The sequence below is a fragment of the Oncorhynchus nerka genome, linkage group LG20, assembly GCF_034236695.1.
Source record: "Oncorhynchus nerka isolate Pitt River linkage group LG20, Oner_Uvic_2.0, whole genome shotgun sequence".
NCBI lineage: Eukaryota > Metazoa > Chordata > Actinopteri > Salmoniformes > Salmonidae > Oncorhynchus > Oncorhynchus nerka.
Window position 1 is genome coordinate 80,275,304 of NC_088415.1, and position 106,744 is coordinate 80,382,047.

The 106,744-nt window shown below is 42.0% G+C and overlaps 5 protein-coding genes across 12 annotated transcripts in view; 4 read left to right on the top strand and 1 right to left on the bottom strand.

Annotated features, from left to right (window-relative positions):
• LOC115103197 (palmdelphin-like) overlaps positions 1 to 13,036 on the top strand; it is a 13,340-nt gene extending 304 nt beyond the window's left edge. Inside the window, exons 2-9 of one of the 2 annotated variants that reach the window (XM_029623952.2) lie at positions 6,195 to 6,246; positions 6,357 to 6,437; positions 6,703 to 6,821; positions 7,723 to 7,837; positions 7,979 to 8,003; positions 8,143 to 8,226; positions 8,375 to 9,904; positions 12,387 to 13,036. In XM_029623952.2, the coding sequence (XP_029479812.2) occupies positions 6,202 to 6,246; positions 6,357 to 6,437; positions 6,703 to 6,821; positions 7,723 to 7,837; positions 7,979 to 8,003; positions 8,143 to 8,226; positions 8,375 to 9,904; positions 12,387 to 12,427 (2,040 nt within the window). In that variant the 5' untranslated portion in view covers positions 6,195 to 6,201 and the 3' untranslated portion in view covers positions 12,428 to 13,036. Of the gene's footprint in view, positions 1 to 6,194; positions 6,247 to 6,356; positions 6,438 to 6,702; positions 6,822 to 7,722; positions 7,838 to 7,978; positions 8,004 to 8,142; positions 8,227 to 8,374; positions 11,765 to 12,386 lie in introns of those variants that run through there. The other variant, XM_065005829.1, reaches the window with a different exon arrangement.
• A 3,762-nt stretch (positions 13,037 to 16,798) lies between these two features.
• LOC115103198 (uncharacterized) lies at positions 16,799 to 27,603 on the top strand. Of its 3 annotated transcripts, none has more exons than XM_029623956.2 (4): positions 16,799 to 16,881; positions 23,856 to 25,857; positions 26,027 to 26,112; positions 26,430 to 27,603. In XM_029623956.2, exons 2-4 carry the CDS (start codon positions 23,979 to 23,981, stop codon positions 26,520 to 26,522), a joined length of 2,058 nt encoding a protein of 685 aa, XP_029479816.2. In that variant the 5' UTR covers positions 16,799 to 16,881; positions 23,856 to 23,978; the 3' UTR covers positions 26,523 to 27,603. The 3 variants fall into 3 exon arrangements, with proteins under 3 accessions (XP_029479816.2, XP_029479813.2, XP_029479814.2); XM_029623953.2 differs by lacking the exon at positions 16,799 to 16,881 and adding an exon at positions 18,600 to 18,889; XM_029623954.2 differs by lacking the exon at positions 16,799 to 16,881 and adding an exon at positions 18,601 to 18,889 and having other exon boundaries at positions 26,403 to 26,522.
• Positions 27,604 to 29,497: 1,894 nt separating this feature from the next.
• LOC115103200 (uncharacterized) lies at positions 29,498 to 38,208 on the bottom strand. Its single transcript, XM_029623958.2, has 5 exons — positions 38,064 to 38,208; positions 32,858 to 33,024; positions 31,869 to 31,970; positions 31,619 to 31,771; positions 29,498 to 31,510 (listed from the first exon to the last, which is right to left on the bottom strand). The coding sequence occupies exons 1-5, from the start codon at positions 38,191 to 38,193 to the stop codon at positions 31,190 to 31,192; spliced, it is 873 nt and encodes a 290-aa protein (XP_029479818.1). The 5' UTR covers positions 38,194 to 38,208; the 3' UTR covers positions 29,498 to 31,189.
• A 244-nt stretch (positions 38,209 to 38,452) lies between these two features.
• On the top strand, positions 38,453 to 48,595 carry si:dkey-29d8.3 (uncharacterized protein LOC556220 homolog). Its single transcript, XM_029623957.2, has 7 exons — positions 38,453 to 38,706; positions 39,055 to 39,199; positions 39,579 to 39,674; positions 41,783 to 41,927; positions 47,173 to 47,318; positions 47,518 to 47,657; positions 48,013 to 48,595. The coding sequence occupies exons 1-7, from the start codon at positions 38,607 to 38,609 to the stop codon at positions 48,165 to 48,167; spliced, it is 927 nt and encodes a 308-aa protein (XP_029479817.1). The 5' UTR covers positions 38,453 to 38,606; the 3' UTR covers positions 48,168 to 48,595.
• A 5,009-nt stretch (positions 48,596 to 53,604) lies between these two features.
• Positions 53,605 to 84,584, top strand: LOC115103201 (glycogen debranching enzyme-like). Of its 5 annotated transcripts, none has more exons than XM_029623962.2 (34): positions 53,605 to 53,706; positions 54,414 to 54,573; positions 56,235 to 56,445; positions 56,651 to 56,820; positions 57,430 to 57,633; positions 58,909 to 59,090; positions 59,874 to 59,985; positions 60,585 to 60,711; positions 60,848 to 60,950; positions 61,058 to 61,155; positions 61,484 to 61,623; positions 62,182 to 62,369; positions 63,477 to 63,600; positions 63,901 to 64,064; positions 64,473 to 64,574; positions 66,414 to 66,569; positions 66,871 to 67,021; positions 67,232 to 67,356; positions 67,849 to 67,961; positions 69,813 to 69,947; positions 71,742 to 71,872; positions 72,433 to 72,569; positions 72,865 to 72,998; positions 73,566 to 73,741; positions 74,071 to 74,173; positions 74,882 to 75,107; positions 78,300 to 78,420; positions 78,652 to 78,787; positions 79,420 to 79,532; positions 79,711 to 79,922; positions 82,989 to 83,086; positions 83,276 to 83,363; positions 83,512 to 83,645; positions 83,731 to 84,584. In XM_029623962.2, the coding sequence occupies exons 2-34, from the start codon at positions 54,489 to 54,491 to the stop codon at positions 83,846 to 83,848; spliced, it is 4,617 nt and encodes a 1,538-aa protein (XP_029479822.1). In that variant the 5' UTR covers positions 53,605 to 53,706; positions 54,414 to 54,488; the 3' UTR covers positions 83,849 to 84,584. The 5 variants fall into 5 exon arrangements, with proteins under 5 accessions (XP_029479822.1, XP_029479823.1, XP_029479821.1 ...); XM_029623963.2 differs by having other exon boundaries at positions 53,620 to 53,719; XM_029623961.2 differs by lacking the exons at positions 53,605 to 53,706; positions 63,477 to 63,600 and adding exons at positions 53,969 to 54,076; positions 62,591 to 62,714.
• Positions 84,585 to 106,744: the final 22,160 nt, after the last annotated feature.

Genomic DNA, 106,744 nt, shown 5'->3' on the forward strand with positions numbered 1-106,744 from the left:
GTTAGTTATTTTTAAATCACTTCAACATAAATTCACTCTCATATGTTCAATTTCTCTTTTAGCGTGCATGTATAAAACAATTGGACAGGCGCACTGCGGGGTCTCCAGTGATCTCTTCATTTAAACCACTTCCGTTTTTACCGCCAGTGTTCCTGTTCTAACATGCGAAGGCATGGGGATTTATTGTCATTTTATAGGAACTTTTACTTGGGACACTGTTGTTTCACTCATGTGAGAGCTGCAAAATCACAGACGACCATTCCTCAGTCCAATGTTTGGGCAGTGCACTCAAGCGCGTGTTCTCCTTTTGTTTCCTTCCTATTCACCTTATACTTGTGTGAATAAACTATTCTAATTTACCAAAATAGGTCCAGAATATACAGCATTTATGTCTCATCGTTTGGGCATTCTTTGTGCATCTAGGCTATGGTATTGATCATGCAAAGCCCTATATTGGAATGAAATACACACACACCCATTAAATAATAGCATAAAGCATAAAGAAAATTAAGGAAGAATGCACATGAAATTGTATACTACAAATATGCATACTGTTTTACCATCCTACTGTACATGTGCCCTTTTGAAAACCATGTGTCCATGCAGTTATTGTTGTGGAAGCAGATGCCCCAACAGATTTGCAGCCTGGCTAAATCACCGCAGTGATCAGCTTAGGGCAGGCAGCTTAGAGAAAACCTCCTTCCACTAGAACTGTCAGTCTGCCTGAGGAGGGATTGGAGCTGGGAACTGACCATCACAGTTTTTAGCTGCCACTCTTCACATGGGGACATATTGGGGACATATTGAAACACATCCGATTGATCTGGGCAGGTGCTGATGAAGAAGTAGCCTATAATATGTCTATAAAGAAAATAAAAGAGTCTGCATACTGCAACGCTCTATATGCGCCCAAGTGTGATATATCAGGCCAGCTAAACATGTTTCTTAAGTCTTTCATCAGGTCTCAAACCTTATTAGAAGTGATGAACTCAGGGTCAAAGCTGTGTCCAGTCAAATTAGGCTGGGTTTACACAGGCAGCCCAATTCTGAGCTTTTTTTCACTAATTGGTCTGCTAGATCTGATGTGAAAAGATCTGATGTGATTGGTCAGAGAAATGCAGTCTTTGTCACACGTGGGAGGACATATGGCACAGTTCATAATGCTGACCAGGGTTGGGATCAGTGAGTCCTGTTTCAGTTCTTTCTAATCAGGAGATTCATTGAAATTCCCTTCAATAACTGAAAAGTGCCATTCATTTTCAGTGAGGATTTTTCTAATGTATTCTTGTTTAAAATAATATTTAGCCTTTTGATTTTAAACAGGAAAATAATTAGAATTTGAATTGCATTGCATTGCATTGTTTATACAGAGCTGTGTGATGATGTCACTGTAATCATGATAGACATAACTGGCCCTATGCCACCTGGCAATATTTCATCACAAGGGCTTTATGTCAATAACATTTACAACCATAACAGCTGCCCAAATGTTTCTACATCACCCCATTTCCTCCTACAATATCAGAGTAGTGTATCTCCCATGTCCTCATAGAAGAACCCCAAAAATGTAATAACATGTAAATGAAGAACAGGAACTGTACTTTAGTTTGCTTATCTCTGTTTTGGAGACAAACAGACGCATGCTTTGCCGCAGAGTGCAACACTTGTCTATTGTTGTTATGACCTCCTATTTATAGACTCTCCTTGAGTTTACAGTGTCTTCAGAATGTATTCAAACCCCTTGACCTATTCCACATTTTGTTGTGTTACAGCCTGAATACAAAATGGATTAAATATTTGCAAAAAAAGTCTCACCCATCTACACACAATACCCAATAATTTTTGCACATTTTCTTGGAAATGAAATACAGAAATATCTCATTTACTTAAGTATTCACACCCCTGAATCAATATTTTGTAGAATCACCTTTGGCAGTGATTATAGCTGTGAGTCTTTCTGAGTTCATCTATTAAGAGCTTTCTACACCTGGATTGTGCAACATTTAACCATTATTTTCAAACGTCTTCAAGATCTGTCAAATTAGTTGATCTTAGCTAGACAACCATTTTCAGGTCTTACCATAGATTTTCAAGTAGATTTAAGTAAAAACTGTAACTTGGCCACTCAGGAACATTCACTGTGTTTTTGGTAAGCAACTCCAGTGTAGATATGGCCTTGTTTTATAGGTTATTGTTCTGCTGAAAGGTGAATTGATCTACCAGTGTCTGGTGGAAAGCAAACTGAACCAGGTTTGTCTCTATGATTTTGCCTGTGTTAAGCTACATTCCGTTTCTTTTTTATCCTGAAAAACTCCCAAGCCTTAAGGATTACAACCATACCCATAACATGAGGCAGCCACCACTATTCTTGAAAATATGGAGAGTGTGTCACAATTGTGTGTATAGGTGGCAGGGAAGTCAGGCGCAGGAGAATTAAACTTAATTTAAAAAAACAAAACATAACTCCAAAAACCATAAATACAAATGAAACAAATTGGGTACGAGGGCCCGTCGTGCACCAAATACAAACAACACGAAACTGAACATAAAACAATCTCTGACAAAGACATGATGGGAAACAGAGGGTTAAATACACAACAGGTAATGAATGGGATTGAAACCAGGTGTGTAGGAAGACAAGACAAAACCAATGGAAAATGAAAAATGGATCAATGATGGCTACAAGACCGGTGACGTCGACCGCCGAGTACCACCCAAACAAGGAGAGGCATTGACTTTGGCAGAAATCGTGACAGAGTGGTACTCCGTAATTTTTTGTCTTTGATTTGCCCCAAACATAGTACTTTGTATTCTGGACAAAAAGTTAATTGCTTTGCCACATGTTTTCCAGTATTGCTTTAGTGACTTTTTGCAAACAGGATACATGTTTTGTAATATTTTTTTTTTCTGTACAGGCTTCCTTCTTTTCACTCTGTTAATTAGGTTAGTATTGTGGAGTAACAACCATGTTGTTGACCCATCCTCAGTTTTGTCCTATCACAGCCATTAAACTCTGTGCCTGTTTTAAAGTCACCATTGAACTCATGGTAATATCCTTGAGCGGTTTCCTTACTCTCCGGCAGCTGAGTTAGGAAGGGTGCCTGTATCTTTCTAGTGACTGGGTGTATTGATACACCATCCACATTGTAATTAATAACTTCACCAGGCTCAAAAGGGATATTCAATGTCTTATTTTTTTATCCATCTACCAATAGGTGCCCTTCTTTGTGAGGCATTGGAAAACCTCCCTGGTCTTTGTGGTTGAATCTGTGCTTGAAATTCCCAGTGCGACTGAGGGACCTTACAGATAAATGTATGTGTGGGGTACAGAGATGAGGTAGTCGTTCAAAAATGTCCATTCAACTTATTATGTGACTTGTTAAGCACATTTTTCTCCTGAACTTATTTAGGCTTGCCATAACAAAGGATTAAATAATTATTGACTCAAGACGTTTCAGTTTATCATGTTTTATTAATTTGTTACAATTTCGAAAAACATATTCCCACATTGACATTATGGGGTATTGTGTGTAGGCCAGTGACCAAAAATCTCTATTTAATCCATTTTAAATTCAGTCTGTAACACAACAAAATTTGGTCATGGGGTGTGACTACTTTCTGTAGTTAGGGTGTATATTGTAGTTAAGGTTGCAAAAGAGAAACTTTCCCTGAATCCCCCAGTTTTTGTTAATTTCAGGAATTCTAGTTCGAGGATTACCAGAATCAGGGGGAATAAGCAGTTACAGTTGCAGTCGGAAGTTTACATACACCTCAGCCAAATACATTTAAACTCAGTTTTTCACAATTCCTGACATTTAATCCTAGTAAAAATCCCCTGTCTTAGGTCAGTTAGGATCACCACTTTATTTTAAGATTTTTAAATGTCAGAATAATAATAGAGAGAATGATTTATTTTACTTTTTATTGTCAGATGTTTACATACACTCAATTAGTATTTGGTAGCATTGCCTTTAAATTGTTTAACTTGGGTTAAATGTTTCAGGTAGCCTTCCACAAGCTTCCCACAATAAGTGGTGAATGTTGGCCCATTCCTCCTGACAGAGCTGGTGGAACTGAGTCAGGTTTGTAAGGCCTCCTCGCTCGCACACGCTTTTCCAATTCTGCCAACACATTTTCTATAGGATTGAGGTTAGGGCTTTGTGATGGCCACTCCAATACCTTGACTTTGTTGTCCTTAAGCCATTTTTCCACAACTTTGGAAGTATGCTTGGGGTCATTGTCCATTTGGAAGAACCATTTGTGACCAAGCTTTAACTTCCTGACTAATGTCTTGAGATGTTGCTTCAATATATCCACATCATTTTCCCTCCTCATGATGCCATCTGTTTTGTGAAGTGCACCATGCCCTCCTGCAGCAAAGTACCCCAACAACATGATGCTGCCACCCCCGTGCTTCACAGTTGGGTGTTCACGGTTTGGTGTTCTTCGGCTTGCAAGCCTTCCCCTTTTTTCTCCAAACATAACGGTGGTCATTATAGTTCTATTTTCGTTTCATCAGACCAGAATAAATTTCTCCAAAAAGTACGAACTTCCAACTGTGCAGTTGCAAACCATAGTTTTTTTTTTAATGGTGGTTTTGGAGCAGTGGCTTCTTCCTTGCTGAGCGGCCTTTCCAGTTATGTCAATATAGGACGCGTTTTACTGTGGATAAATATACTTTTGTACCCGTTTCCTCCAGCATCTTCACAAGGTCCTTTGCTCTGGGATTGATTTGCACTTTTCGCACCAAAGTACGTTCATCTCTAGGAGACAAAACGCGTCTCCTTCCTGAGCGGTATGACGGCTGCATGGTCCCATTGTGTTTATACTTGCGTACTATTGTTTGTACAGATGAACGTGGTACCTTCAGGCATTTGGAAATTGCTCCCAAGGATGAACCAGACTTGTGGAGGTCTACAATTTTTTTTCTGAGGTCTTGGCTGATTTCTATTGATTTTCCCATGATGTCAAGCAAAGAGGCACTGAGTTTGAAGGTAGGCCTTGAAATACATCCACAGGTACACCTCCAATTGACTCAAATTATGTCAATTAGCCTATCAGAAGCTTCTAAAGCCATGACATCATTTTATGGAATTTTCCAAGCTGGTTAAAGGCACAGTCCACTTAGTGTATGTAAACCTATGACCCACTGGAATTGTGAGACAGTGAAAAATAAGTGAAATAATCTGCCTGTAAACAATTGTTGGCAAAATGACTTGTGTCATGCACAAAGTAGATGTCCTAACCCGACTTGCCAAAACTATTGTTTGTTAACAAGAAATTTGTGGAGTGGTTGAAAAAAAAGTGTTAATGACTCCAACCTAAGTGTATGTAAACTTCCGACTTCAACTGTATGTACAGAACATTTTACCAGTAACTGGAAGGCCCCCATATTCTCCTCACTTATCAGACTCTCTCTTTCAGGTTCCTACCTCTATGTGAAGAGCAAATATAGAGGCTGCTGCTGAGTCATCCCATTAAGGGGGCTGTCTGAGAAAATAGCTAGTCTAGAATATCTGTGGAGCATGGTGAGAGACAGGAAGTCTGCGGTAGGGCTCACATTTCGTGGAAAGATGTAAGGAGAGACCAGGGAGATGCTGGCATGCCCTTTCAGGGCCATAGGTCATCACTGTCACTGTCACCACACACAGAAGCACACCCCTAAGGTACCCCAGAGTGCATTCGTTTTTGCACTTTATGATTTTTGAAAGTATGCGTATCGGCATTCCAGTTGGAGACTCTTGCCTTGTAGGTCAGTACATTTCTGTAATATGATATTAGGGGCCTGAATGCTATGCTCTCTCGGACCAAAAATTGAGTGTGTTATTGGCTAGACCAGACTCTTGTTTCAGGTCTGGTCAGGTAGAATTGAGTGTGAAATCCCTCAGTAATGACTAGGTCATTTGTCATCTGTGGTGGAACTCAAACCCTCTTGTTTCTGGTCAAATTTTTCAAGTCACTCTTTCAAAGTGTGTCAATCACCACTGACACTCTTCCTGGTTCAACTGTTAAAGGGATAGTTCACATAAAAAGGTGACGTATCCCTTTAACCTTCCCTCTCAATGGATCATAAAGCCCTATTCACTGGATGACTGGTATGTGTGTCAACGCATCACATTTTAGCTGTTGTTTTTGTTCCAGAGTTTCCTTCTCATCGCCATTGTTTTTTCTTTCTTCATTTTTCTTTGGTCCAGGGTCAGTATGGAAGAGGCAGACCTGGTCAAGGAGCGGCTCCAAGCCATAACGGTAAACTGACCTGGAGTTCTGGTTCTCTTACAGCAAATCAACGACTGCATAATATCTGTGTCAAGTACTTTAAGGTTCACAACTTTCTTTTTTAAATACTTTATCTGCAGGATAAGAGGAAAGTCCAAGAGGACATTGCTCATAAAAAGCTGGAGATTGACAAGGAGAAATTAAAGCTTCAACACTTAAAGGTACAGTTAGGTCATTTGACCATCAATGAAGTGATAACATTACAGTTTATCTTACTGTCATATTGTCAAACCACATTGTTTCAATAATTCGTAACTATCTGATGACAGCGAGAGTTCCAAGTATATAAGCTTGATGACAGTTTTTAGATTTTATGGTCACTGTGGCTGAGCAGTCCATTAAAGACATATGTTAGAGTGCAAAAATAACACGTCATTCATGACAGTTAAGACATAATGCTGTGTCACCCTCTCTTACTTTGAACAGAAAAAGTCCTTGAGAGAGCAATGGCTCATGGATGGAGCAGCCATCCAGAGCCCACAGCAGAGAGAGACTTTGAGGGGAGATCAACAACAAACTAAGCTCCTCCAGACCAGCATCCACCGGTACAGTAAGCCAGGACAACTGATACTCCATTTGTTCATGTCTAAACTGATCTACAGTATGTTTACATTGCTCGTTTATTAACATGGCTGCCTGATGGAATATAGGCCTTGCTATGTCGAGATATGCTTTTCATCTTGGATGCTTCATTCGATTAAACCTTACCCATGTTAAATCTGTACCACTTACGGTGAAGTGTTGCTTTTAAATGGGGACGCCTCTTTTATTTATTTTATTTCTATGCTCAACACCCTGGCAATGTGTATTGGACTGTCTGCGGTGAAGGGTAGCCCATCAACTGTCCAGTTAGACCTATATTTGTCCGTAGATTGGTCCAAGTGGCAGTCAGTGCGTTCCCTGAAACCCATAAGGTGCTGGTAATAAGACACCCGTAACTGAGATGGAAGTAACAAAGTTCTTTTTTTTACCTAACGAAAACCACCTTGGATTTAAACATATAGGTATTTGTCACTATGGAAGGGTGGTGTTCTGGCCTTTTTGTTTCTTTAGTAAAAGTGAGGGACATCCACAAATAGACTCATTGTATTTCACAGGGTAGGTTCCAATCTGTTAGGGTCGTACCGCTTTGGGGTATAGCCATTTGAACTGTAGGTGTCAAGTGGCAGGGTTGTGCTATTCTAATGGGGTGATTTAATGCCAGTTGGGTGGGATAACACAGCATTGATGGGGTTGTCAGAGGTGGGATGCCCTGGTGGTTGACCCTGAGTCTGTCTGCTGCCAGCCATGATCAGTTTGCCAAGTTACACCTCTGACGAGATTAGAGCCAGAAAAGAAAGTCTTCCGAAGATGAGAAAACTGTCAGTTCACTGATCCGTTCTTCATCCCTTCTCCGCCTGTCTATGAGGTGATATGACCTTTGACCCTTTCTGTCTCGGCTTGCAGGATTGAGAAAGAGATTGAGGCTATGGAGAGGGAAGAGACGATGATATCAAAAAACGAGGGCTTCATACTGAAGAGACTGAAGGCTATTGAGAAAACCCCCGAGGAGATAATTAAGGTACTTGGACATAACATAATTGACATTGAGATATTTCTGGTTTAGATGTTTTGCTTTGGCCACAATGAGGGTACTGTTAATATGAGGTTTTGTTGATCTGAGTTGTATCTCTAAAAGTGCTGTGTGTATGTTGTCTTACAGGAGGCAAATGAGAATTTCAAAGAAGGTAAGGCCTTTTGCTAACTTTCTGATTGCGTTAATTCATTTAATGTATTTGATCAAGCGTGTTACACTATACACATAATCATTGGTAATACAAAAAACATAGCTTATTTTTTTCACAGAGACAATCTATATTTCCCCAGCTACTCTAGATGTCCCAAAGTTCTACAAGCCTCACATTTCAAGGAAGCAGTCCTTTAAATTTAATAAGGACACACCCAAACAAAGTAAGAAACTTCATAGTAACATTTATTACAACAATAGCATATACTGTAGATATGTCAAAACCCTATTTGTATCTAATTTCAACCCATCTCTCTCTCCATCTCTCCCTTCCTCCTACTCTCTGTCTCTCCTCCTTCTCTTCTCCTCCAGCCATGTTTGCAATGGAGATCAACGTCCAGAAGGACCTCCGTACCGGGGAGAGCCGGGTCCTGTCTACATCCACCGTCACCCCCCAGGAGCTCCAGCAGAGAGGGGTTAAAGTCTACGACGACGGCCGTAAGTCCGTCTATGCCCTGCAGTCTGATGGGTCTCACCTGGGGAATGGAGTGGATGAGCTCAGCCCTATAGAGGTGGAGGAGCTGCTGCGAGCAGCCACAGAACAGAAGAAGTCTCAGAGAGGACCTCGGGGCCACCAGGGCCATCAGGAATCAGCACCTGCATTCTCCCCCAACTATAGCCCTCGGGGCCACCAGGAACCAGTGCCTGTAATTTCCCCCAACTGTGGCCCTCTGGGCCACCAGGAACCAGTGCCTGCATTCTCCCCAAACTGTGGCCCTCGTGGCCACCAGGAAGCAGTGCCTGCATTCTCCCCCAACTATAGCCCTCGGGGCCACCAGGAACCAGTGCCTGCATTCTCCCCAAACTGTGGGCCTCGTGGCCACCAGGAACCAGTGCCTGCATTCTCCCCCAACTGTGGCCCTTTGGTCCACCAGGAACCAGTGCCTGCATTCTCCACCCCTTGTGGCCCTCGGAGCCACCAGGAACTCAGCCCTATGGAGGTGGAGAAGCTGCTCCGAAAGGCTATAGTGCAGAAGATGCCTCAAAGCGGAGCTTTCCCACAGGCCCATCAGGTTCACCAGGAATCAGTGCCTGCATTCTCCACCACCTCCGGCAGGAGTGCCTCAGCCTCCAACAGGCCCCAACAAAGTCATGCTAAAGTCCTCCAAGGAACCAATGGGAATGGGTATCAGCAGGAGTTGTATGAGCATGACGTCCTCTCCAGGAAGGAGCTCCACGACATTGATGGAGTCCACTACTCAGGGCCGGAGAGTCTCTCCTCCTCCCCTCACATTCCAGTCCCCTCTTTCATCTGCAGGAAGGACGAGGAGTACTACCAGCCAACCAACGGGTACAACCAGAACCCTTTCTCCTATGGCGGGGAGTTTCACCCCACCCACAACTCCTACCATAGCCCTAGAGAGAGCCAGCAAGGCGGGATGTTTTACAACTCGTCGGCTAAAAAGGACCAGAAACCATCTCCGATCTACCAGGAAGACTTGCACTTCAGTATCCTGAACGCCATAGACACATCTGAGCCTATCACTGCGATCTTTATGGGCTACCAAACCGCCAAGGATGACAGTGGACGTGGTCTGGGCTACGAAGGGTCCATCCGGGCTGAGCTTGTCGTCATTGGCGATGAGGATGGGGTGGACGAGAGTAACCCTCAGCTTAACACCTACGACCCGGATGGATGCAACAACTGGGGTTATCATCACTCTCAACCTCAACAGAAATTAATACAGTACATGGCAGAGCCCACCTCTAATATTAACGCTAACAATGCGTCACCGTACACAGCGTCAAAGAAGTTGGTCTACCCTGGTCAACAGGCCAAAGAGGCATGCTCCCCTTATTCAGACGGACAGTTGGACAGGACAGAGAAGCACCCAGCCCCAGGTATCAGAAAGATTCAAAAGATTCAAAAGAGAAAGAAGCCATGCTGCATGCTCATGTAACCAACCTGCAACTGTTGACACTAGCTACCTAACATCACTTCCTTTGCTTTGACTGACAGCACTTTTGAGGTTTCTCATTGGCTGGCTAGTGTGTTGAACTGTATGCTGTATGCTGGCTTCTCTGTTGCATCAGTTTGTTCTTGTCTTAATCATTGTAACACATACTGACCTGAAACTCTCATTCTAATCACACTCTGTCACTGTTTACATACATAGTGATGTTGTGTATCCATACCAGAGCTTGTTTTGATACTTGAAGTCAAACTCTGCCTCTCTCTAGTGGCTGGAAGACAGTAATGCTGTAACTTTGGTTTCCTACAGGAGGCCAAAATGTGCTTGACTGCTTGTATAATATGTCAAATATTATTGGATATTTTTTATGTTTCTACTTTTGGATAACAAAGCTAGAATGAACTTTTTTACTGACATATTATAAATAACTGGTCTGAAGGTACAGTGCAAATCAAGTGTACACTCTGATTAAATCATTGTTTTGCACTAACTTAATATTTATTATTTTGCATGTGTTTTTCAGAATCTCTTTTCCACATTGCAATGTTCTTATGCCATGTCTGTACTCTGTATACTTACAGTAATATGCATGATTGCTTGCCCAGTAACTTAAACAGTAATTAACTCATTATTGACTGCCTTAATCCTCTTGTGTAACAATGATCTCTGTGTGTGTGTGTGTGTGTGTGTGTGTGTGTGTGTGTGTGTGTGTGAGAGAGAGAGAGGTTGCGCTTTTTGAAATAAACATGTAACAATATGAATGGAGTATGCAAAACATTAAGAACAATTGATCTTTCCATGACATAGTCCGTCCAGGATGAATCCAGGTAAAAGTTATGATCCCTTATTGATGTCACTCGTTCAATTCATTTCAATCAGTGTAGATGAAGGGGAGGAGACAGGTTATAGAAGGATTTTTAAGCCTTGAGACAATTGAGACTTGGATTGTGTATGTGTGCCATTCAGAGGGTGAATGGACAAGAACAAATATTGAAGTGCCTTTGAACGAGGTATGGTAGTAGTTGCCAGGCACACCGGTTTGTGTTAAGAACTGCAACAAAGTTGGGGCGGCAGGGTAGCCTAGTGGTTAGAGTGGTGGACTAGTAACCGGAAGGTTGCAAGTTCAAATCCCCGAGCTGACAAAGGTACAAATCTGTCATTCTGCCCCTGAACAGGCAGTTAACCCACTGTTCCTAGGTGGTCATTGAAAATAAGAATTTGTTCTTAACTGACTTGCCTGGTTAAATAAAGTTAAAACAAATAAAAACCGCTACTGGGTTTTTCACGCTCAACAGTTGATACCATGTGTATCAAGAATGGTCCACCACCCGAAGGACATCCAGCCAACTTGACACAACTGTGGGAAGCATTGGAGTCGACATGGGCCAGCATCCCTGTGCAACTCTATCAACACCTTGTAGAGTCCATGCCCCGATGAGTTGAGGCAGTTCTGAGGGCAAAGGAAACAAATAACGCAAGTAAATATTAGGAAGGTGTTCCTAATTTTTTTACACTCCGTGTATTTCTGCTGAACAATTGTTGTGTATTTGTTCAATGTTTGCTTTATTTATTATTAAAACATTTCATCACACTGTCACTATGTAGCTAATGAGATTCAGAACAAAGTGCATGGCAATATGTTAAGGTCTTCAGTAGAACTGTAACTGAAGCTAATGTCAGAATCATTTCCTATACATAACCATCACTGTGTTATTACTGATCACTTCACATCTGAGGAGTCAAAGGAAGAGGGATAAGACATGCGTTCCACCCACCCACCCACCCACCCACCCACCACACACACACACACACACACACACACACACACACACACACACACACACACACACACACACACACACACACACACACACACACACACACACACACACACACACACACAAAATCTGACAGTGCTAATGACCTTTCTGTCACCTCTCATGATCTCTCTGAGGACAAGGACAGTGGATGGTCTGGACCTTAACAGACTTAACGGTCCAGACATCAATCAGATCATTAGACATGGATGTCTCCCGAACTAAGAGGCTTTTAAAAGGAATGTGTCATCCTGTAATATGTGATTGAGACACACTTATATAACTATAATTTGAGTTACATAAATGCAGATGACACATGACTGAGGACATACACCAATCTTATCTCTCCAGGGGTTGGTTCCGACAGTGTTTTTCCTCACAACTTTGTCTGCTTCATGGGTAGGCTATTGGAAGGGTGGTGTTAATATACTTCACACAAAGACTTGTCCCATACTTTTGTCATGAGGTTATTTCAGGACACACATTACTATAAACATAACACAACTAATCTGGACAAATCTTAATTAGTCTTAATTGATGTGATATGATATTTACATGGTAAATGTGTTTTATTTTCCCTTACATTTCCTACAGCTTCAAGTACGTGTATGGAGAAACCGGAACAGTTTGTGTAGAAATACTCCATGCAAGACTCATCAACCCTTCAAGTTCCATGACGAGAAGGAAGAAACACGTTTGCGCAACACATCCGACGAACACCGAGCACACTTCTGTGAGGCCATCAACTTTATATTTGGATTCGAAATATAATTCTCAATACAAGGTTCTGTTTAAAAGTGTAAAACATGTTTGCTCATAATGTTTCCTTACACAGAGTATTAGAGCTTAAAATATACCAATGATGTCATTTCGAGAAGGAACAACCAGTCTAAAACAGACTTTTGAAGGGAATCGCTGATTTTAAATGAAATATCTGCTCGTTCAATGTTCCTGAAGATATCAGTGCATTTGATGTTTACTCTCCAGCCTTTACGCTGCTGCCAGATATATTTTCCTCCTCTACTGTAGGCTACTAGCCAGCACTTTTGATATGCTAATAAACCTTTTTAGGGTGCCTTAATGTAATTTGCTGTTGAAACTGTAACCTGCTTGTGTATTGGTATAAGAAAGTCATGCTAACAAAATCATTAAAAAGCTAATTGTCACACAACTGAGTGTTAAGCTGTTATACAAAGGAAATGCCAATAAGTCGTTGAAACTGAGCTTTTCTTATAATGTCCCTTGATAAAGGCTTTGATTTAACTAGAGTGTGGTGATGTGATATTAACTTTCTTTCCGCTCAAGGGGAAGACACTGCAGATATTTGTCGATATCCATTATAAAACACAGAAACCAATCTATATATACTGTCTCGTGCCCCCAAATATCTCTCACTTAAAATATAATTGTCTTCACTGACCCTATAGAACAGTGTTTCCCAACCCTGGTCCTCGAGTACCCTCAACAGTACAGTTTTGTTGTAGCCCTTGACAAAAAAAACTTCATTCAACTCATTGAGGGCTTGATGATTAGTTGACAGTTGAATCAGGTGTGCTTGTCCAGGGTTAGTGTAATGAATTTCCTCCTCCTCCTCCGAAGAGGAGAGGCGAAACGGATCTGAGGACCACTATGCGTCGTGGTAAGTGTCCATGGTTCTTTTTAATGCGTTAAGGTACACATGAACAACTGACTACAAAAAACAAGAAATGTGAAAACTCAAAACAGTCCTATCTGGTGCAAACACAGAGACAGGAACAATCACCCACCAACACACAGTGAAACCCAGGCTACCTAAGTATGATTCTCAATCAGAGACAACTAATGACACCTGCCTCTGATTGAGAACCATACTAGGCCGAAAACAAAGAAATACCCAAAACCTAGAAAAACAAACATAGACTGCCCACCCAACTCACGCCCTGACCATACTAACTAAATACAAAACACAGGAAATAAAGGTCAGAACGTGACACTACCCCCCCCAAAGGTGCGGACTCCGGCCGCAAAACCTTGACCTATAGGGGAGGGTCTGGGTGGGCGTCTGTCCGCGGTGGCGGTTCTGGCGCGGGACGCGGACCCCACTTCACCATTGTCTTAGTCCGCCTTATTGTCCGCCTCCGTGGCTTTCTCACCATGGCAACCCCTCTCAATGACCCCACTGGACAGAGGGGCAGAAGCTCTGGACAGAGGGGCAGGAGCTCGGGACAGAGGGGCAGGGGCTCGGGACAGAGGAGCAGGGGCTCTGGCGCCTCTGGGCTGAGGGGCTCTGGCGCCTCTGGGCTGAGGGGCTCTGGCGCCTCTGGGCTGAGGGGCTCTGGCGCCTCTGGGCTGAGGGGCTCCGGCAGCGGCGCCGGACAGGCGCGACGCTCCGGCAGCGGCGCCGGACAGGCGGGAGACTCCGCCAACGCTGGGCAGACTGGCAGCGCTGGGCAGACTGGCGGCGCTGGGCAGACTGGCGGCGCTGGGCAGACTGGCGGCGCTGGGCAGACTGGCGGCACTGGCGGCGCTGGAGAGGAAGGCTCTGGCAGTGCTGGACTGAGAAGCTCTGGCGCCTCTGGACTGAGGAGCGGGAGCTCTGGCAGCGCCGGACAGGAGGGAACACCTGTGTTGATGGGACGGAGAGACAGCCTGGTGCGGCGGGGTGCCGGCACTGGTGGTACCGGGCTGGGGACACACACCTCAGGGCGAATGCCTTGCATACTACGCCAAATCAACTGCTCTCTCTCTTCGCACTCCCCCAATTCTATTAACACCTCCTCGAGTGTCTCCTCATCTCCCATCCGTTCACTCTCCTCCATTCTGTCCAATAACTCCTCGACCCTCTCAGACTCAGCCCTCAGCTTCGCCGACAGCTCGGATAACATCCATGGCTCCTTTCGGTAAACAGGGGGAGTTGGCTCAGGTCTGGCTCCTGACTCTGCCACACTCTCCCTGTGCCCCCCCCCCAATAAATTTTTGGGGGTGCGTCTCGGGCTTCCAGCCGCTCTGCCGTGCAAGCTCCTCATAATGCCGCCTCTCTGCCTTCGCTGCCTCCAGCTCGGCTTTGGGGCGGCAATATTCCCCTGGCTCTGCCCAGGGTCCTTTCCCGTCAAGGATCTCCTCCCAAGTCCATCTCTCCAAATAGTGCAGCCTCTCCCACTGCTGCTGCTGCTGCTGCTCCTGCTGCTGTTGCTGCTGCCTCTGTTGCTTCTCCTGCTGCTGCCTTTGCTGCTACTGCTCCTGCTGCACCTGTCGCTTCTCCTGCTGCTGCTGTTGCTGCTGTTGCTGCTGCTGCTGTTGCTGCTGCCCCTGTTGCTTCTCCTGCTGCTGCCTTTGCTGCTACTGCTCCTGCTGCACCTGTCGCTTCTCCTGCTGCTGCTGTTGCCTCTGTTTACCACGCCGCTTGGTCCTTGGTTGGTGGGTGATTCTGTAATGAATTTCCTCCTCCTCCTCCGAAGAGGAGAGGCGAAACGGATCTGAGGACCACTATGCGTCGTGGTAAGTGTCCATGGTTCTTTTTAATGCGTTAAGGTACACATGAACAACTGACTACAAAAAACAAGAAATGTGAAAACTCAAAACAGTCCTATCTGGTGCAAACACAGAGACAGGAACAATCACCCACCAACACACAGTGAAACCCAGGCTACCTAAGTATGATTCTCAATCAGAGACAACTAATGACACCTGCCTCTGATTGAGAACCATACTAGGCCGAAAACAAAGAAATACCCAAAACCTAGAAAAACAAACATAGACTGCCCACCCAACTCACGCCCTGACCATACTAACTAAATACAAAACACAGGAAATAAAGGTCAGAACGTGACAGTTACAATAAAAATATGTACTGTTGGGATTAGTCAAGTACTAGGGTTGGGAAACACTGCTATGGAGGAAAGATAAATTGTGAAGCCAGAAAAAAATCCATATTCACAGACCTTGATTCTTCTACCATTTAAATTCCCTGACAGGAGTAGTATTTGGTATTTTCTAAGGATCCCCATTAGCTGCTACTAACGCAGCAGCTACTCTTTCTGGGGTCCACACAAAACCAGACAGAGTAGCTAACGGTTAGCTGTGTAGGAGGCTGTGTGGGGGAGTCTTTTGTATTCCATCCCAGCTGTTGGTGCCATGCATGTAACAACAACACATCAAATAGTCAGGTTGTTGTTTTGCATCTTTATTCTGCTACTGCTGCTGCTCTGAGCCAGTGTGATTAATGAGGATGAAGGAGATTAGAATGTCAAGTTGACAGATGTAACACGTGCCATATGTGATTATGAAAAGTAGTAAATCCTTTGAAAATGTCATGTTGGTGTGTGTGTGTGTGTGTATGCAAGATCTACACTGAGTGTACAAAACATTAGGAATACCTGGTCTTTCCATGACATAGACTGACCAGATAAAAGTTATGATCCCATTTTGATGACACTTGTTAAATCCATTTCAATCAGTGTAGATGAAGGGGAGGAGATAGGTTAAATAATCCATTTTAAACCTTGAGACATGGAATGTGTATGTGTGCCATTCAGAGGGTGAATGGGCAAGACAAAATATTGAAGTGCCTTTGAACAGGGTATGGTAGTAGGTGCCAAGCGCACCGATTTGTGTCAAGAACTGCAACGCTGCTGGGTTTTTCACACTCAACAGTTTCCTGTGTGTATCAAGAATGGTCCACCACCCAAAGTACGTCCAGCCAACTTGACCCAACTGTGGGAAGTATTGGAGTCACCATGAGCCAGCATCCCTGTGGAATGCTTTCGACGCCTTGTAAAGTCCATGCCCCAATGAATTGAAGCAGTTCTGAGGGCTAAAGGGGGTGTAGCTCAATATTCTGAATGTTTTGTACAGTCAGTGCATTTACGGTGTAGCTGCCCTTAGCTTGTGATATTCAATGTGTGAGCCTGTGAACGCATGTTGCACACACAACTGTCATCAAAGCTTCTGTTTCGTGATTGGCTGATTTCCACGCACCCGATTTGTGTCGCTGCCTGCCGCTGTGGTGACTGTGTGTGTGTGTCAGACAGATGCAGACAGGCACACTCCACTTCATCACTCCACCACTGGACCAGTCCGAGCCCGAATCACTGTGGAAAGACCCTGAGAGGTAAGAGATCAGTAGGACAACATGACGTTTGGTCATCACCTAGTTATTCAGCATCAGGCTGATGACCATTAGCGACACTTTAGAGACGGTGACCGAAGTAGGAAGGTCACAAAAATGTGCTTTGCACTTGATAGTCTTGTAGAGGTGGTTACCAGTTCAGAGTATTGATTTAGTACTGCTGGGATTGTATTCTGGAAGGCAAAAAGAGTGATAAAGATGGAGAGTGTTTGAGAAAAACAGGGAAAGAGAGATACAGAGAGAAAAAGTGAGAGGGGGAGAGAAAGATAGAGATGTAGGCTAGAGTGTGAGAAAAAGAGGAGGAGAGAGCTCTGCTTTAACATAAGGTAGGTTGTGTTATTGGTATTTGGTTGATTCGGTTCTTACTGTGGCTTAAGTGTGTGGTTGAAGTGGATAGAAACAAAGCTCTGCTCCAGTGAGCCAGCTGAGCTGAGGAGAACATAGAGTGAGGGTGGATTAAACTGTAAAAACACTCACAGCAGCATTGAGCATTCCTGCATACACTAGAGAGGTTGTCAAGCTGACCACTGGTTTAAGACTGAGAGTAGTGTTTTTAAAAATGTGTTTTATAAGTTTTAATGCTGGATGGAGAGCTGAGAAAAGTTGTAGTGAGTTGAGGAAGCGCTTTTGAAAGCTACTCTGACATACAGTTTCGGGTATTTTCTACAGCTGGAATGCCCCCCTGGAACTCAAAATGTCAGAGTTATACAGGCCATTCACATTACAAGAGACAGATATATATCCAGGGTTGCCATTTTAGCCAATTTGGGCCACTAAAACTAACTGTGCTTTGTAGACATTTTGTTTAGCATATGGGGTAGATATGGTGGCTTTTGTTGGGGTTCTCCTCTTATTTTATTTTGTATTTAACCTTTATTTTATCAGGGAGTCATATTGGGAACAAGGTCTCTTTTACAGATGAGCACTGAGTTACATAAATTACAGAAAATACACACATCAAAATATAAATAGAAAATGGAAGCAGAAACTAAAACACGGTCCTAAAAAACAAACACCGTTCAGCAGATTAACTGAACACCTTTAATGGTGGGCATACGGCCTCATTTATCCCAGCATGCCCAAAGTGAACAACTGATCCCAAATGTTGGACACAGAACAAAAGTGGAGCATTAAAAGATTAAAAAGCCCGTCCTGCCAAGGCACTCTCATCCACCTCACTTAAAGATCCATCATTGATCCAGATTGGAATGGCTTTTTAACAACTGTGTCTAGGGGTTATTCTTCAATACAGTACCCTCACCAGAGACTTCACTCACTTGCACCACTCAGCTCTGGTTTATCCTTGAAACGACTGAAATATTTAGATGTTCTAATTGTCCACTTAGTCACAGAATATTAATACTATAACCCAGACAGCCCAAGCAATGAACTTAGGGGTCAGTCAATTGAAATAATTGTATGGACAAATCCTGACAGCTGGTAAAACACTGAAGCCCTTTATGGGAAAGGATTTTAATGGACCACAATGAATAATCAGTGAGGTAATGATTTCAGAGCAGTTGGTCATGGAAATCGACAGGGTTCTAAAAAGTGCAGGCAAAATCAAACGTTCCATAGCTGGTCTCTGAAAGAGAAGGAGCCTGGGGGCGATATCTGGATGCTGCAGTATCCGATGCATACGCGCCCAACGTATCTATCTGTATGGGGATTGGGCAGGATGCTGTGAGAGAAGCGCGGGGGGTCGCGGGCGATGCAATGCATTTCAGTGGCGTTTATGCCAATACTTATTGCGTCTGCTCTATTTAACTTCAGACAAATTTGCCTTTCGAATCGATAATTCCGACCAACACCTACCACACACACCCACATAAACGCGAATCTCTTCCTCCTTCAAATTAAACCTATGAATTACTCGCAACGGGTGGCCGCTTGGTTGAGTTCTCTACCAGTGAATGTAGTTCAAATAATATGTGGTCGCTTCGGTAAATTGGAGATGATATCCTTCTGGTTGCTCTGTTGGAGGCTGCTGGTAGGTACCAGATATGTTATCTTATCCAAGTATACTGTATATTTTCGCCACGGCCAGCCTGTTTTGATTGGCAGCTCAAGGCTTGGATGGGTACATAAATCGCATGGATTTTGCACAGCTACGGCACGTGAGTTAATCTGTCACTATGCTGGGCATTTGCCTGGTCGGTGCATGTCTGTTTGCTATCTACATCACCCCGCAGAATGGTGGAAATGTCTGTAATTTGCGCAGTGGGGTATCCTAAGCATTTTGCGCGTGACTATTTTATCTGTTGTCCAACATGTCTTTGGTCCTCAGCCATATGACAGGTGGTTGGCCTTTACGAAGATTTAAAAAATGTCCCTTTAAATTAAGGCATTTTTCACATTATTATCAGCCAAGCAATTCATTCTCATAAACATATTTACTCTCTGAGATTTCCTAGAATTGAATTTTCTCATTCTTTATCACTGCAAATGGTGGATCATTTCCCCATTGGTTGGGTATCCTGGGAAAATTGTGAACAGGTTATTCAGAGTACATCACTCAACCTTTGATGTAACAAGGGAAGGGGTGTGAGGGAGGCTCCTCATACTCAACAATCAAGTCATCTTTCAGTTGTATTTTCCACCTCCCACGTAAACCGAACTGAGGGATTTCATCCTACTGTAACCAGCTGTTGATATCATCATTGTTGTGTCTGCAGACGATCAAAACAGTAAACCTATCTTGGCTGTGCAGACCACAGACTCCATTTTGCAATGATTGAGTAGAAAACAGAACACATTACCTGTAGGATGTGCTGGGTCCATACAGCTACAGCAGGCCACGTGGTCATGATATAACAGTACACATGGACAACACAAAGATGCATGGCCATGCAGGTGAAATGAGTTGCTGATAGCCTGGCAGGTGAATCCATCCCTAGGCTTGTGGTAATTTGACCTTCTGCAAAGCACTCAAAAGATTTCCTTCTCATTGAATTTTCAAACTGTACATGTAAACATTCATAATGCTATTCAGTAAAATATTTGTGTGTGTAAAGTAAAGCTTCCCACTGAGCACAACCTGGTTGAATCAATGTAATTTGTCAAGCTATTGTGACGTGGAATCTAAATGGAAAATACATTGGATTTGCAAAAAGTCATCAAAACTGTTGTTTTGAGGGTGACATTTCAACCACAGAATTATGTCATCATGGTAACCAATTTTAAACCTTGTATAAAATATGTTTAGTTTGTACCTTTGAAACAACGTCAGAACTTCAACGTTATATCCACTATCAGAAAAAAACAATAGGCTTAGCAGTACCTCCTACTGGAGAGCAAATGTATCTACAGCTATTGCATTTGGTCTCCCATCCTGGGGTTTAACCAAGCCCAGCTTTAAAATTTGTCACTAACTACTACTAACTGTTACCCTGAGAATGATTATTTAGAGATTTCTTAATAACTAAATATATTCACCATTGCTATCGAAGTCATTCAAAAGGGTAGGTTTAACAGTGCAAATGACATTTAACCATACTGTATAAGCGTTTGTAAAGAAATCAAAAGCTATTGTTTCAATTCAGCCCAGGGTTCAACAAAAATAAACAATACATATAGGCCTAGGGTTCAACAAAATAAACAATACATATAGGCCCATGGTTCAACAAAATAAACAATACATATAGGCCCAGGGTTCAACAAAAATAAACAATACATATAGGCCCAGGGTTCAACAAAATAAACAATACAAATAGTTCAACAAAAATAAACAATACATATAGGCCCAGGGTTCAACAAAATAAACAATACAAATAGGCCCAGAGTTCAACAAAATAAACAATACATATAGGCCCAGGGTTCAACAAAATAAACAATACAAATAGGCCCAGAGTTCAACAAAAATAAACAATACATATAGGCCCAGGGTTCAACAAAATAAACAATACAAATAGGCCCAGAGTTCAACAAAAATAAACAATACATATAGGCCCAGGGTTCAACAAAATAAACAATACATATAGGCCCAGGGTTCAACAAAATAAACAACACAAATAGGCCCAGAGTTCAACAAAATAAACAATACATATAGGCCCAGGGTTCAACAAAATAAACAATACAAATAGGCCCAGAGTTCAACAAAAATAAACAATACATATAGGCCCAGGGTTCAACAAAATAAACAATACATATAGGCCTTGGGTTTCAAGCTTTAGTGAATGTCAAATGTAATATGTTGGATTCACGTCTCCATTTCAACCAGAAAATCGAAGTTAAAAGAACAGGAATAAATCAAATCAAACTTTATTTGAAGTGCATTTAAAGTTTGATTTGATAGTCCTGTTTTATTACTTCGGTTTTTGGTTGAGATGGAGATATTTGGTTGCGTTGACAACCAAACACAATTTAATCTCACTTTTGCAATACGTAAATAGCCTATTAACTTGTTGGATTCAATAGTCTACATGTTGGATTCACGTCTCCAACTAAAACAAAAATAAAAGCTAACGAATAGGATGAAGCCAGTGGCTCAGATGAAAGTACCCAAGCTTTAGATACATCTCCTTTCAAATATTGCTATTTGTTTGTCAACCAACACAATTCAATATAACTTTTGTAATTCAGTAAATAGCCTCAAGTTAAGGCTATGTAACAGTTTTTATTCAACTCATCCATGGCCACATTTAGAGGTTACTGTAACTCTAAAGGTCTTATTATGTCATCATTTTTAATATAATTAATTATATTATATATTAACAAATATAATGAACAAATGAATAAATCTTGTAATATAATCTCAACTACAATCCAGGTCATTTGGTAGTGCTATTAGATGAAGCACAGTGATAACACCTTAAATTGTAGTATAAATACAACATATCTGACATTGTAATCCCATTTGAACTTTGTTGTGTTTTTAAATGGTTGAAATTAAAGTCGTAACACATTTAGATGACAACTAAACCAAAAATCTGACATTGTTTTTCCATGGGGAATTTGGTTGTGCTTTTAGATGGTTGAACGCATGTGATAACACATTGGGAATTCAACAAACTTCTGGCTGTCTTTTTGAGTGGGTAAATAAAGGTTGACATTTCATTGATCAACGTCTCAACCAAAAATGATCTACATTTCCATGTTGAAATGACTTGGTGTGGCCAGTGGGTTAGGCTACCCTACTTTTCAACATATGTCCCTGTTGTATCATTCAAGATAAATCTGGTTCATCTGGCAGATCTAGCCATTACTGGTATTGCAGAGAGCTTACTGTACATTTAATACTGCTCTATGTACATTACATATGACCCAGAGGATAAAACATGTGAAAAGGCATCTCTCTTACAAGCTGCTCCCAGGAGGGCTTGGATTTTCATCTCAGCAAGTTTCTAGGCAACCGTTCCAAAGCTATATTTATACCATATACAGTACAGCATGTTTGCTAAGAGATTCACACCAAGTGGACTTGATCTCCATCCAGGAGACAGTCAGAAACACCAGTATATGGGAGGAATAGTTTGTATGGTGGTGCACTGGAGAAGCAAAGCTAGTGCAAGTTAAGAGCTTCAAAGAAATCACTCCAACCATCAGCATTAGGATTGATACAGCATTATGGATGAATGACCAGTACATGTTGAATTCAGGACTTAGTACAGTGTGGTGGATGGAGGCTGGGTTGGATGCCCTGAGGGCTCGAATGTACTGATTCCCTGTACTGCAGTACCAGGACCCAATGTTCAAACGCTATTGGGACACAACCGAAATGACGGGGGCCGAGGTATTTCATTCTTACATAATGGTTCCAATTTGTTCTTTCAGATGGGTTTATTCTGTTCTCTTTCCAATGCCATTGTCACAGTATGCAGCGCCACATGTTTGCAACATGTGCGTAAACAAACACACACACACACACACACACACACACTCAGAAACATGTGCAATGCTTTCAGCATGTTTTTGTTTTTCTTCAGATAAAGAAACTGTTGATTATTTGCAGATATGTGGTCTCCAAGCTTTCAAACAACTTAGGCAATAAGCACGCTACACAGCTTCACTTGAAAAATAAGTGCTGTCCAACTGGTGGACAGTAGCCTATGCCAACTCCAATGGTGTGAATTATCAGTGTTGGTGTGTGGGTGTATTCACTATGCAATAAATGTTGTCTTAGCAATAGCTAGGTATGTTGATTAGGGCAACTGTGTGGGCTGATTTGCTTACATCCCCAAATCAAGAAGTCAGTTTTAATCACATGTAAACTGTTAATAAGGGCCTCAGAAAATGGTCTGGTCACCATGTTTCATGCACACATGTACTGTATGTAGACAGCTTGCATCTCTTGTATGAAAACCTTATCCAAACGTTCATCTAAAGACATACAATATGTATGAGAACAAGCCCATCTCCCTTCACCTAGCCATTTTCTGTGTTTTTTTAAATGTATGTCAGTACTATGTTTGTTTTGACATCAACATGTTATCCCTGGCAGAATCACATGCTTGGCTGTGAAATGATCAAATTCATGCTAATTCTCACCCACTTACAGCGAAGCCATGCTCGGTTTGAAGCATGTCTCATGGTATTTTATGCTTTGAAAAGATTTCCTCCCACCCTCGGTGAGCACCAGAGTGAGGACAGCGTTTTGATGAAATTAAAATGGCGTGGTGAAACCCTGGTGTGTCACATCACAGAGAACCAAAATGATAACCAGTTAACCAGTTACTGTGGTGGGTGTTAAAAGCATAACATTATACCACCTATAAGGATAAACTATATATTTTTTACATGGAACTGGGGGTACTGGCTGGTATAGGTGTAACTTAATTTGAGATTCACTAAATAAGGAATTCCACTCGCCACCACACTTCATCAAAAGAGCCATCGAAGAAAGACAAAAATACCTCATACCAGGTTCAGTAGGCTATCCCATTGATCTATTCAGATACCGTTTTTTTTTGTGTCTCTGCCTTATTCTACCCTTAAAGTGTTTTATTTGACTTCCATAGAGAGCCACAGCTGGAGTGAAGAGGATAAAGGGGAATGAAGTGAGAGAGAGCTGCAGTGCCAGTGCCAGCGACACTCCACAAGAGAAACAACAAGAACAAGAATCCCACTCTGGGGCCGTAGCCATGGAGACCAGCCCGCTTTCAGAGACGGACGAGCTAACAGACTATAAAATGGATTCTGGGGAAACGGAGGACCAGAGACCCCTGCTTAGTGAGAGCGAGGAAGAATGTGACCAAGAACCTTTCGCAGAATACAGAGGAACAAAAGAGAACATAAAAACGTCAGTGGATGAACCAGACGAGGATGATGAACATGTGGAGGGAAACAGAGAGGAGGGGATTCTCAACTTTGGGACAGGACAAGATGACTTCAGTCTAAAAGAGTTACTCAACTCCTCAAGTATATTTGGGAGTGAACCCGTTTGCAAGGTGGAAGACCTGCTTGCAGAAGATGACGTGGACATCTCTGCTCCATCAGAAGTGATGGTGACACAAGAGTCCATCTTGGAGCAGCTTATCCGAGAGGAGGTCTCCTCTGACGTTTCTACGGGGTCCTGTCATGACCTTGACCGAGACGACCTGAGTGACTGTCTGCAGGTAGAAATGGCCATCGTGTCATCAGACAGCGAGACTGATGACCAATGGAGGTCCACTTTTGCATCTACAGTCAACAAGGAGGAAAGGTGTGACGGAAATGCTCAAGATGCTCTCGAGAAGGATACATTTGCAGGGGAGGCAGAGAATGGGGCCAAGGATGAAACTGCAGATAGTCCTCACGAGCTTGAACAACCCGATTGCCCCACAGAATGCGATATCCAAGACCAAGATATGTCCTCTGGCCAGTTCAAGGTCTTATCAGAGATTCCAGAGGATGAGGAAGAGGCCAGCCAAGGCGGAGCTTGCAAAGTACGTCGTTCTACATCTGCAAGCTCTTCTGTAAGCTCTGACCCTGACAAGAAGGTTCCTCAAGACTACTGTGTGATACAAGAAATGACGAGCAAGAACGTTAGTACAGAGCATGTGGACTTCCAGGGGGCTCGGAAGCAGTGGCGCCAAATGGAGGAGCAGACCAAAGGACAGGTCCAGGTCCACCAGCCCACTGTCAGACAGCAGGGGATGTGCCAGGGAGGCCACAGCGCCATGTACACACCCGTCAGGAACATCGACCGACCCAGGAGGGACACCGAACTCGACAGCCTCGCCCTGGGTGACTTTCATCACACCCAGTTCAGCCCATGTTCAGAAGACTCAGGTCTGGATGACCTCAGCTACAGGTCCCCTTACGAGGACTCAGACAACCCTGTCGAAAGGGAGATACGACAGACCATAGAGCGCGAGGAAAACTTCAGGCGGGAGAGAGGGATCGCAAAACAGGGTCAAGCTGGAGAATCGTCTGCACATCCCAGACCAACCACTCTCTACCCCGGCAAGTACGGGAAAGGTTTTTGCCAGGAGGTGGAGGAGAAACGGAAGATGTTTGACTCTAGTGATCCCGGATGCAGGCCACTGAGGTCTCCCGACGCAAAAACCCCAACCTTCTCCATAGCCACCTCCCCCTCACCCACACCGAGGTGTGCGACCTACCATGAAATGACCGCTCAAAACGTGATCATCCTGGAGCCAGACTCCTACCCCACCAGCCCAAGGCACCGCACCCGAGGATCCCTGCTCTCCCCGGGTCCCAGCCGTTACAGCGAGTGGCCTTTGGAGACGTCAGCCAACGTCATCATTCTAGAGACGTCCAACCTGATCATTCGGAGCGCCTCAGAGTTCTGCCTGAGCTCGGCCTCCTGCCAGGAGACCCAGGAGAGCACATTTGTCAACAACCCCTTCTTCAAACTGCGCTCGCGGAGCTCCATGTCCCTGGTGGACCAGGAGATTAAGATGGTGAAGCAGAGGGAGGAGGAGTGGAGGAGGCAGAGGAGCCAGATGCACACCAGGGAGAAGTATGACACTGTTGTGGTGTCCCCAAACCTGGAGAACCTGAGCTTTGATACAGCAGGTATGTGCTGATGACTGATGAAGAGCACAGTTAATATGGGAAAGAGTTTGTGGTTTGTAGCTGTGTTGTGTTTTCATTGCATCACTAGTGGTCACCACTTGTCCAAATTCGTGATATAGGTCTCTAAGCATATGAATGTATGAGTATTAATGGTTTCTCTTTCTTTCAGAAGTGCCACTGAAATGTGTGTCTTCCCCTTCATCACCATCAAGGACTCGAAAGCTGGACCGCTCCACCCTGTCATGTGACCATAGGGTATGTCCTATAATTAATCAACGAACAGATGTTAGCCTAGTCACCTGATCAAATGTTTGTGCTTTAGTCAACTCCCTTGTGGTGTTCGTTGTCATGCCAATTGCAAAACATGACCAGTGTAGAAAAATATATTTTGTCATCCGATTGCCTCACTAAATGTCATCTGAATGCCTCACTAAATAACATTGCATGTGCTCATGTTTAATTGTGTTCATTACATTTTCTGATACTGTTTTTTCATTACAAACCATTTTATACACCATCCATTTTCACCTTGAAACTGCATGCAGTTTTACAGGTGAAACTCTTTCCCCCAGTTCCCAGAATCACTCTCCACATTACCAAGGAAAAGGAATGCGATGGCTCAGAGATGGGAGGCAAGACTATTTGTCAACCACGAACAAGAGTGAAGAACATTCAAACCTGAATAATCCCATTCCATATTACTACAGCTGCCAACTTCCTGAACTTTGCTAGATGTTTCCAGTTCTATTATTGATACAGCTTGAATATATATATTCATTACTGGTACTGTACTTTTAAAGTTATTGTGAAATAAAATATGTAATTGGTATTGTAAGAGATATGACACAATGTAATGAACATAGATGGACTACCGGATGAGTACATTACGATATTGTTCAGTTAAGATCTTTACATATTTTTAAGTACAGTCTTGGTTATACAAAAGAAAGATATTTATGGTATTTTCGTATTGTATTTTCCTCTAAATAGAGTTTAAACTAAAGAGGCAATAAGAATGTTATGATAAATGTGGAAATCCAAAGCAGTAAAAAACGAAACTATCATTGTTCTAAAATAAAGAATGCATATTATGATTACCTATATAATTAACTTCATTTAAAATGTTTAATGTGATAGCCACTTATAGTATAGGATATTCAAAGCTTGACCCGACATTGCCATTTTGAGATGCCTTTTTCAACTATACTACTGTTTTTTATGCTTCACAATGTGATCTTTTTTGTTTGCAGGTGGTCTAGTATTATGTACTAAACTAATGCAAAACTCCAAGGTGAATACTTTAAAGTTTAAATTGCATTCTCTGTTATTTTAAGTGTTAAGTTGTTCCATGGAGATTTCGCTTTTGTTTGTTTCTCAATTAATAATTCTGCATCAAAATAAAGTTGTATTGACATTAAGGAAAATAATTGACTTGTCCTCTTGTTACCTAGAAATGGGTGTGACTGTGTGTGTGTGTGTGTATGGTTGTGTGTGTGTGTCACGTTCTACCCTTAGTTCCTTCGTTATGTCTTTGTTTTAGTTTGGTCAGAGCGTGAATTGGGGTGGGTAGTCTATGTTCGTTTTTCTATGTTGCGTTTATGTGTTTGGCCTGGTATGGTTCTCAATCAGAGGTAGGTGTCGTTCGCTGTCTCTTTTTGAGAATCGTACTTAGGTAGCCTTTTCCCACCTGTGTTTTGTGGGTGATTATTTTCTGTTCGGTGTTTTTCCATTCACCGTAGAGGACTGTTCGTTTGTCATATTTTTGTTCAGTTATTTGATTAAAAACATGGACACTTACCACGCTGCGCATTGGTCCTCCTCTTCTTCCACCTACGACGATCGTTACAGTGTGTTGATTGGGTTATTGACTGGGAAGTCCACACTAGCTATAACACCAATACAATAAAATCACAGGTACAGTAGTCACAGGACGGGATAGTAAACTACAAATTCATGCATGATTAATTTATACAGTAGTATACTACAGGATACATTCCGTTTTGGAAAGATATCTGACATGCACATTAAAGTTCAACAAAAAGTGCATTTTCTAATTATTAATTAAGATATCAATAATTGATAGAAAGAATAATTTGTGCATTCTCCCTTACAGCGCTTTACCAACACTTAGCAGAAATGTAATACACATGAACTCATATGGGACAAGGCTGTATCAAGATAATGCATTTCAATATACAGCTTAAATAGTTACATTCAAATGATTTTCTCAATCAACCATTCATTTTTTATATGAAATGACACAATCTACATTTAAAGTGGCCTGTATGAATGTAGCTGCATTATACTGAGTATAACATTGAGGACAAAAACTTGAAACACTTGAATCTTTGCTATATGGCATGCAGTACAGAGCTGCTCTGTTCAGATATAGACTAATTATAGTTATCTTTCAACAAAATGTGAAGATTGCAATCATGATAATAGATTTACAGTACTCTGCATTTTCCTGAGAAGTTGGAATAACAACATTAGCACAAAATCAATAGTACAAAAATGCTTTTGGTATGTGTGTGAAATTGATAATCTATCCAGTAAAAATGTTTTTGTTTAAATTATTCCCTACCATTTCCTTTCCCTCGATCTAGAGATCGTACATCTGGTTCAGTGCCTTGATCTGCCTGTGGCCTGAATCTGAATAAGAATCACAATCATTAATCATTCTAACAGCCAGTGACTTGTCCTGTATCATGAAAAGGCCATCCTCACAGTTGTCACAATACAGCGATGGTGTAAATAAAGCTGAGCAGGAAATCCGCTATTCCCAATAACAAAGGTATCCATTTTGAACCATGCATCCTGTGAAAAAAGGATGACATTATATTAAATTGTCAAAAGTGCACAATTAAATAATATCCGACAAATAAAAATGGTGTCTTTGCACCAATCTGTCAAGACAGCCATAATATGGAACTGTTAATAATTAGCTAAAAACCAGCAGCTGATTAGGTTCTGGGGCCAATATTATACGTTGCACAATCAGTTACTAGTAAATCCCAAATATTTACTAATGAACATGAGCTTCTTGCGATATCTAGTCAAACCAAGACAATTTCATCAAAATATCAAGTTCAGGAGAAGAGTTCCATCCTAATTATCCGTCATTGGCTTTAAACCTGAATTCTTACTGGCCCGTATACTTCAAATCACTTAAAAGCTTCACAGAGATAACTCTTAAGTCTGTGCTTATGGTGTTACCCAAGTGCAGCCCTCTGAGTAGTAAGCAAGAATCCCCTGCTGGTCATTAGGGTCACTCGCTGTGAAAACAAGGTCACAACATCACAAAACAGGAAATTGGTGCTGAAAAGCTTTTCACCTTTGAATATGAAACAATGACAGCTCTTTCTACAGAAAGTGTGATCAATCACCTTTAACCTGCTATACATGTTCAAATTAATGGGAAAAGTGCATTGTCTGAAAATAATTTATATATTCAAGTAACAGACCTATAAATCATGAAACAAGTTACGTGTTTTAATGTAGGCTTTTTTATGGAGCACAAGGAACACTCTCAAGAAGAAACCCAGTCAGCACCCCCAGCCACCAGGGTTGAGGCAGACTACTGACCAATCCCCAAAAACATGGCCGACTGCATCACAACAGGAAAAGAGTATCACATGAAAAGGGTCGTCAGTAGCTTTTATAGACACAGTCACAAACCATGCCCATTTCCACAATTTATCTAATTCAAATGAGATTTTCAACCTAACCGTATGCCTAACACTAACTTTAAACCAAAAAGCTAATTTTGTAGCTAATTTGGACTTTGTGGCTGTGGAATCTAACTTTGTGGCTGTGGAACCTGACTCGGTGACAGTGGAACAGGACCTTGGGGATGATAGAAACTAGTGGAAACCAATGAAAATGATGGGCTCAAGTTATAGATAGGGGGAAGAGGTTTTTCCTGTAAAGTCAGGAAAAATTATTCAATGATGGGAAGTGGTCATAATCAGCTAACTGCGCAGTAACAGTGACATGAAATACGACAAAATTAGGATAATGTATGCACTTGAAGTTATTTAGCTTGACTATCAAATAGAAACAAATATGTACTAAGATAACATAAGTTCCAAAGGTGGACTAACCAGCCATAATCTCCCCATTGCACCCAGTGAAATACCCACCTCCTGCATCGAGAGAACAGCTAATCAGTGGTAAGAGTACAGGTTAATAATAGAAACACACGTTATATAACAGCCATGGAGAGGATTTACAGAAAACAACAGCACCCCATTAAACACAGCATCCATCCACATACACAGGTAATAACCAAACATCCACACCAGCAGCTTAGAGACACCTTATTTTACAGCATCAGAATCTTCAGAGTATGATCATGTATGAGATGTAGATGACAGTTGGGCGTTACCTGGAGAAGGTCTGAGAGAGGCCATTATGGGCTGAAGTATAGCCAGGGCTGGGACAGTACAAATTCAACCACACCTTTGTTTCATCACAAAACCAGAGAGCAACAGCTGTCTGGTGAAGTCCACAAAGCATGTGGTATTAAATGACCTACAGCATGGTCAAGCAGGTTAATGTTTCCGACATTTTCTGACTAGTAAACAACTATTGATTTAGAACCACAGAGTGTTATTGCAAGTCACAAAGAAAACAGGAGCTGCCTCCACTATTCCAGCACCATTTCAACATCATCAAATAATCTATGCTTTCCGTTACACCCAAAAGTATTACATTTTGAATTAGCAAGACAGAACATTTTTCCAATTCACACATAACTAATCCCTGGTCATCCTTACTGATCTAGCAGACTCACTGAACACAAATGCTTCCTTTGTAAATGATGTCTTGAGGGTTAGAGTGTGCACCTGGCTGTCCATAAATAAAAAGAACAAGAAAATGTTGCCGTCTGGTTTGCTTAATATAAGGAATTTTAAATGATTTATACTTTTACTTTCGATACTTAAATATATTTTAGCAGTTGTTTACTTTGATACTTAAGTATATTTAAAACCAAATACTTTTAGACTTTTACTGAAGTAGTTTTTTATTAGGTGACTTTCATTTTCTATTAAGGCATCTTTACTTTTACTCAAGTATGACAATTGGGTTATTTTTCCACCACTGCATACAGGATTATCACCCAATTGTATTTTTATTTTATTACCATTTTAATATTAATTGTACAACAAGTATGCTGGCAGGCTTGGGTTACCACAAAACCCAGCTCTCAAAAATAAAATATTCTGAAAAAAACAAAAAAACAGACTCAACACATATATATATACACACACACACACTGCCATCCTCCGGCACCCTAGGCTCCCTGCCTACAAGCAATCTCAGTCCACACTCAGTTTGGCAAACATGGTTCTTCGCATGTGTTCTGTAAATCTGCATGCTGTCCTACACTGTCGGTGAAAGGTTGCGATGCTCCCTGGGTTGGTAGGGTGGCCATGTCCTCCTCAGCCTTTCTCTTCCTTGGGGAAAGGGTCAGTGTGAGATCTTTATCCTGTGGGACAAGTCCTTTCATTTCCTGCAATAGGCTTTGCAGATGTGAAGACAGGCCAGTCATGTACTGTTCATCTTGAAGATGATAGGTGAGGTCTGTGATTTCTTTTAGATAGCCTGCACATTGCTTCTGCAACATCTTCAAGTTCTTCTTAGAGGACCTCTTTGGGATAAAGAATATGGGTTTATCACAAAGGAGTATTTAAAATTTTTTTTTTTTTAAAGTTTATCATTCTTAGGTAGGACAGCTTGCATATATATACAGACATACCTCACCAACAAGTGCGTGTGAGCTATGCTCAGAGAGAGAGGGGAACCTGACACAGTAGACAACCTCTGCCTTCACAGAGCTTGGTTTTTCACTTAGAGCTGCCTTCAGATCTTTGGAGGCCTCCTTTTTAGAGCGCACAGTACTCTCCTCAATCTAGACAGGAAATAACATGCTTGTTAAATGTGTACTGTTATGTACAGCATTAGACGGTCAGCTACAGGGCTAAATCATGATAGTTCTTCATATTTACCTTAAAACCAGGAAAGCGGATAATGTGGGCGATGTTTATTAAAGCCTTGCAGTCCACCTTCTTTGTATTTTGTTTCCGTCTCTTTAAGGCATGGTCTTCAAGCTACGGAAGGTGGCAAAACATTTAATAATAATTTATTGGAATTATATAGCAATTTGAGACAACTGAAGCACTTTACTGTGTAGGGGGAACTCACCTCATCCACCAATTTATACGTAACTGCCAAAATAAAGGAAACACCAAGTTTCTTAATAGGGCATTGGTCCACCAGAGCAGCTTAAATGCGCCTTGGCATAGATTCTACAAGTGTATTTGGAGGGAGGCAACATCATTTGGTGTTTTGTTGGTGGTGGTGGTGAAAAACGGTGTCTCAGGCACCGCTCCAGAATCTCCCATAAATGTTCAATTGGGTTGAGATCTGGTGACAGACAGCCCCTATACTTCTTTGAGACCCCTCTTTCAAAGTTACAGATCTCTTCTTCTAATCATGGTAGCCAAAATAATGGGCAACTGGGTATTTTTTATACATGATCTTAAACATGATGGGATGATAATTACTTAATTAACTCACACACCACATCTGTGTGGAAGCACCTGCATTCAATATACTTATTATCCCTCATTTACTCGTATTTTTTTTTGGGGCAGTTACCTGTATCTCACCCACTACCATTTTGATCCAGACTGCTCACCACATTAGCTATCATGGTGGAGACGAGGAGTGATATATATGCCAATTACAAGAATGATAATGGAATGAGGCCTGGTTGAGAATTGGATTTTAGCCAGAGGCTACTCTTGCAATAAGTGCCATGGGATCTTTCTTTAGTGACCACATAGGGTCAAGAAACCCATTTAATGTCCAATCTTCTATTTCATTGAGTTACAGTCTATTATTAGTTAGCCTAGTACACTTCAACGTTATTGAAATGAAATTAATGTTGCAAAAGTGTATGGTAGAAATGACAGCAATCCGACTTTGAACTTACCGCCTTCTTGTTCATTTTAGCAGCATGTTTCTCTTTAGCTTTTACTTGTCGGTCTTTCCCCTGATGGCATTCATATGTGCTTGTGCCCACAACCTGAAATGGAACGCCATTGAATGGGTGACTTTTTACCTCCCAGCTGATCTTCTTTCCTTCCAAAGGGTGTGCATCTGTCGAAGGACAAGAAACGGATATATTACTATTGGGAAACTAACGTAGGGCGGCAGGTAACCTAGCAGTTAAGCACGTTGGGCCAGTAACCGAAAGGTCGCTGGTTCGACGCCCCGAGCAGACTAGGTGAAAAATATGTGGATGTGCCCTTGAACAAGGCACTTAACCCTAATTGCTCCTGTAAGCCGCTCTGGATAAAAGCGTCTGCTAAATGCAAAAATAAATAAAGTAGCAAAGTTTCTCTATCCAAGAACTCCTCTGTGCTTGGAATATAATCCCATATACTAGCAACTATTAAAGATATTGTCTGTTCCAGCTGGCTGGCTGGGTGTTATTAGATAGGTAATGTTTGGTGTGACACAGATCATTTGACCAACCTTAACGTGTTGATACTTCCTGACTCAGACAACCAATGTCTTCTAAACGTCCATATCTAGCTGCAGGGGGTTTGTATGAATTTAGAAAATGATCGGGAGTCTACAACAGCTCAATACAATGGAGGTGACAGAGGCATTTTTTTTAGGTTGTATGTAGCTTGATGATAGCAATCTAAACTCCATACTTGGTGACTATCTAGCATATTTTCTCATTATTAAACTTGAAAAGCTGGTGAATGGCTGCTTCCTTGGATCCTGAGAGGTGCAGCGGTCTAAGGCTAGAGGCGTCACTACAGACCTGGGTTTGATCGCGGGCTATATCACAACCGGACATGATTGGGAGTCCCATAAGGCAGCGCACAATTGGCCCAGCATCACCCAGGTTAGGAGAGGGTTTGGCCGGGGTAGGCAGTCATTGTAAATAATAATTTGTTAACTGACTTGCCTAGTTAAATAAAAAATTCTGGGCTTAAAAGGAGATTCACCATATCAACAGCTCCTGTAAGGCTAGTCCTTGATCATGACTCTCAGTTCCATTACATTACAGATAAGTCATTGGATGAAGGTGTCTTCTATACAAGGGAGTTTTGTTAAGAGCACGCCACTCAATCTGAACATAAACATATCACTTCCAGTACAGTTTTGGAAGCATAAGGACCTTATCTTCCATATCATTGATAAGGTTTGGTTTAGCATTCCCATACAGCCATACCCCCATGTTTCAGCGCATGTTTACGGAAAAAAGACAGAAGACCACCTATGCTAATTACAGTGCCTTGCAAAAGTATTCATCCCTCTTAGCGTTTTTCCTACTTTGTTGCATTACAACCTATAATTTAAATAGATTTTTATTTGGATTTCATGTAATGGACATACACAAAATAGTCCAAATTGATTTAGTGAAATGAAAAATATTCTATAAAATAAAAAGCTGAAAAGTGGTGTGCGCATATGTGTGCACCCCATTTGCTATGAAATCCCTAAATAAGATCTGGTGCAACCAATTACCTTCAGAAGTGACACAATATGTTAAATAAAGTCCACCTGTGTGCAATCTAAGTGTCACATGATCTGTCACATGATCTCAGTTTATATACACCTGTTCTGATAGGCCCCAGAGTCTGCAACACCACCAAGCCAGACACACCATGAAGACCAAGGAGCTCTCCAAACAGGTCAGGGATAAAGTTGTGGAGAAGTAAATATCAGGGTTGGGTTATAAAAAAAGTATCTAAAACTTTGAACATCCCACAGAGCACCATTAAATATATTATTTAAAAAAATGAAAGAATATGGCACTACAACAAAACTGCTCAGAGAGGGCTGCCCACCAAAACTCACGAACCAGGCAAGGAGGGCATTAATCAGAGAGGCGCCAAAGATAACCCTGAAGGAGCTGCAAAGCTCCACAGTGAAGATTGGAGTATCTGTCCATAGGACTATTTTAAGCTGTACACTCCACAGAGCTGGGCTATATGGAAGAGTGGCCAGAAAAGCCATTAATTAAAGAAAATATGCAAACATGTTTGGTGTTTGCCAAAAGGCATGTGGGAGACTCCCCAAACATATGGAAGAAGGTACTCTGGTCAGATGAGACTAAAATTAAGCTTTTTGGCCATCAAGGAAAACTATCAGGCACAAACCCAACACCTCATCACCCTGAGAACATAATCCCATGGTGGTGGCAGCATCATGCTGTGGGGATGTTTTTCCATCGGCAGGGACTGGGACACTGGTCAGGAATGATGGATGGAAATCCTTGAGGGAAACCTGTTTCAGTCTTCCAGAGATTTGAGACTGGGATGGAGGTTCACCTTCCAGCAGGACAATGATCCTAAGCATACTGCTAAAGCAACACTTGAGTGGTTTAATGGGAAACATTTAAATGTCTTGGAATGGCCTAGTTAAAGCCCAGATCTCAATCAAATTGAGAATCTGTGGTATGTCTTAGATTGCTGTACACCCGCAGAACCCATCCAATTTGAAGGAGCTGGAGCAGTTTTGCCTTGAACGGGCAAAAATCTGTGGCTAGATGTGCCAAGCTTATAGCGACATACCCCAAGAGACTTGCAGCTGTAATTGCGGCAAAAGTTAGGAGGGGTGAATACTTTCACAAGCCACTGTAGCTATCTAACATGCTCTAAACACATGTGTAAGCGTAACTCGAAGTTTAGAGGAAGTGTAGTTTTGTCAACTAAAGGCACCCATAGCTGTACGGATCTGTGCAAATCTGCTACAGTAAGTATATATTTTTTATTTGAAGGATTCTTTCTCGCTGATGAGAGGCCATATGTTTTGAAAGCTGTATCGCAAGCGATGATTGCCGTTTTCTAACAAAAAAACAATTAACAAGTTTGTCTTTGGCTGTGGTAACTAGTGACAACCTCTATTAGCCCATTACCAAATGGACATAGCTAGAAGGCATCGCGCTTTTGTCAAATTAACTTAAAGTTTAAATGTTTAGCATTTTAGTTGACCCTTTTCTGAACCTAATTCTCCTAACCTACTGAGTAACTTCTAACCTGCTATGAAGTCAAATCTGATGTTAATTTGACCAAAGCTCGAGCCAGTCTAGTCATTACCATTACAATCAGTTTTGCCAGGTCCAACTAAAATTTCCTGCCCAATGACCTCTGAAAACCTTCCCACAAGGCCTGAGAATTACCCCCCCCCCCAAAAAAAAAAATTGCAGCATGATGGTGTTGCCACATTTATCCATGAGACCCTTTTGCCATAACATTATTGAGGGAAATAAGGAATATCGACAATTGAACTACGTAGGCAATGAAGGAAAATGCGGTTTTCCACCAGAAAAATTATTGCAAGTTTAAGAATGTCGCAAGAAACCTCCCTTATTAAACTCCCCAGACTTTTTAATCAATGGATGTCAACTTAACTTGTTTTGACTGCCATGATTAAACAATAAGGTCCTAGGACATGGTAGATGGACAATATACCACAGCTAAGGGTACATTCAATGGAAATAGCTCTTAGCCATGGTATATTGGTCATATACCACTAATCCCTGAGGAGCCTTATTGCTATTATTAACGGGTTAACAATGTAATTAGAATTGTAAAAATATGTTTAAATTGTCATTCCCATAGTACACAGTCTCATATGCCATGGCTTTCAACCAATATGAATTCAGGGCTCAAACTACCCAGTTTCTAATTGTAAATAAGTCTAGTTTGTGCATGCACATAACTATAGATAAATCCTATGGGAAAGTGAGTGATAACTTGGACAGAGGGTCTCAATCTCTGTGCAGGAAACACTTGGAAGAACTTAAAAAACCAATGTTAGGCTATTTTCTGGCAATTGTGCCTTCATTATGTGCCAGATGTTAAGACTACAATCTGTTATAAATGGCCTCTTTGCGAGATTGACTTATTTCAATAGGCATAGGCTACTGACTAAAATCTGGGGTTATAATTGCAATTCAACTTTGCCATGGTTTACTGAGCTAGATGCAGATGTCCTTCCATGGGCTATAGGCTCATTTCAGGGAAAAGTCCACAATGAAACTGACATTAAATGTGGACACAGATACATTAGCGATAGAGCTGTAACCATGATCACAATTGATAACTTCCAATTTAATTAACTAAACATGGCCATAAACGATTGCATAAACAATTGCATAACACAAGGCTACAACAACAAAAACGGAGTTATAGGCTATTAATTCCGTTTGCCAGCTCCGGCTAGGCTACACAAGTGACATGGATTTGCAATGACTCCAGTGATTTCAACATATTTATTGTACTGTATCAAATTGTAGGTTACAGTAGCCGAATGGCATTGCAATTAATAGCCTAATTGACGGCAAACAGATCCAAATGTAGGTCATTTTCATTGGACTTTTCTCACATAACAGAAGCACGCGAGGGAGTTAGATAATATCACATTTCCACTCGCAGCGCTCCAGACCCTGGAACTGAACATGACTAAACCCTTCGTTTGATATGGTTAACCATGAGAAAAGTCGACATTTGAATGTAGTTTACTTTAAACCACCTTTTTTAGTGAATTTATCTAAAGAGCTTTGTCGCTGTTATAGTTTTATGGAAAAAGTGTAATTGTGGAGACATTCTTAATAGCCTACAAACTGGTAAAAAAAGAAAAGTTGTGTTGATGTGCGCGCGCTGTTCTCTCGTTGACTCAGTTGCAGCACTCTCCCAAAGTGCACCCCCACCCCCTCTCTCTGGCCATCCCCTTGGTATCAACCTGCATATTGCCTGATAGTCAGCAGCAGCTAGTTACAGATAGATAGATACATAAGATGCCGCGGTGCCAATTAGAAGAAGGCCAAAAACCCGCCACCAATACATTTTCATCCGCGACATCGTTTTCAAAGTAGCCCAATTTGGCAAAAGAAGCGGGGACATGGCAACCCTGGTTACAATCTGCTAGCTAGCGTTAGCTCATTTTAAGATGTGGAGGAAGAGGCAGTCCTTTACTAAATAACCAGACAAAAAGCTATTCCCACAGCATGTCTACATCGTTATTTGTTACTGTATACCCCAGTGGTCTACCTACACCAGCTCAGCATGGCCACAGTGTACTAACTAGCTAACGTTAAACCATCTTAACGTTAGCCACTTCGCCCCGGGAGTAAGTAGCCTAGTACATCAGACGGTGATAGGCAACTAGCTTACCCTTTCGCCCAAAACGTTTGTCTTTGCGCAAGATTATGTATTTCAACGACGTTGTCTCTTCTTGTTTTGCTATTTCTTTAGTTATTTGGTCTTCACTATCAAACTCGCTTATTTGCAATGTTGCTGCCATTTTGAAAATGACGGGGCTATCACTGCCTCATCTGATTGGTTGGATGATGGTGCTTCCTACTTTGCAACTACTTGGCCGAATAAAGCAAGTCAGCGTGTTCTTTGATTTGATAACACCAACAATGTTAACTCATATTATTTGGGGATTTATCATTTGACACATGGACAGTGAAAATAAGACAACCATTCCAGTTGAGTCTTTTGTTTTTGTATAGGCTTCTCCTGCACAGCAGGTGGTGCTATGCCTATTGTTGACAGTGGACATGCAGCAGGCAAGAAATTCCCGAAGAAGATTGTTTACACTCCTTATATTGTTACCAAACCAAACACCACCCAGTGTGGACTTTCAAGATCATCTATCGACTAGACTAGCCAGTTATCTAGATACACTGTAGCTGGTGTAGTTAAACAATAATGGAAGATAGAAGCCTTCCTCGTATTGTGGTCATTGCACTGTCTGTGCTGATCTACATTTCTGCTTTAGCAATTAATGCCATGGCAGGCACTGGAAAGGGTGAGTCTCATGTAACTTAGCTAACTCATGTGAACGCAGTGTTGTGTAACTTTCTATGTTTTAACTGTGTAGCGCTTCCTATATGGCTTTTCATACTAAACTGTAGGACAGGAAATAACATTTTATTGGCAGCACAGCTGCACTTTTATTCTATTAAGTAGAAGCGTTAAAAGTTCCTAGCTTTATGTTTAGCAAGGGACATGTAGAAGCCACCCTATTACACAAAGTCAATGACAACCTTGTCCCCAAGGGAGGAAGTCTGGTTCTTGAGACTACATAACTGACTGATGCAACACTAGTTTCCCTAACAGTTTTGCTGTACTTGTTTTGCAATCTCCTCTCTCCTAGGACCATTCCATTCGAGTACAGGGAACATTTCCAAGAAGTATGAAACCGACATAACTCCGGCCGGATGGACCTTTTCTATCTGGGGGCTCATCTACACCTGGTTGTGTCTCATGCTCATCTATGTCATCTCCTTCCTCTACAGAGGGTACAGACACAATTATTCACCTACCTATATCAGTCAATCAATCAATAGCTCAACCATGCAGCCATCTATCTTTTAAGCTACTATTCTATAGTATTATATTATTTTAGGACACCATCCTTCTGCTGTAGTATCAACACGTAGACAGTGAAATGCAGTAATTCATGTATTAGATGTATGGCTATGTAGGTATTACAGCACAACCGGCCGTCATTGGGAGTCCCATAGGGCGGTGCACAATTGGCCCAGCGCCATCATTGTGGATAAGAATTTGTTCTTAACTGACTTCTCTAGTTAAATAAAGGTTACATTTAAATAAAACATTTTAAAAACCTACAGTAGAATGTTTGTTCTGATGCCAACTTTATTTTCAATTCCTCAGGAGCTGGACCCTCTCTGTGCTGCCATACGGTTTCTACGTGTCCTGGATAGTCAACATGGCCTTCAACATGACCTGGCTTGTCCTATGGGTTCAAGAGTGCGTAACAGTCTTTTAACACCTAAACCAATGAGTTCTTGTTGCCTGACTAACCTGTTTTTAAGTAGATGGGTGGAAGCAAAATACCGCATCTCCACTTCCACCCAGGTTAGACCAGCCCTGCGCCAATGTCCGCGTGATCATTTTGCCAGGCGCAATCATTACATGTAGGTTAAAATATCAAAATCAATATTTATTTCCAGGCAGGTTGAAACATGCATGTTGCTAGCTCGTTTGTTTTGGGAGATTAACATTGGGTTGTTTAACCTGACATGCATATGGTCCTCTTTAAAGCTGGTTCTTTGTAAAAAATAAAATTTAAAAAAGGACCCAGATTCATACAAAATTGTTTCTCTACTCAGACGATTAATCAACAGATAAAAAGGGAAACTTAGTTTGTTGTTAGTTATCTCTGATGAATCACTCCTCGTTTGTCTTTGTCATCCACGTAGGTTTGTAACTTCCTGGTAACCAATAAGGAGGGCATTTTCAGCCCGTCGAGCATCTTAAATAGAACCAAGTGATATTTACTGCCTTGCTACGCTACACAGACACTGTGACGCGTGATTAGTTTGGTTGAAATGATTGAATAACATCTTGTGTAAATTTATTTTGCAATGCTCACACACGTAACGTGGACGGTGTATTCAAGGTGTTACTATAACCATACCACACCTACCCACACTGTGGGCCTCTGCCAGTCTGTAGAGAACATTGAGAGAAGTTGAACCACATAGGCCTAGCGTTCCCCCCTTAACTTCTTTACTTTACAATTAAAATAGAAATGCATAATGTATGAATACAATGTTACGACACAAGGTTCATATAATTGGACCCATTGAGATTCATCGTATTTTTGTGGGTCTCTATCATGCTGTGATAAAAACCAGGCCTATAGATTGTAGGACAGGAATTCTGTATACCTCTGGCCCTTTGTAACCTCCAGACGAGCTTCAATGCCATACAACTCTCCTTCCGTGGCCTCCAACTGCTCTTAAAGGCAAGTAAAACTAAATGCATGCTCTTCAACCGATCGCTGCGCGCTCCTTCCCGCCCGTCCAGCATCACTACTCTGGATGGTTCTGACTGAGAATATGTGGACAACTGCAAAAACCTAGGTGTCTGGTTAGACTGTAAACTTTCCTTCCAGACTCACATTAAGCATCTCCAATCCAAAATTAAATCTAGAGTCTGCTTCCTATTTCGCAACAAAGCATCCTTCACTCATGCTGCCAAACATACCCTCGTAAAACTGACCATCCTACCAATCCTTGACTTCGGCGATGTCATTTAAAAAATAGCCTCAAACACTCTACTCAACAAATTGGATGCAGTCTATCACAGTGGCATCCATTTTGTCACCAAAGCCCCATATACTACCTACCACTGTGACCTGTATGCTCTCGTTGGCTGGCCCTCGCTTCATACTCGAAGCCAAAACCACTGGCCCCAGGTCATCTACAAGTCTCTGCTAGGTAAAGCCCCGCCTTACCTCAGCTCACTGGTCACCATAGCAGCACCCACCCGTAGCACGCGCTCCAGCAGGTATATCTCACTGGTCACCCCAAAGCCAATTCTTACTTTGGCCGCCTTACCTTTCAGTTCTCTGCTGCCAATGACTGAAACGAACTGCAAAAATCACTGAAGCTGGAGACTCCTATCTGCCTCACTAGCTTTAAGCACCAGCTTGTCATAGCAGCTCACTGATCACTGCACCTGTACATAGCCCATCCAACTACCTCATCCCCATACTGTATTTATTTATCTTGCTCCTTTGCATCCCAGTATCTCTACTTGCACATTCGTCTTCTGCACATTACCATTCCAGTGTTTAATTGTTATATTGTAATTACTTCGCCACCATGGCATATTTATTGCCTTACCTCCCTTATCCTACCTCATTTGCACATACTGTATATAGACTTTTCTACTGTATTTTTGTTTAGTCCATGTGTTACTCTGTTGTGGTATGTGTCGAACTGCTTTGCTTTATCTTGGCCAGGTCAGTTGTAAATGAGAACTTGTTCTCGGCTAGCCGACCTGGTCTGATCAAAACACCAAGGTAACTTGTGGATTAATGAGAAGTCTTTTTTTACTGTTCCCCACAGGCAGATGACTGCTGCATTGATTGTACTGTGTATCATGGCTGTCACCAACTACTCTATGATATTTTTCTCCTGCTATGGGCTGAGTGTTTACGGAGCCTGGCTCAGCCAGAACCAACCTACTGATCTTTGGTGCATCCGGGTGCTGGTGAGTTTAATTTGAGGCTTAATTGAGTTAGTTGTTAGACTCACACCATCCTCATGATTGTAGCATGGTCACAGATGTGCTTTAGCCAACTCAAGTCAGAGTATTGTTTTTCATAGAATTCACTTATCCCATTTAGTTTTATGGCAACACTTGGTTGTTAGGTTCTAAATAACAGGGTAAAAACAGACAGATAAAAGCTAAAACCAAGTTTATTCACCCAGACAGCTGAACACGCAAAGACATGTTCCCACCAGCGTGTGGGCATGTACAGTTGAAGTCGGACGTTTACATACACTTAGGTTGGAGTCATTAAAACTTGTTTTGCAACCACTCCACAAATTCCTTGTTAACAAACTATCGTTTTGGCAAGTCTGTTAGGACATCTACTTTGTGCATGACACAAGTCATTGTGCCAACAATTATTTACAGACAGATTATTTCACTATCACAATTCCAGTGCGTCAGAAGTTTACATACACTAAGTTGACTGTGCCTTTAAACAGCTTGGAATATTCCATAAAATGACGTCATGGCTTTAGAAGCTTCTGATAGGCTAACTGACATAATTTGAGTCAATTGGAGGTGTACCTGTGGATGTATTTCAAGGCCTACCTTCAAACTCAGTGCCTCTTTGCTTGACATCATGGGAAAATCAAAAGAAATCAGCCAAGACCTCAGGGGAAAAAAACATTGGAGACCACACGTATGGTTCATCCTTAGGAGCAATTTCCAAATGCCTGAAGGTACCGCATTCATCTGTACAAACAATAGTACGCAAGTATAAACACCATGGGACCACACAGCTGTCAAACTGCTCAGGAAGGAGACTCGTCTCCTAGAGATGAACGTACTGTGGTGCGAAAAGTGCAAATCAATCCCAGAACAACTGCAAAGGACCTTGTGAAGATGCTGGAGGAAACAAGTACAAAAGTATCTATATCCAAAGATCGTACTTTTTGGAGAAATGTCCTCCGGTTCTGATGAAACAAAAATAAAACTCTTTGGCCATAATGACCATCGTTATGTTTTGAGGAAAAAGGGGAGGCTTGCAAGCCGAAGAACACCATCCCAACCGTGAAGCACGGGGGTGGCAGCATCATGTTGTGAGGGTGCTTTGCTGTAGGAGGGACTGGTGCATTTCACAAAATTGATGGCGTCATGAGGCAGGAAAATTGTGGATATATTGAAGCAACATCTCAAGACATCAGTCAGGAAGTTAACGCTTGGACGCAAATGGGTATTCCAAATGGACAATGACCCCTTGCATACTTCCAAAGTTGTGGCAAAATGGCTTAAAGACAACAAAGTCAAGGTATTGGAGTGGCCATCACAAAGCCCTGACCTCAAATCCCATAGACAATTTGTGGGCAGAACTTAAAAAGCGTGTGCGAGCAAGGAAGCCTACAAATCTGACTCAGCTACACCAGCTCTGTCAGGAGGAATGGGCCAAAATTCACCCAAATTAGTGTGAAGCTTGTGGATAGTTACCTGAAACATTTGACCCAAGTATAAATTGTTTAAGGTCAAATACTAATTCAGTGTGCAAACTGACCCACTGGGAATGTGAAAGAAATAAAAGCTAATATTATTCTGACATTTCACAATCTTAAAATAAAGTGGTGATCCTAACTGACCTAAGACAGGGATTTTTTTTGTAGGATTAAATGTCACGAATTGTGAAAAACTGAGTTTAAATATATTTGGCTAAGGTGTATGGAATATTCCAGATTTCAACTGTATTTACAGAGGGGAGAACAAGTATGAGACACTGCCGCTTTTGCATGTTTTCCTACTTACAAAGCATGTAGAGGTCTGTCATTTTTATCGTAGGTACACTTCAACTGTGAGAGACGGAATCTAAAACAAAAATCCAGAAAATCACATGATTTAAGTCATTTGCATTTCATTATTTGAAACATCAGAAAAGCAGAACTTAATATTTGGTACAGAAAGCTTTGTTTGCAATTAGAGATCATACGTTTCCTGTAGTTCTTGACCAGGTTTGCACACACTGCAGCAGGGATTTTGGCCCACTCCTCCATACAGACCTTCTCCAGATCCTTCAGGTTTCGGGGCTGTCGCTGGGCAATACAGACTTTCAGCTTCCTCCAAAGATTTTCTATTTGGTTCAGGTCTGGAGACGGGCTAGGCCACTCCAGGACCTTGAGATGCTTCTTACGGAGCCACTCCTTAGTTTCCCTGGCTGTGTGTTTCGGGTCGTTGCCATGCTGGAAGACCCAGCAACGACCCATCTTCAATGCTCTTACTGAGGGAAGGAGGTTGTTGGCCAAGATCTCGCGATACATGGGCCAAACCATCTTCCCCTCAATACAGTGCAGTCGTCCTGTCCCCTTTGCAGAAAAGCATCCCCAAAGAATGATGTTTCCACCTCCATGCTTCACGGTTGGGATGGTATTTTTGGGTTTGTACTCATCCTTCTTCCTCCAAACCGTGCGAGTGGAGTTTAGACCAAAAAGCTCTATTTTTGTTTCATCAGACCACATGACCTTCTCCCATTCCTCCTCTGGATCATTCAGATGGTCATTGGCAAACTTCAGACGGGCCTGGACATGCGCTGGCTTGAGCAGGGGACCTTGCGTGCGCGGCAGGATTTTAATCCATGACAGCGTAGTGTGTTACTAATGGTTTTCTTTGAGACTGTGGTCCCAGCTCTCTTCAGATCATTGACCAGGTCCTGCCGTGTAGTTCTGGGCTGATCCCTCACCTTCCTCATGATCATTGATGCCCCACGAGGTGAGATCTTGCATGGAGCCCCAGACCGAGGTTGAATGACAATCATCTTGAACTTCTTCCATTTTCTAATAATTGAGCCAACAGTTGTTGCCTTCACACCAAGCTGCTTGCCTATTGTCCTGTAGCCCATCCCAGCCTTGTGCAAGTCTACAATTTTATCCCTGATGTCCTTACACAGCTCACTGGTCTTGGCCATTGTGGAGAGGTTTGAGTGTGTGGACAGGTGTCTTTTATACAGGTAACGAGTTCAAACAGGTGCAGTTAATACAGGTAATGAGTGGAGAACAGGAGGGCTTCTTAAAGAAAAACTAACAGGTCTGTGAGATGGAATTCTTACTGGTTGGTAGGTGATCAAATACTTATGTCATGCAATAAAATGCAAATGAATGACTTAAATCATACAATGTGATTTTCTGGATTTTTGTTTTAGATTCCGTCTCTCGCAGTTGAAGTGTACCTATGATAAAAATTACAGACCTCTACATGCTTTGTAAGTAGGAAACACTGCCAATTTAGCAGGTTATCAAATACTTGTTCTCCCCACTGTATGTATCCACCCACTCCAATTTGGGTTAAGTCTCCTCCTTCCCTCTAAACATTAACTTCTTGCCTAGCAATAAAGATGTAAGTGATGCGGGTAATAAACTGTTCCTTCTCCCTTAATGTGACCTGACCTCGGCCCCCATTCCTCACTAATCCACAGCTCTCCACCCTTATCAGTGACCGCAACCATATACATTCCTTCTCAAGATAACCATTAACATCTGGTGTAGAAACCAGACTGTGGCCCTCCTCCTTTCCATAGGATACCTGATGATTAACAATATTTCAAGTTTAGAAGTCAGAACTCATCACAGTGCCTTCGAAGTATTCACACCCCTTGACTTTTTCTACATTTTGTCATGGTACAGCCTGAAATTTAAAATGGATTAAATTGAGATTTTTGTCACTGGCCTACACACTACCATAATGTAAAAGTGGAATTATATTTTCTGAAATTATTACAAATTGATTAAAAATGAAAAGCTAAAATGAGTCATTACGTATTCAAACCCTTTGTTATGGCAAGCCTAATTAAGTTCAGGAGTACAACTTTGCTTAACAAGTCACATAATAAATAGCAAGGACTCACTTTGTGTGCAATAATAGTGTTTATCTTATTTTTTATTGACTACCTCATCCATGTACCCCACACATACGGTATAATTATCTTATATTTCAAACAAAGGGCACCTATTGGTAGATGCGTTCCAAAAAAATAAAAATCGAGGCAGACATTGAACGTCCCTTTGAGTATGGGAAAGTTATTAATTACACTTTGGATGGTATATCAAAACACCCAGTCACTACAAAGATACAGGCGTCCTTCCTAACTCAATTGCCGGAGAGGAAGGAAACCACTCTGGGATTTCACCATGATGCCAATGGTGACTGTAAAACAGTTACAGAGTTTAATGACTGTGTTAGGACAAAACTGAGAATGGATCAACAATATTGTAGTTACATCACAATACTAACCTAATTGACAGAGTGAAAAGAAGGAAGCCTTTACAGAATAAACATATTCCACAACATGCATCCTGTTTGCAACAAGGCACTAAAGTAATGCTGCAAAAAATGTGGCAAAGCAATTCACTTTTTGTTCTGAATACAAAGTGTTAATTTTGGAGCAAATCCAATTCAACACATTACTGAGTACCACTCTCTATTTTCAAGCATAGTGGTGGCTGCATCATGTTATGGCTATGCTTGTAATTGTTACGGACTGGGGAGTCGGGATAAAAAGCAAACGGATTGAAGCTAAGCACAGGCAAAATCCTAGAGGAAAACCTGGTTCAGTCTGCTTTCCACCAGACACTTGGAGATGAATCTTTCAGCAGGACAATAACCTAAAACACAAGGCCACATCTACACTGGAGTTGATTACCAAGAACACAATGAATGTTCCTGTTTGGCTGAGTTAGATTTTCAAGCGTATTTAAGTTAAAACTATGGAAATACCTGAAAATACCAATTTGACAGAGCTTGAAGAATTTTCAAAAGAATAATGGGCAAATGTTGCACAATCCCGGTGTGGAAAGCTAATAAAGACTCACAACTGTAATTACTGCCAAAGATGATTCTAACTTGTATTGACCCAGGTGTGAGATTTAATTTTCAATACATTTGCAAACATTTCGAAAAACACGTCTTTACTTTGGCATTATGTGGTAGTGTGTAGTAGGTTGAGGAAAAATAAAACCATTTTGTATTCAGGCTGTAACACAACAGAATGTGAAATAAGTCAAGGTATGAATACTTTCATACCCCTTGAGATTAGTTTCCTAAAGCACATACAACTCTGGCCATCCTACTGCATTTTACTTTACATAATCATTCTATTGTAATGTTTTAGGTAATCCACTTTTTCAGTTGCTCTTATCCCTTCCTCTGTCCTCTTATGAGGAATTCTACAGACTTGTACTACAAGTAATGTTTTGTTAAATCTTAGGTGCAGAATGGCATTGCCCTGTATACCACATGGACAACCATCGCCACTCTGATCAACTTCACAGTGGTGTTGGACCTCTCTGGAGTGGCAAATAGCACTGCAGCCACCGTGTCTCTCTGTATCCTACTGGTGGAGGTGATCGGATGGTAAGCACAGTTTAACAACGTCTGTCTTATGAGAATCAGGATCATCGTCTTTTGATGACATTTTTGGGCATGTGATCCAATCCCACTCGATATGTTTTATTTGTTAATTATATAGACGTTACCAATGTAAATTAGACTCTCAGCACATTTGTGCACACAGCCACACACTTTCAATGGTATCGTAATGTGTTTATTGTAGGTTTGGTATTGAGAACTTCCTGCTGGATCAGCATGTGAGGTACATCCTGACTATTTACCCTGTGGTGATCATTGCTCTGGTTGGGAATGTGTTCAAGCACTATGATCCTGCAGCACCAAGCGCAAACGCTATCTTCATGGGTGAGTAGGCCTCATCTCTCAGACTAGAGATCTATTACCAAGTAAAACTTAAACCCTTGTTTCCTGAACCTGAAAAAGTATTGTAGATCTGAAAGGATTGGATGTGTGTAAGCAATAGCTCCACAAGTCATGTGATAGGCTAAATTGCGTTCCCACCATATTGCTTAGACCCAACAGATTCTTTCAGATCTACAAGAAATGTCTAGCTTCGTTTTAGGACTGGGCTCAATTCTCTTCATGTGAAACACTTAAACGTTTTAGAACCTCCCTCTCTATTCTCCGTAAATCATATTAGAAACGAATATACATGTTAAAGATAAATAGGATCATTTACTCTGTCTTCTATCACTTCCAGTTTGTCTCTTGGTGGTTTCCTGTGTGCTCCTGGTGGTGCGAGTCGCCTTGGTGTTCTGGAGAAATCGGAACCAGCCCCTGTACGCTGGCATGAGCCTGGAGGCTCTGATCTCGCCCAGCAGCCTGAACAAGAATCAGAATAAGATATTCATGTAGAAGACTGGTACACACCACAATACCATCTTTTCACGAAGTGTCAAACCGTAATAATCTATAACACATTGCCTATATTAAACCATACACATTCATTATTCCGTTTGGACAAGAAACAGATGAAGATATTCATGTAGAAGACTGGTAGTCTTCTACATAGTACGATCTGTAAATGATACGAAGTGTCAAAGCCTATGCTTCCCATAAAACATATAATCCTGTATTACGCACACTGTATTAAAAAACCTGTATTCATCCAATCATAACATTCCACTACACTGTAATGCATAACACTTTCTATGTTTATAATACATGTAATAAGAGATATTTATACACTAATCAATGCACTGAATACTCATACAATTCCAGTGTAAATAACTTGATTCTTACTATTTTGTATTGATCTGATACATAAAAACATATTTTGCCTATCCTGTTTTGACAATGCTATTTTCACTTGATGAAACTATTAGTCTACACACTGAGTATGAGTAGAAAGATGGAATGCTAAAATAAAATGGGATGTTAATGTTTTATTATATGGTTGATGTGGGGTTAGGACATTTTGTTTCCTATGATTACATACAGTTGAAGTCGGAAGTTTACATACACCTTAGCCAAGTACATTTAAACTTAGTTTTTCACAATTTCTGATATAAAATTACTTGTTTTAGGTCAGTTAGGATCACCACTTTATTTTAAGAATGTGAAATGTCAGAATAATAGTAGTGATTTATTTCAGCTTTTATTTCTTTCATCACATTCCCAGTGGGTCAGAAGTATACATGCATTCAATTAGTATTTGGTAGCATTGCCTTTAAATTGTTTAACTTGGGTCAAACGGGTCGGGTAGCCTTCCACAAGCTTCCCACAAGTTGGGTGAATTTTGGCCCATTCCTCCTGACAGAGCTGGTGTCACTGAGTCAGGTTTGTAGGCCTCCTTGCTCGCACACGATTTTTCAGTTCTGCCCACAAATTGTCTATGGGATTGAGGTCAGGGCTTTGTGATGGCCACTCTAATACTTTGACTTTGTTGTCCTTAAGCCATTTTGCCACAACTTTGGAAGTATGCTTGGGGTCATTGTCCATTTGGAAGACCCATTTGCGACCAAGCATTAACTTCCTGACTGTTAACTTGAGATTTCGCTTCAATATATCCACAATTTTCCAGCCTCATGCCATCTATTTTGTGAAGTACACCAGTCCCTCCTGCAGTGAAGCACCCCCACAACATAATGCCACCCCCATGCTTCACGGTGGGGATGGTGTTATTCGGCTTGCAAGACTCCCCCTTTTTCCTCCAAACATAACAATGGTCATTACGGCCAAACAGTTCTATTTTTGTTTCATCAGACCAGAGGACATTTCTCCAAAAAGCATGCTCTTTGTTCCCATGTGCAGTTGCAAACTGTAGTCTGGCAATTTTATGCCGGTTTTGGAGCACTGGCTTCTTCCCTGCTGAGTGGCCTTTCAGGTTGTGTCGATATAGGACTCGTTTTACTGTGGATATAGATACTTTTGTACCTGTTTCCTCCAGCATCTTCACAAGGTCCTTTGCTGTTGTTCTGGGATTGATTTGCACTTTTCGCACCAAAGTACGTTCATCTCTAGGAGACAGAACGCGTCTCCTTCCTGAGCAGTATGACCGCTGCGTGGTCCCATGGTGTTTATACTTGCGTACTATTGTTTGTACAGATGAAGCATTTGGAAATTGCTCCCAAGGATGAACCAGACTTGTGGAGGTCTACAATATTTTTTTCTGAGTGTTTGGCTGATTTCTTTTGATTTTCCCATGATGTCAAGCAAAGAGGCACTGAGTTTGAAGGTAGGCTTTTGAAATACATCCACAGGTACACCTCCAATTGACTCGAATGATGTCAATTAGCCTATCAGAAGCTTCTAAAGCCATTACATCATTATCTGGCATTTTCCAAGCTATTTAAAGGCACAGTCAACTTGGTGTATGTAAACTTCTGGTCCACTGGAATTGTGATACAGTGAATTATAAGTGAAATATTCTGTTGGTAAACAATTGTTAGAAAAATTACTTGTGTCATGCACAAGGTAGATGTCTTAACCGACTTGCCAAAACTATAGTTTGTGAACTTCTTATGGCTGCAGGGGCAGTGTTGAGTACATTGGATGAAAGGTGCCCAGAGAAACGGCCTGTTCCTCAGTCCCAGTTGCCAATATATGCATATTATTATTAGTTTTGGATAGAAAACACTGAAGTTTCTAAAACTGTTTGAATGATGTCTGTGAGTATAACAGAACTCATATGGCAGGCAGAAACCTGAGAAAAAATCCAAACGGGAAGTGAGAAATCTGAGGTTGGTCGATTTTCAACCCAGCCCCTATTGAATTCACATTGGGATATGAATGAAGTTGCACTTCCTAGGGCTTCCACTAGATGTCAACCGTCTTTAGAAACTTGAATGAGGCTTCTACTGTGTTGTGGAGCTGAATGAGCCAGGTGTCTGGCAGAGAGCCAAGGGCTGGTCATGCGCAATTCACATGATAGCGACCTGCGTTCCATGGCTTCTCTACACACAAAGGAATTCTCCGGTTGGAACTTTATTGAAGATTTATGATAAACACACCCTAAAAATTGATTTGACACTTAGTTTGAAAAGTTTCTTCGACCTGTAATATAACTTTTTGAAGTTTTTGTCCGACGTTCGGATGGACCTGTACGAGCGTTTGGATTTGTATACCTAAGCCCTAACAAAAGGAGCTACTTGGTCATAAATAATGGACATTATCGAACAAATCAAGCATTTATTGTGGAACTAGGATTCCTGAGAGTGCATTCTGATGAAGATCATCAAAGGTAAGGGAATATTTATAATCTGATTTCTGTTGACTCCAACATGGCGGATAATTTTTTTTATTTTCTGAGCGCCGTCTCAGATTATTGCATGGTTTGCTTTTTCCGTAAAGTTTTTTTGAAATCTGACACAGCGGTTGCATTAAGGAGAGGTATATCTATAATTCCAAGTGTATAACTTGTATTTTTCATCTACATTTATGATGAGTATTTCTGTTGAATTGATGTGGCTATGTAAAATCACTGGATGTTTTTGGAACTAGTGAACGTAACGTGCCAATGTAAACTCAGATTGTTTTTATAGAAATATGAACTTACAAAACATACATGTATTGTGTAACATGAAGTCCTATGAGTTTCATCTGATGAAGATCATCAAAGGTTAGTGATTCATTTTATCTCTATGTGTTTTTTGTGACTCCTCTCTTTGGCTGGAAAAATGGCTGGGTTTTTCTGTGAGTTGGTGGTCACCTAACATAATCGTTTGTGGTGCTTTCGCTGTAAAGGCTATTTGAAATCGGACACTGTGGTGGGATTAACAACAAGATTACCTTTAAAACGGTATAAAATACATGTATGTTTGAGGAATTTTAATTATGAGATTACTGTTTTGAATTTGGCGCCCTGCACTTTCACTGGCTGTTGTCATAGCTGTTTAAAGGCACAGTCAACTTAGTGTATGTAAACTTCTGGTCCACTGGAATTGTGATACAGTGAATAATAAGTGAAATAATCTGTCTGTAAACAATTGTTGGAAAAATTACTTGTGTCAAGCACAAAGTAGATGTCCTAACCGACTTGCCAAAACTATAGTTTGTTAACAAGGAATTTGTGGAGTGGTTGAAAAACTAGTTTTAATGACTGTATGTAAACTTACGACTTCAACTATACATCTTTATCAGATAATGACACAGGGCTCGTTTGAATGGTGAGGCTAAAACAACCGACTGCAGACAAAAGTCAAGGAGAGTAGTCGGTGAGAGGTGCATCTCCGACAGTTGAAAGTCAGACACTGATGTGGTTTTCCAACAGCAAGGCTCGGTGCAACATGGCAGTGTTGCAGTTGTTTATTCAAGTTTTTCTTTGTAATGTCGAGAAACACTTCAACCCCCATATCACACAGTGACATACTAAAATATGTGTTCAATGTACAGTCAATGAGACAGCCTCAAATAACACATTCATTTGTATGTATCCACTATACATGAATCTCTGCAACGTTTGTTTCAGTCATGTCTTTGGTTATGTTTGGGTGTCAAACAAAAACACCCTAATGATTGGTTGACAATAGAGCCTTCCACAATTCAGTCAATAGCTGCAGGATGAAGTTGATGCAGTTGACATATTGGCGGAAGTCGGGACAATTTCCAACCCCATAATGCAACACATTTTGAAAGGAGGTGACTGACTTGAAAAAAGTGATCCATTCCAACGTGCCCACAGTCAACGTGCCCAAAAGTCAAATTGGAAATGTTCTTGTAGTTGTGAAATGAGCTGCAGAAAATAATACATATATACCACATGATTAAATAGAAAACACAGTAATATTGGGCGTGTTAGAGTGGATGACTTTTGTCAATTTGGTGACAATCAGTGGTCAAAGAGTTATGTGGATAAAAATTGACCAAACTTGCGCCTACATGAAGACTGCATGAAATTGACAAAAACCATTTGATCAAAGGTCATTCAGTTTTGACTGCAGTGGACTGCAAATTTCGGAAGTTGCTCTTCACCAACTTCCTCCTGCAGCCATCACGTGCATTGTGGGAAGCTGGATTGTCAACCAATCATTAGGGTGTTTTTGTTTGACCCATGCGAACGTTACCAAAGACGTTACCAAAGATTTAATCAGGAACCAAGGGGATATGTACAATTGAATGTAATATTTGAGGCTCTCTCTCACCAATTGATACTACAATATACATCGGTGGAGGCTGCTGAGGGGAGGATGGCTCATAATAATGGCTGGAATGGAGTATAATGGAGTGAATGTAATGGTATCAAACATGGTTTCATGTGTTTGATACCATTACATTCACTCCATTTCAGCCATCATTATGAGCTGTCCTGCCCTCAGCAGTCTCCATTGATATACACACATATATTTTCAGTTTGTGATATGGGGGTTGGAGACTTGTTTATTTCGACATTATAAAGAATCTTTTTTATAAACAATGGCAACACTGCCATGTTGCACTGAGCCTTGCTGTTGGAAAACCATCTCCCCGACTTCACACCTTGGATTTCGTCTACAGCCACGTCTTCTCGGACTGCTTTCACCTTACTACTCCATCGAGAACGTTCTTTAAAGCGCGTGAACTCTATTGAGTTCTGCAGTGCAGTCATGTTTCCTACATGTTACCTAACACACGTCCTCTTCCTGTAGAAGCAGCGCAATCCTGTTCGCGGTTCTATATTGTATCGTTACTTATTTAATAAATTATATTGCAACATTTGGTGTTTCAGTCGAATGGTGCGCTGTAATAAGGCCATAATGTTGCCAAACAGGTAAGATTTGTATTGCACCTGTCTACAAGAAAGTATGATAATACAGCTTTCTTATATTCGTAAATGTACGGTAGTCGGGTTAAAGAAATCGACACGCCCCCCTGCTCAGATGCCAAGCCTATTCTTCAATACAGGAAAAATACCGATACTTTGTATTTTTGCAAATGACATGAAAGCAACTTTTCACGATGCGTTGAGTATTTAAAGGTTGGTGTTACAGGTGCATAACTTTTTATTTTCGATAGTTTGTAAGCTACGCATAATGTTTCAACAGAATTTTGTGTACAGTTTTCGCATCTTGCAGATTCAGGTTTTGTAGTTGTCTGCTTGGTCCTTATACTTTAGTGAGTGGCCGACAGACTGGACACGGTAGATCGAGTATTTAATAGTCTGGTTGGCCTTTTAAGCGACTGAATTCTGGACCTTATCCAGAATGAGTTATGATTTAAATATGGACACTCATGCGCTGCGCAATTTCAAGTGGGCGTTTGTTGACAGTGCGTGTTGGTGATGTGCGCATTGTGGACGCGAGGAGCCGTGGGATACAACTGAACAACTGAAAAAGATTCAAAATTAGGTCTGCCGAATTTAGTTGATAATGGACAGGATTTAAACAGGACAATTGGCTAGCTACATGGTTTCCAATTCTGGATAAAAGTCTGCCTGCCAATTGCGTCAAGTGACAGCTCCACTTCTAAGAACTTCACCTTTTGTAGTGACTATTATCACATTCCAAATGCATTGATCTTTAAGAACTGGATCCAGTTGTCCAATTTCAACCACACCATTCAGCTGTCACAACGTGTCAACAATATTATGTTAGAAACTGCAATAGGCTGCTAAAATGTAACTATTTTTAGACAGCTGAAATATGTTGTTGATGGCTGGTGACATATTACATTTTTTTTCAACAGGAGGTTCTCGGAAAAAGAAAATCCAAATCATCATCCCCTGTACAGTAAAGGACGACCTATATAGGCAAAGTCAAAATGTCCCTCCAGACAAAACAAGTCAGAGTCCAGGTCCTCAACGATATGGAACAGCTGGGAAGGACACTCTTCCGCCTGGACCAAGGTACCTGGACATTATTTCCCTTTTTATGCATGACTTAGGCCACCATGGTATTGATGAATTGAGAATGAGAATAACGTTACAGTTAAGGTGGTATTTAAACATGAGACGTAGAAATATTTGCTAGTGTGCTGTTTCTATAGATAGCCCATGGGGAGTATGGTTGCAGGCATACACAGGCATGTCCCTCCCTGTATTGTTGCATTGCAGTTTTTGAACATTTTGTTATTTTGTAGTAATTTTTTTGTTGTTCTTGTGAGGTGAGAGTGTTGCCTTATTTTAGTTTAATATAGACCAAATTATTGCATGAATTCAGAAATCTGTTGGTCATCCAAGATTTCCAGTATACAAATGCATCAACGTTTTCTAGATAACACTGACGTTATACATAATCCCTAATAGCCTCATCCCAGCCATTATTAATTTTAATTCAGTGATATCTGGTAACATGATACTATTATGAGACAAAGCCAACATAGTTTTCGTCCTTAAGAAGAGATTCTGGTTTAGATGATTCAAATAATCTTGTTCATTGCCTAAATTATATTCATAAACCACAAGTACAGTTGTAGAGCAACAACAGGAAATAGTGGAGATCCAGTATCACTCCACTTCTCCAGTTGAGCAACTGCAGCGTTGCAGTCTCAACCATTACATTTACATTTTACATTTAAGTCATTTAGCAGACGCTCTTATCCAGAGCGACTTACAGATTGGTGCGTTCACCTTATGACATCCAGTGGAACAGCCACTTTACAATAGTGCATCTAAATCTTTTAAGGGGGGGGGGGGTGAGAAGGATTACTTTATCCTATCCTAGGTATTCCTTAAAGAGGAATACCTTGATAAGGCAGCTGCTGCTGAGCTTATCAGCAGAATCTATTTTCAGAGATCAGACAACTCATTGTTATTCCTATATCTATCAATAACTTATAGTCTAGGGCAGGGATGGGCAACTTTAAAGGGGTGGGGGCCACAAAAAAATCTGAACTCATCGCGGGAGGGGGCCGCAGTGGCTCTCGGGTCTGCGTACCTACCCACATTCATACCCACACATGCAGTCAGAGCCGGCCCTAGCCTTTTGGGGGCCCTAAGTGAAGTATTTTGTTGCCCCCCCTCCCCTCTTGACAGTGGAGAAAAGAACTTGAAGTATTAGAGTTAATTTCTGAAATTGTACATAGTTTGCCCTGGGACAGAGAGATTTGGAAATGTTCTAAGTAATTTCATGGAATTCTACTTGTTTTGCCATGGTGGTGGCGAGAAAAATGTGCTGCCCATCCCTGGTCTATGGCAACTAGACTTTAAGGGGTGGTTTAGCGGATTAAGGGGTGGTTTACACAGATTAAGCCAAGTACTAGACTGAAAATCAAGCTCAATGTAGAGTTGAAGATTATTTGTAGTCCGGGACTAGGCAAAATATGTGTCTGGGAAACTGGTCCCAAATTTGTTAGCTGGTTCATTAATAGCAATGTGTAAAATCTCCTTTCTTGCATTTTTTGGAGAATGAGTAGCAAATGTTGGTTGAAACGGATTGTAATCCGTTAGTGGTGCATTCAAAAGCATGGCGAAAGGGGGGACGTAACATGATCCATGTGCCTTGCAGCATACAATCATAGAAATGTATTGTATGCTCAGGCCTGTTTGTACTATATGTTTCTTCTAAGGCTTTGAGCTCCAGTTCCGTCTGGGCCCTACTCTCCAGGGAAAACATGTGCATGTGCACACTAACTACCCTGCTCCGGGCAAACACTTTGACCGTCACACCTTCCAGGCCCTGGCCTGGCACAACCCCATGGGAAGAGAGGACGACTCTGACAAGTTTTGCACCCTAGACCTACAGATCGCTGGATCATACCAATACTACTTTGGTCACGGGTGAGAGTTAAGCACTATTGTAATAGAGACCAGTATTCATATTGCATTTCTACATGAGCCACAACATCACTGAGCAACTATAGCTTCGTGTTGTATGTTCAAGTTGGACCATTGTCCAGATTGTCTTCATATAATCATTTATTGTCCTTATACAATGCTTGATATCACCACTATAAGTAAATATTCTACATGTTTTCACCCCCAGCCATGAGGAGAAGTCAGGCGGTGGCTACATAGTGGTGGACCCAGTGCTGCGTGCCGGGGCTGACAACCACCACGTCCATCTGGACTGTATCACCATCCAGACCTACCTGTCCAAATGCCTGGGACACCTGGATGACTGGCCAGCCAGACTGAGGGTGGCCAAGGAGTCTGGTGAGAGAGAAGGGTGACGTCTTTATGCCAGCCTGCTTTTACCTGTACATCTCTTCCATCCTTGTCCTGGAGGGCTGTCTAGTCTGTGTAGGGCTTTAATTGTTCCAACCCAGGACTAGAGTACCTGATTCAACTAGTCATCAACTAAATTAGCTGTACAGTATTAGGTGTGTTATGCCTGCAGTTTTCCTGGATCAAGAGCAAAGAATAGTCTTGTAAGTCCGTCGTCTCACCAGGAAGTTTGAATCCCATTTAACAGGTTTGGCAGAATTAGTTTTAGGTCACCTACGGACACCAGTTCAGTTCATGGTTCCAAGTCAATGTTTACACTACATTTTCATCTTGTCATTTTGCAATATCCCAGGCTTGTCCTCACTTGACAATAGAAAGAGGGTTAGTTTAATCATTAACAAGCTGGTTCCAAAACACATACTGTATGTAGTAGTAATAACTGTACATGCATTAAAGTGAAATGGAAAGCATAGCTGTCATGCCATGCGAGGACGCCATTCCCTGAGTTTTTCATATGAAACTTAATCAACTTAGTAAACTGAGAACATTTAGCTCTAATGCTTGGATATTAACAAATTCATTTTGTTTGTTTCACAGGCTACAACATGATCCACTTCACCCCACTCCAGACTCTAGGGATATCCAGGTCCTGCTACTCTCTAGCTGACCAACTAAGCCTGAACCCAGAGTTTTCACCACCGGGAAAGAACTACACCTGGACAGAAGTGGGAGAGTTGGTGCAGAAACTGAAGAAAGAGTGGAATATGATCTGTATCACTGACGTGGTCTACAATCACACAGGTGTGTAGGTGGGACGTGGGGTGAACGTGTGCCTATGCGAGTGTGTGTCTCCGTCTGTTTGGTTGAAGGGTCATTGCAACAGCTGCATATTAGGTTAGAGATGTTGCTTCACAGTCAGTAACTGTGAGGCCATACCTAAAGAGCAGTTCCTCTCAAAGTCCTGAGAACAAGTACCAGCATTGTCAAAGAGCCAGGCAGGTCTCACAATTCATAGTTTAACAGTCTTATATCATCAAATAACCTCTACATCTACAACATTTTTAAAGTCCCACTCTAGCCAATGTTTGCATACTGCATGTCTCTTACTGAATGTAGACTAGGGAAAGGTCACTAGGAAAAGGCCACAGTCTCTAAAATAATGACGAGTCATGGTCCTCGAGTCTAGTGCGAGCTTTAAAGATGAGTGGCGTGTTAAAAATACCCTCCCTAGATAATTCTGCACCACTTGGTCATGGCTGCTGGTGAACCCAGTCTGTGTGTGTGTAGCCCTGCAGCCCAGCTGTTACATAACAGAATCTATGTGACTAGCATGCTAAGCTAAAAGAGAGAATGCTTTCGCTGACTCAAGCTCCTATTGATTAGATGTGTTTTGAATGGAACCTGTGTCAAAGTGGCTCCTTGCCATTGGTTCAGCGCTGGTTTCTTTTGTCTTCAGTGTTTGAGTGTGGTGTTTGCTTGGAGGTAGTTGAGTTGTTTTTCTATTGTCTACTAGTTTCTATTCAGGGCAGTTGTATCCTTTATGGTTTGCAAGTGTCTGTAATAAGGTTCAGTGTACTGTAGGTAGCCTGCTTCAGAAACCTAGGTAAGGCTTGGAGAGGATGAGGTCTTGAGAGCAGCACTCTATGGCCAAGACCCAGTATTGTGAAAGGTCAGATGGTCAGAGAAACCTTATCTCCATGGCAGCTTAAAGGCCATGTGCTGACTGATGTCCAGAAACCTGCTGAACTCTATGATCTGTGGTCAGTGTATTATCTGGGAAATAACCTAGATCAAAAGTGAACATTTTCAGTGTTTTACATAAAAACAACATTTTTCATGCAAAAAAAAGTCTCTAGGGTTTACTCGAGTGCAGAGATACTACCGCTGCCATTTTGGTCATGTGCCCAACGATTATCCTACCACTGATAGAAGGTTAGTTCTCAGGGAGTGTCTGCATAGAATCAATGAACCTTCATTCCCCACTGTAATATTCCTTGACAAAGGCCTCAATGTCCTCCATAACTGAGGATTTCAGTGTGGTAACTGTTGCTATGTGTGCTTTCCCTGCCTGTGCAGCCGCCAACAGCCCGTGGATCAAGGAGCATCCTGAGTGTGGTTACAACCTGGTCAACTCCCCCCACCTGAGGTCAGCCTGGGTGCTGGACCGGGCCATATGGCACATGACCTGCAACATGGCTGACGCTAAGTACGCTGCTATGGGCCTCCCCGCCCAGGTCCAAAACGAGGGGCACCTCAATGTGAGTGTCTGAGGTTTACTTTCTCAGCTAGGATTGTGAAATTCCAACCTTTCCAAAATTCCCATGTTTAAAAAAAAAAAAAATCCCGGTTGGAGGATTATTGGAATCAGGAGGGAATAAGCAGGAGGGAATCCTCAAACTGGGAACTTAAAGGCACAGTGCAGTCAAACATTTGATATTTCTGTGTTTTATATATATTTCCACACTGAGGTTGGAATAAAATAGTGAAAAGATGATAATCCCCTTTTAGTGTAAGAGCTGTTTGAAGAGACTGTCTGGAATTTCAGCATGTTTTGGTGAGATGGAGTTTTGGCCTGCCTGGTGACATCACCATGGAGTAAATTTGTCAATAGACCAATAAGAAAGAGTTACAAATCTCTCTACCAATAACATATAGTTTTCAGTTTCCCCCTCTCCACTCAGAACACTCCCAGACAGTCCTAGCAAAATTCTTACTTGAGAAATTGCTATTCTAACAAGCTATTTCTTTTTTTTACCATTTTAATGAAAAGAACCACAGTAAGGTGCCTAATTGTTATCCAGAAATGATTTGATAATGAGATAAAAATGGCTGCATTGGACCTTTAAAGAAAGCTTACTTAATTTTTGTACCCTGGCAAAAGCACTATAATGGTGGTCTAGAGTTTTTCCTGGTCATGTCAGATGTGGTCAGGAAAAACTCCAGGGCCTTATACATAACACCTCGTTCGGTTTGTCTTAATGAAATTGTGAGCTCCTTTTGTGAAGACCTAAACCTTTATTTGTTTATTTTACCTCTCTAAGGCGATCCGCAGTGTTTTGTGGGAGCATGTGTTCCCCAAGGTCAAGCTGTGGGAATTCTTCCAGGTCAAAATCGAGTGCACTGTGGAGGAGTTCAGGACCCTGCTCACAGAAGGTGGGAGCATTCAACTGAGCACTGTACAGCACTGTCTTTATCTTTCTGTTCATGACATCTCCTGTGTCATTATAATAAATTGTGTGTATTCACAAGGAAGCAAGCAGGCCAAAACGTTGAGAGACCTACCTACTTCCATGAACTTGTCCAATAACAAACTCTCGTTTTCATTGCAGAATGTTTAATACGGTTTGCTATGGTGTGCACTAATGAATACACCTTTGATTTATAAACACCTTATGTCAGACTGTTGTTCAAAAGAGTAACCATCTCCTCTTCTTATGAGCTCCACCTGTCCAAACAGTGACCATGTATGGATTCGCATGAGAAGTAGAGCCAAGTCACAGTCAAACAGGCACCTACCTCCACCTCAGTTTGTCCATGTCTGATGTGAAACAAATGACTCCATAAAAAATAAACATCATATAAATGAGGAGAAATTGCAAAAGTGTTGTTGATTTATCATTATCCAATGTTCCTTTTTTGACAGCTATAATTTCTCAGTCAGAGAAATTGTGATTTGGTATTGAGGATATGCTTGAATGTGTTGGTATTGATGAAGTCATTTATATGTTGTGGTATTATGTGATTGGACTCAGGAGCAAAACCAGACCAGAAGAAGACTGAGGGTAAACAGGGACTTAAGATCATCCAGGACCCCAAGTTCAGGCGGTTCGGAAATAAAGTGGACATGGACTCTGCTCTGGAGACCTTTGTGCCTCACAGGTTTGTGTGTGTGTGTGTTGAAACGATGATCATGACTTAACATCAGTTCATTGAGTAGATTCTCTTGAATGAATCGATCCCCAAATCTAAAGCCAAGTCTCATCCTGCACATTGTCGATTCTTTGTCCCTGTCCAGCCGCAGTCCTCAAGCCATTCTGGAGGCCTGTAACTGGCTGTGGGGGAGATTGGAGGAGATCAATAAAGAGCAGTACCAGCAGATGTTACAGCACCAGGAGCAGGTAGGGCACACTCCCGCCACCCCCAGCAGTAGCTCTGGTATGTACCATACATGTTTCTGGGTAATGAAGTCCGTCCATCTTTGTTCTGCTTATTTTTTTCCAAACAGGCTGCTAACTGCATCGTGGGAAATGTAGTTTATGAGCGCCTGGCTGACCACGGGCCCAAGCTGGGCCCCGTCACCAGGAAAGACCCTATTGTTACCAGGTATGCTGTGTGTGCTGACTGTATGTAGATTTTAAAAGGCTTGATTAATGATTTTACTTCACTCACATTAATATAAAAACAGATTCAGAAACAAGGTCTACAGTATTAGGACTGTAATGTTAAAGAAGGAGATTCACTTTATTTCCTGGCATTGAAAAAATGGGGAGTTCCATCTGTGACATCAGCGATTATATCATGCTAAGCTTATTTTAACAGGAGTGCCTTCCTTAGAGCCGAAGCAGTCATGCACATCTAAATACAATTTGGATCATTTGTTTACACATCTCATTCTGGATCCAAATAAATAAATGCGTTTGTATGTTGACAGATACTTCACCTTCCCATTCGAGGAGAAAAGCCTGGAGGAAGACCTGCTAATGATGGACCAGCCAGACAAGGCCCGTCACTTCCTGGCTCACAACGGCTGGGTGATGGGAGATGACCCTCTTAGGAACTTTGCTGAGCCAGGTCCATACTTTTTATTTTACATTCATTCATTCCTGCCCATTGTGCCGGCTGGCACTTAGGCAGCAACAAAATAATCTTCACTTCTGACGATCTTCGGCTGTTTCTCCACTGTTCCCCAGCTCTGGGGATGTTGGAGCTCTCAGTCAATTGTTTTAAATTATAATAATTCAAACGTGTGCTTTTATCTAGAACAACTTGCAATAAGCGCATTCAGCTAAGGAAGATAACGTTATGCACACTTTTTTCTTCAGGGCAAAGACCAGCGTCTCTCTATGGGTCAATGACATGCAAACAGTGTAGAGATGCGTGATCAAGTCACTCTGATTAAGAACAACTCTTATATTACCAAACATATTTAGCCTAAGTGATAGAGATGAATATAAAGATACATTTTTAGTTCAGACTCTATACACAAAAAGCTGGAAATTGTGATGCTGGTTCTGTGGTAACCTGATCATTCCACAAGGGGGAGCCAGTGTGATGTAAATATAATTCCCAGTGTTACTAAAGGCCAAGTCTGAGAATTGAAAGAAAACAAATGCCTCTCCATCTTTCCAGGCTCCAACGTGTACATCAGGAGAGAGTTGATCTGCTGGGGCGACAGTGTCAAACTTCGCTACGGCAACAAGCCCGAGGACTGTCCCTACCTGTGGGCCCACATGCAGAAGTACACAGAGATCACGGCCAAGCACTTCGCTGGGGTCCGCCTGGACAACTGTCACTCCACCCCTCTGCATGTCGCTGAGGTACTGTACACAATTCCATTCAGTCTGAGCCATTGAGTTTGTTATTACACTCCATGTAGGCCATGCGATCTATGAAACCCATAACGTTACTGTATGGCCAATTAATACGATTCAGGTATCTTCCAAGATAATTGATACAGTTGATGTATGAGTAAAGTTAGTGATAATTCACTGTAAAGTGACAAAACAATGTCATTACTGAAACCACTCTCCTTCCGTAGCACATGCTGTCTGCAGCCAGGGCGATCAGGCCCAACCTGTATGTAATCGCTGAGCTCTTTACGGGCAGCGAGCTGATTGACAATGTGTTTGTTAACCGCCTGGGGATAACCAGTCTTGTCAGAGGTACTGGACGTTGACATGTAGTAGATACAGCACTGGAGTGGTGGGGGTTAAATCCCAGGTTACACTTTATTTGACGTATCTGGTGTTTACTAGACATTCAATTGAAAATGTTTATTTAAATGACATAATTGCATTTTGGTGTCTTTGAGATTAATTGAAAAACAGATATATTTGTAACATCTGGTACCAGTGTCTTCAAAGCAAATACCAGAAAGTATCGTTGGTTACAACATCATTTTTGAGTAAACACCAAATACCATCTTAGGACTGTAAAATAAAGTGTTACCTGAAACGTTTTGTTTTGGCATGACACTAAATCTAGTCTCTGTTTTTGTCTCTTTCTGTGTGTCTCTCTTGTCTCTAATATCTCCCATTTACAATCCTCATTTCATCATTCCTATACCTCACTTTACATACTATCTCACTCTCTGCTAAACATTTTTGCATTAAACATATCACCTTTCTTTTACTTCCTGGTCTAAACACCTCATTGACCTTTTGACCTTTATCATTGGCGTCCTCCTCACCCCTTTATCGGTTCCCTTCTCATATTTCTGTCTCTTTGTTTGGTTTGTGTTTGGTGTTTGGCTTGTTTTCTTTTGAACCTTGAACCCCCTCTTCCATACTAACCTGCTTTCCTGCTTAGCTTCGCCGTACCTCCCTACATTTCGACTTCTTCTCCCTCTCCTTCCTCTACCCTCTACCCCCACCCTCTCTGTGCTTTAACACAACGTTGACTGACCTGTGGATGTGGACATGTAGTACATGTTGGACGTGGCTCGTGTGTTGAGGCCCAGTCTGTACGTGGTGGCTGAGCTGTTCACGGGCAGCGAGGACCTGGACAATGTCTTTGTGACTAAGCTAGGCATTACCTCGCTCATCAGAGGTAGGATTGCACACCACTAGCTTGGTCCCAGAATGGTTTGTGCCGTCTTGCCAACTCCTTTGGTTATTGTCATTAATAACCATAGGAGTTGGTAAGACACCACAAACAGATCTGAGACCAGGTTAACGCATCACTGCATCTGTGAATGAAACATTGTACCAACGGGCGTCCTCAATTGCTGTATGTTGACACCATTGTGCATGTTGACACCATTGTATGTGATTGAAAAGACTACAAACTAATAGAGTGGTGTAACTGTGAACCCCTCCCTCCCTCTCCCTCCCTTCCTGGCCCCTCCAGAGGCAATGAGTGCAGGGGACAGTCACGAGGAGGGCAGGCTTGTGTACCGGTACGGTGGGGAGCCTGTCGGGGCCTTCGTCCAGCCCAGCCTCCGCCCCCTGGTGCCCAGCATCGCCCACGCCATGTTCCTGGACGTCACCCACGACAACGAGTGCCCCATCCAGGTACTTTATTCTTAGCCTATCCTTGACTTCCGCTATTCAGGTACATCACAGTGTTATAGTGGCCATTGCTGTTTCATTGCTGTAAATAAAATATCTAGGCACTATTTCAATATGCACAATAGCTGGCATACTGCTGCTTAGAATGAAGCAATTATATTGTCCATGCATTCTAAGTGGTATGCTATTGTGTGCATTGCAGGAAAATTCTCCTGCAACAAGGTGATCTGTTGAGAGCCTGGTTGATTTCAATATGAACTTTTGGTTTAATTCCAGCACAATATGAAACTCCAGTGAGGTGTGTGTGCTGTTTCCATGTTTACTCTCTGGGAACATTTCCCCTAGTGGCAGAAAAGAGACAACCACAAACCTTGGTGTGTGTCAATTCCTTTGTTGTTGTCTATGTTCCAGCTCCGCTCTTCGTATGACTCGCTCCCCAGTTCTGCCATCGTCTCAATGGCCTGCTGTTGCTCTGGCAGCACCAGGGGATATGATGAGATGGTGCCTCACCAGGTAACTCTCACACCTTTTCTTGGTCATAACAGTATAATGACTTTTAGACAGATATTTGTATATCTTAAAAGCATATACACCACTATAGCGTCACAATATCTTAAATCACTAAGTATAAAGCCAAGGAGTTTAGAATGATGGTAGCTAGTTACCCCTGGTATCATATGTAGAATTTCAGGAAAGGAGATTTATAACTGCAACATTTCTCTCCGGCCCATAGGAACATTTGTAGAATTGCAGGAAATTATGTTTAAAACTGCAAAATGTTCTCTACTCCAATAAGAGGGGTGTGAATATTTTTTATTTTATTTACATTTTTTAATCTTTATTTAAGGCAAGTCAGTTAAGAACAAATTCTTATTTACAATGACGGCCTAAGAAGGGGGGCAGAACAACATATTTTTACCTTGTCAGCTCGGGGATTCGATCTTACAACCTTTCGGTTACTAGTCCAAGGCTCTAACCACTAGGCTACCTGCTGGTTACTAGTCCAACGCTCTAACCACTAGGCTACCTGCTGTTTACTAGTCCAACGCTCTAACCACTAGGCTACCTGCTGGTTACTAGTCCAACGCTCTAACCACTAGGCTACCTGCTGGTTACTAGTCCAACGCTCTAACCACTAGGCTACCTGCTGGTTACTAGTCCAACGCTCTAACCACTAGGCTACCTGCTGGTTACTAGTCCAACGCTCTAACCACTAGGCTACCTGCTGGTTACTAGTCCAACGCTCTAACCACTAGGCTACCTGCTGGTTACTAGTCCAACGCTCTAACCACTAGGTTACCTGCTGGTTACTAGTCCAACGCTCTAACCACTAGGCTACCTGCTGGTTACTAGTCCAACGCTCTAACCACTAGGCTACCTGCTGGTTACTAGCCCAACGCTCTAACCACTAGGCTACCTGCTGGTTACTAGCCCAACGCTCTAACCACTAGGCTACCTGCTGGTTACTAGTCCAACGCTCTAACCACTATGCTACCTGCTGGTTACTAGTCCAACGCTCTAACCACTAGGCTACCTGCTGGTTACTAGTCCAACGCTCTAACCACTAGGCTACCTGCTGGTTACTAGTCCAACGCTCTAACCACTAGGTTACCTGCTGGTTACCAGTCCAACGCTCTAACCACTAGGCTACCTGCTGGTTACCAGTCCAACGCTCTAACCACTAGGCTACCTGCTGGTTACCAGTCCAACGCTCTAACCACTAGGCTACCTGCTGGTTACTAGTCCAACGCTCTAACCACTAGGCTACCTGCTGGTTACTAGTCCAACGCTCTAACCACTAGGCTACCTGCTGGTTACTAGTCCAATGCTCTAACCACTAGGCTACCTGCTGGTTACTAGTCCAACGCTATAACCACTAGGTTACCTGCTGTGGGGGTTTGTTACTATGCTGATTAAATGACAATATCCATCTGGACCTTTGCCATCTAGGAAATTTGTGTGACTGGACCTTCTCAAATAGTACTTGAGCACCGCTGCCTGGACTAGACTCTTTAGTGACCATCTCTCCTGCCTGTACCAGACTCTTTAGTGACCATCTCCCCTGCCTGGACCAGACTCTTTAGTGACCATCTCTCCTGCCTGTACCAGACTCTTTAGTGACCATCTCCCCTGCCTGGACCAGACTCTTTAGTGACCATCTCTCCTGCCTGGACCAGACTCTTTAGTGACCATCTCTCCTGCCTGGACCAGACTCTTTAGTGACCATCTCTCCTGCCTGGACTAGACTCTTTAGTGACCATCTCTCCTGCCTGGACCAGACTCTTTAGTGACCATCTCTCCTGCCTGGACTAGACTCTTTAGTGACCATCTCTCCTGCCTGTCTGCCTGTAGATCTCAGTGGTCAAGGAGGAGCGTTTCTACCCCAAGTGGAACCCTGAAGCCAAGGCCTCGTCACCCGGGGAGGTCAACTTGAAGACGGGTATCATCGCTGGCAAGCTGGCCCTCAACAAAATGCACCAAGAACTGGCTTCCAAGGGCTTCAACCAGGTGGGTGTGTGGGGGAATGGGTGTTCGTCTGACTCAATCTCAAACCAATTTCTTGCCCATATCCATAGGCCTTTGAATGGGTATTGGCAACATGGTGAATGGTAATTGTAGACTGGATTAAATAGATATGACATAGCAGTTACTCCTATTTAGTCCTTTGAGATGTGAAGAGGAGTCGATAATAACCAAAGGATCATTTTGTCCCTACAGTATTCAGGTCAGTATGTGTGTGTGAATGTGGAAATGTATTTGCCTGATAAAAGTTGTTTGTAACACTGCTTGTCCCCTGGCCCTCTCCTAGGTGTACGTTGACCAGGTGGACGAGGACATTGTAGCGGTGACACGTCACTGTCCCAGCACCCACCAGTCTGTGGTGGCCGTGTGTCGCACTGCCTTCCATAACCCCAAACACCACCAGTACAGGAAGGAGGTTCCCCCCATGTTTATCCCTGGTGTGATGCTTCACTGTTACCATAAACAAGACACTGCCCTCAGAATGGGCTATCTATAAAAATACAATACTTGAGTGGCCTATGTCATTCATCTTCAGAACTCTAGAATGTGCTGAAAATGGCAGCCATCTTAGAGGCACAGGAGAACACTACTGACCTGGATGCACCTACTATTTTAACACAATCCCCTTCATCTCTCTCTATCTCCAGGTAAAATTGAGGAGGTCATTCTGGAGGCGCGTATCATTGACCGGCAAGCCGGCACCTACAAGAAGTGCGAGAAGTACATCAACGGCATGCCGGAGTACACCGTGGAGATTAAGGAGCACATCCAGGTGACGTGACGCTGGGAATGTGGGTAATAATGAGTTGTTTAGGCCTCCTGTCACAATGGGCTTGAGCAGTAAAGATCGCCTTGTGACAAATATTTCCTCTCAAACCAAACAAATCCATTTTCAGACTGGCTCTTGAAAAACAAGAAGCTTCAGTGGCATCTGGTTACATTTCTCAAGCTGGTATTGTGTCTGTATTCTGTCTGGAATGTTTGTCAGTTTCTGTTGAATGCCATTTAGTTTACAGTACATTTGTAAAATATTCAGACCCTTGACTTTTTCCACATTTTGTTACGTTACAGCCTTATTCTAAAATGTATGAACAATAAAATCCTCCTCAATCTACACACAATATTTGGTTATATAGACCAGCAAAAGCCATTTCATAATTGTCCTCAACTCTCCTCTCAATCGCCCATTGTGGACCTTCATACTGTTTTGTGTGGTAGTGAAACATTATTCACCCCTGGTCTTCTGTGTCCCCTGTCACCCCAGCTGAAAGATAGTGGTGTTGTAAAACACGCAGGCGTGACGTCTAAGGGCAGCAGTGAGTTTGTCCAGGAGATCATCTTCGAGCGCCTCACCCCTGGCAGCGTCATCGCTTTCAGGTCAGAGGTCATGATGAGCAGACCAATATATACACCCATTAAATAGAATTTCAAAGCATAGTCTATTGTAACACACACCAATGAAGGATATTCTCTGTCCAGTTTGGCCCCCTATTGTACACTGTTGTTTAGTCCCTATTGTCCACTCACAACTCACAGATAATACTGTTGACTCTGCACCCCTTCGATAGCTCAGTTGGTAGAGCGGAGGACTGTAGATAAAATAGCAGTGGTCCTTAGGTCGCTGGTTCAAATTCAGCTCGAAGGAAGAAACCTTTCCCTCTAGCTTTTGGCTGACCTTTCATGGCATAAATCCATGAATCTCTCCAGCCTTGAAGAGCCTGTACAGTATGTCTCCTAGCCTGACCCCAAATCGGTTAGGTCGGGGGATTGTGGATGCCAGGTCATCTGATGCAGCACTCATCACTCTCCTTCTTGGTAAAATAGCAATTACACAGCCTGGAGGTGTGTTGGATCATTGTCCTGTAGAAAAACAAATGATAGTCCCACTAAGCCCAAACCAGATGGGATGGCGTATCACTGCAGAATGCTGTGGTAGCCATGCTGGTTAAGTGTGTCTTGAATTCTAAGTGTGCCTTGCTCCCTTTGGTCTCAACAACGTAGACTTTGATCTGAAACCATTCTTGTGATTATTGTGAGTTTTGCCATTGTAATTGTTTGTAAGCTTGTGTAGTCTAAAATTAATCTATGATCGCATGCTATCCATTTGTTTTTTGTATGCTGTTCTTTGTATGCCATTTTAATATTTGAGAATTAACCAATGATATTAGGCCATACTTGGCCATGATTACGACACCTGTGTGTCTTTTGACACTATATAAACGAGTCACCCTGCACTGTTTGTGATTATACCCTGATGAAGCCAGCTTGCCTGTCGAAACTTTAAGTGTGAAATTCACATGCAGAGATCATACGCTCACCCACAGCATTTCACAAAAACATTGCGGTTGGAACCAAAAATCTCCAATTTGGACTCCAGACCAAAGGACAAATTTCCACCAGTCTAATGTCCATTTCTCGTGTTTGTAGGCCCAAGAAATTCTCTTCTTATTATTGGTGTCCTTTAGTAGTGGTTTCAATGCAGCAATTTGACCATGAAGGCCTGATCACTGCAGTTTCCTCTGAACAGTAGATGTTGAGATGTGTCTGTTACTTGAACTCTGTGAAGCATTTATTTGGGCTGCAATTTCTGAGGCTGGTAACTCTAATGAACTAATCCTCTGCAGCAGAGGTAACTCTGGGTCTTCCATTCCTGTGGCGGTCCTCATGAGAGCCAGTTTCATCATAGTGCTTGATGGTTTTTGCGACTGCACCTGAAGAAAGTTTCAAGTTCTTTATGTTCCGTATTGACTGACCTTCATGTCTTAAAGTAATGATGGACTGTCGTTTCTCTTTGCTTATTTGAGCTGTTCTTGCCATAATATGAACTTTGTCTTTTACCAAAAAGTGCTATCTTCTTCTGTAACCACCCTGACCTTGTCACAACACAACTGATTGGCTGGAACACATTAAGAAGGAAAGAAATTCCATAAATTCACTTTTAAGAAGGCACACCTGTTAATTTAAATGCATTCCAGGTGATTACCTCATGAAGCTTGGTTGAGAGAATGCCAAGAGTGTGCAAAGCTGTCATCAAGGCAAAAGGGTGGCTATTTGAAGAATCTCAAATATAACATATTTTTGATTGGTGTAAAACTTTTTTTTGGTTACTACATGATTCCATATGTGTTATTTCATAGTTTTGATGTCTTCACTATCAAAGAAAAACCCTTGAATGAGTAGGTGTTCCATAACTTTTGACTGGAGGTGTATATGTGTTTCCCTCACCAGGGTGAGTCTGGACCCTAAGGCTCAGGGGCTGGTGGGAGTCATCAGACATCACCTGATCCAATTCAGCCCCAAGTACAAGCGTGGCAGTCTGCCTGACCAGCACACACCAACCATACTGGAGATACCACTGGCACAGTGAGTATACATCACACAAAAACACACAAATGTACCTTTACACACACACACTGCATTGCAAACATATGCAGTGCATTCGGGAAAGTTATCAGGCTCCTTGACTTTTCCACATTTTGTTACATTACAGCCTTATTCTAAAATGGATTAAACAAAAACATTTCTGAGTCAATCTACACATAATAATGATAGCGAGAACAGGTTTTTAGACATTTTTGCAAATGTATTAAAAAGAAAATATGTAAATATCACATTTACAAAAGTATTCAGACCCTTTACTATGAGACTCGAAATTGAGCTCGGGTACATTGTGTTTCCATTGATCATCCTTGAGATGTTTCTAGAACTTGATTGGAGTCCACCTGTGGTACATTCAATTGATTGGACATGATTTGGAAAGGCACACACCTGTCTATGTAAGGTTCCACAGTTGACTGCACATGTCAGAGCAAAAACCAAGCCATGAGGTCAAAGGGGATTTGTCCGTGGAGATCCAAGACAGGATTGTGTTGAGGCACAGATCTGGGGAAGGGTACCAAAAAAGTTCTGCAGCAATGAAGGTCCGCAAGAACACCGTGGCCTCCATCATTCTTAAATGGAAGAAGTTTGGAGACTCTTCCTAGAGCTGGCTGCCTGACCAAACTGAGCAATCAGGGGGAGAATGGCCTTGGTCAGGGAGGTGACCAAGAGCCTGATGGTCACTCTGATAGAGTTCCTCGTATGGAGATGGAAGAAACTTCCAGAAGGCAACCATCTCTGTAGCACTCAACCAATCAGGCCTTTATGGTAGAGTGGCCAGACAGAAGCCACTCCTCAGTAAAAGTCACATGACATCCCGCTTGGAGTTTGCCAAAAGGAACATAAATTACTCTCAGACCATCAGAAACCAGATTCTCTAGTTTGATGAAACCAAGATTGAAACCTTTGGCCTGAATGCCAAGCGTCCCGTCTGGAGGAAACCTGGGACCATCCCTATGGTGAAGCATGGTGGTGGCAGCATCATGCTGTGGGGATGTTTTTCAGCGGCAGGGGCTGGGAGACTAGTCAGGATCGAGGGAAAGATGATGAGGGGAGTAAAGTACAGAGAGATGAAAACCTTCTCCAGAGCACTCAGGACCTCAGACTGGGGGCGAAGGTTCACCTTGCAATAGGACAACAAAATGGTTGTGCAGCGACGCTCCCCATCCAACCTTACAGAGCTTAAGGGGATCTGCAGAGAAGAATGGGAGAAACTCCCCAAATACAGATGTGCCAAGCTTGTAGTGTCATACCCATACTGGAGGCTGTAGTCGCTGCTTAAACAAAGTATTTTTTATTTCCCCTTTATTTCACCTTTATTTAACCAGGTAGGCCAGTTGAGAACAAGTTCTCATTTACAACTGCAACCTGTCATGGGTATAGGGTACTGAGTATAGGGTCTGAATACTTATGTAAATGTGATATTTCAGTTATTCCAAATCTGTTTTTATGGGGTATTGTGTGTAGATCGATGAGGGGAAAAAAACAATTTAATCAATTTCAGAATACGGCTTTAACGTAACAAAATGTGGAAAAACTGAAGGTCTGAATACTTTCCGAATTCACTCACCAAGTGTATTGGAAAAGCGTTACTATACCTTTCAAGCCATTGTAAGCGTATGTTTGATTTTTCCTGGTGGCTATATATTTGTATAGTGATGAATTGTGTCCATACAGTTTGTGTTGAAATACTGATCAGCAGGGCTCTGTCGTCTCCAGTTGTGCTCTCAGGTGGGTGTGTTCTAATGTTATGTGACTCCATCTTCTGTCCCCATTCAGGATCATGTCTAAGCTGACTCTGGGCGACATGAACATGCTGCTGTTCCGCTGTGACTCTGAGGAACAGGAGGACGGAGGAGGCTGCTACAACATCCCTTCCTGGACCAGCTTTAAGTACGGTGGCCTGCAAGGTACAGTAAAAAAGAATGTATTTAACCTTTATTTAACTAGGCAAGTCAGTTAAGAACTCATTCTTATTTACAATGATATCCTACTGTACCCCAGCCAAACCTGTACGATGCTGGGCCAAATGTGCCCTGCCCTATGGGACTCCCAATCACGGCTGGTTGTGATACAGCCTGGATTCCAACCAGGATGAGATGCAGTGCCTTAGACCGCTGCGCCACTCGGGAGCCCAATTTTGCCCCAGTGCACAGTGAGGTGGTCCAGTCAGCACCAGGATTGGGGTCAATTCCATTTAAATTCGGTCAATTCAGAGTAAATTGGAATTTTACAGTTTACTTCCTGAATTGACTGATTTAATCCTAACCCTGGTCAGCACACATTGTGGAAGTTGCCCCAACCACTGATCTGATACAGGGTCAGATATTTTTCCATCCCCCACAATGGTTAAGGTTAGGATTTGAGTTGGTTAGCTCATCCTAGAGCTGTGTCTACAAGCAGCTGTACACATATTGTTGAATGAAACTGGATTTAGACATTGAAAACGGGATTCATTGTGTTCATACAGGTCTTCTGTCAGTGATGGCGGACATTCGTCCCAAGAACGACCTGGGCCACCCGGTGTGTGACAACCTGAGACAGGGGGACTGGATGATCGACTACGTCAGTAACAGGCTGGTGTGCCACAGTGGCGCTCTCGGAGAGGTGAGAGGTTTGAGTGACAGTAAATTAAACTGAATGAATGAATCCCGTTTTGATTTTTTTATAGGCCTTATGATGGTAAGAAGTAGACAAACAAGATGGTCTGAACTTGACAATGATTATTGTAAATAGAAATTAATCCTACAACTCAGCCCAGCTAAGGTCTAAGACCTGAGTTTTAAATCAACCACTGTGGTAGCAGTATGATAATAGGAAGATGATTATCATCATTGTCACCATTTTCCGTTGTCATAATCTTTGAGTTTGGTGCTATCCAGATAACATGTGTTGTTTCCAGGTGGGGAAGTGGCTCAAGGCGATGTTCCATTATCTGAAGCACATCCCTCGCTATCTCATCCCCTGCTACTTTGATGCCATTTTAGTGGGAGTCTACACCACGGCTCTTGACACCACCTTCAACAAGATGTCCAGGTACAAATTTAGGATCTTAATTTGATCACCATGTTGCAGGAAATGTCCTCCACAGCAGGAAATGCAAACTTCTAGTGTATTCAAGGTTTTAAAAAGATTCTAAAGTTTGTAATTTACACTTACACATTTCAGACTTGAATTGTTCTAATTATGTAACAACCCCTACAAAAATCTCCATTAATTATAAGCCACACAATAATTCAGATTTCCTGAAGCTGTGAGAAACTGGTCAAATTAAAATCTTGCACCTGGATGTCTCACACAAACAACCCTATAACATTTATCTCATACCCAACATTCATTGAGGAAATGATGCAATAGAAGAATGGAATATTCTTAAATGATTAGATTTAGTGAGAATATTTGTATTAAAAAAGGACCTTTTAAGGGTATTTTATGCCGAAACCCAGAACCATACCATTAAATGTTTTTGACAATAACTTTTAACCTCTATCCTTTTTTACAACATATGTATTTTCTTGTGGCGTCTTCAGTTTTGTCCAGTAATGGTGCACAATATTTTTTTATGTAAAACCATGTTTTTTTTCTGGTTTCTGTCTCTTTCAGTTTCGTCCAGAACGGCTCGACCTTTGTCAAACTGCTAGCTCTGGGCTCGGTCCAGATGGGTGGTGTGGGGAATTTCCCGGCTCTGCCTCCCTTGTCCCTGGAACTACCCGACGTCCCCTACCGCCTCAACAAGGACACCGGCAAGAAGGAGCAGTGCTGCATCTCCCTGGCCGCAGGTCTGCTAGCAACAACCAATTTCTATTATATATTCTATTCTACTTCTGTAAACAGTAGTCGGATGCCAACCTAATAACCATAATTCTTCTCTGTTGAAATTCACGAAAGTGGTGTTTAAGTCTATTGTTGGTCAGCAAAATGGTCTATTGTAGTCAGTCGCTTGGTATTTGTAAGCTGACACAATTCTACAAGCTTCAGTCCAATCCAGTAGCTGTCAGCTGACAAAGTCCTATTTGTATCTCGGTACCGTTTTGAGAATTGGTGTTAGAATTTCAGCTGCATTTGAACGTCTTCTTCCTTTATTCATCTCTGCCTTCCTGTTTCACAGGTCTGCCTCACTTCTCCTCTGGAATCTTCCGCTGCTGGGGCCGAGACACCTTCATTGCTCTGCGTGGACTCATGCTGGTCACTGGTCGTCACCTGGAGGCTAGGTGTGTATTCTGTCTGTACTGTAGTAGTATCCTAATTGAACTTCTTAGCTATTAGAAAAGATATAACCAGTGGTGTAAAGTATTTAAGTGAAAATACTTTAGAGTACCACTTAAGTCGTTTTTTGAGGGTATCTGTACTTTACTATCGATGTTTTTGACAACTTTTACTTCACTACATTCTTCAAGAAATAATGTTATTTTTCCTGCATATATTTTCCCTGACACCCAAAAGTACTCGTTCCATTTTGAATGTTTAGAAGGACAGGAAAATTGTGAAATTCATGCACTTATCAAGAGAATATCCCTTGTCATCCCTACTGCATCTGATCTGACGGACTCACTAAACACACATGATGTTTGTAAATTCTGTCTGTGCCCGTGGCTATCCATAAATTTAAAAAAACAAGAAAGAAAATGATGGCGTCAGGTTTGCTTAATATAAGGAATTTAAAATGATTTATACTTTTTAATTTTAATACTTAAGTATCTTTTAGCAATTACATTTACTTTTGATACTTAAGTACATTTCAAACCAAATACTTTTAGACTTTTACTAAAGTAGTATTTTACTGGGTGATTTTCACTTGAGTCATTTTCTATTAAGGTGTCTTTTACTTTTTTTTAATGACAATTGGGTACTTTTTCCACCACTGGATATTACACTGGAGTACAGTTGATATATTCATTGAATGTCTCTTTTTCCTACAGAAACATCATCCTGGCATTTGCAGGCACCCTGAGACACGGTCTTATCCCCAACCTGTTGGGCGAGGGCATCTGTGCCCGCTTCAACTGCCGTGATGCCGTGTGGTGGTGGCTGCAGTGCATCCAGGACTACTGTACCTTGGTGCCCGAGGGCATTGCCATCCTCCGCTGCCCTGTGGTCAGGATGTACCCCCGTGACGACTCTGAGCCCCAGGTCTCTGGCACTCCGGTAGGTCATATCTATACATACACATTATGCATACACACACATCCCTCTCTCTCTCACACACACACACACCCACATGTACACATCAGACACGAACACACATGCATAAACACATACATACACTCTCCATCTATCTCTCTTTGTCACCCACACACACACACACACACACTCCATCTCTCTCTCTTTCCCACCCACACACTCTCACATGCACAAATATAGACACACATATCCATAAACACATACAGGTCCACACAAACATACAGTGCCTTCAGAAAGTAGTCTTACCCCTAGACTTATTCCACATTTTGTTGTTACTGCCTGAATTCAAAATTGATTGACATTTTTTTTTCTCTCAGCCATCTGCACATAATACCCCATAATGACAAAGTGAAAACATGTTTTTAGAAATTGTAGCTAATTTATTGAAAATGAAATATAGAAATATCTCATTTACATAAGTATTCACACCCCTGAGTCAATAGATTTTTGGGGGGTAGACGAGCTTTAGTATTGCAAATAGATAGTAACCTCTATCAATGTAATTATCTGCATCATTTTCAATCCCCCATATATTTTTTGTTAAATATTCTATTTGCTATATACAGTATTTTTCAATTGTGCTATGATGTTTCACGAAGGTTCTGAACCTTTCTATTCTCAAAGATTCTACAGATTGTAAATTAAAGATCAAATGTTTTGCTAAGAGTATTATTATATTATTGATCAATTGACTAGGAGTTTTCATATCACACAGCAGTGCTATTTGCAGTGCTATTTGAAAAAACTCAACATTTTTTGTGTATCAGTTCATTAACCATGTGCCATGGAATCGGTACATCGAAAATCTCTTTCCAACTGTTTTGCAGTCTGTATGGCACAGCTGTCATTTTTTGCGTCCTTAAATTAAACTTGTATACTTCTTTATTTATCACAATTTTCTTTAACCAGTTTTGTTTTTTAATCTAGGGCATTTTTGCGGAAATGCTGCAATTATATACTGAACAAAAATATAAACGCAACATGGTCCGAAGTTTCAGGAGCTGAAATAAAAGATCCCTGAAATGTTCAATATGCACAAGGGGCTTATTTCTCTCAAATTTTGTGCACAAATTTGTTTACATCCTTGTCAGTGAACAAGTACATTTATTTCGGGATATGAATACCTATTATGCCCACTTCACCGTCAGACCATTTTATTGGTAAACTACATGGTAATGTCAAATGTAAAAAAACAATTGTGATCCAATACGTAATATAGTACACTTAATTAGGTTGTAATCCAGAGGTTAGGGAAATGATTTAGATCCTCTGAGGCTGTGGACTGATCCAAATTGTGGATTTAAAAGAACATAACATGACTCATCAGCGTACAATGACACATTTGTATAAGCACCTTTGGCAGCGATTAAGTCTCAAAGTGCTTTCCGGCCTCCCGAGTGTCGCTGTGGTCTAAGGCACTGCATCGCAGTGCTAGCTGTGCCACTAGAGATTCTGGGTTCGAGTCCAGGCTCTGTCGCAGCCGGCGACCGTGTGCCACGACCGGGAGACCCATGGGGTGGCACACAATTGGCCCAGCGTCGTCCAGGATAGGGCAGGGTTTGGTCGGCAGGGATGTCCTTGTCCCATCGCGCACTAGCGACTCCTGTGGCGGGCCAGGCGCAGTGCACGCTGACACTGGCCAGGTGCACTGTGTTTCCTCTGACACATTGGTGCGGCTGGCTTCCTGGTTAAGTGGGCATTGTGTCAAGAAGCGGTGCGGCTTGGTTGGGTTGTGTTTTGGAGGATGCACGGCTCTCGACCTTCGCCTCTCCCGGGTCTGTACGGGAGTTGCATCGATGAGACGACTGTAACTTCCAATTGGATACCATGAAATTGTGGGGGGAAAAAGAGAGTCTGGAGCTTTCCTCACCGGGATTGTGCAACATTTGCCCATTTATTATTTTTGAAATTCTTCAAGCTCTGTCAAATTGGTTGTTGATCATTGCTAGACAACCATTTTCAGGTCTTGCCATAGGTTTTCATGTAGATTTAAGTCAAAACTGTAACTCAGACGTTCAGGGATAGTCTTGGTAAGCATCTCTAGTGTAGATTTAGCGTTGTGTTTTATGTTATTGTCCTGCTGAAAGGTGAATTCATCTCCCAGTGTCTGTGGGAAAGCCAGGTTTCCTTGGTGAACCAGGTATTCCTCTAGGATTTTGCCTGTGCTTAGCTCCATTCCGTTTCTTTCTTATCCTACAAAACCCCCCTTGTCCTTAACGATTACAAACATACATATAACATGATGCATCCACCACTATGCTTGAAAATATGGAGAATGGTATTCAGTCGTGTTGTGTTGGATATGCCACAGATATAACACTTTGTATTCAGGACAAAAAGTGAATTGCTTTGCCACATTTTTTGCAGTGTTACTTGCATCGTTGCAAATAGGATGCGTGTTTTGGAATATGTTTATTCTGTAACGGCTTCCTTTTCACTCTGTTGATTAGGTTAGTATTGTGGAGTAACTACAGTGTTGAACCATCCTCAGTTTTGTTCTATCACAGCCATTCAACTCTAACTGTTTTAATGTCACCATTGGCCTCATGGTGAAATCCCTGAGCGGTTTCCTTCCTCTCCGGCAACTGAGTTAGGAAGGACACCTGTATCTTGTGACTGGGTGTATTAATACACCATCCAAAGTGATATTAAAGGTTCAATAAAAATAAACAATGAATTAATAACTTCACCATGCTCAACGGGATATATTTTTAATGTATGCTTTTTTATTTTGACTCATTTACCAATAGGTGCCCTTGTTTTCGAGGCACTGGAAAACCTCCCTGGTCTTTGTGGTTGACTCTGTTTGAAATTCGACTGAGGGACCAGTGGGGTACAGGGATGAGGTAGTCATTCAACAATGTCTATGCAACTTATGTGATTTGTTAAGAAAATTTTTACTCTTGAACTTATTTAGGCTTGCCATAACAAAGGTGTGAATACTTATTGACTAATTTTTAATTAATTTGCAAACATTTCCACATTGACCCTATGGGGTATTGTGTGTACGCCGGTGTCACAAAATGTCAATTTAATCCATTTCAAATTCAGGCTGTAACACAACAAAATGTGGAAAAGTCAAGGGGTGTGAAACATTTCTAAAGGCTCTGTACATCATGCACAGGTACAGTCTAACTTGATCCTTGTGTGTTTCAGTCCCTGCTCACACAGCCCTTGTGTGATGTCATCCACGAGGCCATGCAACGTCACATGCAGGGTATCGACTTCAGAGAGCGCAACGCAGGACCAAAGATCGACATGCACATGAAGGACGAGGGTGAGTTTGCCACAGTCTAGTCACCTCTCGTTTCGGTCACACTTTAAGTTAATAAGTAGTACCAGGAGTTTTTACTGACCAAGTTACCTGACGAGGAAAAACTCTGGGCCACCTGTTATTCCCTTCAAGTGGCTCTTTTTGGTTTTTAAGGTTTTTGTTATGAGGTGCACATTGTCTTGTTGTCTTGCTTCAGCAAATATGGTATATTGTTATTATTCTCCTTGCTCCCAGGCTTCAATGTTGTGGCCAAAGTGCACCGTGATACTGGCTTTGTTTACGGTGGCAACCGCTTCAACTGCGGAACATGGATGGACAAAATGGGAGAGAGTGACAAAGCTCGCAACAAGGGCATGCCTGCAACACCCAGGTAAGACTCTATCCACTTTACCCCTATTTCTCAAAGGTCCAATTCAGCTGTTTTTATCTCAATATCAAATCATTTCTGGGTAACATTTAATCACCTTAATGTGATTTAATTAAAATGGTCAAAATTAAACTAAAAATTGCTTCTTAGCAAAGAGTAATTTCTCAAACAAGAATTTTGCTAGGACTGTCTGGGAGTTGTCTGAGTAGGGAGGGGAAACTGAAAACGAGCTGTTTTTGGCAGAGAGGTTTGGAACGGCCTTTCTTATTGGTCTATTTACTAATTTACCAGGCAGGCCAAAATTCCATCCCACCACAACAGGCTGAAATCTCAGCCGGTCTTTTCAAACAGCTCTTACACTAAAAGGGCATTACCATCATTTTCACAATTTCACAGTATTATTCCAACCTCATGGTGTGGAAATATAGTATATAAAATACAGGAAAATCAAGCTTTTGACTGCTCTGGGCCTTTAAACCTACAAAACAATACAATTAAACCAAACTAGGGAAAAGGGAAAAGCCAGTGTATGTTTAGTTGGGTGTCTTTCCTGCTTCTCCTGAAGTTTGTAAAGATGTAATAATGCATATTAAATTGATTTGATGTGACTTGTCTCCCTGGTTGTGTGTCTCCAGAGATGGGTCAGCAGTGGAGATTGTGGGCCTCAGTAAGTCTGCGGTGCGCTGGCTGGTGGAGCTCCATAAGAAGGGCCTGTTCCCCCATAGCTCCATGAAAATACACCGGGACGGTGAGTGCTGCCTGGACACACACACACACACACACACATATGCACCAGCAGTGCTGGCATACACACACATTGACATGTATGTAAACATACATGTGCAATGTCCCTCCCTCAGAGACAATTGTTTCGCTAATAAGACATAATGAAACATGTTTTATTATATGATTGGTTTCCCTTGCAGGTAAGGAGGTGAAGGTTTCCTATGAGGAGTGGAACCACAAGATCCTGGCCAACTTTGAGAGGAACTTCTATGTGTCCCACGACGAGAAGGACCCCAACGAGAAGCACCCCGACCTGGTCCACAAGAGAGGCATCTACAAGGACAGCCACGGAGCCTCCAGCCCCTGGTGTGACTACCAGCTCAGGCCCAACTTTTGCATTGCCATGGTGGTGGTGAGTTGCCATCAGTGTGGCATCAGCCCATGCCCCGTTCCTTCAATCCTTTGCATGTTTTTTTCTCATAGAGAAGCATTGGAATTTCAGTTTTCTTCCAGCATTGACTGAATTGAAATGGAATTGACACCAACCCTGGGCCTTAGCCCATATACACTACCGTTCAAAAGTTTGGGGTCACTTAGACATGTCCTTGTTTTTGAAAGAAAAGCACATTTTTCAGTGTCGACATTGTTGATGTTGTAAATGACTATTGTAGCTGTAAACGGCAGATTTTTTTATGGAATATCTACATAGACGTACAGAGGCCCATTTATCAGCAACCATCACTGCTAGGCAGAGTTGCAAAGAAAAAGCCATAGCTCAGACTGGCCAATAAAAAATTGAAGATTAAAGATGGGCAAAAAAACAGACACTGGACAGAAGAACTCTGCCTAGAAGGCCAGCATCCCGGAGTCGCCTCTTCACTGTTGACGTTGAGACAGGTGTTTTGCGGGTACTATTTAATGAAGCTGCTAGTTGAGGAGGCGTCTGTTTCTTAACCTGTTGGGGCTAGGGGGCACAAGGAGTTCCCTAAAGGGATCCCATTCAGCTGAAAAAAAATATTATTTAGAAATATTTAACTTTCACACATTAACAAGTCCAATACAGCAAATGAAAGATAAACATCTTGTTAATCTACCCATGGTGTCCGATTAAAAAAAAAAAATGTTTTACAGTGAAAACACAACATATATCTATGTTAGATGACCACCAAATTCAAAAACATACAAGGCGATTTTTCACAGTCACAAAGCATAAATATAGATAATGAATCACTAACCTTTGATTATCTCCATCAGATGACACTCATAGCACATCATGTTATACATGTATTGTGTGTTTTGTTCGATAATGTGCATATATATATATATAAAAAATCTCAGTTTACATTGGCGCGTTACGTGCAGTAATGTTTTGATTCCAAAACATCCAGTGATTTTGCAGAAATACTCACAATAAACATTGATAAAAGATGCAAGTGTTGTTCACAGAATTAAAGATAAACGTCTCCTCTATGCAACCGCTGTGTCAGATTTTTCAACAAAAAAATTACGGAAAAATAATAATCTGAGAACGGCGCTCAGAACCCAAAGAAATAGCCGCCATTTTGGCATCAACAGAAGCTACAAAAAACACTAAATATTCACTTACCTTTGAATATCTTCATCAGAAGGCAGTTCCAGGCATCCCAGTTCGACAATAAATGACTGATTTGTTCCATAAAGTTCCAAAAAGCCCATAATTTAGCCACTTGTTGTTAGCTTGTTCAGGCCAGCATTCAATCCTCAAAAAGCACGAGCAATTCTTCCAGACAAAAACTCAAAAAGTTCCGTTACAGGTCGTAGATACAAGTCAAATGATGTATGCAATCCATATTCAGGATGTTTTAAACATTAATCAGCAATAAGGTTCCAACCGGAGAATTTCATTGTCTGAAGAAACGCATTGAAACGTGAGGACACTCTCTCGTGACCGCGTGCAATGAGACCGAGGCTTTCTGCCAGACCACCCACTCAAAGAGCTATTATGAGCCCCACCTTTATAGTAGAATCATACAACCAGAATCTAAAGACGGTGACATCTTGTGGAAGCCCTAGGAAGTGCATGCTCATCCATATCTAAGATGGACATCAAATGGCACTGTTTTCTAAATTGAGTTCTCACTTCCTGTTTGGATTTCTTCTCAGGTTTTTGTCTGCCATATGAGTTCTGTTATACTCACAGACATAATTTAAACAGTTTTAGAAACTTCAGTGTTTTCTATCCACCAGTAATAATAATATGCATATATTCCCATCTGGGAAAGAGTAGGAGGCAGTTTACTCTGGGCATGCCTTTCATCCAAAAGTGAAAATGCTGCCCCCTAGCCCCAACAGGTTTCTTTAACTAGACACTCTAATGTACTTGTCCTTTTGCTCAGTTGTGCACCGGGGCCTCCCACTTCTCTCTCTATTCTGGTTAGAGCCAGTTTGTGCTGTTCTGTGAAGGGAGTAGTACACAGCGTTGTACGAGATCTTCAGTTTCTTGGCAATTTCTCGCATGGAATAGCCTTCACTACTCAGAACAAGAATAGACTGATGAGTTTCAGAAGAAAGGTATTTATTTCTGGCAATTTTGAGCCTGTAATCGAACCCACAAATGCTGACGCTCCAGATACTCAACTTTTCTAAAGAAGGCCAGCTTTAATTAGTACAATAGTTTTCAGCTGTGCTAACATAATTGCAAAGGGTAATGGGCTGACAATGGGCCTCTGTATGCCTATGTAGATATTCCATAAAAAATCTGCCATTTCCAGCTACAATAGTCATTAACAACATCAACAATGTCTACACTGTATTTATGATAAATGTGGAATTGGTCCCCCCATTGCTGCTATAATAGCCTCCACTCTTCTGGGAAGGCTTTTCACTAGATGTTGGAACATTGCTGCGAGGACTTACTTCCATTCAGCCAACGAGTATTAATGAGGTTGGTGTTCGATGGGGTTCAGATCAGGGCTCTGTTGAGGCCAGTCAAGTTCTTCCACACTGATCTCAACAAATAATTTCCGTATGGACCTTGCTTTGTGCACGGTGCCATTGTCATGCTGAAACGGGAAAAATCCTTACACAAAGTTGGAAGCACAGAATCGTCTAGAATGTCATTGGTAGTCCGTCGGACTGCCAGATGGTGAAGCTTGATCACATTCCAGAGAACGCGTTTCCACTGCTCCAGAGTCCAATGGCAGCAAAGCTTGTGTGTGGCTACTCGGCCATGGAAACCCATTTCATGAAGCTCCCGATGAACAGTTCTTGTGTTGACGTTGCTTCGAGGCTGTTTGGAACTCAGTAGTGAGTGTTGCAACCGAGGACAGATGATTTTTACGCGTTATCTGCTTCAGCACTCGGCGGTCTTGTTTCTGTGAACTTGTGTGGCCTACCACTTCGTGGCTGAGCTGTTGTTGCTTCTAGACATTTTCACTTCACAATAACTCTTATGGGTTAATAAGTTGACCTGAATGGTGTTCTCTATTCTGTCCTTGAGGCTCCGGAGTTGTTCACTGTGGAGAGAGCCTGGAAAGCCCTGGGAATTGCTGAGAAGAAGCTGCTAGGACCTCTGGGAATGAAGACGTTGGACCCAGAGTAAGAGACCTCATTATCCCTCATCACCATGGGACCTGACCAGGAGAACCTAGGCCCTGAGTTTTTCTTATTCAGATCATATGTTCAAGAAAAACTCCTGGCCCCACTCATACTTGTTCATTAACTGATTCATTTTCAATACTTATTTTCCTGGCACATATACTGACATCAAGTTAATTTCTCCCCTAGTGATATGGTGTACTGTGGTGTCTATGACAACGCCCTGGACAACGATAACTACAACGTGGCCAGAGGTTTCAACTACCACCAAGGACCGGTGAGTGTCCCTTACTGAGGAATTGAGTTGTATTATACCTTGAATTAGGAGTTATTGTTAACTTTATTATGTCAATGCTCCCGAGGGTATAAATAAAGTTCTATTAAATTGATCTGATTGGTTTAATGACTTTTTGTTTGTTTTTTAGGAGTGGCTATGGCCAATTGGGTACTTCCTGCGAGCAAAGCTCTATTTTGCCAAGAAGCTTGGGAAGGAGACCTATGAACAGACAGTGTACCTGGTGAAGAGCATTCTCTCTCAGCATTATGTCCACCTGGAGAGGTAAATACACACACTAACACACACATTTGCACATGCGCACACACACACTTTGAACTTTCATCCATGTCTCTTCCTACCCTCTAAGGTCTAGCTGGAAGGGTCTGCCAGAGCTGACCAATGAGAATGGCCAGTACTGTCCCTTCAGCTGCGAATCACAGGCCTGGTCCATCTCCACGGTGCTGGAAGTCCTCCACGACATATAGCACCTTACTTCCTGTGGGCGGAAACTCGCCCCATGATCTAATGTCCTCCTGTAGTCCGGCACTGTTTTAATTCACCTTCATAGTGTGGTGTTTGTTGTCTTGTTTTGGACCACGTGTACACCCTATGCATTAAACCTACTGGGCTCGCAAGTATACAGTAATGCCTTGTGAACACCAGCAATTCTAGTGGTTGTGGACGGCATTGGGAAATTTTAGCTCACGGCCTCATTTGACGGCTGACTTAGTGTTGTCAAGGTATGATCCCTGTGTTACAGTAGATACATGAGCTAATGTTAAAGCACTTAATGATAAAGTATTAAAGATAATGTATTGGAAGGGTTTGGAAGACCGACTGTTTTTAAACCAGCTAACCTCATAGGCAGTTGAACTTAACCGTGTGTCGCCTGCACTGCTACCCGGTCCATGGAGATCCTTTTAAAGATGGTATCAAAATGTACTGTACTATGAAATTAGTCAAGTGACAACCCATTGCTGTGTGCTTCCATGCCTTTTTATTAGAGTTTAGATCCCTAAAAATGAACCTCTGTGGAAAGCATCACTGTGACAGAAGAACTTTTAGAGTAGCTGTTCTATCCATAACCCACCCTAAATGTGATGCATCGCTCCTTGTGAATCTGGTGCCACTTTTTATTGGTCAGCATGCTCCCAGTTTATAGTGTGATTCATAAGTGTGTCTGTCTACATAGTGTTGTCACATAAACAGTCTGCAACATGAGACATTCTGTGTCTTTGACTTGATGTTTGTGTTGAGGTAAAGAAACCCATAATAGGGTTAGCCTGTTCACCAGCTTTTTTTCTCTGGATTGTTAGACACAGCACAAAATAAATGTTTTTTATACAGTACCAGTCAAAAGGCTGGACACACCTACTCGATCAGCTCCTTTGTCTCACAACAACCTCTCCCTAAGTATAAGCAAGACAAAGGAGCTGATTGTGGACTATAGGAAAAGGAGGGCCGAACAGGCCCCCATTAACATTGACCTTGCTGAAGTGGAGTGGATCGAGGGTTTCAAGTTCCTTGGTGTCCACATCACCAATGAACTATCATGGTCCAAACACAACAAAAGACCGTTGTGAAGAGGGCATGACAAAACCTTTTCCCCCTCAGGAGACTGAAAAGATTTGGCATGGGTCCTCAGATCCTCAAAGTTCTACAGCTGCACTATCGAGAGCATCATGCAGTAACAGTGTACAGTCGTGGCCAAACGTTTTGAGATTGACACAAATATTTTTAAGAGGCCATCACAACTCTGTTTTCTCACGCAATTGCATAGCTTATAGAAACGTTGCGCAACATGGGCTCTCATGAAGTGTTTGATTGGATTTGACATTGTATTTGAATTGATGTCAGAATATTCGAGGGGCAATAGAGTGCCAGGCAGTTAGCAAGTTTGGTAGGCTACTAATGACCATCAGCAGCATCAGAGCTCGGAGAAGCCTAATTACTGTGACTAAACGGTCACGTGGAATCTGGCTGCCATCATGACTCGTGACTGCCGGTGTGGCGGTAATACGGTCAATGTAACAGCCCTAATTCACACCATCAGGTCCTAGTCCGTGAGAACTCTGATGTGATGTCACCTTGGTGGACACTCCTCCCAGTGCAGAACTCATGTGTGGGTTCAGGTCTGGTCACGGTGTTGCAGTAAGTCTTGTCCACCTCGAGCCATCTTAGTGAACACACCGATACTGATACCTGCAGAGCATAGACTACCATGACCAATATAATACTAAACAATCAGGCTTACACTAAATATCCCACTGAACATGTATCCTTTATGGTTCTTTTGTTCATGAGACTAAACTATCTTTAGTGGGAGGTATGATCAATGTGTAGAGAAGAGACAAGAAGTGATTTGCCAGTACCGGTATGTGTGTTTGTTGGTGTAATGTATGTGAACGTGTTTGAGAGTATGTGTAAAGTGTGTGTATGTGTACATTGTATGCGTGGTGTGACTGGTAGCTGCACCTGTGGTACATATTGAACTGCAGGGTGCATACGCAGATACCTTCCATCTGTACAAGTCAGCAGGGCTGATGTCATGGTCTAGCAATCGCACCTCAAATTCATTGCTGCTGGAACGCACAGGAGAGAGGAGAAAGAATGATAAAACCAGAGGATAGGAAAAAGAGATGAGACGCACACAGAGGGAGAAAGGTGATTGAATGTCTGAATTAAACTAAATTGAAGCCAACAAATTAGGTCATTAATATAAAGGTGCAAAGAGCCTTCAAACAAAAGCACATCTACAGTTGAAGTCGGAAGTTTACATACACTTAGGTTGGAGTCATTAAAACTCGTTTTTCAACCACTCCACAATTTTTTTGTTAGCAAACTATAGTTTTGGCAAGTCGTTTAGGACATCTACTTTGTGCATGACAAGTAATTTTTCCAACAATTGTTTACAGACAGATTATTTCACTTACAATTCACTGTATCACAATTCCAGTGGGTCAAAGTTTACATACACTAAGTTGACTGTGCCTTTAAACAGCTTGGAAAATTCCAGAAAATTATGTCATGCCTTTTAGAAGCTTCTGATAGGCTAATTGACATCATTTGAGTCAATTGGAGGTGTACCTGTGGATGTATTTCAAGGCCAACCTTCAAACTCAGTGCCTCTTTGGTTGACATCATGGGAAAATCAAAATAAATCAGCCAAGACATCAGAAAAAATGTTGTGGACCTCCACAAGTCTGGTTCATCCTTGGGAGCAATTTCCAAACACCTGAAGGTACCACGTTCATCTGTACAAACAATAGTACCCAAGTATAAACACCATGGGACCACGCAGCCATATTACCGCTCAGGGAGGAGACGGGTTCTGTCTCCTAGAGATGAACGTACTGTGGTGCGAAAAGTGCAAATCAATCCCAGAACAACAGCAAAGGACCTTGTGAAGATGCTGGAGGAAACAGGTACAAAGGTATCTATATCCACAGTAAAACGAGTCCTATATCGACATAACCTGAAAGGCCACACAGCAAGGAAGAAGCCACTGCTCCAAAACTGCCATAAAAAAAGACAGACTACGGTTTGCAACTGCACATGGGGACAAAGATTGTACTTTTTGGAGAAATGTCCTCTGGTCTGATGAAACAAAAATAGGACTGTTAGGCCATAATGACCATCCTTATGTTTGGAGGAAAAAGGGGGAGTCTTGCAAGCCGAAGAACACCATCCCAACCGTGAAGAACGGAGGTGGCAGCATCATGTTGTGGGGGTGCTTTGCTGCAGGAGGGACTGGTGCACAAAATAGATGGCATCATGAAAAGTATGTGGATATATTGAAGCAACAGCTCAAGATATCAGTCAGGAAGTTAAAGCATGGTGGCAAATGGGTCTTCCAAATGGACAATGACCACAAGCATACTTCCAAAGTTGTGGCAAAATGGCTTAAGGACAACAAATTCAAGGTATTGAAGTGGCCATCACAAAGCCCTGACCTTAATCCTATAGAAAAAGCGTGTGCGAGCAAGGAGGCCTACCAACCTGACTCAGTTATACCAGCTCTGTCAGAAGGAATAGATCAAAATTCACCCAACTTATTGTAGGAGGCTACCCGAAACGTTTGACCCAAGTTAAACCATTTAAAAGCAATGCTACCAAATACTAATTCCACAAATACTTATTCCACAAACCCTGACAGTGTTGATTGGATAAGGCCTTTTTAATCACGCAGAAATCAACAACTGCTCATATTTTTTTAATTCTAGCAAATATAACTTAACCTTTTACTGCAGTGGGCTAAATCAGGGTCATACAGTGTTTCTTTGTCTTACATTTACATTTACATTACATTTAAGTCATTTAGCAGACGCTCTTATCCAGAGCGACTTACAAATTGGTGCATTCACCTTATGACATCCAGTGGAGCAGCCACTTTACAATAGTGCATCTAAATCTTTTAAGGGGGGGGTGAGAAGGATTACTTTATCCTATCCTAGGTATTCCTTAAAGAGGTGGGGTTTCAGGTGTCTCCGGAAGGTGGTGATTGACTCCGCTGTCCTGGCGTCGTGAGGGAGTTTGTTCCACCATTGGGGGGCCAGAGCAGCGAACAGTTTTGACTGGGCTGAGCGGGAACTGTACTTCCTCAGTGGTAGGGAGGCGAGCAGGCCAGAGGTGGATGAACGCAGTGCCCTTGTTTGGGTGTAGGGCCTGATCAGAGCCTGGAGGTACTGAGGTGCCGTTCCCCTCACAGCTCCATAGGCAAGCACCATGGTCTTGTAGCGGATGCGAGCTTCAACTGGAAGCCAGTGGAGAGAGTGGAGGAGCGGGGTGACGTGAGAGAACTTGGGAAGGTTGAACACCAGACGGGCTGCGGCGTTCTGGATGAGTTGTAGGGGTTTAATGGCACAGGCAGGGAGCCCAGCCAACAGCGAGTTGCAGTAATCCAGACGGGAGATGACAAGTGCCTGGATTAGGACCTGCGCCGCTTCCTGTGTGAGGCAGGGTCGTACTCTGCGGATGTTGTAGAGCATGAACCTACAGGAACGGGCCACCGCCTTGATGTTAGTTGAGAACGACAGGGTGTTGTCCAGGATCACGCCAAGGTTCTTAGCGCTCTGGGAGGAGGACACAGTGGAGTTGTCAACCGTGATGGCGAGATCATGGAACGGGCAGTCCTTCCCGGGAGGAAGAGCAGCTCCGTCTTGCCGAGGTTCAGCTTGAGGTGGTGATCCGTCATCCACACTGATATGTCTGCCAGACATGCAGAGATGCGATTCGCCACCTGGTCATCAGAAGGGGAAAGGAGAAGATTAATTGTGTGTCGTCTGCATAGCAATGATAGGAGAGACCATGTGAGGTTATGACAGAGCCAAGTGACTTGGTGTATAGCGAGAATAGGAGAGGGCCTAGAACAGAGCCCTGGGGGACACCAGTGGTGAGAGCACGTGGTGAGGAGACGGATTCTCGCCACGCCACCTGGTAGGAGCGACCTGTCAGGTAGGACGCAATCCAAGCGTGGGCCGCGCCGGAGATGCCCAACTCGGAGAGGGTGGAGAGGAGGATCTGATGGTTCACAGTATCGAAGGCAGCCGATAGGTCTAGAAGGATGAGAGCAGAGGAGAGAGAGTTAGCTTTAGCAGTGCGGAGCGCCTCCGTGATACAGAGAAGAGCAGTCTCAGTTGAATGACTAGTCTTAAACAAATCTACTTTGAAACAAAAGTATACACCCAAATTACACTTTATATAAATCACAGAAGACTGGAATATAACTAAACAGTTTGACATAGAAACACTGCATGTTTGGCGTGTTTAAAAAAATTATGTTTAGTAATTATGAAAATATGAAAAATATTAATAACATTCCACCCATGAGGCCACTAGAGTGAGATTTGGTCATTTGACTGCAGGAAAGGGCTACTACCCAAACTTTAAAGTTGAGTAATATCCTCCAAGCATGTTCTGCTTGTTAAGTTTAAAAAATTTGAATTACTGTATCCCAATAAAACTCCATACGTCATGATCTGGATCTTACCGAGAACATTTTCTGTTTTCCATCTCTCTGATCTGGATGTCGGTAGCACCGGTAGGAATTTTGGTAATAAACACATAACCTGATCCAAAGGAAAAACAAACACCCACTTTAGTTGAGCCTCTATTTCCAGGCACATTGTGACATTGAGGTTAAAGCTCTTTGATTTTACAGATGTTGAAACGTTACTTAAAAACATAGGATATGCTGTATAAATACTATACTACTTAAGATATACCTAACTGTGTGCTCCCTTTCCAGTAAGATCCAGACACTCTATAGCAGGAGCTGCCATTCCCGCCACACACACCGCACGTATCTACCGTTTCACTGGAGTAAAGCTTGCTGTCACACCCCACCATCTGTAGTATAGGGCATTAAGGGGAGAGAGGAGAACAGAGACCTCATTGCTAGGGATCATTTTCCTCATTTTCCTGTAACCTGACCAGAAAAAACTATCTATATTGTTTGGCAGATGCTTTGAACTAAACAAGATTTGAGGAAATAATCAGGAAAACCTCCCAGCAACAACTCATTAGAGACCTAGTTCCAAAGAGCATTGATTGACATTGTTGGGCAGATGCTTTGAACCAAAAGCTGCCTCTCCCCTGTGGTGGTTGTGCACTGAAGGTCACAACCACCAACGGTTTGTTGGAGATACTGATGTAGTCATCTGGGACAGGAAGTGACATCAGAGAACATCGTAAAGAAATGTTGAGTTACTCTAAGTTAGTTAGTCCTGTTTTGATGCCAGCTACAAAAGCCAGTCCCTGAGGTTATTGTCTAGAATGGAGATTTGATTGTACAGGGATTAAGAACTTGACCCAAATATGATTAGATATGAGAATGTATTAATTTGTCATATCTAAATGTAATTTTCCAAGAAACATAGACACAATAATCTGAGTTTGAAGATGATATAAACCTTGGACTGGGACCTTAAAGCATGATGTAAGACATTCTATGGAATGGTACTATATTCCTGAGGCAAAAGACAGAGTTGGACAATAAAATGATAGACAAAGACACAGAAGAAAGAATAATCGTGAGAAAAAGGAACGTCAAATGAATACGACTAGGCAAACACTTGAGAAAGAAAGGAAGAGGGAGAAATAGAGGACTTGTCCCAATAGACAGATTAGCTGCCAACATCAGGAGAACAATGTGCACTCTTCAATGGGGAAGAAGGCAGTGTGTTGTTGTGATTCTGGATGGCCAGACAGCTAGTAACAATGACAAGAAGCTGACATGTGGGGAATCTTGGGTGACTCATTTCAACTAGTCTTATCTTGTTTTTGATACCATGTCTTGTTTTGAGGTGTTTTGACTGAAGTCACATCTATGCTAATATATCTCAAATGTACTAGCTAGCTAACCAACAACTGCAAATATGTATTTGAGAGAACAAATTCTCATTGTGCAAATATCTTTATGTTTTCAATAAATATTAGAGAGGAAATATAGTGTACATACTGTCAACAATCTAAGCCTAACCCATCTGTTTTGCCCCAAAGTTGCACAAGTGTTGGTTTTGTTGCTAAACAAATCTCCTGAAGTGTACACTCGTTCACTACTTCCCACAAATATAAAAGAATTGGATTGGTGGAGGCATAGGCTAGTGGAAGTTTCCAATATATTTCTTATACCAGTCATTTCCTTTCAAATCAGTGAAAAGAAGTGAACAAGTGCACCCTTTGGGAGAAAGGATAGATAATTGGGACATAGTCAGAGACAAAATAAGCATGATAGATGAGGATAAAGACAAGAGCGAGAATGAAAGCCATGACTAATTCACTGCTTGCCTGGATAGAAAGGCACCCACTCATAGTGTCTCCTACCAAGGGCTTTGGCATTAAACTGGGAGCACTGCTGCTGCTTGAAGCTGACAGCACTGACAGCACTGACTGTCAGCACTGACTCTGTTGATACACATGACCAAAAGTATGTGGCCACCTGCTCATCGAACATCTCATTACAAAATCATGGGCATTAATATGGAGTTGGTCCCCCCTTCGCTGCTATAACAGCCTCCACTGCACAGGGGCATTGTCATGCTGAAACAGGAAAAGGCCTTCCTCAAACTGTTGCCACAAAGTTGGAAGCACAGAATTGTCTTGAATGTCATTTCCCTTCACTGGAACTAAGGGGCCTAGACCGAACCTTGAAAAACAGCCCCAGACCATTATTCCTCCTCCACCAAACTTTACAGCTGGCACTATGCATTGGAGAACGTATCATTCTCCTGACATCCGCCAATCCCAGATTTGTTTGTCGGACTGCCAGATGGTGGAGTGTGATTCACCACTCCAGAAAACGCATTTCCACTGCTCCAGAGACCAATGGCAGCGAGCTTTACATCACTCCAGCCGACGCTTGGCATTGCTTAGGCTTGTGTCCGGCTGCTCGGCCATGGAAACCCATTTCATGAAGCTGCCGACGAACAGTTATTGTGCTGACGTTGCTTCCAGAGGCAGTTTGGAACTCGGTAGTGAGTGTTGCAACCGAGAACAGACGATTTTTACACATTACGTGCTTCAGCACTTGGTGGTCCCGTTCTGTGAGCTTGTGTGGCCTGCCACTTCGAGGCTGAGCTGTTGTTTCTCCTAGATGTTTCCACTTGACAATAACAGCACTTACAGTTAACCTGGGGCTGCTCTAACAGGGCAGAAATTGAACAAACTGACTTTTGGAAAGGTGGCATCCTCTGATGGTGTCACGTTGAAAGTCACTGAGCTCTTCAGTAAGACCATTCTAATGCCACTGTGGAGATTTCATGGCTGTGTGCTCGATTTTATACACGGCTAAAATAGCCAAATCTACTAATTTGAAGGGGTGGCCACAAACTTTTGTATATATAGTGTAGTTCTGAAATGAGAGGAAAATTTTCATTTCATGGTGTTAGTCTAAATGCATACCTGAAATGAACACAGCTGATACTGAGATCACACACAGAAGGAGCTGTTGATGGTTTGTGTGTCGGTGAATCTGGAGAGAAAGGGTTAAACATATGAGCTTATCTTGCATGAGCAGACAAAATGTGATTACATGAAATGTGACATTACAATATACCTCAGTTTAAACACTGTTATTGGTCTCACTGTACACTCCTTAACATTTGTAAGGTTGAAATGAACTCAAAAGTTCTCTCACAGTTCACGATAAAGTTCAGGTTATATGTTCACCTCTAGTTGCTCCACTGTGATGGAGTCAGACCTTTATGTTTAGCCTGCCTTCCACAGGACTAACACGAGATAGAGTCCGACAGCATGATGTGTCTAAGTCCCAGTTCCCACCTAGACTCCAGATGCTGAACTTTCCCAGGCTTTTCCCCAGCGTTTCCCAACACCTCTTCCACTCCTCCCCTGCAGATGTGTCTCCCCTTCTCTCTCTCTTTCTCTCTTTCTTTCTCTTTCTTTCTTTCTTTCTTTCTTTCTTTCTTTCTTTCTTTCTTTCTTTCTTTCTTTCTTTCTCTTGTTCTCTCTTTTCCCCTCTCCCTATCTCTCTCTCTCTCCTTTCCACTCACTATCTCTTCACCCACATCTCCCTTTTTACCTTTTCCCCCAACCCCACAGGGGGAGTGCCAATAGTCGTCAGCTGGTGCTTATCTGTGGGGGGAATCTCCCCCTAAATGGCCCACCGCCTGATTAAAAGCCTTTTATAAATATGGCTGTCAGTCTGGCCAGACTGCTGACTCCAATGCTTCCCACAGTTGTGTGAAGTTGTCTGGATGTCCATTGGGTGGTGGACCATTCTTGATACACACGGGAAACTGTTGAATGTGGAAAAACCCAGCAGCGTTGCAGTTCTTGACACAAACCGGTGTGCCTGCCACCTACTATAACTTGTTCAAAGGCACTTCAATCTTTTGTCTTGCCCATTCACCTGTTGAATGGCATACATACACAATCCATGTCTCAATTGTCTCAAGGTTTAAAAATCCTACTTTAACCTGTCTCATCCCCTTCATCTACACCGACTGAGGTGGATTTAACAAGTGATCATAGCTTTCACTTGGATTCACCTGGTCAATCGATGTCACGGAAAGTTAACCGTGTTTTGTACGCTCAGTGTATGTCACACACACACGCAGGGGCCGTCAGGCAGGGTTGAACACGGACACTTCACACCAGAGGTCATTGAGCCCCCAATTACCAGCCGCTTAAATTAACTCTGGAGTCAAACTCGCTGATGAGGACTGACACCCCTCAGTATGAGTAGTGGGTTCAGTTCAGGGTCAAACTGTCAAAATGTGTGTGTGGTGTGCGTGCGTGCGCGCGCGTGTGGTGTGTGTGTGTGTGTGTGTGTGTGTGTGTGTGTGTGTGTGTGTGTGTGTGTGTGTGTGTGTGTGTGTGTGTGTGTGTGTGCGTGCTAACAGCACTGCAGCCTGTCAGGCCTCATCAGCCCTTGACTGGAAGACATTTCCGTAACACTTACAAATGTGTGTTGTAACAACTACATCAGGCTGTCATAAGTGTAATGGTAACAGGTGGTGACAGCAAGAAACTGGAAGCGTTTTATAAGTCTTGATTGGTTGAGTGTGTGATGGTTCAACCTCTATTTCCAGGCTTCCTGAATATGACTTGGGAGTGTGGTAAGATTGAACTGGAGTTCATTATAGTAGCTGGAATCAAAATCAATCATCAATCAAAATAGCAAATCAAATCCAATGTTATTTGTCACATACACATGGTTAGCAGATGTTAATGCGAGTGTAGCGAAATGCTTCCGCTTCTAGTTCCGACAATGCAGTAATAACCAACAAGTAATCTAGCTAACAATTCCAAAACTACTACCTTATAGACACAAGTGTAAGGGGATAAAGAATATGTACATAAAGATATATGAGTGAGTGATGGTACAAGAGACAGTAGATGGTATTGAGTGCAGTATATACATATGAGATGAGTATGTAAACAAAGTGGCATAATTAGCATGCCCATACTCTAATATTTCACAATCATTCCTTGTGATCTGGAGGGCAGCGTTTTGCATCCCCCCATTGTCCAAATGTGGAATCCATACCCTTGCCGATATAATGGACAGTAATGGTTTGAGAACACATACACATTACCAGGAAACTCCTTTTTTTCTATATTTCCAATGTAGGTCAGCTAGGGAAACCCAACTAACAAAGTATCCTATGATGGCATTCATAAATAAATGATCTAGGCTCTGAAAGAACTGATCTCTATAATACATATAAACAATTTTTGGAAAGTTCATATTCTGTTCATATATAAAACTTTAACTGGAACAGAAAATTAAAACATCTGGCCTTGGGCATCCCATAACCCAAACCATCAACGTTTACATTGTAAGATGGTTCACAGATAGTATTTAACATGAAGGAAATGTTTCACGATTAAATTGGCCCCAACTCCTAACTGTTCACTGTGTCTCCTAAATCAGGTAGGTACATTCCTTCATATGATGTGGGAGTGCACAGCAGCTAAATACTTCTGGGACAAAGTTACAAAATCAATTTTGAAGTGCATGAATGTAAATATTCAATGCTTTGCATCTACTATGTTACTTAACAATGATTGCTCCTTGAATCTCTCTGTAAATCAGAGATGATTACTGCTGGCACTACTGCAAAAAAGAGGTTGGCTCTTAGATGGCAATCACCTCACTCTCTCCCAATTCGCCAGTGTGTGAAGTTACTATTAGAAGTAATATCCTGATGAAGACAGCTTGGCTGTCGAAACGTTGGAAATACATTTTTTGCATCTGAGCTCCTAGACTGTGCGGCTCTCTTTTATTTTCAACTATTAGAAGTTATAACATTAGAATTATCGGGAAACGATTGAGGCCTGGTCAAATACACCTGACTCTGTAAAGAATAATCCCAGCTGAAGCCCAACACATACAAATAAACAATCTATAAAGCCTAAGCATACAAACAATATACAGTACCAGTCAAAAGTTTGGACACATCTACTCATTCTACATTGTAGAATAAAAGTGAAGACATCAAAACTATGAAATAACATATATGGAATCATGTAGTAACCAAAAAAGTGTTAAACAAATCAAAATATATTTTATATTTGCGAATCTTCAAAGTAGCCACCCTTGGCCTTGATGACAGCTTTGCACACTCTTGGCATTTTATCAACCAACTTAATGAGTAGTCACCTGGAATGCATTTCAATGAAAGGGTTTGCCTTGTTGAAAGTTAATTTGTGGAATTTCTTTCCTTCTTAATGCCTTTGAGCCAATCAGTTGTGTTGTGACAAGGTCAGGGTGATATATAGAAGATAGCCCTATTTGGTAAAAGACCAAGTCCATATTATGGCAAGAACAGCTCAAATAATCAAAGAGAAACGACAGTCCATCATTACTTTAAGATATGAAGGTCATTCAATGCGAAAAATGTCAAGAACTTTGAACGTTTCTTCAAGTACAGTCGTAAAAACCATCAAGCGCTATGATGAAATTGGGGGACCGTGAAAGATGCAGGGGTAAAACTGTTTACTTCTGGTACTTCAAGGAAAGCAGAGACCAAAACCTGTAACACATTTGAGAGTGAGAGCGAGAGAGAGAGAGAGATTCAAAACAGAGCTGGTGGTTGGTTATGAATCTCTTTTCTTAACAGAGAGGTAGGAGGTAGACTTTTAAGATCATTACTATGCTTTTTCTGAGATAGAGGGGTAGATGAGAGACTGGCAGGAGGAGGGAGGGAGGGATGGAAGGAAGGAAGGAAGGATGGAGGAATGGAGACAGAATGAGGATTGAGGGCCTCTAAAACGAGTGCTAAATGAAAGGGCCAGTGGCTGCCTGTGAGTAACTGAAGCTGTCTAGACTTCCGGTTCATCGTAGCCCATTAAACCTGACCATTACAGTGCATTAACAGCACACAGACACTGCCATGGCTGGACACGCTGTTGCAGAACCTATGATTTCCCCCCAATGATTTAGGTTTCACTCTCAATAGTTCTCAAGAGTAAAAACTGTGATTATAGATGCTGTATTTATCTGAAAATGTTGAATGATTTGCAGCTATTTGTTTGAGGTATTTTTGGTTGGCTAATGCCTATAATTTTGGGAAGACTTGTGTTTGCATGTTTTTCTGGCCTATACCTACAGTTGAAGTCGGAAGTATAAATACACTTAGGTTAGAGTCAATAAAACTAATTTTTCAACCACTCCACACATTTCTTGTTAACAAATTATAGTTTTAGCAAGTCGGTTAGGACATCTACTTTGTGCAAGGCCTACCTTCAAACGCAGTGCCTCTTTGCTTGACATTATGGGAAAATCAAAAGAAATCAGCCAAGACCTCAGAAAAAACATTGTAGACCTCCACAAGTCTGGTTCATCCTTGGGAGCAATTTCCAAACACCTGAAGGTACCACGTTCATCTGTACAAACAATAGTACCCAAGTATAAACACCATGGGTGTCATGTTCTGACCTTAGTTCTTTTGTTATGTCTTTGTTTTAGTATGGTCAGGGTGTGAGTCGGGTGGGTTGTCTATGTTAATTTTTGGTATTTCTGTGTTTGGCCTGGTATGGTTCTCAATCAGAGGCAGCTGTCAATCGTTGTCCCTGATTGAGAACCATACTTAGGCAGCCTGTTTTCACCCTTGAGTTGTGGGTGATTATTTTCTGTTGAGTGTTTGTAGTCTGCACCAGACAGAACTGTTTCAGTTTCGTTCGTTCACTTTGTTGTTTTTGTTCAGTGTTCAATTTCTTTATTAAAAATATGGACACTTACCACGCTGCGCATTGGTCCTCACCTTCTTCCACCAACAACGGCCATTACAATGGGACCACGCAGCCATCATACCGCTCAGGAAAGAGACGCGTTCTGTCTCCTAGAGATGAACGTACTTTGGTGTGAAAAGTGCAAATCATGTAAACTTCTGACCAACTGGGAATGTGATGAAAGAAATAAAAGCTGAAATAAATATTTGTCTCTACTATTCAATCTGACATTTGTTGGTAAAATTATGATTAAATGACTGAACAAATCATTTTAAATGGAACTGTAACTAAGTAAAACTTATACTCTGTGTTATTGTATCTGATTAACAATGTGAGTTCATAAGAAGGGATTGTGTGACACGGACAAGGAGTAATTAAAGTTAATGAACACCATTCCAACTAGGAAGAAACGAATGGGTTGGGGACTGTGTAAGTAAACACATAAGGTCGTTAACCTAGCGTTGAACCTACAGAAACTTAGCTCTGGGGTTTTTAGATAAGACAGTGAGTGCATTCCTAGGTTTTCTGTTAATTAGAACTGTCAGCTCAGTGGTGATCGATAATGTTGAGGGGTCAAAAGTTACCTGGGAGTGTGTTAGTAAGTTAGAATGAACTTTTCACCTCACTTTGTCCCGGTCGAGAGGAGGGGATTCTGTTAAAGCAATGAAATGACGTCATGATCTCTATATAAACTGTTGTTCGTGGTTAAGTGTCAGCGCGTTCCGAGAATACATTCTGTTACCTATTATTGAAAGACTGGTCTGCGTCTATTTTATGTAAACAAGAATATTATAAATTCTCATAAAATAGATTAAGGGTTTTCAATTGATGAAAGCACATTGGCATAATTAAATTACAGTAACACATTTCACATTCTTAAAATAAAGTGGTGATCCTAACTGACCTAAGACAGGGAATTTTTACGCAGATTAAATGTCAGGAATTGTGTTTAAATGTATTTGGCTAAGGTGTATGTAAACTTCCAACTTCAACTGTATATGACAGCCATATAGATTTTAAGACAAACTCATTTTACATCACCACATCTTTGAACACAAGAAGAGGTATGAAATCAATTATTTTGTTGAAATCACAAACATGGGTAGAACCCCAAAAGTCTGACAATTCTGTAACTCAACTAGGGTACTAGAGTGATGCATGTCCAAACAAGAATGTGCAGGCCCCACTTTTCAGGTTTTAATGCACAAGGCTATCAAACCCGGAACCTCCCGGAAGTTCCAAATCACTACCTTTTTGGAGGTGGTGGCGACCAGCAGTGGGGACAATTGTTGCCCAGCCATATCAAGGACAATTGTTGCCCAGCCATATTGTTGCCCAGCCATATCAAGGACAATTGTTGCCCAGCCATATCAAGGACAATTGTTGCCCAGCCATATCAAGGACAATTGTTGCCCAGCCATATCAAGGACAATTGTTGCCCAGCCATATCAAGGACGATTGTTGCCCAGCCATATCAAGGACAATTGTTGCCCAGCCATATCAAGGCCCAGCCATATCAAGGACAATTGTTGCCCAGCCATATCAAGGACGATTGTTGCCCAGCCATATCAAGGACGATTGTTGCCCAGCCATATCAAGGACGATTGTTGCCCAGCCATATCAAGGACAATTGTTGCCCAGCCATATCAATTGGCCCAGCCATATCAAGGATTGTTGCCCAGCCATATCAAGGACGATTGTTGCCCAGCCATATCAAGGACGATTGTTGCCCAGCCATATCAAGGACGATTGTTTGCCCAGCCATATCAAGGACAATTGTTGCCCAGCCATATCAAGAATGATTGATACCTACCAATGGTCTAGTTACTTCCCACTCTGAACACACTGGTTAAATCAACGTCATTTCCACATCATTTCAATTAAATTACTTTGAACCAATGTGGAATAGATGTTGAATTGACGTCTGTGCCCAGTGGGTTTAGACGGAAGCAAAAGTAGGGAGGTTGGTTGGTCGGAGAGGATGAGTGGGCGTAAAGGCAACTGTCTAACAATCCAAAGGTTGTGCGTTCGAGTAGCATTTTAGCAAACCCTTCCCGTAAAACTTATTCTAAACTTAACCCAATTCACCTAACCAATGTCGTTTTAGTTCTCGGATCCTCTCACGTAAATTATCCTAACCTTCTTCGTTAGTTCATCTAACCACCAACGTAAATTCTCCCCATAATTAGGGGTTCAAGTAGCGAAGCTGTGTAAAACCCTTTTGTATTTGTTGCAATTCATTATTATTCCCCTGCCGATGATTTGGTGAACAAAAATATACATTCCCGTGAGATGGTAAGGCTTAGGAGGGTGCAACCTTGCATGTTGGTAAAGCACCAAGGGCCACACCCTCTCATGCAATGCCATGCTAATGGCCACGTGGTGGCGCTATAACACACGATTGAAAATGCAAACTTTGAAAGGTCAGGTCCCTTACCCCGTGTGACATAGTCATTAAATTCAGTACATATGACCCTCTCCTCACAAGGAACAAAGTTGCCTCAAGGATCCATAAGGTCCACCATGATGGATTTTCTGCTATTTAGAATTTTGTGAAAAACACATAAAACGCTATTCCTCTAGCACCAAATAATTGGTCTGCACGAAACTTGATACATGGCATCAATGGACCAAGGTCTTTCAAAGTATGTTTTTACAGACTAGTATGTCGAAAAATATGTCCGATACTGGCCAATAAAGACTCAAGTGGATGTGACCTGGCACATAAATGCATATAATTCAGACAGAGACATTCGTATTGTAATAAAACTTGATTACCATGTTCCAAACACTGTCAAGACTCAACATATGGAAGCACATTCAGATCGACCACACGGTGGCACTGTTACAGGATTCATATCCCTTGATCTGTTTAACTCACAGTGGTTACATTTCACACACATGCTCGGGGATGTGATTCTAACTAACCTGTAGAGAACGGTTGAGTTTGGCCACATGTTGGCGCTGTTGGACAAGAAAAAACATTTATGCAGCTCATTGGCTTATCCATAGTTGCTATTGCCGCCTGTCCCTTTTAAAAGCCGAGCATCAGCACATAATTCACCAAATAAACGATGGGTCTAAATGAATTGTTAATGAGTGAACTACAGTGAGTACCAAAATAAGATAGGGCAAAAGAAGATAAAGGAGAGCAACATCATTGCCATGGATGAGACAGCACTGTGGTTTGACATGGTCATGGTAAGGTGTTCAGAAGTAGCTCGTCCTAGGGCGATGTGTCCTAATGGTGGTGCTGTGGGACCATAGCTTGACCCCCGGCATGGCTGCTTACAGCTATATTTCTTCTTTGTTGTTAGGATGTTGGTGCCATGGTGCTTGCCTACGGAGCTGTGAGGGGAACGGCACCTCAGTACCTCCAGGCTCTGATCAGGCCCTACACCCAAACAAGGGCACTGCGTTCATCCACCTCTGGCCTGCTCGCCTCCCTACCACTGAGGAAGTACAGTTCCCGCTCAGCCCAGTCAAAACTGTTCGCTGCTCTGGCCCCCCAATGGTGGAACAAACTCCCTCACGACGCCAGGACAGCGGAGTCAATCACCACCTTCCGGAGACACCTGAAACCCCACCTCTTTAAGGAATACCTAGGATAGGATAAAGTAATCCTTCTCCCCCCCCTCCCTCCCCCTTAAAAGACCTAGATGCACTATTGTAAAGTGGCTGTTCCACTGGATGTCATAAGGTGAAAGCACCAATTTGTAAGTCGCTCTGGATAAGAGCGTCTGCTAAATGACTTAAATGTAAATGTAAATGTAAATGGATGTACCAAGCAACCTGGTCTCAAATAAAGATTATAGTACTATACGTACTCCAAGATGTATTATAAATGATTTCATCTGTAGCGACGTGCTTGGACAGTTTTGTGTGCTTGTGTTCTGACGTTCTGTTGTGTGGTTATCAGGGCACGTTTACCAGTTACTCAGAGTTTTGCAGGGTACAGCATACCAGCCTCCCTGCTGTCTGCTAGGGCAGGGGGCTGGGCACCACAGGTTGTGTTATGTTGCCATGCTTGATTATTCTCTCTCTATCTTACGTCCTGGATCAGTGAGATAGCTATCAGAGTTAGTGATTTATGTATAACGATTTACTGGCGTAGGCTACGGACATACGTGTTCGAGTTGCATAAAAAACTGTTTGATTCGAGAAAGCGATCCACTGTCTTGGATATTATTTTACTAATGATCTATCAAGGTCATTACAATATGACAATATACGTCCTCTAATTCGTATGATATTGCACGACTGCTATTCCATTCATAATGTAACCTAACGTAATGTAGCATTTGATACTAAAGGGAGAGTCACAGATTTACATACAGAATAATACGAATTCCCTGAGACCATGTTGCCAGTTGGACATTGGTCAGTTTCACTTCAAAGTCACTGGAGTTGAGCAGGTCTGGTGCTGGTCAGGTGGAGGCCATGTAGATGATTCAAGAGGCTTGAGTATGTCAATAATAGAAATGAACCCTTGGAATTGGAAAACCATATGTCACTAAACAGCTGTTTTGACGCATCTAGAAGGCTTGAAGTATGTCTGTAAAAAAAAGTTTGGGAAAAGGTTCAAATAACTTTTTTTCCCAGAAGCTGTTTTATAACTGTTTCCCTGATGTTGGTTCGATGTAGACTAGCCTAGACTGTTTTGTTAACGCATTAGAGCATCGTCCCATGTCAGACGTCTACAGACTGTCTTCCTTCATTTAGAACTAAAGTAGAACCCTGTACCGTATCCATGTCTCCCGCCCAGCCTCATTAGTTTTGGTCCAGTGGACTACAAAGTTCTCTAATAATATGCAGCCACTTCAACTGCTTAGGACATTTCCAGGCAGACATGTAGACTCCAGCTGGGGCTTTGATATTGAAGCATAAAAGGTCCAGAAAAAGTATTTCGGCATAAAACGGAGTGGGGGGGAGAAGGCGCAAAACCTACCTTTGTCTAATACAGTCCCGAATAGATTGAAACTGTTGCGGGCAAGCATGGGTTAGTAGTCTAGAAACAGAGTATCCTCTTGCCATCTGAAGGCTTTAGTTGCAGACAAGTACCGGGATACATGCACACGTAGACATTTGAGTTGAGAACAAGGATGTTTGAAGCGCACGGCTTTCTGCACAAGACGGATTAAGATTATAAAATAACTTTTATGAATGAAAAGTATGCGATTTGGATGCTCTCTCAAAGGTTCAGAATAGCAAGACAGCGCTGTGAATAAGAATAATACCGAATCTTGCGTGTGTGTGTGTGCGTGCGTGCATGTATGTGTGGTAGTGTGTGTGTGTGTGTGTGTGTGTGCGCGCGCGTGCGTGCGTGCGTGTGTGTGTGTGTACACACAGACACAATGGTCCTGGCTGTGAGTGAACAATGCATAGGCTTTACTGTACCAAAAAAGTGGTTAGAGTTCCACAGCTAAGGCAAAAATATCCAGCCAGTTTGTTCAAGATTGATGTTGAAATTGGACGTCTATCCGTGTCCTGACGACCTCGGGTATTGCCTTCCAAACCAGCCACTAGGGGCAACAGTGAGCGATATTGCTATCAAGTGGACATGAGTTTTGCTAGGGCATTGTGGATGTGGATGTGGATGTGGGTGGTGGTGGATCAGAAGGTTGTGTGTTCAATCCCAGTCGTAAACACTGGTTTTCATTGGAGAAATATGGAATGATACAGAGCAGGAGCAACTTCAAAATTTGACGTTTGGAGAACATGGATGAATGTCTAATTCTGCAGTAAGACTGTGAAAGCTTGTTGAAATAACCTTCCTCTCATGCTGCTAGAAAGTAAGTTGGAATATCCTTCCTCCCATGCTGCTAGAAAGTAAGTTGGAATATCCTTCCTCCCATGCTGCTAGAAAGTAAGTTGGAATATCCTTCCTCTCATGCTGCTAGAAAGTAAGTTGGAATATCCTTCCTCTCATGCTGCTAGAAAGTAAGTTGGAATATCCTTCCTCCCATGCTGCTAGAAAGTAAGTTGGAATATCCTTCCTCTCATGCTGCTAGAAAGTAAGTTGGAATATCCTTCCTCTCATGCTGCTAGAAAGTAAATTGGAATATCCTTCCTCCCATGCTGCTAGAAAGTAAGTTGGAATATCCTTCCTCCCATGCTGCTAGAAAGTAAGTTGGAATATCCTTCCTCCCATGCTGCTAGAAAGTAAGTTGGAATATCCTTCCTCCCATGCTGCTAGAAAGCAAGTTGGAATATCCTTCCTCCCATGCTGCTAGAAAGTAAGTTGGAATATCCTTCCTCCCATGCTGCTAGAAAGTAAGAAAGTAAGTTGGAATATCCTTCCTCCCATGCTGCTAGAAAGTAAGTTGGAATATCCTTCCTCCCATGCTGCTAGAAAGTAAGTTGGAATATCCTTCCTCCCATGCTGCTAGAAAGTAAGAATATCCTTCCTCCCATGCTGCTAGAAAGTAAATTGGAATATCCTTCCTCCCATGCTGCTAGAAAGTAAGTTGGAATATCCTTCCTCCCATGCTGCTAGAAAGTAAGTTGGAATAAATACGCCGGCATAAAGTTGATTTAGTTTCATACCGGTCATACTGTTAACATTATTTTATTGATTTACACAAACCCAAGCTTGCATTCATTCTCTCAGTGCTGGAAGGATGTTGCTTTTGTCTTCCCCAGGAAACACGGTTACAGACGCCAACAACTGTTCCACTTAAAGCTGAAAATCTATGAAACCTTTATATTCTATTAAATAGGCTTATGGAAGTCAAACCCAGCCCCAACAACTGGAAATAAAGCCTGTAGCTGTTTCACTTGGTTTTCTGGCCAAATGTCTCCATGGTTCCATCAATGTGTATAAGCTGTTCCATATGGAGCGATGTAAAAGGAGGGAGTAAAAGAAGGCCAAAGCCCAGGGGGAGGTGTATGTTTTGTAGTAGTTCTTGTTACTACAAAACATTTCCTGCTCCCCAACAGAAGATCTTACATAGAGGCCAATGAATGTAATATTTATGGAGGACTTTGATGGGGTCTCTTTAATGAACAGATTGCAGGAGATTTCCCGGTTCGGTAACCTGCTGAATATATTTCCTGTGGTCGGTTGCACCAACCCATCTGAACTCCAACCAGACAATAGTATATCACCTTGGATAATGCAAGCTTGTTCTTGTGTTACTGTGAATATAAAGGTTGAACTGAAGAGGCATGTTCAGACGTTTCACCCAAAATAACTTTGCTGTCAGAGTCCCTCTTTTAGGAATTCACTATCTTTGTGGTTCACTGAACACATCATGTGGAATACTTAAAAAGGAATCTTTCACCTTCAAAGTTCTTTGGGGAGGAAAGGAAACTGTATCAAATGTAAAACAGTCCTAAACCAACCAAGTGTTTGACCATGCTGACCATAACATTAATTATTTATTACTTCTAAAAAGAAAAGAAGTAAATCAGTGAGACCTTATACCCAACAAACAACCCTGACCTCCTACGCTGACTAATAATACACAATTACATTTTCTACTTTTCTTCAACCCCAACGACAAAATAAAATATTATCACTGAGATTAGTAGCTGCCCTCCCTGACATGTTGTAATACTATTGCAGGTATTTTTTTTAAACAAAAAGGATCTGTGATGTCACTCACACATTGTACCCATTAAAGAGGACCTCTAGCGGCTGTGGCATAGTTGTAGGTTTCTGTCAAAGCAACAACTTCAACCTCCCGAGCTGCCACATACTGCTACTGCTGAAGGGCTCTGTACCTACACAATAGACTGTTGTCCTAACAGCTTTGAATGATGCCAAGCTAAACGGATCTGCACCTCTCACCCTTACATAAAGACTGGCATATACAGTGGGGCAAAAAAGTATTTAGTCAGCCACCAATTGTGCAAATTCTCCCACTTAAAAAGATGAGAGAGGCCTGTAATTTTCATCATAGGTACACTTCAATTATGACAGATAAAATGAGAAAAAAAATCCTGAAAATCACATTGTAGGATTTTTTATGAATTTATTTGCAAATTATGGTGGAAAATAAGTATTTGGTAAATAACAAAAGTTTATCTCAATACTTTGTTATATACCCTTTGTTGGCAATGACAGAGGTCAAACATTTTCTGTAAGTCTTCACAAGGTTTTCACACACTGTTGCTGGTATTTTGGCCCATTCCTCCATGCAGATCTCCTCTAGAGCAGTGATGTTTTGGGACTGTTGCTAGGCAACACAGACTTTCAACTCCATCCAAAGATTTTCTATGGGGTTGAGATCTGGAGACTGGCTAGGCCACTCCAGGACCTTGAAATGCTTCTTACGAAGCCACTCCTTCGTTGCCCGGGCGGTGTGTTTGGGATCATTGTCATGCTGAAAGACCCAGCCACGTTTCATCTTCAATGCCCTTGCTGATGGAAGGAGGTTTTCACTCAAAATCTCACTATACATTGCCCCATTCATTCTTTCCTTTACACGGATCAGTCGTCCTGGTCCCTTTGCAGAAAAACAGCCCCAAAGCATGATGTTTCCACCCCCATGCTTCACAGTAGGTATGGTTTTCTTTGGATGCAACTCAGCATTCTTTGTCCTCCAAACACGACGAGTTGAGTTTTTACCAAAAAGTTATATTTTGGTTTCATCTGACCATACCATATATTCTCACAATCTTCTTCTGGATCATCCAAATGCTCTCTAGCAAACTTCAGACTGTACTGGCTTAAGCAGGGGGACATGTCTGGCACTGCAGGATTTGAGTCCCTGGTGGCGTAGTGATTTACTGATGGTAGGCTTTGCTACTTTGGTCCCAGCTCTCTGCAGGTCATTCACTAGGTCCCCCCGTGTGGTTCTGGGATTTTTGCTCACCGTTCTTGTGATCATTTTGACCCCACGGGGTGAGATCTTGCGTGGAGCCCCAGATCGAGGGAGATTATCAGTGGTCTTGTATGTCTTCCATTTCCTAATAATTGCTCCCACAGTTGATTTCTTCAAACCAAGCTGCTTACCTATTGTAGATTCAGTCTTCCCAGCCTGGTGGAGGTCTACAATTTTGTTTCTGGTGTCCTTTGACAGCTCTTTGGTCTTGGCCATAGTGGAGTTTGGAGTGTGACTGTTTGAGGTTGTGGACAGGTGTCTTTTATACTGATAACAAGTTCAAACAGGTGCCATTAATACAGGTAACGAGTGGAGGACAGAGGAGCCTCTTAAAGAAGAAGTTACAGGTCTGTGAGAGCCAGAAATCTTGCTTGTTTGTAGGTGACCAAATACTTATTTTCCATCATAATTTGCAAATAAATTCATAAAAAATCCTACAATGTGATTTTCTGGATTTTTTTTATTCTAATTTTGTCTGTCATAGTTGAAGTGTACCTATGATGAAAATTACAGGCCTCTCTCATATTTTTAAGTGGGAGAACTTGCACGATTGGTGGCTGACTAAATAATTTTTTTGCCCCACTGTACACATTCCATAGCACAGGGAATTATTAATCAAGTATTACTCAACCAGGAGAACTATCCTTCAGAGGGTGAGGAGGTTATTGTAACTGGTTTGAGTGGCTTGTGTTAATAAGAGCACAGGCTGTTGAACCTTTCTATTCTCTCTTTAAGAGAACCTTTCAGAACTACCTACCAAACACAGAATAAAGTGTCTAAATTGGAGCAAAGGTGAGATTAAATTACTTGAAAATACAAGTTCATTAGCCCCAAACAAGATAATCAAAAGTAAGTTGT

Excerpts from the sequence above, each read along its gene's own strand:
- LOC115103198 (XM_029623953.2), top strand. The coding sequence starts at position 18,764 with ATGAATTACTCGCAACGGGTGGCCGCTTGGTTGAGTTCTCTACCAGTG. Across the intron at positions 25,858-26,026 it reads CCTGAGCTTTGATACAGCAG|AAGTGCCACTGAAATGTGTG; the intron begins GTATGTGCTGAT and ends TCTTTCTTTCAG. Across the intron at positions 26,113-26,429 it reads CCCTGTCATGTGACCATAGG|TTCCCAGAATCACTCTCCAC; the intron begins GTATGTCCTATA and ends TCTTTCCCCCAG.
- LOC115103200 (XM_029623958.2), bottom strand. The coding sequence starts at position 38,193 with ATGGCAGCAACATTGCAAATAAGCGAGTTTGATAGTGAAGACCAAATA. Across the intron at positions 33,025-38,063 it reads CAAACGTTTTGGGCGAAAGG|ATGCACACCCTTTGGAAGGA; the intron begins GTAAGCTAGTTG and ends GTCCTTCGACAG. Across the intron at positions 31,772-31,868 it reads TCCGCTTTCCTGGTTTTAAG|ATTGAGGAGAGTACTGTGCG; the intron begins GTAAATATGAAG and ends TTTCCTGTCTAG.
- si:dkey-29d8.3 (XM_029623957.2), top strand. The coding sequence starts at position 38,607 with ATGGAAGATAGAAGCCTTCCTCGTATTGTGGTCATTGCACTGTCTGTG. Across the intron at positions 41,928-47,172 it reads TTTGGTGCATCCGGGTGCTG|GTGCAGAATGGCATTGCCCT; the intron begins GTGAGTTTAATT and ends GTTAAATCTTAG. Across the intron at positions 47,658-48,012 it reads CGCAAACGCTATCTTCATGG|TTTGTCTCTTGGTGGTTTCC; the intron begins GTGAGTAGGCCT and ends TATCACTTCCAG.
- LOC115103201 (XM_029623962.2), top strand. The coding sequence starts at position 54,489 with ATGTCCCTCCAGACAAAACAAGTCAGAGTCCAGGTCCTCAACGATATG. Across the intron at positions 66,570-66,870 it reads CTTCCAAGGGCTTCAACCAG|GTGTACGTTGACCAGGTGGA; the intron begins GTGGGTGTGTGG and ends GCCCTCTCCTAG. Across the intron at positions 71,873-72,432 it reads TAAGTACGGTGGCCTGCAAG|GTCTTCTGTCAGTGATGGCG; the intron begins GTACAGTAAAAA and ends GTGTTCATACAG.